Here is a 115,422-nt window from a genome sequence, read left to right on the forward strand (position 1 = left end):
CCCTTCTTTGAGAGCATGAACTCTCAGATTGCACACTTCCCTGTGTCCCCACTGTCCCACCATAGACAGTCCCATTTCGGTTTGAGGTCGAACCACCAATCATTTTCTCGCAAAAGGCAATTTCAAAAGCTGATTTCAGTCTCAGCAATGAGACGCCCAAGATCAATCCCTTTTCAAGCTTTAGGGACCCCATTTTCCTTCCTTTTGCAAAACCCCTGTCGGATTTACTATGCAAAATCCGAAGGTTCCATCATGGTCTCTTCCTTCGAGGATTCCATTCATTTTCCGCCCGATCAGGATAAGGGTACAAACCTGAGCCTCCGTCGACGAGGTATTCCATTTTCCGCCCGATCAGGATAAGGGTATAAACCTGAGCCTCAATCAAAGAGGTATTTCGTCTTCCGCCCGATCAGGATAAGGGTATAAACCTGAGCCTCCTTTGATGAGGTATTCCATTTTCCGCCCGATCAGGATAAGGGTACAAACCTGAGCCTCAATCAAAGAGGTATTTTATTTTTCGCCCGATCAGGATAAGGGTATAAACCTGAGCCTCCTTTGATGAGGTATTCCATTTTCCGCCCGATCAGGATAAGGGTACAAACCTGAGCCTCAACCAATGAGGTATTTCCATTTTTCGCCCGATCAGGATAAGGGTACAAACCTGAGCCTCAACCAATGAGGTATTTCCATTTTCCACCCGATCAGGATAAGGGTACAAACCTGAGCCTCATTCAAAGAGGTATTTCATTTTCCGCCCGATCAGGATAAGGGTATAAACCTGAGCCTCATTCAAAGAGGTATTTCATTTTCCGCCCGATCAGGATAAGGTTACAAACCTGAGCCTCATTAAAAGAGGTATTTCATTTTCCGCCCGATCAGGTTAAGGGTACAAACCTGAGTCTCATTTCGATGAGATATTCCATTCCCCAATCAGGTCAAGGGTCAAAACCTGAGCTTCGTTCCATGCGAGGTATTTCAGTCCCATCCAGGTCAAGGGCAAAAACCTGAACTTTTCTCTCACAAAGCAAATCTTTTCTCTCCATTCTTCGCTTCATATCTACCATCCTCCTCGGGCTAATTTCTTCACACCCAGTCAGATCCTTCTAACTGGGGCATTTTTTTCGTATAGCCCAAATTTGGTGTGTTTTCTTTGCCACTAAGCTCGGCCATGAGCCGGCTTAGTAGCAAAGAGGGGCATCTGTAAACACCCCAAATTTTCACTCACCTCCCCTACACCTCCACCAAGCATCAACATCCAGCCTCTGAAATCGCTGGAGGGCAAAATGGTCATTTTCTGAGCCGGACCTTGCAAAAGTCCAAATTTCATCTGCAACTCTCAAAATTTCTCTAATTTTAACTCAGATGTTCAAAATTTTATTCCTGACAGGAGACAGACATCTCCAGGTCTTGATTCAAGATTGCATTTCATAAGACATGACATTGCATATCATTGCATGAGCATTTCAAATCACTGCACTGCACAGCATGTCATTTCGAGGTCCAGAACTCTTGATTTCAAAATTTTCAATCCATATTAGAATTTCAACTCTTTTCAAAATTGATTTCAAAACCCTGGGTCTTCAAAATTATCAATTCTTCCCATTTTACCCCCAGGACTCTGAATTTCAAAATATTTTCTCAGGAAAACGATCTGGATAGTTTTCAATATGGATTTCAGTCACTTCACCTCAGATTTTGCCCCTTTTTACAATTTCAAATATCTTTCTTTTACAAAATCGCCCTACAAGGGCCAACTCTTTCCAAAATTCCTATTTTGCCCATCAGTCAAGATTTTATGAAAATTCCAAAAAGAAGTTATGGTTTTATCCTTATTTCAATAAAGAAGCAATGTGGGACCCACACTGAGGTGGTGTCACACAAGCTTTCCTTTTGAAAATTTGAATTTTGAAAAACCCAAAAATATAGGAGCCTTGTCCCCCGGATTGGTGCCACTTGTCCTTTCTCTCTCCTCCCATTTCCACGCCAAGTGTCAGTGTGGGGCTACTTTCAGAAGCCGCCACATGTCATCCCAATTATCTGCCATGTGTCACCCTATCCATCCTGCGCCATGTGTCATTCCCAAGATTACCAGAAGATGCCAAGTGTCATAGGTTGTCCTGTCTAGAAAAAGTGGAGTTTGTCTCCTCTGAGGTGGCGCCACTTGAAGTGTGTCTCCTGCAGGGGACACGTGTCAACCCCTCCTTCCTTCTAGAAAAGTAGCCTGACACATGTCCTCTTCCTACTTTTCTCAGAAAAGTAGGAGACATGTGTCACTCCTAAATTCCTACAGAAAAAGTAGGCTTGTCTCCTCTGAGGTGGCGCCATCTGGAGTGTCTCCTGCAGAGGACACATGGCAAGCTCCCATTTCCTCAGAAAAGCAAATGCCATGTGTCGTTTTCTGCTTTCTTCAGAAAAGCTAGAATTCAAATATTCAAAAATCTCCATAGGTGGCGAAAATCAAGAACTCCTACCTTTTTCATCCTGTCTGAGATGGCGCCACGTGGCCTAGCCCACCTTCTCTCCCCTCTGCCATGTGTCATTCTCTGCTTCTTTCAGAAAAAATAGAGGACACATGTCTTCTCCCTACTTCTTTCAGAAAAGTAGGAGACACATGTCACTCCTGGCTTTCTTCAGAAAAAGCAAACCATTCAAAATTCAAACAAGGCACTAGGTGGCAAAAATCCTGAGCTCTGATTTTTCCAGATGGCCTGAGATGGCGCCACATGTCCTTTCCCTCCCTCTTGCTACATGGCATTGTAGGAGCCACCCTGAGGTGGCGCCACATGTCCACCCTTCATTCCTCCAGGGCCAACCTCCATTTGAATTTCAAACTTCCCCCTGAGGTGGCGCCATTTGAGAAAGCCTCTCCAGACAGCTGACACTTGTCCGCCACATGTCCAGATCTCCTTTCACCAGAAAAAGCAAAATTCAAATTCCTCTGAGGTGGCGCCTTCTGAGCCCACTGCTCTGACCTTCTGACATGTGTCAAACACCTTTTGAGGTGGCACCATTCCAGGACTCCACTTGGCTCCATTTTTATTTTTTATTTTATTTTTAATAAAGGTAGCCCACCATGAGGTGGCGCCACCTGAAGACTCCCTACAAAAAGTGAATTTGAAATTCAAACTCCAAGAGAGCACCCTCTGAGGTGGCGCCTCCTGGGAGTTCCCTGCAGAGAGAATCAAGCAAACTTTTGAAAAATTCCAAATTCCCCCTGCTGAGGTGTCTCACCCACAAAATTTCCATTTTTTATTTTTCTCAAAAAATCAAAATAGCCTTTTGAAGTGGCGCCACCTGAGGGCTCCCTGCAAAAGACAAATTCGAATTTCAAACCCCTCAGATGGCACCCCCTGAGACGGCGCCACATGGAGGGCTCAGATCGATCCTGTTTGAATTTCAAAAAAAATTCAGAAAATTTATAAAAACAAGGGTTCACGCCCAGCCTGAGAGGGGATCATTTTTTTTAGATTTTGTGAACTTGGAAAATCCGACCTAGCCTTCCTAAAAACAGATTTTGAACTATGGAAATCGTGCTCCCTTTGGCTCATTGAAGAAGGTGGAGTAGAGCTCGTGCTGTGGCGAATTCGATTCCAACAGAGGTCGATTTTTGTGAACCATCCGAAGCTTGGAGCGAAGGACGAAAGAAGCTCGTGATAGCTGCCCCTTTCAAGAGCTCCTACGCTGCGTAATGAAGCAAGGTGCACTTCTTTTCCCCTTGATGTGATTCTATAATCCGAATCGGGAGTCGTTTGAAGAAAGAGCTCATCCGAGGGATGGATTGAGCTATTCTCATAAAACGACATATATAAAAATGTTTTGTTATGCTTCCTTGATGATTTTTAACATTCATATAGTTAGCTAGGTTTAATTTGCATTTTATTTCATTCATTTAGTACATTTCATGAATTAATTAAGATTAACTTAGCATTTATTTCAATTCTGCTTATTTTCAGTAGGTCTCTGTTTTTGTCAGTCAGTCCACACGTCATTTCATGCATTTATTTTTTATTAAAAAACCCAAAAAAATCACGGAATGCGCCCTTAGGTGTCCCTAAAATTTTTCCAAAAATTCCGAGCCATTTGAATTTTTTTACTGTGGTAAATATTCAAAATAACAAGTCGGGTTTTGTTAGCCGGGATACGTTTTGAAAATCATTTGCCGACTTGTAAAATCGAGATATCCCTCATGAGAGATCCGATTTTCGATTCGAAAGATGTTCTGAAATCGGGAGAATGTCCAGTTTTTCATATGATTTTTTTAGATTTTTCTGATTTTTTTTATGTCTGACAAAAATCCGAGAGTTTGGGACACTTGTCAGAGCCTAATTTGGGCCTCTGAGATCTTGGATCGACTTAGGTCTATGGTTTCTCTTTGTGTGTTGCTTCAAATCTGAAACTGTAAAAAGTGAAAGTGGTGTACGAGATGTCCTCTATTTGCATCTAAACGCCTGTAATTTTTAAAACAGTGTTGACCCCTGATTCGGATTTTTATTGTCAGCCTCTGTTTTGCTACATTTGTCTGTCTTATTAGTTTAGGCAGAAATAGTTATATTTTTATCTGTGTTTCCGTTGATCAAATGCCGAAGTCATAAACATAAAAGTTGTTCATCTAGGTGTCTTTCATAACTCTGATTAATTTCATAAATTTCCATGGCCGTTTTGTATTTTTTTAGCAATTTGCATCAGATTAGTGTGATTTTTACCTCTGTCAGAACTAAATCTCTGTTATTGAACTCACCAAGGCTCAAATCCCGAGGCTGTAAAAACCAAAAATGTTGCATTTAGGGTCTTTTAGCAGTCTGCAAAATATCAGAAGTTTTCATGGTGTAAATTTTGCATTATCATATTAAGCATTGCATTTGGTTCGGATCCATAGGCAAAATCCATCATTTTAGGACTTTCCTTGAATTTTAGCATTTAAATCATATCATTTCGTGATTTTTAGCATTCTAGGTTGTTTATCCGAGTGTTTAGATGCTTCATACCGAATTTGGTGCAATTTGGAATCCATTTGAGGTTCGGATCATCCATAATACCAAAACAGGGTCCCGCAGGACCCAGATCCAAGCGAAAAACAAGCGAAAATCGCTATTTTTGATAAATTGCAAAATACCAAATTCTGATTTTACAGTCTTAATGTGTCTAGAAGCATGTCATCATATCTCTTACTGCGTTTCATCATCATTTGATTCAATTTGAATTTCAAAAACTCAATTTTACCAAGTTTTCCTTCAAAAAACCCTGATTTTAAAAATGTAACTTTAATTTTAGGGGTATTTTGGTCATTTTAACTTCAATTCCGAATTTTAAATTGTTTTCACTAAATTTCTAGCATTTTCATCATTTCAAAATATCAAGGAAGCATGAGAATAGGGTTTATATCCAATTAAATCCAATAATTTCATAATATTATTGGAAAATTTTGGAAAAACCCACATATTTGAGCTAACCTTATTTCAAGTTTGGTAGGGACATTCAAAAGAAGGAGCTGAAGTCTGCAAATTTCTTTTACTTTCCTTATTTAGTGATGTAATAATGTAAATTTTGGAATAAGAGAGTTAATTTCCTGCTTAGACTAGGATGCATATCATATAGTTTGAATTTATGCAAATATCCTGCTTATGTGATGCATACATCTTATTTCAAAAGCACTATGGATGTTCACGAATGGCACGTGCACCAACTCTTAGGGAGTTGATGGACTCGGTGGGATACATATTTACGGCCCTAGTCGGAATATGGACGAGACCCAGATCCATCATCTTTCTACTAGTCACATTGAGCCTACACTCTTAGGCTATCTTAAAATGCACATCATATTTCCAAAGTTTTCAAAATCATGTGCATCAAATCAACTAAATTCTGAACATATTCATGGCCACAGTCAGGATATGTGAAGGATTTATCTTGACTTAATGCATATTTTTCCAACAAATCTCTTAGAAAACCTTTTCAAAGTGCATTCATTCACTTATGTCATTTGCATCATAAAATCATTGATTTTCTCAAGATTTTCTCAAGAAAATTTCATTCTCAAGAAATCGATTTCTCAAGAAATTCTAAGGATTTTTCAAAATCGGTTTTCCAAAGACAAGTTTCTCCACAGTTTTCCCTGGAAAAGGTCATTTTTCCAAGATTTTCAAGAGAAGTGTCTTACCTTTTTCAAAGTCAAAATCGATTTTCCAAATATTCCAAGATTAAGATTCTCAGGATTTCAATTTCCCAAGCTTCAATTTTCCTTTTCCACAAGGGATTTCCAATGAATTTCCATCATTTTCCTAAGAAAATTCTCAAAGTCCAAGTTTTCCTAAGAAGTGTTTCCCTTTTCAAATGTTCACCCTTTTCTCAAGAATCACTTCTATTTTCCCAGGACTTCCAATCATTCATGATTTTCCCTTTATAAACTTTCTCGAGATTTCAAGTCTTTTCATCAGAGTTTCCTGAGAAATTGACTTTCAGCTTTTTCCTGAGAGAATCTTTTCAACTCCAAATATTTTTCAAGCATACATCATGTTTTCCCAAGCTGCATTTTCCAAAATCTCATAGCACATGCCTGAATTCTCTGTGCATTTAGGATAGAACATAACTTTGATAATTTAACTAAGTCAAGCATAGTTTTGGTCCTTGGTTCGATTACCCCTGTTAAAGGCGGCAGGAACGGTCGAACCTCGTACCGACAGGTCGAGCCCCATCACATGGATTTTCCCGCAATTTTCAAAACGGAGGCGAGTATTTCAAAACATTTCCCAAAATCCGGTCAAGTTTGAAGCGCGAAAGCGTTTCTTCCTTTTTCTCTTCCGCAAGGAAGGGAAGACGGGGGAAAAATTTTGCGACGATAACAGTGGGCTAGGGTATTTATAGATTTCTGGGAAGATTTTGAAATTCAAATAGAATAAATTTGGACCCTCCATGTGGCGCCATCTCAGAGGATGCTACTTTGGATTTTTTTGAAATAAAATAAATGAAAATTTTGTAAATAAGACACCTTAACTGGATTTGAAAATTTTCAAAATAAAGTTTACTTGATTTTCTCTGCAAGGAGCTCTAGTGTGGCGCCACCTATGTGTGGGCCCACTTTGTTATTTTGCAAAGTGAAATAAATTAAATGATAAAATGGAAAATTCTGGAATTGCGCCACCTGAGTAGGGATTTTGAAATTTTGAACTTTTGCTTTTTCTGGAGAAAGCAGAGATGGACATGTGGCGCCACCTCAGTGCGGCTCCACACTGACATGTGTCAGAGGGAAGGAGCAGAGGAAGCACGTGGCACCACCTCAGAATCCTTTTGAATTTTGGTTTTTTTGCCTTTTCTTAAAAGCAAGCTGCAGAGCTATTTTTGAGGAGAGCCTTCTTCAGAAATGGCATCACCTCAAAGGGGGTTGATTTTGCTTTTTCTGGAGAAGGGAGAGCTGGACATGTGGCGCCACCTCATGGTGGCTTCACACTAACACATGTCAGCTGCAAACGGAAGTATTTCAGATGGCTTCACCTCATGAATCATTTGAAATTTAAACTTGGTGGGTTATGGAGAAAGGGAGGATAGCCATGTGGCGCCATCTCAGGGTGGCCCCGCATTAACAAGTGTCAAGTGAATGACGGAGAAAGAGAATGACATGTGGCATCACCTCAGTGTGACCCCACACTGACACGTGGCATGAAATAAAGAAGGAGACTCAAGACATGTGGCGTTGTCCCAGAGGAGGCCCCACATTGACATATGTCAGAAGGTAAAAAGAGGAAAATGTAGGGAGGACAAGTGGCAACTAATGGAGGTGCAATGGAGGAGGACATGTGGCGTCACCTCAGGGTGACCCCATACTGACACATGGCAGATAAATAAAAGCACCAAGAAAAGAGAGGCCATGTAGCGTCATCTCAGAGTGATTCCACACTGCCAAATGGCGCAAAACTAAAAGGGAAGGCAAATGACATGTGGCAGAAGGTGGAAGGAGAGAGAAGTGGGACATGTGGTGTCACCTCAGGGCGACCCCACATTGCCCAATGGCAAAGAATAAAAGGAGAGAGATGAAGCACCAAATGGTGCCACATCAGGGACAAGGCTTCTATATTTTTGGGTTTTTCGAAATTCAAGTTTTACAAAAGGAAGGCCTATGTGGCGCCACCTCAGGGTGGACCCCACATCGCTTCTTTATTGAAATAAAAGCAAGAAAGTAAAACCTTTTTTTTTTTGAATTTTCATAAAAACCTAGATTAACTGGTAAATAAGAAATACTTGGCCTAATTGCGGAAATTTTGAAAAGAGGTGGGCCCTATGGGACGATTTTGTAAAAGAATGATTTTTGAAAAGGGTAAAATATGGGATAAAATTGTTAAATTCAAAGCTTCGTCCCCTTTTTCAGGCAGAGCCGGTCTAGTTGAGAAAATTTGGAACTTGATATTAAAACTATCCAGATCGTTTTCTTGAGAAAATTTTTCACAATCTAAGGTCCTCGGGTTTAAATAAGAGAAATTGGCAATTTTGAAGACCCAGGGTTTTGAAATCAATTTTGAAAAGAGTTGAAATTCGAATCTGGATTGAAAATTTTAAAATCGAGAGTTTTGGACCTCGAAATGACATGTTGTGCAGTGAAATGATATGAAATGCTCATGCGATGATATGCAAAGACATGTCTTATGAAATGCAATCCTGAACCAGGAATTCGAGATTCCAGTCTCCTGTCAAGAGTAAAACTTTAAAAATCTAAGCTAAAATAGAGAAATTTTGAGAGTTGCAGATAAAATTTGGACTTTTACAAGTTCCAGGCTCAGAAAATGCCCATTTTGCCCTCCAATGATCTTAGAGGATGATTTGCAGTGTTTGGTGGAAATGTCAAGGAGGTGAGTGAAAATTTGGGGTGTTTACAGATGCCCCTCTTTGCTACTAAACGGCTTGTGGCCGAGCTTAGTGGCAAAGAAAACACACCAAATTTGGGCTATATAAAATGCCCTAGTTAGAAGGATCTGACCGGGTATGAGAAAATTGGCCCTGATGAAGATGGTAGTTATGAAATGGAAAATAAAGAAGAAAGATTCACTCTGCGAGAGTGAAGTTCAGGTTTTGCCCTTATTCTGGATGGGACGAAAATACCTTGTATGGAACAAAGCTCAAGTTTAACCCTTAACCTGATTAAGGAATGAAATACCTAATCAAAATGAGGCTCAGGTTTATACCCTTAACCTAATTGGGCAAAAAATAAAATACCTTATCAAAATAAGGCTCAAGTTTGTACCCTTAATCTGATCGGGTGGAAAAGAATGGAATCCTTGAAAGAAGAGACCATGATGGAACCTTTGGATTGTGCACAATAAATCCAATAGGGGTTTTGCAAGAGGAAGGAAAATAGGGTCTCTAAAGCTTGAAAAGGGATTGATCTTGGGCACCTCATTGTTGAGACTAAATCAGCTTTTGAAATTGCCTTTTGCTAAAAATGATTGGAGGTTTGACCTCGAATCGAAATGGAACTATCTATGGCGGGACAGTGGGGACACAAGGAAGTGTGTGAATCAAAGAGCTCACGCTCTCAAATTATAAAAAGAAGAGAAGGAATCTTGAGAACTCCTGTAATCTAGTCCTAATGAGGGATTGAAAATGGTGTCAAGATATATCAAAAACAGACATCAAGCTCTCACTCCACGTCAGGATAGCTAAAACATATTGTCAAAATGTTGAAAATTTTGTTGATTCAAAGTATTTGAAAATGATGCACATTGTTGCAAGAATATTCCTTCTTTTCTATCTGAAGTATTACCTCCAAATGAGATTGACTTCATAGAATCAAGATTTGGAATCCAAATTGCTTGTGATTGACCTTCTTCAAGTAAGCTATCAATTTCCTTGATATGAACAGGAAAGAGATAATTTAATATTATAAAAGCAATTGATGAAAGAATATTGATAATAGAATTTCACAAAATTAAAGAAGATTCTTGATGGATTTGAAAATTTGATATCCTGGGATGCTTCTCTCATGATAATCTTTCTGCACACTTTTGAGCTCTCTTGGGCTTCGGGAGAGTTTATTACATCATCCTTCATTTTGGAGATGTCTTGACTTTTCTCTCTCTCTCTCTCTCTCTCTCTCTCTCTCTCTCTCTCTCTCTCTCTCTCTCTTTTGGAAGGGTACGTCACAAACTCCTTCAACTTAGAGATGTTCCGATCCTTCTTTTCCTCATGGATTATATTGACGATATTGGCTCATGGGTTGGAGATCTTTGGATGATAGCAAAAATTAAATATCTTTTAGGAATTGTCGGGAGGTTCATCGCATCCGCCTTCAACTTGACAGTGCTTTGGACTTTCCCTGGAAGGATTCGTCACAAACTTCTTCATCTTGAAGATGATTCAAATCTTCTTTGGCTCCAGGGATCTAACTTGCATAATTCATCTTCATCTTAACGACAATTGAGAGATCCCTTTTGCAGATATTTAATTGCAGCTTAGGTGATTTGAGGAGACAGGACTTGGGTGAATTCTCTCTTTTCCTAGCGCTCAGAATATTTCCACTGCCTTATCTTTTACAAGAATGGTCTTTAAAGATGTGTCATAGCTATGACCAATATTAACCGCTCATGGCTTTGCAATAATATTGAATCTTCTTTGCTGGCCATATCGAGGATTTATCCTTCATCCTTTTGGTTAGCCAATGAAAAGAATTTGAATTTTGAATCCTTCTTCACAAAAGCTTCGCTCTTTTGGAAGTAATGCTGAAGGTAAACTGAGGTAAAGATTTGTGCAATAAAGATTTTGAAATCAGCAGGTAATTGATTGACAATTTGGCAAAATATTTTTGAAATCCTTGGTGAAAGAGAGCATTTGAAGTCTGGCTTAACGCATCAATGACGAAAATTATCCTCTCATTTCCCCAAAGGAGGAGATTTGTGCTAGACTAACAAAGGATTTAGTATTTGATACAAGATCAACTTAAACATTTAATAAGGATTCAGCCTCAAAACAATATCAGTTCAATTAAGAACGACCATCGGTTCGCTGGGAGCAATATCAGTTCAATTAAGAATCACCATCGGTTCACTGGGAACAATATCAATTCAATTAAGAATGACCATCGGTTCACTGGGAACAATATCAGTTCAATTAAGAACGACCATCGGTTTGCTGTGAATAATATCAGTTCAATTAAGAACGACCATCGGTTCGCTGGGAACAATATCAGTTCAATTAAGAATGATCATTGGTTCGCTGGGAACAATATCAGTTTAATTAAGAATGATCATCGGTTCGCTGGGAACAATATCAGTTTAATTAAGAACGACCATCGGTTTGCTGAGAACAATATCAATTCAATTAAGAACGATCATCGATTCACTGTGAATAATATCACTTCAATTAAGAATGATCATCGGTTCGCTGGGAACAATATCAGTTCAATTAAGAATGATCATCAGTTCGCTGGAAACAATATCAGTTCAATTAAGAACGACCATCGGTTCGCTGGGAACAGTATCAGTTCAATTAAGAACGATCATCGGTTCACTGAGAACAATATCAGTTCAATTAAGAACGATCATCAGTTCACTGGAAACAATATCAGTTCAATTAAGAACGATCATCGGTTTGCTGGAAACAATATCAGTTCAATTAAGAACGACCATCGGTTCGCTGGGAACAATATCAGTTCAATTAAGAACGATCATCGGTTCACTGGGAACAATATCAGTTCAATTAAGAACGATCATCAGTTTGCTGGGAACAATATCAGTTTAATTAAGAACGATCATCGGTTCGCTGGGAACAATATTAGTTCACTTAAGAATGATCATCGGTTCGCTGAGAACAATATCAGTTCAATTAAGAACGACCATCGGTTCGCTGAGAACAATATCAGTTCAATAGGGATTCAACCTAAGAACATATAAAGAATATTTGATCATTGCAGAAAAGTTAGGATTAAAAGGGAAGTCTGAGTTGGAACTCAGATCTTCGGAGCAGAAATAATTCTTGAGGAAAGACCCGAATCGGAACTCGGATCAACAAAGGAAAAATGGACCATCATAGTTAGTTGTATGTGGTCTTATTTCAGGATTATCCCCTTATCTTGAACGGGGAGTGAATAGAAATTAAAGAATTTTGGGGAAATCATGGGAAATAATTCAGGTTTATCCCTTAACCTAAAGGGGAATTTTGATGTAAATTTAATGCGAATGAATAAGAATGAGTGCAAATTTATGCAAATGAAATGCAAAATTAATGCAAGTGGGTGCATATACATGCAAAATGAGAGATTGATTTATCCTGCCTGCATACATGATGTTTTGATGTAAAGATAAATTTTCAAAAAAATGCCCCAGTATAACTAGGGAGGAAAATTTTGAATAAAGGAAGGATAATTGATGAATAAGACGACATGCTTCTTGACTGAGAGACATACTCAAGATCATTCCTCACAAGAGACACATTGTGAAAAGGAAGGAGAAACAAATAAGATGGCGCCAAGCTATTGGAAAGTTTGATGATTTTATTGATGCTTTAAAATCAAGGAAAGAAAATAGTCTTACATTATTCTTTTGAAATAATAAAAGCAAGATGAGAAATGGGAAAGTGCTGACATTGTCAGCTTTTGGAATGATTGTGGAAAAAGCTAAGTCAGGATGATTGGTCCTCCTTTTCATCTTCAACGAGGAGCTTCTTGTCAATGCAGTCTTGAACAATGTTCTTAAGAACGAAGCGGTTTTCTGTATCGTGCCCTACTGCTCGATGAAACTTGCAAAAGTGTTCTTTGAATCTGGCCATAATTGCAGGGGGATCAGTGACTTTAGGCAAACGAATAATGTCTTTCGCAAGCATATATTCCAGAATACTCTCGAGTGTCTGATCCAGCGGAGTGAATTCTTGATCAGTGCTCCAATCCTTGCACTTTGGTTTTTCCTGGTGTGATCATCGCAAAAATTTTCCTCTCGTAATATTCTCTCTTCCTTCTCTTTTCCTTTCCAACCTTTATTTCCTCCCTTTTGAAGGGAGAAAATAAAAGGGCAGAAAGAAAGAGAGAAGAGAAAAATAAAAGAAAAGAAAAGAAAAGAAGAGGAACTCTTTTGCGGGGTCTCATTTGACCTTAATTTTGAAAATATTTAGAAAATATAACTCGCCTCCGTTTTTTGAAATATTTGCGGGAAAACTGGGAGACGGGATCCGCTCGTTGGTACGAGGTTCGACCGTTCCTGACGCCTTTACCAGGGGTAATCGAACCAAGGGTCGAATTTATGCCTTTTGCTTTGCCTAAATATTATCTAAGAATTTATCCTAAGTCTAAATGCACAAAGAATCATGCTTGTGTAAATGCAAAGATGTATGCTCTTTTGAAAATGATTTTGAAATTTTCCTAAGTGTTTCTGAGATGAATCTGATAAAGTGAAGAAATGGTTTCTAACTCAAGATTTTAAATTTCTAAATTTTTGAAATAATCAGAGTTTGGGAAAATAATCTAGACTTTTGAAAGGAAGGATCTTGAAATTGAGATAAAAGGAGAAGAAAGAAAACTTCAAAGTCATAAATGGACTTTGAATGAATATTTGAAGATTGAATTGAATTCTAATTTTGAAACTTTGAAATCAGAATGAAATGTGGGAAATCTGAATAGAATTGAGAAATGGAATTGATTTAAAAGTTGGAATTTTATGGAATTTGAATCCAAAGTTAAGATTTGAGATTCGAATTTGAATTCTGGATTTTAAAATCCGGAAATAGGAATTGGATTTTGAAAATCTGAGATAAAAAATGGAATTAGATTTGATAATTGGAATCAAGATGGATTTCAGATTCAGAAATTTTGAATGGAATTGGATTCAAGATTTAGAACCCAAGATGAAATTGGGATCTGAAGTCAGAGATCCAAAGTAAAGTTGGATTCTGGATCCTAGAATGGATTTGGATCTGAAGTCTGAGATCCAATGTAGAATTGGACTCTGAATCCTAGAATAGATTTTGGATCTGAAGTCTGAGATCCAATGTAGAATTGGACTCTGGATCCTAAGGGGGAATTGGATCTGAAGTCTGAGATCTGATATGAATGTTGAATCCTGGATCCTAGAATGAGTTTTGGATCTGAATTTGAGGTCCAAAAAGTGGAGATTTGTACTTGGAAATCGGGATCCAAGTTGGATTTAGGATCTAACTTTGGATTTGGAATTTCAATATTTGAATATGAATTTCAAAGTCAATTTAGACTTCGAAGTTTGAATCTGGAATTTAGAAGATGAATCAAGAATTTCTAAGTTTGAATTGAATTTGGAAAAATGAATTTTAGAAATTGAATCTTGAATCTACAAATGAATTTCAAAGTTAAATTGGACTTTGAATTTGAGATAGAATTTGGAATTTGAAATACAAGATGATTCTGAAGTTTCAAAGTCAAATGGGACCTTGAAATTGAATTCTTGAATCTTTTTGAGAAATAGAGTTGAATTTGAATAGGTTTTGATCTGAGAAATAAAGGAAAGAACCACTTGGATTTATGAAAAAGGATTTGGAAAATATGATGCAATTCTATCCTAAATGATGAATGAAAAGAGTTTGAATTTAGATTTTGAAAAGCTATCTTATTCTTGAAATGAATTAAAATAAGATTGAAGATATAATACATCCCTGACTATGGTCAATTAATGTATTATATAATAATCTATATTTAAATTCAAGAGAAGAATGAAATACATTTTGGTGCTTTTATAGAATTTAAAATGAAATGAACCCTCAATATACCCTGACTATGGCCATTGGTATATATTTTGAGTTAATTTTAAGTTAAATTCTGATAAAAGAAGAAAATATTTAAGGAAGATATGATGAATTTTGAAAGTGGATCCAGTATGGATCCAGTGTTATTTTGTAAAAGATAAAAATGCTAAGTTTTGTACACACCCTGACTATGGCCATTGATGTGGATCATCAACTTAGTATCAATTACCTCTTACGAAATGGTGCACGTGCCATTCGTGTTTCACCATTGTGAGAATTTGAGAAATAAAGGCAAAAATGCATGAGAACAAGCAATTTATGATGTTTACAATGCTCATCCATTCTACCTAAAGCGGGAAATGGAAATTTCTCATTTATGTCTAGCTATTACAATTGAATTGAAATCATACTCCTGAACTAAGAAGGAAAAAGTAATTTCTATCTAATTCCTACAAAACAATGTTAGCATGAGATGAATGGAAGATATTATGCCGAATGTACATGAGAATGCTTATATACATGGAGGAATAGGATATATATACCTAAAGGCATGATTCAGACCTAATGAGAAATGCACATGCATTAATGTGACAAAAAGGGAAGATGCGTGTAGGATGTGGATGCAATGGGGATTGTCAATTAGAAGACAGTGGCATGTCACACCTGATTCAAAATTTGTAAAATGCAGAGGTAATGAGTATAGTGAATCAAAGGAACAAGGAGTAAAGCAAAATTTTAGTAATGAGGTAGAGGCTAGAAGTGGAATGAATGAAAGGGATGATGTAAGAAGTTTTTGAAGGAGATTATGGGTATAAGATGGTGCATGTATGTGCAAAGGGAGATATACAGGTATACTGGGTGAAGCTACAGCCAATTGGTATAGAATATTGCAACAACACATGAGAGGACTATGTTGTAAGGAGGTAAGTAATAAAAATGGGTATACAGGCGATATGATGGGATAGGTAGCATGCTGAAGAGTATGATATAGAGGCTATAGTAGATGTTGTGAGTGTGCATACAGGTAGAAAGGCGTAGATAGTGGTAAGTGTGTATGCAGGGTAGGGTACATATATATATATATATATATAATGGTGGCTGGAAGCTATGGGATATTGCAGCAGAGAGGGCTATTATGATATTATGTACAGTGGAACGGTTATACATATAATAGTGTATAGGAAAATACAGTGAGGAAAGATGTATTTGACTAGATTTGATCCTGGAACAAAATATGCAATCTAATATTATAGCAGTAGACCAACTAAAAATCATCTCCCTAATGAAGCAAACATCTTAATTCATAACTTGGTTTGATTTTCCTGTTTTCTCAAAGACAAAGGTTTTTGACAGCCACAACAATTAGCAGCATACAAAGCCCATAATCAATTGTTTTACCTGAAAACAGGATATAGCTGGAGTGAAAAAAAAAAAGCAATAGGGTCTAAGAAATTCGAATACCCTTAGTTTTGACCTGGACTATCGGCTCTGTAAACATGATGCCATAATTACTATCAGATTTTGCAGGCCCCTCCAGCACAGGCTATGGAAAGGTGGTGTTGGTAGCCGTGAGATGCACAGACTATAAATTCTCTGAAAGAGAATTCAGTGAGCTGGATATCTATTCTTGAATCGGGTATTCAGCTGTAGGCACACCATCTTTGGAACCGTCAGCCACAGACCACGATACAGCATGGAATGTTTGGCTTTGATTCTCTCAACATCCAAACAGGCGCATGTTTCTTCAAAAGCCACCAAATGACCAAATATTAATTTCTTTAAAGTACCAATGCTACTTGATGAGTGTTGATCCATAAGGGTCAATCCCTAGATCTTGCCAGAGAGAGTTTCCATGATGGTTTCATCTAATTTATCATCAGCTTCCTCTGAAATGAAAGGTTTTAATGCCAATGAACTATAGAACTTCCACAACAACATAAAACTTGTCTGGACTGAGGCTATAGTACCCTTCAAATTCCTGTGTGTGCACCGAAAATTCCTTGACACATGTTACAGAAGGTAATTCTGGCAGCCAGAACCTTCAAGGTCTTCACAAGTGGCAGAGATAGGATAGAGAGCTCAAATACATCGTGATAAATACAAAATACAATATGTGGAGATGATAAGGTGAGACAAGGACATAAATGATGTATATAACCACTAGATAAAACAGGTAAAGTATCTTCTAAATTACTAAACAGAATAAGATGAAACTTCTGTCAAACAAGATACAGAATACCTATCATCAACATGAACTAAATCATATTTAGTGACAGCATATTTACGAACATATAAGCATATGATGGAAGGAAGGCATCTGTGCTATGGTTATCTGAGTGCTACCACATGAGGCTAGTGACCTAAGAGGCAAGGTAGAGGGACTCCATAATCATTGAAAGTGCCTTCACCATGAATCAAGTTTTTCCTTCATAGAGCTTAAATCAACTGTGCCCATTCATCTTGATAGCTAGGCAGAATTGTTCTCACAACATGTTAGATTGATTATTCATGTTTGTTCTTGCAGTGAATTGTTCACCAATTCATGATAGAGTTGTTTACCAATTTACTTTTAGCATAGACAATTGAGGCAAGGCTTTGATGGGCATAGATGCTTGTGAGCAAAATACAGTATACCTTACAGAACACAAAGATGGTTAGCAAAGTGAGTAATAACAGGTGAATCATTACAGAATAAAAGCCGATCGGATATGGGATCAGATCAGATCAGATGTTTTATTTAAAACTCATTGTACCTTAAAGAAATTATTCACAGGAGAAGCACAAGGCTGAAATACATAAAGGAAAATTGGGGAAATTTTAAGGCAATCCAGATATATCGAAACCAAAGGAACTCAAAGTAAAATCAAAAGAGGAGGACATAGATACTGATTCTAAACATATGAACACATGATATTATATCAGAGGGGTAATAAGAAATGAACCTAATCTATAATACCTGCAACGATGTCGTAATAAACTATTGCTAACCATAGGTAATGCAGAGTAAAATATCATAGATAATCTCATGATTGATGTAAAGGATATTAAAATAGTGAAAGCAACGATGCTAGATTGAGAAAAGAAAATTCGCAGAGAAAAGGGGACCAAGATCAGAAGCATTTTGTGCTATATAACCGAATTTAAACAGGAAACTAAACAAGAAGGTAACACAAAACAAAACAAAACAAAAAAAAAATGCCTGCAGTCTATTGTAACCTCAAATGCTATAAGCATAGGGGCGACGTTGATATTGCAATGTGTATCATCGAGGCTACAATGAGTAGGTCGATGATACAAGGTTGCTTTTGGTGAGGAACAGAGGGAAGTGCAACACAAAAAAAAAGGGAAAAATCCAGGAAGGATTTAAGAAAATATGACAATGGATAATACAAGAGAAGAGGGTAAGTGGTTCACCTGATTGCTCGTGTTGCAGGGTGAAATCGGGATCCCTCCAATTGCCCCAGGGAAGGCACCAGAGAAGAGAAAAGGGTAGAGAAGTTGGGCTTTTCTTCCTTTACGGTAGTGGTCTCCTGGATATTGCTTTCAGATGATCGATCCCAAGGGTAATCGATGAACGCTTGCAGATGATGGACCTCAGAGAGAAAGGGATAGTGCCGATAATGGATTTCAGAGAAGAAAAATACTGGATGCGAGAGACAGGGGTGAAGACGATAGGTGTTGAAGGAGAGTTGCTACGTGAAAGTCGATGGAGAAAAAAAATGGATCCCCTCCCCTTTCTGGCTGGCCCTCCTTTATAGGGAAAAGGAGAAAACTCGAGGAACCACCCTTCCGTTGCAGATCAATGGTGGGAGAGAGAGGCCAGCGATCGGAGGATGGAGGGCTCAATGGAGGCTTCCAGAATGGGGTTCGTTGAAGATTGAGGGCGGAGGGGAGCAAGGTTTGTTCAGGATGGACGATGGTGAGAACCCCTCTGCGATGGAGGCTTCTAGAGAAAATATATGCGGGAGGAGTCTGTTAGAAATCCTCCTTTTTTCCAAAAGGGGGTTTCCTTTTCAGGAAATTTTTTAAAAAAAAATGGTTAAGAAGTGAGGTTTTTGGCAAAAATGGTTTTGAAAAGCTTAAAAATCCTTCTTTTTCTTGTAGCTTTTCCCAATTTTTTTGATTTTTGGTTTATTTTTCAATTTTTTTTTGTATTTTCAGAATAAAATCCTAAAGTTTGTGAGAAAACAAAGATTAAAACTAATTTTTTATGTTTTTGTAAAATATTTACAAAAGGGAATTTTTCTGAGCTATTTTGAGAAAATTTCTTTGAAAAATGGATTTGTGTCTGAATTTTTGAGAAATATTCGAGGTTTACAACCTCGAACTGAGAAATATAGGGTCGAGGATCCAACAGAGTGCCGGATGAGCCACCCGAGCCTTTTCAAAATCATTTTTTGGTATTTTTGTGATTTTATTTTGGAAATCGGACAACGGGGCTTAGATTTGGATTTAAAATACTGGGTTCAGACCCGGAGTTGAATTTGAATATATCAATGTGGAATTTAATCCAGAAATCTGAAGAAAGACTGAAATTTAGCTTTGAAATCACTTTAATCTTCTCAGAAAATAGAGTCAGGGGCAAAAGGGTCATTTTTACAAAACTTTAAAAATTTGGGGTGTTCACACCTGGTCTTTCTCCTTATGCTGAGGGCTAGATTGGAGAGGTTTATCATTGTTGACATCCTTTCCTTTTTGCCTTTTTAATCTCTCCAAACTGCTACCATGATTATTCTTTTTGCCTTTGCTATTATTGACTAAAAAAGTGGAGTGAGCCTTCTTCTTGGCATCTTGACTGTTTCTTGCAATTGTAATATCTTCATAGACCCCATTCTCCATTCCCATCTCGAGCCATTCGGCTTGTTCAATGAGTTCAATGAAAGACTTGGAGGGTGAGGTAGAAATGAGACTCCTTAAAGGCTGTGAAAAGTTGTTCAGGATAATTTGGAGTGCATGCTCCTCTGAAATTGGGCTCCTCATTTTATTGCAGGTCTCTCTCCATCTGCAAATGAAGTCCCTTGCTTTTTCACTATCTCCCTGCTTCAAATTACAGATGTGATTTAACGTTGGTAGCGCTTCAGTATTGAACAAGAATCGTTCAATGAACAAATTCATGACTTTGTCAAACTCTTTCAGTTCTATAGGATTGATAAGTTTCACGTACCGTTTGGTTGCGGCTCCTTCCAAGTTGCGGGGAAAGCATAAGAACAGTGCTTTATTATCTTTCTTGAACTTAGAGCATTCTGCAAAGAACATGGCGAGGTGGGCTTTGGGATCACCAGAACCGTCAAACTTGATGAACTTTTTGGGGAGGTTCTTCAGATTATCATTTCCTTCTAAGCCGTCGTAGAAATCTTCACTTGTAAAGACTTTCTTACCCTTATCGCGGGCTTACAAATCCTTGACTATGCTAGCCATTTCCTTCAATTGAGCTTGCAGTGGGTCTTCTATTACTTGGACCTTTGGTTTGCGAGTTGCTTCCTGAATTAACTCGCATTCTTCCTTGGCATCATCGGTTGATTCTCCTTCGTCTGAAGTATCTTAAACATGTTTCTCAGAAGACTTGGTTGCTTTCTTGGACACACGATCTCTGATTCTCTGGCTAAATCGATTTTTGTCTGAGCTGGTACCAGCCTGCTCACTGATTTTCTTCTTCATCATTTTTTGGAACATAACATACATTTGGGGATCTATGTCGTCATTTTCTTGTTGCTCTTGGTCTCTGACTGATCTTGGCGAGTCAATTTCTTCTTCTGAAGCTAAGGAGTAAATAATACACTGAATTGGTGCGGTCTTCTTTCCTGACCTTGTTTGAACCATCAAATGTTGCGAAGGCTCTCGGTAGGGCAAAGATCTGAACAGATTCTGAAGGAATTTATTATTTGGAAGAAATATGGTAGACAATTGAAAAAGCATCCCATTACTAGGGATTGAGTCATTGCGGGAATCACGACAATTGTGTTGTCATTCTTTACAAGAGAAATAAACAACGGAAAATGTGCTTTGTTACCTAGGTGATGTCGTCAACCACGAAGAAAACACCATTTTTTAAGGAAAGAGATATCTCTTGGTGAAACAATCCGCAAACGGATTTAGAATGAGGAGAAGGCAAAAGGGAAGGTGGATAAACAATTTTCACCACAATAATCAAGGTATGCACAAGGAAAATAAGGTGAAGAATTTTGCAAATAGATAAAAGGATTGAAAATCCAAGAAAAAAACATATGATTTTAGAAAATCGTAGGCAGGATAAAAATGAAACTGGAAATTCGAGGTCCAGTAGAACGGAACAATGGAAAATCACCTGGAATTTTGAGAGAAATTAGATAGTTTGAGAAAACCGTCCAGGGTTTGGATAAAATAAGAGAAATATTTTGTGAAAATGGAAAAATAAGGATATTTGGAAAATGGCCTAATATTTTGGAAAAATGGGAAATAAGAGGAATTGAGAGAGGTAAAGTATATACAATCACATCCTTCACATACATTTATGCACATACAGCACTCCCTAAAAAGCTGACTCTAGATGCATCATTTTGAAAAGCAGTTGTAGGACCTTAATCCTAACTCTAGGTTCAGATCATCTTTGTCCAATCCAGTTATGCCGATATACCTGATTTGAAATCCGAGGTACGTGGCATATAATTTTCATCTTCGGTTCTAGGCTTAAGTTTTCCAACATCCTTGAGCGCCTACCGATATACTTCGGACTGTGTCCCTTAGTACATGGTAGGGGGCATTAACCCAAATAAGTGGTTCAGTTGTGAGGCTCTGTCCCGAACTAGGGTTCTAGAAGAGAGCCCAGCAACGTGAAGACCAGGTAAAGATAGGTAAGGGGGGTTGAAAAAATGATCACATGCAAGAAATAGAAGGCTCTAAGTCCTAGAGAGATAGATTTTTGAAAACTTTTGAAGAAGCATACATTGTTTGCATTCAGATCCTAAATTGAGGAGAGTTGTGTTTAGACCTAAGTCTATGTGAGCATGAAAGTACCTTTTCAATATAGTCCTACCAAACCATGCCTAAGCTATATGCAATCAATGCCAGCTAGGTCAGAGTCTAGGCTCCTAGGTTCGCATGATATCAGAAAGTAAAAGAGCTGACATTTTGAGAACACAGTTTCGATAATTGAACTAAGTCAAGCACACTTTTGATCAGACAAGGATAGGTCCCATCACGGTTGCCAAACCTGTTATCGTCACGAAATTTTTCCCTTCCCTACGGGAGAAAGAGGAAACCGTCTGCGAGTCAAACTTGACCAGAGTTTAAAAATTGTTTTAAAATACTCGCCTCCGTTTTGAAATTACGGGAAATATTTCATAGAATGGGACTCGACCTGTCGATACAAGGTTCGACCGTTTCTGCCGCCTTTAACAGGGGTAATCGAACCAAGGACCAAATATGTGTTTGACTTAGCTAAATTAACAAAATTGTGTTCGATCCTAAATGCATAGAGAATTCAGGCATGTGCTATGAAACTTTGTAAAATGTAGGTTGGAAAACATGATGCATGCTTAGAAAATATTTTAGAATCGGAAAATGTTTCTAAGGCAGATAATGGAAATCGATTTCTCAAGAAAACCCTGAGGACAGGATTTAAAATCTTAAGAAAGCTTATTAAGAGTTGGGAAAATCATGAAGGAATGAGAATCTCAGGAAAATAGAAAGAATTCTTGAGAAAAGGCAAACATTTGAAGGGAAAATACTTGTCAGAAAAACTCCAACTTTGAAAATTTTCTTTGAAAAATGATTAAAGATCCAAGGAAAACTATCTTAAGAGAGAAAATTGAATCCTAGGAAATAGAAATCTGGGAAATCCTGGCCTTGAGGAATTGAAAATCGATTTTTGACTCTGGAAAATAATGGAAAGTTTTATTTGAAAATTTGGAAATGAATTCTAAGTTAAGAAATATTTTCTAGGAAAATCAGGGGAAAACTTAGCTTGGGAAAATCAATCTTTTAAAACATTTTGAGAGCATCTTGAGAAATTGATTGCCTTGAAATGAAGTTTTTACATAAATGCACATGATTTCGTGATGTGAACTATCCTGAATGAATGTCTTTTTATGAAAACATCTTTTCAGGAAAATATGCAATTTTAAAATTAAACTAAGGTAAGATTATCACATATTCCGACTATGGCCATAAATATGCTTGTAATTTACTTAGTTAATTCTAAAATATTTCATAAAAATTGAAGATATGCAGTGAATTTTGGAAGATAGCCTAAGAGTGTAGGCTCGGTGTGACTAGTAGGAAGATGCTGAATTTGGGTCTCGTCCATATTCCGACTAAGGCCGTAAATATAGACTCCACCGAGTTCATCAACTCCCTAAGAGTTGGTGTATGTGCCATTCATGTTCATCCACAGTGATCTTATAAATAAAATGCAAGAATCACATAATCAGGATATTGCATAAATTCAAACTATATGATATGCATCCTAATCTAAGCGGAAAAGTAAATCTCTTATTCCAAAGTTACATTATTACATCACTAAATAAAATAAAAGAAGGAAAATTGTAGATTCCAGCTCCTTCCCTTGAATGTCCCTGCCAAACTTGAAATAGGGTTAGCTCGAATATGTGGGTTTTTCCAAGATTTTCCAATAATATCCTGAGATTATTGGATTGAGTTGGATATAAACCTGATTTTCATACTTCCTTGATAATTGAATGATGAAAATGCATAAAAATCAAGTAATAAACAGTTTGAAATTCGGATTTGTGGTCAAAAAGACCAAAATGCCCCTAATATTGAGGTTATACTTTTAAAATTAGGGTTTTTTAAGGTGTTTTGACAAAAAATTTGGATTTTAAAATGCAAATGGAATCAAACGATGATAAAATGCATGATGGCATGCTACTAAATATGATGGGACTGTAAAAAACAGAATTGACATTTGAAATTTGGTAAAAATAATGAATTTCGTTTGTTTTTCGCCCGGATTAGGGTCCCGCGGGAACCCTAATTTGATGATATGGATAAACCGATCATCAAACAATTCTCAAATCATGCCAAATTCAGTATAGAACATCCCTCTACTCTTAGAAACAGCATAGAATGATAAAATGCATGGAATGACATGGCTTAAATGCAAAATTTTAAAGAAAACTCAAAAATAAGCAAATTTCGCGTATGGGTACGAACCAAACATAGCATTTAACTCAATAATGCAAAAATCCACCATAAAAATATCGGATATTTTGCAGGCTACTAAAGGACATGAAAATGAACATATTTGGCTTTTACAGCCTCAAGATTTGACCTACGATGAGTTCGGTAACAGAGATTTAATTTTGAAGGGACTGAAATCAATAGGGTCTGCTGTGAAAATGGATAAAAAATGATAATTTCCCACCAAAATTTCCGAAATATAAAAGGGGGACTACTGACATGCCTATGAACAACTTTTATTTGTATGGATTTGGCATTTGGCTACCCAACAGAGAAATAAAAATACGATATTATACGCATAAATCAGAAGAGCAGACATAAATGCCAAAACAAAAGACTGAAATAAAAAATACGAAAATGGTATGCAGACTGTCTTAAAAATTGCAAAATTTCAGAATCAAACAGAGGACATTTAGAACATAAAATTCTTTTTTTATAGATTTGGATTTAGAACTATATTCAGAGAGAACAAGTCGACTTAAGTCGATCCAAAGTTTCAGAGACTCAAATTAGGCTCTGACATATGTCATGAACTCTCGAATTTTTGTCAGGCATAAAAGAAAATCAGAAAAATCGGATAAAATCAGGTTAAACAATATACGCAATTTTGAGTTCCAAGCAGTTTTTGGATCGGGAATCGGATCTCACATGAGGGATATCTTGATTTTACAAGTTGATACCCAATGTTCTGAATGTTTCTCAGGTTTTAAAACCCGACTTGGCATTTTGAATTTTAAACAAAGCAAATGAACTCAAACGATTTCTATTTTTTTGAAGATTATCAAGGACAACTATGCACCTATAATGTGATTTTTTTGGCGTTTTTAGAGAAACATAAAAACATAAAATAATGTATGGACTGACTGCTAAAAACAGAGAATTACAGAAACTCGACAGAATTGAAATAAACACTAAATATAACCTAATTAACTTCTAAAATATGCCAAATTAATAAAATAAAATATGAATTAAATCTAATTAATGCATTAATGTTGGAAAATCATCAAGTAAGTATGATCATACTTAATATATGTCATTTTATGGGAATGGTTTGATCCATCATTCGGACGAACCTTTTCTTTAAAATGAAAAATCCATGGGATTCAGTATGTAAATTGAAGCAAGAACATTATTTCAATAGAATCAACTCGAATGGAAGCTCACCTTGTGTTCTTCTGGTATTTCTGGAGCTTCAGGTGCAAAGTTTCAGATGGGACCAAAGGGGTCATGGACTTAGAGAAGAAAATGGGAATTTAAAACTCAGGTTGAAATTCATATCCAAAGAGAAAAGCCTCCTTCAGACTGGGTGTGGGCTAGGGTATTTATAGATTTCTGGGAAGATTTTGAAATTCAAACAGAATGAATCTGGACCCTCCATGTGGCGCCATCTCATAGGATGCTACTTTGGATTTTTTTGGAATAAAATAAATACAAATTTTGTAAATAAGACACCTCAACTGGATTTAAAAAATTTCAAAATAAAGTTTGCCTGATTTTGTCTGCAAGGACCTCTAGTGTGGCGCCACCTATGTGTGGGCCCACTTTGTTATTTTGCAAAGTGAAATAAATTAAATGATAAAATGGAAAATTCTGGATTTGCACCTCCTCAGTAGGGAATTTGAAATTTTGAACTTTTGCTTTTTCTAGAGGAAGCAGAGATGGACAAGTGGCGCCACCTCAGGGTGGCTCTACACTGACATGTGTCAAAGGGAAGGAGCAGAGGAAGCACATGGCGCCACCTCAGGAGCCTTTTGAATTTTGATTTTTTTGCCTTTTCCTAAAAGCAAGCTGCAGAGCTATTTTTGAGGAGAGACTTCTTCTGAAATGGTGCCACCTTAAAGGGGGGCGATTTTGCTTTTTTTGGAGAAGGGAGAGCTAGGCATGTGGCACCACCTCATGGTGGCTCCACACTGACACATGTCAGCTACAGGAGGAAGTACCTCAGATGGCACCACCTCAGGAATCATTTGAAATTTAAACTTGGTGGGTTCCTTAGAAAGGGAGGATAGCCATGTGGCACCACCTCAGAGTGGCCCCACATTGACAACTGTCAAGTGAATGAGAGAGAAAGACAATGACATATGGCATCACCTCAGAGTGACCCCACATTGACACGTGGCATGAAATAAAGGAGACTGAAGACATGTGGCGTCGTCCTAGAGGAGGCCCCACATTGACACATGTCAGAAGGTAAAAAGCGGAAAATGTAGGGAGGACAAGTGGCAACTAATAAAGGTGCAATGGAGGAGGACATGTGGCATCACCTCAGGGTGACCCCACACTGACACAAGGCAGAGAAATAAAAGCACCAAGAAAAGAGAGGTGATGTGGCGTCATCTCAGAGTGACTCCACACTGCCAAATGGAGCAAAACTAAAAGGGAAGGCAAATGACATGTGGCAGAAGGTAGAAGGAGAGAGAAGTGGGACATGTGGCGTCACCTCAGGGCGACCCCACATTGCCAAATGGCAGAGAATAAAAGGAGAGAGATGAAACACCAAATGGTGTCACCTCAGGGACAAGGCTCCTATATATTTGGGTTTTTCGAAATTCAAGTTTTATAAAAGGAAGGCCTATGTGGCGCCACCTCAGGGTGGACCCCACATCGCTTCTTTATTGAAATAGAAGCAAGAAAGTAAAACCTCTTTTTTAGAATTTTCATAAAAACCTAGATTAACTGGCAAATAAGAAATATTTGTCCTAATTGCGGAAATTTTGAAAAGAGGTGGCCCTTATGGGATAATTTTATAAAAGAATGATTTTTAAAAAGGGTAAAATATTTGATAAATTTGCTAAATTCGAAGCTTCGTCCCCTTCTTCAAGCAGAGCTAGTCCAGTTAAGAAAATTTGGAAATTGATATTAAAATTATCCAGATCATTTTCCTGAGAAAACTTTTCATAATCTAAGGTCCTGGGGTTTAAATGAGAGAAATTGGCAATTTTGAAGACCTAGGGTTTTGAAATCAATTTTGAAAAGAGTTGAAATTTGAATCTGGATTGAAAATTTTTAAATCGAGAGTTTTGGACCTCGAAATGACATGTTGTGCAGTGAAATGATATGAAATGCTCATGCGATGATATGCAAAGACATGTCTTATGAAATGCAATCCTGAACCAGGAATTGGAGATTCCAGTCTTCTGTCAAGAGTAAAACTTTAAAAATCTGAGCTAAAATAGAGAAATTTTGAGAGTTGCAGATGAAATTTGGATTTTTGCAAGTTCTAGGTTCGAAAAATGACCATTTTGCCCTCCAATGATCTTAGAAGATGATTTGCGATGTTTGGTGGAAATGTCAGGGAGGTGAGTGAAAATTTGGGTTGTTTACATGCGTGTAATTCATATAATGATAATTATGTGCCTTCACAAGCAAGATACTCGAATGGGTCAAAAAACCAGAGCATGTAGAATGGGATGGCGGTTAAGAAACTCTTGTCATGCCCGTTCGACATGGTTCATCAAGAGAGAGGATGGATGATACAAAACCCCGATGGACAGACCATTAATAAAAGTCACAGGCAAAAGACCTGACTTCCCTAGTCATCGGACGTTAGGGGAAATGCTACAAAGATATCCACTTCTGCAGAAGTTTGGATGCATCCATAAGCCTTTGGGGACTTACTCTCTTGGTCATTGACCGTCTCCTTAGGAGAGGACTCAGTCAGTGATTCAGGGTAGCATAAAATACATAGCATAATGGACCCTCAAATCGATCTCGATTGTTTCAATGTTTTGTGCCTTGTGTGTACCCACAATGGCCTGCTAATAATGAGAACAAAATAACCTACGCACATGATTATGAGATATGTGTGTTGTGACGTGAATTGATTGCTTGTTGGCTCGGTAGTTCAGTATGCTACTCGTTTAGCTATGCACGTCTGTTGAGGCGTTACTCTAGTTGGTTAAACTGCTTATGTAATTCTTTGCTAAGTAATAACTAGCTTTTCATAATAGTTAAATGCTTATAATAATAGCATTATGCTAGTTGCTACATATTAGCATGTGACTTGCTTTACCCCTTGGTCGAACTACTTGGTGCTTAATGTAATGTAGCACTTGTTGGTTTGCATCTCTTATGATTGATGTGATTGCATACAGCTCGTAATATGCTAGTTGTCATATATTGGCATATGACTTGCTTGGTTGAATTGTTTGGTGCTTATTGTAATGTAACACTTGTTGGTTTGTGTCTCTTATTATTGATGTGATTGCATACAACTCATAATATGCTAGTTTCCATATATTGGCATATGACTTGCTTGGTTGAACTGCTTGGTGCTTATTGTAATGTAGCACTTGTTGGTTTGTGTCTCTTATGATTGATGTGATTGCATACAGCTCATAATCTACGAACTGGTTGCAACTAGGACTGATGTAGTTGTCTGTCTTATATGCTGCTTACATATTATGATATAATTGTTGCCATATGATTGCTTATCATGTGTAGCTTATAAATTGCTTGTGATGCAATGGCTTGTACCTTACGATTAATGTAGTTACTTCTTGATGGACTGAACCGTTTAATGGTAATTCTATGTATTGCGAGCATTGTTATGAATGCTTGTCATATTCTATTACTTGGCTTGCTATGTTGGATTGTTTGGTGGAGTTAGTTACTCCCTACTTGTAGAATTGTTGGACTGCTATAGTTGCGTAGTTTGCTTGGTTAGTACTTTGGTCCTTACTGCTCTCGTATTCAACAACTTGCTTATTCGAGTTTTGCTTGCAGTACTTGTGAGGGTTAGCTCTGCTAGTTTTGCTTATCATGTTTAGTTTAGCAATTATCTCGCTTATTACAGTCTTTGTTCTTTCTTGTCTTTGGCACCCCTACTAGTTTCTTGCGAAACTGACCCATTTCATGGGCAGGTGGTGAACGGGTTGATACAGCTTGCGAGGGCACGATGACGTAATGCGTTCAAGACGAGACCCTTTTCCTGACGTTATGCTCCTTAGGATATTTTGGTAAATATGGTATAGAGTTTCTTTGAAAGCATCTATTTTGATTAAAACTTTGAATTATTAAAACTGTATTACCAAAACTTCGTTCTTCTTTTCATTTCAATAAATATGTATTTGAGTTGCAAATCGGTTTGTGAAGAAAAGTTTGTGTTGTAATGCGCCCAAAGTCTAGAGACTTGCTATTTTAAACATGATTTTGCGTTGAACTTCTGTTTCAAACTCTGATAAATAATCAATTTCAAAGCTTTCAACCTTTTTCATAAAAGGTTTCAAGTCCACGATTTTGGGGCGTTACAGTTTGTTTCAACCCTTGTGGAAAAGCGGCTCATATTCATATGAAACTGGGTCTCTTTCCCTTGTTATAGGGCCATTCATTTCACCCCCAAAAAGTGAGAAAGTGACCTTCTTTCATATGAAAGAGGGCATCCTGCGTGCTTGTGGGCAGTGAAATAAATGGTCCATATGAAGCGAGGCATGGGGGCTACCACCTTTAATACCAGAATATGTGGTTTCACGTGAAGGTGATGTTTCTCCTGCAGAAATGGATTTTGTGTGACTATGTTTCATGGTCAATTCTGGCGACTATAATAGTCTATAGATTCATAACTGTCTCAACCAACTCAAAAGATCATTATAATTCATCATAACATTTTAGTTAATTATAATAAAGATTTACAAGATTCAAGCCGGATCACCTAGTCTGAAAAATGTACAACCTCACAAGGAGTTACAGTCCTAGACGAATGGTCTGTCTGGCCTTGGACAATGCACTTCCTCACAAGAATATACCGTCTTCATGGGTTACCCGCTCTTGGATAATGCACTTTCACACAGAGACTTACCACTCTTGTCGGATTACCTGATCTGGTCATATACACCCTCACAGAGAATCCTTTGACAATAATTTATCAACAGGTATTATATCCAGTGATAACTATTGTGATACATGCATCAATACGATTGACCACTCTCAGGGTCGATAGCCACCAACATGGACACAAGCATGTATATAATCAATATGCATCACACTATGTCACATGGGTGCAGGTGCGGGGGTGTGACACTTTCAAAAAACTTGGGTGCAGGAGTGCGGCAAAAATATAAAAAATTATATATATATATATATATATATATATATATATATATATATATAATTTTTAAGTTTTAACAGTTAACAACAATAACACTAATGAAATAAAAAACAATTCTCATAATATCATCAAATCAATTCATCATCATGCATACAATAAATCAAATTAACAATTTACAATTCTATTCTACATTATAAAAACTAACACCACAATTAAATCAACCTAAATATATTATAGAAACAATTAATTAAGTAAAGCAAAAAAAAAGTAAATTATATAGTATACTAACAAAAGAAGTAAAAATGCATAATTATATACCAAAAGTATATCCTACACAATGTATATGACGATAAGTTAATGGATCCTAATAATTTTTTGTTTCATCATCAAATGTATCATAAGAAGGAAGTTTGGAATCAGATAAATCCATGTTTATAATGTTGAAATCATGCTCTCCCAGTAAGTCACACTCTTCTAGGTTTATATCCCAAAATTTTGATGATCTTTGTCTGTATTATAAAAAAAAAAATTAAAAATATTAAATACAAGTATATTTAAATAAAAAACTAAGAAATAGTAAAATAACTAAGAGAGCAAATTAGTACTTGTATTCATCATTGGTTTGTTAAAGTAGTCAAAGATTTGAATGAACATATACTAAATCCTCTGCATGCTTGCTGATGAGTTTGTTTTTCTTCATGTTGTGGATTTGAGAATATGTGCTCAAATTTCTTTCATAACAGGATGAAGTAGCAGGCTGGGATAATGATGATGCATAAATTACCCATAATCATAATATATTTTCATGGCATAAACGCATCATTTATAGGTTTAAGACCCACACTTAAGTGCATTTAGATGTCATTGAACTACAGTTCGAATTTTGTTTGAATCGAACTTAAAACGAGAAAGATATCGCATTTTTAGTGAAACGGGTCGGACCTCGGGGCAAACCGGGACATTTTGGATCCAATTAGCCCATTTGGGCCGTGGATCTGGGCCAAAATGCCACATTCCAGCCCATTTATGTTTTTTTAGAAAACAATTGCTAACCCCCCCCCCCCTCAAAAAAGGGCGCCTAGCTATTGTTTTTAGTTTAATCCTCTTTTTGGAAATTCCAAAAAGAGGGGCTCCCATTACAAAAGCAAAGAGACGCCCAAAGGAAGGGCGTCTTTGCCTTGGGTTCTGTGCCCTAAAAATCTGACTCCCTCTCCTCCTCTCCTCTCTCTCTCAGCCACCATCACGCCCCCTTCTTCTTCATCCTTTAGGGCTTGCCAAATTTGCAGCCTCCATTGGAGCCGTCGCCACTCCTTTTCCACCATTTCTATCGTGCATACCTACCTTGCTTTTCTCTATTGCTGAAACTAATGCCTTATGCTTCTTCTTGTAGGAACCAGCAGCCATGGAAGGGCTCCAGTTGCAGCAAGGGTGTTGTCAGCCCTTTCGTAGCTGGTCGGCCCTACCCCCATCCGGCTTTCTCTCTTCATCATCGTATTCACGCCACCTTCAGAGTCCTACCTGCTGCAAGTTCCAGCATCCTGCATCAAAGCAGGGTTAGACAACAGCAACGAGGGTTCTTTAGGTGCAGATCTGAGGTAGAGTCCGCTCCCCACTATCTCCTCATTCCTTGAATTTCCAGATTAGCCTGGTAAGTCTTTTCTTTCCCTTTCTCTTAGCGTAAAACCCAAATGTGCGTGTGATTTTCTATTTTTTTTTTGTTGCCAGCGTCTTTCATGTTTTTTACAGCCATAGTGTATTTTTGTTGGTGTTTCGACCCACACTATAGATCGATTTAGAGGGGTTGTTTCAATTTGGTTGTTAGTGTTCTTTATGTAGAGAATTGGATTTCGTTTCAAGGCCTAAACCGGCTAGATCAATGCTACCCGACTGGAGCCACTATGTTTGAATTCGTTCATTCAGTGTGTATGTCTAATTAGCATAGTTTAGCTATTTCTTTTTAGATGTTAATGCACAGTTGCAAGTCTGTAAGCATATCATATTGCATTTACATTTTGTGTTGATTTGAGGTGTATATGAATACCCAAAACCGGGTTTCTACCTGATTTATGTGCTCAGTGCATTCAAGGTAGCTTTGTTATTTTATTTTGAATTTTAGTTTAGTAAAAATAACATATATTAGTGGTTGATTTCCTGTGTTAGCATTAGGTTTAGCTATTTCAATTGGTCATTAGTAGATTAGTGCAGCTTGATGTGAATTTAGGATTGTTCAATTTCATTTTGTTTGCATGATTTAGGTATGTTTTAATTAGTCTATAGTTTATTAATGTTAGTCTTGAGTTCCATTTTAGCAGCATCTATGTAGTCTTTAATCTGCTAATCAGTGAAGAGTTTATATTAGAATAGTGTTGTTTTGATGAGTTTTGTTTATGTTTTAGGTCAGTTATTGAGTGGAGGTAACTCCATGTTAGTCGATATTGGTATTACATAGTTAATTAGATTTATTAATTTTCTGTTAAAACTGTGTGGGATTCGTGATAGGTGTTTAAGAGATTATTAGTTAGTATATCTTGTGTAGGTTAGTTTAGATAAGTTGGATTGGTTAGTGTTAGAAATTGTTAGTTTGTTAGCATTTGATTTGCTTAAAAGTCAAAAATCAACTAAAGTACTCTAGATTGATTAAGGTGTTCTCTAAGTAGGTGAGTCTTTTCGATTAGTATACTGTTTACAGCAGATTTTTAGCTTTGTTTAGTTAGTAATCAATCTGATGTAAGGAATTTAGTTAGGTATTAGCATTAAGTAGGTTTAATTCTATAGTAGATTTTTATAGGATATATTAGATTAGAGTCATAGGTTGTTATTCGTTTCCTGTTTTCTAGCCTATTGTAAATGTCAATCAATTAGTATATGATATGCTAAATAATGTAGTTCAGTTAGGTTAGGGTTTGTGTATGTTTAATAGTTTTGTCACAACCACTTGTGATCGTTTGCCTCAAACTGACTAGGGTTCCACCACTAGCCGGTGTTGTGGCTTGTGAAAAGAACTTTCGCATCGAGAGTTGTGGCATTATGTGATCTTTCTGTGTAGTTAGTTTAATGATTGGTGTTTGCATGTGTTAGAGGTGTTTTCGGTAGACTAATTAGTGTTTTAGGGTTCATTTGTATATAATTTTGTTCTTCGCATTGGTTAATTTCCTAAATAGGTTTGTCGCGTAATTCTATCTAAATTTGTGACGCTTATATTCGAAACTCTTGAAATGATTTTAGAGATTCATGAGCTTCGCTGAATTCCTAACGCTGTCAGAAATACAACAGAACCAAAATCACTCCATTCAAACTCCGTCTGAGTCGTCTATGATTCATTTTCCGATCGCCTATTAGAAATTAGGGTTTCACATAGTGAGGGCAAAATAGTCATTTGTGATTTTGCGTAGTTTTTTTCATTCTAGTTTTTAGTGTTTTATTAGGTTTCTTGCGTTAGTCCAGAGTTAATTGTAGCGTTAGGACAATTAATTTAGGAAATTAGCTATGGTAATTTCACATTTTACGTAGGAATTAGGTAGTGATTAATTTTAGAATTAATTTAGAAATAGTTATCTTGATTTCCATAAATAGTTTTACTAACTTTGTTTTTGTGTTGTGCAGGTGATATTAAGTTGCAGTAAGAGCATCTTGTCTCAGTGATAGATTGTCGCATCCAGTGATCTGACGAAAATGCCTTTGTGTTCGCAGGCTTAAGTCATTGCACGCCTTGTTTCTGTTCTTGTTCAATTTTGAATTCATTGTAATATTTTCTGTAATTGAACAGGTTTAATATCAATAAAATGCAAAGTTTAGATTTAATCTGAGCGTATCTCGTTCCCTGTGGATTCGACTCGTACTTGTCACATCTGTGGAAAGTCAATTTTTATTACTTGATTGGTGATTTTCCAAAACGCTTTCGACAATAAAATAATATTTTAAAAATAATGATTACAAAAATAGCCATCAGATAATAATCTCAATGCAAGACGTTGAAGAAGAGGTGTTTCTGATCCAAATGTTGACCACCATATAATATGATCTATATTATCCTCCTCTCTCGCGAGTAATGTTTATTCATATAATCTTGAAAATGCAAATTTTTCAAACTCTTTGTCTTACTTGATTTAGAATATGTGATTCTGGATAAAGTCTTGTCATGCACATATTTCTATGCCTTGATAGTTTTAGGTCTAAATTTGAAGGGACACGACCAATACCACCTTCCTGCCACTTTTTGCATAATATTTTGGATTAAGAGAATATGTCATGCAATGCAAAGAAGTGTTTCTCTTATACCATCTTATGACTAAAACTGAATGAATATGGTTAAAAAAATCGTAATCATCCAATGCAGGATTTTTTTTTTTCATGTTTGAAAACTAGAACTTGTATTTTTTCAATCATATTATCCCACATTTTATAAACTTTGTGCTCATAAACTTTGTGTCTACTAATCAATTTCAATCATATTATCCCACATTACATGTGCTCATCCTTATCAACTTCTCTCAATATTTCCCAAATAAGTTGAGTAAATTAAAAGAAATATATGACTTTGTCCCAAAACTCATCATCAACAATAAATTTTTTAATTTCTTAAGCATTGACATCATCATTAGCATGATAGAATGTTCAATTCTCATGAGTCACCATGCTAACCAAAGCATTCTTCATTTCTTTAATCATCTTCACCATCATAATGATGGATGTAAAACATGCTTTAATGACCTTCAATAATTTTAGGTCAGAATGCCTATAAAATATAGCATTAGCATGATGATGGTTGACAATAAAATTTTTAATATTTTTGACATTTTTCTCTAATTTCTTAATTTATGAACATAGAGCATATGTTGGTAAATTTTCTTCTTCTTTTGGAGTTGCAAATGCTCTTGAGGGCAAGATTCAAGCTATGTGTTGCACAGGGAGTCCAAAAAATATGAGGATACTTATTATCTAAACTCAATGTTGCACTTTTACAAACTGGAGCATTGTCTGTAATGATGTGTACTACTTTCTGATCACCCACTTTTTTTATTACTTCTATAAACAACCTTTTCAAATACTCAGCATTTTTATATTTCTCAGATGCATCAACTGCTTTCAAGAATACTGGGTTACTAAGGGAAGAAGCAATGAAATTGATTAGTAGACACCTTTGATAATCTGATCACCCATCAGAAACAATGGAAACTTCATTTTGCTCCCATGAATATTTTTTAATTTCTAGCAATCTCTCAATATTTACCCTCTTTTCTGCAAGAAGTGTAGTTCATAGTTTTTTTGAGCTTGGAGGTACATAGCTACTCAAATAACAATTTGTTAAAGAATTACTAAATCCTTTCAATAAGGATTTCTAGCTGCATTAAATGAGAGTGAACTAGAATAAAAATACCTCCCTACTTTTCTATCAATCTTCTCTCTTACATATGTATTGAATATTGTTTGTATTGTTCATCTTTCTCTACCTCCTACATCTACTTTTTTTTAGCATCTTCTTGGTGGCTTAAAAATGACACACTAATTGCACAAGAAACACTCATTGTTTTCCTCTTCTCATATTTTTCTTGTATTTTCTTGTATTATTTCCGCATTGCCTCATCAACTCTTCTGCATCCTGAAATGCCATGTCCTGGTATCTCCAACAAATGAGCCTTAACTCTTGTGTAAGACACAGCAAAATCTCTTTCACAGAGCTTGCATTGAAATCTCTTGTTTTCACCACCTCCTCCAGTTTTTTAAAGCTTATCTACATGTGCCCTTAGTGGCCCCCCATCATCACATGTTGCAGTTAAAGAACTTGAATCAACACTCCCACCACAACTGCCAGCAACACTAGCAGTAGAACTCACATGTGTGGATGAGGATGACGTAAGTCCTTTCCGGTTACCAACATTTTTGTCCTGAAAACAAAAAAATGTTATATTAAAATCAATTCTGCACACGATCAAGATTAAAAATATTGAGTGCAAAGTCAATAACATATACAATAAGTTCTAAAAAATATAGTAGTAGTATGTATAAATAAATACCAAAAGGGTTCTTAAATAAAAACTGCATATACATGACATTAAAAGTTGTATATACAAGTGTTACCAAAACCATATGTACATAGGCACTAAAAAATGCATGTACATGGCATCATCCAAAACACATATACATGTGCATAACAAAAAGAAAATGCACATACCTCTTCATTAAAACACATACATCACAAAAATTGTATGTAAATATGCAACAACAATGATGTAGGTACATAGGCTTTTTAGAGGAAACACGTATACCTCTACACATACAGGTTCACATAACAACAAACATGCATAGCTAACAGAAAAAAAAAACAAAAAAAAAAACAAGCAAACAACCTACTAATATGCATGAAAATCCCAACACACAGTATATCTAGATTTGCAGGAGCAATGCATACGTGCGCAATACAGAGAAACAATTCAATTACACCCGTGCATAGTAAAATAACAAACAACATATAGGTAAATAGGAAATATAGAATTTTTTCATGAATCCTAAAACCCATTCCAATCCCTATCAGAGTTTGTTTTTTTTTTTTTATTTGAGCCCTAACGTGAGCATCTGTCAAACAAAATTTTTTTTTCTTAAAATCCAACGTGAACCTCTATAAAAAAATCTGATTCTCGTTGCTTTAAAACCCAACGTGAACATCTATAAATAAAACCAGATTTTTCAACACCTAAAATTACAAATTTTTCATTAATATAAAATACAAGTTTTGCATCAATTAAAATATAGATTTGGCATCATCTAATTGAGAGAGAATGAGAGACAGAGAATGCATACCGGATGGTATCGCTTGAGGTCGTCACTGGCATCGGGGTAGGGAGACTGGTTGTGGCTAGGGTCGGGTCATCTTACAATCGAGGTTAGGAGGATTAGGGCAAAAAAAAATTGCCCTAATCCTCCTCCCAGCCCTTTTTATCAGGCTTCTTCTTTTTTTTTAAGTCCAAACATTGGATATTTATGACCTTGGGTGCGTTGACCACATCTAAGGTCGGGTTGACCGCACTAGGTGTCGCACCTGCATGTGCACCCACGTCGCATCGCATTGATGCAAGTGCGACACTTGGTTGGACGAATCCCTATGACTTAGGCATCACATCATACATCACTTCATATGACACTTAAATTATAAAATTATACATTTAACCAGTAAGGTTTCATGAACTATAGTTCACTATTGAACTTAAACATTTAGCGCATGTATTCATAATTTCATATCACATGGCATTTAAATCATGTCATACAAAAGCATATTATCCTACACATCATATCATCGTCACAAGGAACATTGCATTTCATAAATTGAATGTAACACCCCAATCTGGAACCTCGAGAGTCCGAGTTCGGTTGGTATTACTTCTCAAAGGGAAAGTGTACAGAGTTCACACAGAGAAAATATGACTAAATTTTTTTTGTCATTATCTTTCAATAACTCACTTTCTTTACATAGTTCATCATTCATAACAAAAGAGGGTAACAATTATATAGATGTTCAATTACAAAGAAAATAAAAACTACCAAGTGATCTACCAAGGAAGTAGTCGATAAAGCTTTATTTGTACTAGTGTGCCTCAAACCTACAGTTATAATTAAATAGGGGGGTGAGTCTACAACCCAGTAAAAAATAATTATAAGTAAATAAACATTTAAACTTACAACTGTAGTGGGCTTTAAGCCCCTAGTTTGAGTTTAATTTTCGACACACCACACGAGTTTGTATATTTTAATTACCCCCCTTCATTCCTGTAAACACTCTGTCACACCAAACTAATCCTAGATTGGCTATAACGGTCATAGTCGTTTATGGGTATAGCAACTTGCGTAGAATACCCCAATTTTATATGTTGGCCAGACAATGAACCATACACTCTCAGTGGTCTCCAGACCATCAGGCACTGCAGTAAAACAAAAAGGGGACTCCGCCGGTAGGTAGCTGGGACGTTAGGCTAAATCTCAATCTTTGTATGGTTCATGCTATATCCTAACTATGATGGTTCTCAACCATCCATAGTCTTTCTAGAGTCCCCAAACACTGTGTCAGTGTAACCTTAAGTCATAGGCTAAGTTCAACACACAAACTCACATTCTCAAACGCGTGTTTTACTCATTCTCTCATGAGTGATATCGTGACATGATCTCGACAGATCTCATTCTCTAATCTCAGGATGACATTAGGACTCACACTTATCTTATAATAAGCATGCAAAGATGTAGGGTCTCCACGTCTTTAATCACTGATGGCCTACTCTCCATGGTGGTTGTACTCTGGCCGCGAATCAGGTAGCCCTTATCACAGGTCACCACTTTCGGGATTTAAGGGGTTATGCATGATAATTTCAATATATTCATTCATATAACATGAAGAGAATAAAACGAGACTCAAGTTTAAACACAATCTCATCACAATGCATGTCATAAGCAATTTATCACATATACATGCTATCACAAAATAATCTTTCTAACATGCATGACATACAATAACTAACATGTGTTTTTACAATTAACATGTGTATGCAATCATCTCATAATATCATTCATGGTCAATTTATGCATATCATTTTCACATTTAAATTGTCATACAAATCATGTTAATTCACAACAATAACATGCAACGTAAAAATATTTATTCACATCTATTACTTATAATATTCCTTACCTCGAGTGTGAATATTGTGCTCTAGTCACAATCAAGTCTCAGGATGCTCTGGCCGTAAAATATGGTCATTATATAAACATATTTGTATTAATGTAAAAAAAACCTCATATACTTTAATAAAATTATCAAAATATCGCTCATAAATTTACTCATAAGACCTTAATTTTTGTGTCCCTAATTTGACTAAAACCAATGGATAGGTAGGTTTTCCTCTGCAATACGAGTCCAATGCAACAAACCTCACTCAATTCTGAGTTCGGGGTGCAAAGTTATGTTTATTTTACAAAAATGGATCTCGAGTACACCTAAGGGTATTTTGGTTATTTTGGCTTTATTCTTAAAATTCAAAATTAATTCCAACCTGGTTTAGATTCAATGTTGATCTGGATACAAAGTTATATGACTAGATCCAGATCTATAATTCATCGAATCCATAACTGTCTGCCTGGATCCAGAACAGTCTGACTAGGTCTAGACCTAGTTTTGATCTGGATCTAGAACTGATCTAATCAGATCCAATTCTGATATGGAACTGGAACTAATCTAAACCAGATACAGTTCTGATTTAGATCCAAAACTGATCTGAATCACATCCAATTTTATTCTGGATCCAGAACAGTCAGTCTGCATCCAGACCCATATCTCTTTGGATTCAGTTCTATTTGGATCTATCAAGATTGACTGGATCGAACTGAATCCATATTTGGTCTGGTCGAGATACAATCAAAATGGATCTAAGACTTTGTCAGACCGGACCAATTCGGTCTGACCTGGTTTGATCCAAACCGGTTCGGTTCAGATTGGTTCGATCTGAACTGACTCAACCTGAATCACTTCGGCTAGAACCGGTTTGGTCTAAACTGGTTCGGACAGAACCGGTTCAGTTTAAACTAGTTTGACCAATATTTTTTTATAAAACCATGTGGTTCAGTCTGTAGGCCGAACCGGCCTTTTTTTTTTAGGTTGGCTCGGTCTGGGCCGTATTTGAAAAAAAATAAAGTAATGGTTTGATTTTTGACAAAAAGGTCTTGTCTTTGGTAGTTTCGTACTGGACCTGATACTAAGCGACTAATATATGCTTGTGCTTGCGCTCAGACGGGTTGTCTCGTGCTTGGTACAGTTAGAGCAGAACCATAGGTTAGTCTTGAAGTTAATTCACTTACTTTAAAATTTCATATATTTTTTGGGTGAATTTGGAGTTGTTACACCTATCTTCGTTTTCGCACCTCTGGATGTCATGCTTTCTACTTCCTAAAATGGTGGTGGATGAATTAGAATCGCTTATAAAGAATTGTTTTTTGGCTTGACTTAGATAATAAGAGGCACATCCATTTACTCAAATGAGATCAAGTGTGTAAGCTATGAGAGGGGGTTGTAAAAACATTCAACCCCTCTGAGAAGTAAACATATCTTTTTTAGCCAAACTAGGATGGATGTATTGGTAATCCAAGGAGAAAACAACTCATGGGTTACGTTGTTGTAACATAAATATCTTAAGAGGAGGGTTATTTAGTGAATCATACAAGCTTGAAAGATCTCATGGTTGGAAGAGCATATGCACAGGGCACAAGCCATCAATCAAGGAATCCGATGAGAAATAGGAGATAGGAGGCACGAGATTCTAAGTGAACCCATGGGCAGACTTGAGGTCTTTGAGTTACCATTTATCAAGCAACCCTGATCGAACAACTATCAAGAGCATCCAAAAGGTGATGGTTTTTTAGATGATGGATGAACCAAAAGTGCCCCAATGCTCAATAGTAAGAACATATATTCAGCTCCCCTTGGAAATGATGCAGGACATTCAACGACAAACTTCTAACCTAGGGATTCAAGACCAGCTTTGTCAAGCAAAATTCAATGCCTTCTCAACTAAGTTGGCACAAAACCTCATTCCAAAATAAGGGCAGGCTTTCTCCCTCAGCAAGTTAATCTGGTATAAGTATTGTTCTCCCACAACAACATCCACCCTCTATTTTGCTACTCACGAACGACTCCTCACTCAGGACTGGGCATTCCCCTCCCCAAAGAAGGCTAAGAAAACAAACACACACTTATTCTTTGTCATACAACGTAAAAGATATGAAATTCAAAGATAAAGATATTCAACATGATTGGAATGTAGCTTTCCAAATGATCATTTGGAAAGTATAGATGGTAAGGAATGAAAGGATTTTTGGAGATCACACAACTAAAGGAAGGGAGACTCTCACTAGAGTGTTTTTTGCAGTATAGAAGTATGTTTTGCTGGCACTCGAGAGTTCAAACAACCCGATAGCAGCAACCTAATGTTATATATGCAGATAGATGGTCCCCCCCCCTCTCAAATCTGGGTTAAACTGAACCTATATAGCCTAAAGGCAAGCTGGGGTTAGGCATACCCCTACCAGTTATACAACTATACCATAGGGTTTTGAAAATACAATGTCCCAACACAAGGTGACGTGCACTAGCTGCTCCTACCAGACAAGCAAAGTCGCAGTTGGTTATATAGCCTTTACTATTGCAAATAGAGAATGGGCTATAATCTCAAGAATTTGTTGGTGAATATATTAAAGTGAGATGGATTCTACAGAATGGTCGGGTATGTGACAAAGAATGAAAATGTTCATCAAGATTTCTCTAAGACATTTCCTGCCACCAGCCCATCATCAAAAGATATATTCAAGGCGATCCGTAGGTTTTTGAAAAGGGAGACAACAACAAAGACATTGATCCTGATCTCATTGTTCTGTGCTAGAAGTTTTAGTAACATACAGATTCTTTTTGTACATCGCCATATTAATCATATTGCGCATATGTTAGCCAATCTGGCTCTTGTTGACGAGAAATGCTAATGGGCAAATCTGCTCTTGGATTGGCTTTCTATTTGTCCATAACTTTTGAATGTACAACATTTTGATCACTTCTAATACACTGATAGGGGTCAGCCTAACCCCAACTTGACTTAAAAAAAATTATCAAGTAGAACACAAGAACTTCACAAAAAAAATTACAAATACCTATGTAACTTTTGACATATTTATAAATACACACTCAACTTTTGAAAATTTACAAATGGATTGACAATTTAAAAAATTATTTTTCAAACACCTGCTCAAACTACTCTTAGAGCCCTAACCATGGTCAAACACTTGTTAGATGATGTCAAAAGACACTTGCATCCTTACTTTCTCAAAACAATGTATCTACTTACCCCCTTCGCCTATCTGAACATCTCCCACATGAATATCTTTCCATTGTCGAAACCACTGAGTACTCTCTCTCTTAAAATCCATGAGAAAGTGATATAAATCGAAGAGGGCTCAATTTATGAGAAAACTACCCATGCTATGAATTATCTAGGAAAGACATAAAACTTATGAAAAATGCTAAAAAATAATAAGAAATTACAGGAACTTAACGAAATTAAAAAATAACTGAAAGTTAACAATTCCAATAATTTTATAAACTCTTAATTGTCCATTCTACATAGAATCTCATGTTTTTATAGAACAGGTCTCCCAAATCTCAATCCAAGTAAACTACATAATCTGATAAACTCCTAAAAAGATAAAACTTATTTAATTAAGATATGGATCAAGCATAAGGATCTAATATCCAACACAATGATCCAAATGATAAAAATATTCAAAAACATTAAAATGAATCCAAATGGATCCTTATGGATCTGGGTCTTCTACTCCCGTCCAACATCATTGTAAATTGAGGAGGGGCTCGATTTACAAAAAAACTACCCATACTACGAATTATTTAGGTAAGATAGAAAACTCAGGAAAAATGTTGAAAAGTAATAAGAAATTGCAAGAACTTATTGAAAATAAAAAATAGCTGAAAAAAAAACAATTTCAATAATTTCATAAACCTTGAATTGTTTATTCTACATAGGGCTCTCATCCTTTTATAGATGGGGTCTCCCAAATCCCAATCCAAGTAAACTATCTAATCTGATAAACTCCTAAAAAGATAAAACTTATCTTAATTAAGATATAGATCAAATATAAGGATCTGCTATCCAATGAAAAATGATCCAAATGATAAAAATATCCAAAAACATTATAATAGATCTAAATGGATCCTTATAAACCCAAGTCTTTTGCTCCACTTCTGCATAATTCTCCCAGGTTGAACAAAACTTTTCCTCAAGTCTAGATCTCGTTTGCACTTTTTTCAATCATGTTTCACCTTATGGGTTATAGGCCCACAATTTAAAACTGGATCCTTATACCATACCACAAACTAAGTAAAGCAAGCAAGATCTGCTTCAATATATTCCTGAAAACCTGAAGTATTCTTTCTGAACCAACCATAGTCCTCGACTGCATCTTTTAAAGATTTGGATCAAATGGATGTAATGGATCTAAGACTGGTTTGATCCAATCTAAAGTATTATATAAACAAACAATATGGATCTCCGGTTCTAACATCCCATTTTTCACATGCTACTGATGTTGCACCCTAAACAAGCTCGAGTTCTGAGGCGGGTTTAGTTTAGGTGATGTGAGTACAGATGAAGTTTGGGTCTGGATAGGAGGTGATGAATTGACTGGTTCTTTTGGGACTAGGTCAAATAGGCTCTATTTAGTTTCATGATAAGGTTTTTTAGATATGGGGCTATGAGGGTCTAAGATAAGTTTAAAAAGATATAAAAAACTAGATTTTGACCTATCACATAATTTTGGATCCAAATATTCTTTAATTGGATTTATACTTGGGATGGGCTCTAACCAGTTTTGGGTATCTTTTGGACCAAAAGCAAGGGATAGTGGACCCATGAAACATACCTTCATCATTTGCTTCAACTCAATCCATGTAGGATCATTGTCCCTTCTTCTCATATGAGCAAGTTGTATGTTCGTGAACCACCTTCTAGCTTCTTGATGCAATGCAAGCTTGATTAGGAGTGCTTTTCGATACTCTGAGATCAGGTTCTCCTCAAAGATCTGCTAATTGCTTGAATCCAATCAAAGAATGTTTTTGGATCGTAGCAACCTATGAAATCTAGAATACAAAACTTTTCCTCATATTCAACTTGAATCCAATAATCTAGCCATTGCTTTGGTTTTTTTTTTATGAATGTCTAGGTTCTGGAGCTTGTGCCACTTGTAGGTGCTTGGTTAAGGTATGAGTTTGGTCTTTTTATAGATCGTGGACTAGGCTAGGTTCTAGATATAGGTAATGAAAGATTTGGGTATTGTTTGGTGGACCAAGGTAGGTAGATTGTTCATACCAGGTATTTGGGTCACACTAGGTCTAAGTAGGTGAATTTTGAGACAATAGTGGGTCCAAATATGAGTGAGGTGGGGTTTGGAGTTGGTTCGAGTAAAAAACAAGGTTAGAATTAGTTAAAATGGGTTTTGGGTCAATTCGGGTTCGAGATGACACTTTGAACATGTGAATGAGTTGAAAATTGATTCTGTCTAATAGAATCAAGTTTCATTTCAAAGGTATAAAGAGTTGGGTGTGAATCGGGTGGTGAGAACTGGTTCTAGATTGAACCCGTTCCCACCCACCCATGAGTGGATACACGATGGGGAGACAGTGGGAGAGGCTTAGGGCTAGGAAAGCGTGTCTCTCCCATTGATCATGTCAGCTCAATGGTGGGGTTGGTTGCTGGCCATGGGAGCGTTCGACAAATCGATGCAGGTGGGGGCAAGAGAAATAATGGAAGACCAGGGTTGTGGTAGTGGTACTTGGGTCGCCATTAGGTGATGCCCTGCTAAATCCGACAACCACGTGGTATGGTTGGTTGCAGTGGCCGCCATGGGTGAATACAAAGATGAGTCATACGACCATATAACGTTGCTTATCGACGACCATGATTGTCATTGATTTGGGTAGTCATAGGACATGATCGAACGATACACTTTTCAGGTTACACTTGACGAATCTAAAAATCTGACAGGATCGTCTCTCGAATAAGATCAAGACGATGATCTCTTTCTCTTATACCAAATTGATGTAAATCTTGGAGGGCTTGATTTACGAGAAAACTATCCACACTATGAATTATCTAGGAAAGATAGGAAACTCAAGAAAAATATTAAAAATAATAAGAAATTGTAGGATCTTAATGAAAACAAGAAATAATTGAAAATACCAATTTCAATAACTTCATAAACTTTGAAGTGTTTTAGATAGGGATCTCATCATTTTATAGATGAGGTCTCTCAAATCCCAACCCAAGTGAACTACCTAATCTCATAAACTCCTAAAAAAATAAGGCTTATCTTAATTAAGATATGAATTAAAGATCTGATATCCAACATAATGATCCAAAAATAAAAAAAATGATCCAAATGATAAAAATATCCTAAAACATTAAAGTGGATCCAAACGGATTCTTATGAACCCGAGTCTTCTGCTTCACTCTTGCGTTAGGAAGACTCAAGGAAAACACTAACTCTATTATTTCAGTTTATTTTTCCACTCTTTTTCCCTTTCTTTTAAATTAGTTTTGGGACTTGAAAGCATGGATTTGTATGCATCATTTCCCCTCCATCGTCTTTTCCTTTTGAACCCTAAAATCTTAACTGAAACAGTAAATGAAATGGTGGTGCCAACATCTTGTTTTTTTGTTTGGGATGGAATGGATCGATGTTAACCACCGATCGCTTTCAGCATCTAATGAAATGGTGGCATCAACAGTCTTTTGACATTAGCTAACCAGTCTTTGACCACAGTTGAGGTCCTCGGATAAGATCAGTTGGGCGTTTGAGAATTAATTTCTAAACCTGATTGCCTGTTTGTAAATTTTCAAAAGTTGAATGGGTAATTGTAAATACCTCAAAAGTTGACCAGGTATTTTTAATTTTTCAAACGTCAAAGTTGTCCATCTTGATCTGCCTATTGTCATCATGTCATGGACGCTCGCCAAGAGGTCTTGTGAGAGCAAAAACATAAAAATATGAAAATAATATAAAAATGTAAAAGGAAGCAATTTTTATTGGGTTGATATCGTAATGTTTTTCAAAATATGTGATATTTTGAAAACATCATGACATTTTCAGATTATATTAATTAGTTTATAAATATATTATGAGAAAAAGATATTTTCAAACTTTTTATAATAAAAATATTATATTAATGTATAAAAATAACATGAGAAAAAATGTGTTCAAAATTATCAAATAAAATCACAAAGCCTTAAAATGTTGGCGGGTTGAAGCAACATTTGGCCCTCAATGTTGGGTTCTGATGCTAATCAAGTCACAAACACATACAAAACTAATATGATTAAGGTAACTGATAATTTTATATCGGTCCAAATGTTGTTTGGCTTTACTAAAAATTGCACTATCTTTACCCATGAGGGCGATGACCATCTCCAGCTTGTTTATCTACAAAGGGAAAAATAAAAAGTGCAAAAGAAAAAATAGAAATTGGTGCAGAAATACGGGTCCACAAGATTCATTCGGATCTATTTTGTGTTTGCTTTTTTTTTTCCCTTTTTTTATTCTAGTCTTTACACTGAAATGGATATTGAATCTACGTATGTGAACCATGTTCAAATAAAAGCTTAGTCTAATTTATGTTATTTCATGATATTTTTGGTTTTCCTAAATAATAGAACTTTTAGTTATTTTCATTTTTTTCTAGATTGATAATATAGTAACTAGTTTGGTTCGGATATTGAATCTATATGTCTAGGAATAAACTTTCTGCAGCCCTTCACCAGAATTTACAATTGGATAGGTGCTCACATATAATGCTTTTATATATCAAGTTTGACTATAGTTATGATTTGGGTTATCTATGGTTCATGTTTAGCTTCATAAGTTGTATGATTTTTTATGTTTGGATAATCCATGGGAACCTCCCCCAATCACCCACCGCACATTGATTGGGCTCCAGTTGATAAAATCCTTAGGTCCCTCCTGCCCATTAGGGAGTACACTCAACTTTGACCTTACGGCCGCTCATGGGTTTCAAACTTGCGACATCCTGTCAACTGGTGATATTCATAAGTTGTTCGCCAAGCTCTTGTGAGCATAAATTGGGGGTTTCAAATAAATTGTATGATGATGTGCTTTTGCCATATTCAAATAAGCTTTAAAGTATCTAAAGATGATTAAACCTGCTATTATAACAAAACAAACTAGACAAGTACATCTTAGAAGTTAAAAACCTTGCTTTTGGTGGTTAGACACGTATAAAAGGGTATTCCATTAGGGATGCACATGAGTCGAGCTTGGCATGTTCATCTTCCCCACAAAGTTTTGTATCACCTGCTTCTCTCCCAGCAAGTATATTGAGTTTTAATGTCACATAATTACTTGATTACAGTCTTACTTTTCATGCAACATCAAGCTTGAACTACTTTATGGTTATGGATGCATTCTTATAAAACATATGAAATATTCACTTAATCAAACTTGTAACAGAAACTTGAGCATATGCGTAGTATAAATATCTTACTCATTTTCACACACTATCTAGCACATGTACAAGGTCAATGCAATAAAGAACATGTATATGAACATTCACATCAATGCAACAGTCATATCATCATGATAACATGAGCATACATGTAGCCAACACATTTTCAGAATTAAAACATAAACTTGCATTCATTGGATCCTTTGATCCTTGATCTTAAATGTGTAAACTTTTTATTAACAATTCATGTCATAAGCATATAAAATTTTGCATAAGATCTGACCTGCATAATTGTTCACATATTGCATACTATTCTCAATGAAGAAATTTTCATAAAAACATGCAAACTATGCATCTTTTGAACCTCGGTCTAAAAACCGGTCTTGAATTTACCGAATTCTTAACTCTGCCTGATTGGTAAAGAGCTCACAGAAAATTTTTGGCTTGTTAAATACAACTGGAATTTTTACAATATATAGAAAATTTTGCTAGCTTTCCATAGCCGCAAACCATTCGTAAAAACTCTTCCAGATAAGGGAGTTATATACGTTTTACTATACACCTATTATCTTTTGTTCCAACTATCACAAAAGCGTGCTCAGTGCATGAACAAAGCCCAAAATTTAACATTAGATGCGAAATTTTGTTAGCTTTCCAATGCAATAATCTGTTTGTCAAAACTCTTCCGAACAAGAAAGAAATGAATATTTTACTGGTCGGAGGTCAAGTAAAAAACCTGGAGTTCCGAGATTATGCATTCGAGTGGGCCAAACCGAGTCACCCGAATCCTAAAATAAATTAGAAAAAAAATGAGCAATATACATGAAATACAATTAAAAAAAATACACAAAATTCACAAAATATTGAACAAATCATAATTTATCAGAAACTACCAAATCTTGCATGAATCAACCCACAAAATTTACTTTCTTGATAAATGTACCGATTTCTTTTCGGAGAAACCTAATTTTGCTAAAATCGCAATATCCCAAGATTTCAATCATACAAAACCCTAAATTTTTTACAACAGACCTACAATAACATATTCCACTAATACAAATTGATATTTGCAAGAAAATTATGGCATAACTTGAATATTAACTAATTTAACAAATTTCTTTTCTGAGAAGCCAGTTTTTATGAAAAGCCCGATTTTAAAAAGGGTTTTCTTTGGGGAAAAACATGTTTTTGCCATGAATCCTTAGATCTGAGTCAAACTCACGGTTAAGAGGGTCTGATCATGGTCTAAACTGATGAAAAAACATAAAAATCCATGCCAAGAACTCCGTTCTTGCAAGAAAAGCATAGATACCCTACCTCTTGTTGAGAAAAATTATTTTTTGATAAATTAATGATTTTTTTCGCACGATCAGCTCATTCTTCCAGCAAGATGAGAACTTTAAATAACCTCAACACACACTTGAGGTCTGGATCTTGCACTCAAGAAAGAAAAAGAAACCCCAAAGAAAGAGGGAAAGAGGAGGGAAGGAGAAGAGGGTTTTGGGGGGAGAGAGAAGAAGCTCTAAAAAAAAAATCCAACCATAATGGGGGGCATGAATTAGAAGAGGGCTTTATATCCCCTATTGAGTTAGGTCATGGGCTAGAATAAATCTCAACCCTTGATCAAAACAAGAGAAGTCATTGGAGCCCTTGATCTCCACTTTGACTAGTCAAGTTTTAATTAAGCTTGAATTTCTTCATTTTTTTTAATTTAAAGCTTGAAGTAGGATGCCACATAGGATGAGATGACCCACCTATGGACTCCTAGTGAACTATAAAATATGGTTAATTTATGAAAAATCTTTTATATTAAATTATAATTAAATAATTATTAAATTCCAATTAAGACCATTTTTTTCTATATAACCACAATTCATGTGAAAATGTAAAGGCATTAAGTATAAGCTAATTCCAACGTATTAAGCATGTTAATATGTATATTTTTATAATCTACTTTTGTTAATTCACTTTATTTAAATAATTTGTTTTAAAGAAAAATCAAAATTTTCTTTTTAAGTGAAACATTTTCAATTGGCCATCACTTTGGATTTTCTCTAATATCCAAAACACGTAGGGTTTATATTTACTACATTTTAACATAATTATACCCTCTAAGTCTTACAAATATTTTCAAGCATTCAGATTTTTTTTAATTACATGGAAATCAAGATTTTATGTGGGCACAAAATTCAAGATTTTTCACAGTATTGTAGAAAAAGGACTCAATTTTTTTTTGGATATTACACCGCCCCCTGCCCGTGGAATTTGAACTCGAGATGCCCCTCTACTTGGTGACGCTCATGAGTCGCCCTTACCAGATGAGTGAAGCCCCCCATGGGCTTCCATCTATGTTATCAGATCAATCTGATCAACTGTACGAAATTCCGATTCAAATAAGGTAGGATCTGGCACATACCCGATCCAATTTGTGGCCCTTAATAATATTAGGCCTGTCAACTATCAAGAGGTCAGACCTCCAGCTCACCCAGGAGGGTCCAAACCGCCTTTGAGGTACCAATACTGGATATGAACCTGGTCTGACTGGATCTAACATAAGCAGAATCCGGAAATGGATGACTTAGTAAAATATTGAATATTTTTCATATGGCAAACCGCCGGTCTTATTGCTACTTGAGTCTTCAAAAAAAAAAAAAAAGAATAAAGAAATTGCTACTTGAGTCGGATCCAAGACAATCTTAAACATTTTACAAACCAGACTCAAGTCCATATTCTAATCGGAATTATGGGTCCCAACCTTCAAACCTCGGTCCTGACCCGAACCAACCTGAAGGCTCGATTAATACATGGAGCACACTATAGTTTGTGAAATTTTATACCAGACCGGGGCCGACCTGAGTACATATTAAGACCCACAATTTTCCAATGTAAAAATGATAAAAACTATTATTTTACCCGGTATGGCCCGGGTGCGAGTATGGTTTCTCTTATGGTGGGTTCGATTAGATCCGGATCCGGACCAGGTTTGATTCATTATGAACCAAACCCGACCTGTTGACACCCCAAAATATAAGCTGCCATAAAACCCTAAATCCCTCGGCCTCTCTCCCTCTCTCGAGTCTCGAGTCTCCAGAACGAAGAAAGCAAGGTACGATTTCCTCTCCTTAATCTCTACGGAGTTTTCAGTAGATTTTTCTGTTTGAATATTGGTTTCCTCCATTGTGTAACCATAGATTGAAGTATCCGAATATCTCGTAGAACCCCTTTTCCTTTTCGGAAGTTTTGATGGTCGAGTTCTTCCTCATAAACTCCATCTTTTATCTCGTTCAAAAAACTCCATCTTTTATCTCGTTCAAAAAACTCCATCTTTTATCTCGAATTTCTTGAGCTTTTCTTGAAGATTGTCAACTAAATCGCGAGCAAATTGACATAAGTAGAAAAACCCATGTCGTTGCTGGAAACGATTGCGAGGACTTCGGCCAAAACCGGGCCGCGAGAAAATCCCAGAAAATTCCCAATCATTTTGAATCCCAACGACATATTCAGTCGATTGAAGCTTGAGAAAGAGGATTCGAGTGATGGGTGTTTGTTAAAACGGGTCACCGGTTGGGAAATTTTGGAGAAGGATTCTGAAATCGTCGAATCGGGGAGCAAGTTCGTCAAAAGCTTGAAGCGTAGGATGAAAAACCATAAGTTGTTCACGAAGGAGTTGTTTCTAGAGATGCTGAATTCATTCTTGAGAAAATGATGTCGGAAGTCAGCCTTCCGAATGCAGAAATGAAGTCAATTGATCCCAGTTACACTTGTTTGCTGATTGGTACAGTTGGGATGGTTATTAGCCAATCCGTCATGCATGAAGTTATCCCCACCATTATCCATATTTATTCAAGTTATCTGCATAATGTAAAAATCAACACTGAACACAAGGAACATAGCTTCTTGTTCAGTCAAAACAAACACTGAACGTAGAACAATTATTACAGAAACATGCATTCTGTCTGTAACAAAGTTTTGTAACAAAAACACATCGTGTGACCACTCGATTTGGCCTCCTTCAAAAATCCGATCAAATTTTTTAGGGTATCAGCTAAATCAGCCCCGATTGTATTGATTTCGAGGGTGAACGGATACATTTGAAGGGGGTTTTCTGGTTTGTTTTCTTCTAATTCTTCTCTCTCTTGGAATTCCGGTTGCATGTTATGGTGATAAATATGTTGGCATTTTCATGCATTTGATCTGCCTTTTTAACTGATTTCTCAGCATTTTAAGCATGGTTTTAGTTTATTTGAATGCTCATTTTATTGTTTCATTTACTTTTTAGTTTATATTTTTAGGATTTTTTTTTCCATTTTCGAGTTTTGATTGAGTTTATCGGGTATGCTTGTGGAAAGTAGCGGGAGATGGTTTTAGTTTATCGGGTATCTGATTGAGTTTTTGAGTTCTGATCCATTTTCAATCTTGGATGCACCCATTATCTCTAGAAATGTTGAGATGGGTGTCTGTCAGCAGCGCTGCATAAAAAATGCCCTCTTTTTAATCATACCACACACATTTGACGGCAACTTTGAGGGAAGTAAAAACTTAGTTGTGCTTTTGTTATCGCTCCTGCGGAATTGGGTGCATTTTTTAAACATTTTGAATAAAAGAAAGAAACACCCGGCCTCCTCTGTGGCGTTGGTAGGTACCCTCTTTCTCTTTTTGAAAGAAACCATCTATTGCAGGTTTTGTCATGTTTTTTGAGATTATGGTTGTGTAATTTCTGTGTCTCCCATGTATTTCAAAACAATGCCACTCTTTGAACATCTTAACATTAGCTTTTATACATAAAGAGGGCCTTTGTATGACATGTGTTGGCTGCATCCAGAATTGAGCTGATTTAAGCATAATGCAATGACCATTTTCAGGACATTTGAAGCATCTGTTTGGGCCATTCCCCATTTTGAAAATGACGAGCATACTCACAAATGAATGCTACCATTGTGGTTCCATATTCAACATACTCACAAAGACCTTTCCTTTCAAGATTACAAGATCCATTGTTAAGGCTCATAACTACATATATAGCTGGACATTTATGTTTCATTATATAAAGCAAAAAGTCTGTTTGCCTTCACAATGTCTTGATCTTTTCTCCTTTCATGACTCTGATACAGACGAAGGAAAAAAAAGGCAATCTCTTTGGATGGATCCTTCCACGGTGCTGTTTCATGAGCTCAAGGTTTGGCTTTCCTCTGCCCCACCTGCATGCCACATCTTTTGGCCTTTACATTCCCTGCTCCTTCATTAATTCTTTTTTCCGACTTATTTGTTTTCCTCTATCTCGTCTCGTAAACAACTCCCAAAATTCATGCGAACAACTCTCTCTACAGGTTGTTGGTGATTTACCTTCCGGTTTGTGTACATGGACTTTAGACAGTTTAATCAGGTCTGATGCAAAGAAGAGGAAACAATTTTTCATGCAACCAACACATTTTGCTCTTTCATTCATATTTATCTATTCAAGTTCCTTCTCTTGCACCTCAAATAAATGAGGAGCCAACTTCATCTTTTAGGCCTAGTATATTGTTCATTAGCTCATGAACCTTATTATCTACAATCTTGAGCTCTCCCTTTTCATGTAGACAGATGATACGCGATACCTGTTAACTCATCTCTTTTGCAGTATCATGTAATGTAGGTGGAATGCACCCTTCAGCATTGAGCATGTTGTTTCAACTTCTTCTTGGCTAGATTGGCATGCTCTATGAGCATAACATTGTGTTTACCCAGATTTGTTTGACCATTGAGCTGAGCTGCATTTCTTACAATAGAGTTCTAGTTTATGTGTGTTGATGGCATGATCATAGGATTCATCAAATAGTTATCTAGTTGTTTATGACTGCTAAAACATATCACGACGACACTTGATTATGCTTGCCTAATAAACCAGAAGTAACCAAGTATCCTTTTTTTTCTTTACTACTAGAATTGTCCTTGTTTTAAGATTTTGCACTGGTGGCACCACGTATTCACATCTTGTGTGTTATGGTTTAGAACATCCCCAGTCCTGCATTTAATGCTTTCAAATCTAGTTAACCTCATTCAAACAAAATTTTTCATGCCTGAGCTTTGGACAGGCAGCAGAGCCATTCTTCCTCTTAGCTGGTCCAAATGTTATAGAATCTGAGGAGCATCTCTTAATGATGGCCAGACATATAAAGAATATCACTTCGAGGTATGTGGTTTTTGGATGGATAATCTTCATATGTTTACAACGGTGGACGTATTTTGTGTTTCTGTTTCGAGGACCAACGTGAAGCTCATGTACTCTTCTAGAGTTGGCTTGAAGCTTGTTTTCAAATCAAGCTTTGACAAAGCTAATCGCACATCCTCAAAGTCGTTTCGTGGTCCAGGCCTAACAGAGGGCTTGAAGGTGGCAATTTATCCTTCCTAGTATTATAATTATTTGCAGTTCAATTTGTTGTATTTCTAGAGATCGGTTAATTTGCTGCTTGTCTTCACCTATATGCTATATTGTTTAGGTGAATAGTTTACTGCCAATTTTGTAATGCAGAGACTTTTACCTAAGCCTTGACACAATTAGATTGTTTATAAAATATAATAATCTGCTAAGATATTGGGAAATTCTATTCATGATTGTCTGTTTAAAGGCAAAATTTTTGGAGCTATGTCACATGAATACAGCTGCAGATACGGGGATGCAGCTATTTGTATGAAGTTTCCAATATGACTAGTATATAAGAGGATATGGAACGTGGTAGGCAAAACGTATCTGTGTGACATAGCTTTGGAAAGAGTGAAGCATATCCCTCAAATTGTATAGGTTAAGCATAAAAAAATTTAGATGATGCAGTGCTTATCTTGGTATAATGTACTACTCAGGTTTTGGTTATTGTTAATGTTCTGTTTTGAATCCTTGCTAAATGTTGGCTTATATGTATATATACATATATATTATAGATGTATTCATGTATACACACTCCTTAGACCTTCAACTCCTATCCTTGTGGTAAGCCACTATTTTTACTTTTAGTCTTGGTTGTGGAGTGCAAGTCAATACAAAAGAGTTGTTGGCTATAGAAAACTAGTGACATGCAATCAACATAGAAAGACGTTCCTACTAGATATTGTTTAAACAATTTAACTTGTTCTAGCAGCCTCGAGTCTAAAAGGTTACTTTCACATTGGTGAGATCATGTTCATTGAGGTTGTTTGTCATTTGATTTAACAGTTACTAGTTCTTTCTCTTCTTTTTCTTAACAGATTCTTGAAAAGGTTAAGACAACATTTGATCTTCCGATAGTGACAGATGTTCATGAGATAACCCAGGTGCTTCTTGGTGCTTTGAATGTTCTATTTGATGAAATTTTTATTGTGGAGATAAATGCATCATTTAGATCATGGATGTTAGTTTTATCATATGCAGATTGCATGCTTTTCTACTTTTGTGCTGTGTTTCTTATTGCATTACCATGAATCTTTGTTTGTAACTAACCTTATATGTAGATGATAACAAACCAAGAGGCAGGAGGAAACATTCTGGTCACATAATTTAGTGGCATAGCAGGCAGAAGAAGATCAATGTCTTCTTCTTGGATGGGTGGATGCTAGTCTTGAATTTACAACCCTCTTCCTTGAACCAACATGGAAACAGAAGCAAAGGGAATTCTCAATTTTATTGATGGATTGTTGACTTTTGGTTTGACCCATGGGTAGGCCACTACAATCTAGTAGCTCTCCTCCCCGATATTGGTGTTTCCACTTCTATTGTCAAACCTGGTTGGACTATGGTTAAAAACGGCGTGTCTGGCATGATTTAATGATATCGGCCCAAGTGTTAATAACATGACCTTGACTGTCAACTAGATTGATTGAAATTGAGTCTATTTAGGATGAAAACCATAGTGTTGATACCTAAAGCGGTGAATCAGATGCCTACAATAGGCCAAGCAGCTAGGAAGAAGTGTAAGGAATGAGAGTTGTTGAAACTAGCATATTGGAAGATCAATTTGCCAAAATAACCTCGAGTAGCTATGCTATTATAGGTTTCTTCCTCTTGATTGAATCTGTAACCTGCATTAGCATATTCATTTTCAGTAGTTTCCCTAATCAAACTAAATGTTATAAAGGAACCATGCAATCAAATTGATTACATCCATATTTATAGACTCAAATGCTTACTACTAAAACTGTCACAGAACACCAAACAGTAAGCATCACAATTGACCAAAATTACTGGAGAGAAGGGTCTTACCTAAGTAGAAAGTAAAATTATAAGACTGAAATTTGACCCCTGAAAGATGCCTTTTCTCCTCTTCTAAATTCTTGCCTACACTCTTTATGCCTCCCAGGCTTTAGGCCTGTGTTGTGTAGGTAGATGCTAGCTAAGAGAGGCATTATGAGGAAAGAAGTATTGATGAAATAACAGTAAATGCAAAAAACAATGCCATTAAGGGCTTACAAGATCACAAGCTATGACCAATGCCACTAAGGCCTTACAAGATCACAATCACAATGCCGACAAGCACAAGTCTATTATGGGACAATACAATAACCAACAAAGGGCAACAACAAAAGCACTAAGTGCATATAAAACATTAAAGGACTAAATAGAAAAACACAAAACATAAAAATATTCGTCTTTATTGAGCATAAATACTTAAGAGAAGCATTGAAAAATGAAAGGGGATAAAAACACCTATTTATACACGTACAAGAGAAGGGAAGACCTCAATAGAGTTGTTGGATTGTTCCAACAACTCTATTGACTAGTCAAAAAAGAACCTAACATCACTATTTGGTATTTGACCAAATAGTCCCTATAAAAACAGAAAAACAAAGAAAAAAATAAAATAAAGTGCTAGTTTACCCTTAATGGGCATAGCATATTACAAGAATTGAAATGACCAAAATACCCTTAATGGGTATTTACGTATTACATCATTTATAAATAAAATATATATACATATATATGAATATATATATGCATATATGTACAATATGAACCAAATATATATATATATATATATATATATATATATATATATATATATATATATACACACACACATATACAACTTAACACTCTTCCTCAAACTTACGGTGTGATATACCAAAAGTTTGAAAATACAAAAATAATCAACGGGAATGATCAAAGTCTTCAAGTTTCTTCATTAGAAGCCTTTAACTTTATGTCGCATCAGAGAATTTTGCAAACACAAGTCTCTAAATGTCTTCATTGGTGATCATCCGCAAACGCCTTCGTCAGTTATCTCCATATTCATGATATGATGCATCAAATATATTCCTTTCTCAATTCATCGCATCTTTAAGAACCTGTAGAGCGAACAAAACAAAGGTTCAAACCAGGGTTACCGGAAGCGCCTAGCTAAAAGGGGAAGCGCGAAACGTCGCGCTTCCGAAGCGTGGGGGGAAGCGTCCCCCTTTTTTGGGAAGCGCGCTTCCCTTTAATGGGGAACGCGTTTCCCTTTAATGGGGGACACACTTCCCTTTAATGGGAAGCGCGCTTCCCATCACACTCCCCCCTCGCTTCCCCCTCGCTTCTCTTGTTTTTTTCAATTTTTTTGTATTTTTTATTTTTATTTTTTTCACTTCCCCCTCGCTTCCGAGACGCTTCCTAGGTCGCTTCCGAGACGCTTCCTAGGTCGCTTCCGAGACGCTTCCCGAATCGGTCCTAAGTGGTCCCACGCTTCCTAAAATTTTGAAAGTGTCTCGCTTCCCGCTCTCGCTTCCCGTATCGCTTCCCGCTCCCGCTTCCTCAACTGGCAACCATGGTTCAAACTACATAAGGAAAATATCCTAACTTAATAGTTATAAAGTTTTAAAAAACAATATATTTTCAAAACACGAATGACACTTCAGAAGAATTTAAAAAAAGGTAATAATTTTTAGAAACATGAGATAATCATTAAGAAAGATAAGAGGGATATTCCTCAATGATCAATTTCTATGAAATTAAACCATAAACTCAAAATCAACATATTTTTTAAGAAGACATAAATGCTGACCAATAAGAAGATGCGATCACTAAATGATATATAAATCATCAAGAAGAGAAACAATTATGCATAAATGATATCCTAAGCATTTCAAATAGCAACATGCATATAAAATATTACAATTCAAAAAGAGACCTCACGAAGAGAGGATTTAATTAAATTCATGCAAACAATAATGTGAACATGCTAATTAATATGAAACACACACATATATGCAATTAAATCATATTTAATGCACATGAAACGATAATAAAAATAACTATTTTTATCAATAAAATCCACATAGAATGCATGAAGTTATTTTTATCAATAAAATCCACATAGAATGCATGAATTTAATGTAAAGAATCAAGTAGCCTTCGATTACAAACCAAAGTGCCCAATATCTAGTGGGCAACACACAAGTGTTTACTTAAAAAACACTCTCAAAACCCACAAAAGGTCTCACACAAGAAGGCTCACAATATAAAGAATAAGATTTTTATTAAACATCACAAGTATGCAAAAATGCTTGAAATTTTTATCCATAAACATCTTTCGTACAAAGAAAAACAATTAGTAAAAGTTTAGAAATTTTCAAGGAGAGATTTAAAAAACCCCACATTACAAAGAGAATGATATTTGCAAATCAATACAATTTGCAAAAAATATGAAGAGATTAAAATTCTCACAAATATCAAAAAGTGATATTTTTCTAACTTCAACAATAGTTTGACTACCACATGCAATAACCTCATTAAGCCTCCAAACCCCAAAAATCAAGTATATCAACGACTAGAACAATAGCATAATCACCATGCCACTAAATGGCTAAAAATCACATAAAAGTCTGAATAAACATCTCTTGTCTATGTATAATGACACTCAAAACAAGTGTATTGACTAGAACAAGACTATAACAGGAATGCTACTAATGGCCAAAAAACATACACAAAGGTGTGAATAAACATCTCTTGTCTACATATAATGATACTTAAAACAAGTGTATCAACGACTAGACAAGAGTTTAACCAATGGATGAACATAACTCACCACATTGAAACACATCTCTTGTCTACATATAATAACACTTAAAACAAGTATATCAGCGACTAGAACAAGAGTATAACAAAAACGTCACTAATGGGTTAAAAACACGCACAAAGGTGTAAATAAACATCTCTTATCTACGTATAATGACACTTAGATAAGAGGCATAATAAGAGGAAATACACGAGGTAAAAGAACTTGTAATGAAAACAAGCTAACGTCACTAATAAGAATATTAATCTTTAACAATCTTTCGAAACACCATGGTTTCAAAAATAGACAGTCATCACAGATACACATAATTATAAGCGTCCATAATAAAGACAATGGCAAAAAACAAATGAGTGATTAAACACTCGCACAATCAAAGGCCACATAACTGTCAGTTAGAGCCAAACTAAAAGTTGACAATCTAAGCTGATATAAAACAAGGTGCACACAACTCACCTCAAAAATATCTCTGATTCAACAATAACTAGTTCAAAAAAATGATGCATCATATGAAAGTCTTGGATAATACAAATGCCATAAAAAGACAATAAATACTCACCAAAATCGATTTTCAAATAAGTGAGTTCCTACATAAGAACCAATTTAAAAAAAAACAAAGTTTCAAATCAAATCCTAATAATGGTAGATGAAAACTTCGAATGAATATAGTGCAATCATATACACAATAAGGTGCCAATTGATGCAATCAAATGCAATGCAATCATATGCAAGATCAATATAAACAAGCTATATAGAGAGATAGCTTAATTTAGATTACAAGTCTACTATCAAACAATCAATGCTATATAACATTAAAGAGGGCCAAAACATATATAGAGATTCTCAAAGTACCGTATAGAAAAAGAAGTATATACACAAGTATAACTAATCATGGATACTCATAAAGAGTAATAGATTAAGTCACTAAGGGCACAATATAAAAATTTATATTTTATAAATAACAAGTATGCAATGAGTCATAAGTCTTTTAATCAAGAATATACATATCCACCAAAGATCTAGGTGGACAAGCACGTCCATCAATAATGGACAAATACTAAAGTGAACCATGAGGGAAACACTTATAACACCCATAAAGGGCAAATACAAAGAAGTTTCTCATGATTATCAACTTAATATTTTATTAAAAACTAAGTATGCAACATAATCCCATGCAAAACATGTAAAATAATGCCATGAGACTAAGAAAACAACACAATTACAAGTACCACAAAAATGATCAATAAGAAAAACACCTAATATCATAACTATTGTCCCACAAAAGGACCATAAAAGGCATTTATTAAAGTGAATGACTTCCCATAAGAAATTATACTCAATACCTTATGCACAAATAAACAATAATATCCATCATTTAAGGCAATCTTAAGTGCATAAGTATCAAATATTAATATAAAAATTATTTATTCATAAGTTAGATCATAATTTTTAACACTTCATATGCTATTTTTAATACATCAAGAGTAAAGAGAAAAATTAAACACAAGTTTAAGCAAAATTTCATAAGTTCATACTTGTGAAATACACACAACATCATTATTTTAAAATATCTCAAATTATTTTAAAATATGTCAGGTTTTTCAAAAGAGAAAAAAATAAAGTTCAATAATAAATACGAACATGATTTGACATTTATAATCATGACTTGTTCAAATAAAGCATCTAAATGCCAACAATACATGCTCAAGCATACAAGATTATATATATATCAAATAAAGCAAGTTTTGAAAAATTAAGATTCAAACATGATTTCAAAAACATACATGTATATAATTTCTCAAGATTAAACAAATAAGCCTTATAAAGTATTTAATAAAAACAAGTCCAATGATAATTAAAAAAAATTAAAGTTTTTTAAAAAAAAATAACAAATATATAGATTTTAAAGATATAGGATACATACCGAGTCAAGATTTCTCTTGAATCCAAACCACACAACGATCATGAATCCTTCACAAAGCACAAACTCAAACCAAGAACAAACCAATGCCACTAAGGGCTTACAAGATCACAATCACAATGTGCACAAGCACAAGTCCACTATGGGACAATACAATAACCAACAAAGGGCAACAACAAAAGCACTAAGTGCATATAAAATATTAAAGAACTAAATAGAAAAACACAAAACATAAAAATATTCATTTTTATTGAGCATAAATGCTTGAGAGAAACATTGAAAAATGAAAGGGGATAAAAGCACCTATTTATATACATACAAGAGAGAGGAAGACCTCAATAGAGCTGTTGGAGCTTTTGGACTGTTCCAACAACTCTATTGCTATGTCACAGGGATTCCCCAAGACAGGTGCCGCACCCGCGTCGACGCGACACGGGTGCACGTGCGGCACCCGGTGCGGTCAACCCGACCCTGGGTGCGGTCAACGCACCCAGAGTCATTTGGTCCATTTTTTTGATTAAAAAAAATCTGCTTTGGAAAATAAAAAAAGAGACCCTTGCTTTAAATTCATTTAAAATGCATTGAACAACATTATTTTCAAGTGAATAAATTATCATTAAACTCTCTCTCTCTCTCTCTCATTTAATAGTAATAAAACTTCCTCTCATCCACCAAAAACATAAAAGGAGTTTCTCAACAAGGCAGTTTTGTTAAGTGTTGATAATAGAAAACTGTTTCCTAAAATCTATCTTGGAAATTAAAAGCTTTCATTGAGAATAGGAAAGGTCTCCTAAAGTCCAATGTGTAAATTAAACCCATATTTTGAAGTTTTAAATGATTTTATTTAGATTCTTGGAAATTAAAAGCTTTCATTGAGAATAGGAAAGGTCTCCTAAAGTCCAACGTGTAAATTAAACCCATATTTTGAAGTTTTAAATGATTTTATTTAGAAGTTTCAATTTTGGACCCCCCTTCTATATATATATATTTTACATTTTTGCCCCTGCCGCACCCCCACACCCTAGGTTTTTGAAAGTGCCGCACCCGCACCCGCACCCGCACCCGCACCCGCACCCGCACCCGCACCCGCACCCATGTGACATAGCTCTATTGACTAGTCAACTCTACATTGACTAGTCAAAAAAGAACCTAACGGCTATATTTGGTATTTGACCAAATAGTCCCTATAAAAACAAAAAAAAAACAAAATAAATAAATAAAATAAAGTACTAGTTTATCCCTAATGGGCATAGTCTATTACAAGAACTGAAATGACCAAAATACCCTTAATAGGTATTTACCTATTACATCATTTATAAATAAAATATATATACATATATATGAATATATATATATGTACAATATGAACCAAAAATATATATGTAATATGTATGAAAATACATATATATATACAACTTAACAAGTATTTCCATAGAGAAGCTTCTTTCTGCTGTTCCTTCTACCTCACTCTTATCTCCAAACTCTTATTTCATCATCTCGAGTTTGGGGGAATCTTGAAATAAGTCCTAGTCCTAGCGATGTACCTGTCATTTGTATGTTTTGCTTGTGTGCATCTATTAAATGGTTTGTATTTGGTACTAATGAAGGTATGGAACTATCGATCCGGAAATCATAGGTTCAAGCTTTTGAGTCAATCTGACCGCATAGATGTGTTCAACATGGTTTGTTTGCTAAGGACCAAACCGTGGATCGTGTTATTTCAATCTAAAAATATGATCTTTTGAGTTGTGTAATTTTAGTGCATTGTGGGCCATTGATTTTTGAAGCCCTTAAAAAACCTGCTTGCATGTCACAATCACATGATTCAAAACTCATTTTGTACTAAACAGACTTTGTAGATCACATTCATAAGGTCCTATCTAAAAAAAACCTTCAAAATATGAAAGGAAGGTGATTTATACTCAATAGTTCCATGCTTTCAAGTCAGGTTGGCTTTTCTTTTACTAGGTTATATTTTCATTTTCAAGAACTTGATTAACAAATGAAATGATGTTATGTCTGATTACAGTTGGTCATTTACAGTGTGAGCCTGTTGGAAGAGTTGCTGATATTATTCAGATTCCAGCTTTCCTATGTCGTCAGGTTTGAGTTCCCAGTTAGCTTTGCTAATAATTTGCTTTTCTTGACCTTATTTGTCCAAGATGATGTTTGATCAAAGCTGTCTAATTTTAGTAGACGGATCTTCTTGTTGCTGCTGCAAAAACGGGGAGAATAATAAACATTAAGAAAGGACAATTCTGTGCTCCTTCTGTAAGTTCCTCTGTATTATATTTAGGGAGTATGCTTGATATTCTTCAATGATTTGGTTCAACATCATGTATTATGAGTTCATGTGAACCATGTGGTGCAGCTTCCTGTATAAAATGCATGTCTTTCTTGCATATTGTATGTGATGTGGAAGAAAACATAAGCAACCAAGCAAAAGCAAGAACAAGAACATTTAAGGAAGTCAAAAAGATCAACAGTAAGGTAGAAAAGGTAATCTAGAAGCATCATGAGGATGAGGCTGCTCAAGGTGATAAGGACTATTGGAACTACCCTCTTCCTGGACATAATTTTCTAAGAGTTCTTATGCCTTTATTATAAAGGGGAATAAACATCTAAAATTAACAAATTTGGGACTGGTCGCACTAGTATATACATGTTAATAACCCAAGTACCTAGTAAAGTTAACTTTTCTAATACTTCTCTTCAAGCCCAATTTAGATATTTGGGTTTAAAATGTGTGTGGTGGACTTAGCCATTCATTCATGGTTTTATTTTTCTATTACTTGAAGGTGCAAGTACTCCTTAGATAAGTCTTTATCAAGAGAGGTCATGGCCCTTGTGTTGTGATTTATGTCACATGGATACAGACGCAGAAATGGACACGATGCAAAAGCACTTGGTATGACAACAGTTCTAAAAAATTGGGACATGATGGCACAGTTGTACACATAAAAATGCATCTAGTGTGTGTGTGTGTGTGGGGGGGGGGGCATATTTGCTACAGTCATTTGAGGTACAAATGCCTCTTTTTTTTCCATGGTTTTCATTTTTCGGTTGTTTTTCTTGAAACTGACCTTACAGATGGGGTCTACATGTTTTTCTTAGTGGGAATCGGCTCTTAGATTGTCCCATTACGACAAGTAGGCAGGTTTTTGTAAGGCTTCAAAAATCAATGGAACTACAATCTATGTAGTCAAAAGCCCCGACTAGTGCGCCTAGTCGGTGTAGGCATAAGTCAAACACCTAGGCTTGACAATTCCTAGGTGGGTACCTTAAAAGGTACCAATTTTGCCGACTAGGCACCAACTAAGGTGCCTAGTCGGCGACTAAGCTGCCTCCGCCTAGGTGTGAGGGCAGTTTAGTCATTTATTATTCATATATATATTTTGTTATTTTTTGTATATATATAATTATATATATATGTGTGTGTGTTTGTGTGATTTGTTCTGTGAAATCATGAAAACATGATTAGTTATTATATATATATGTTACTTTGCTTTTGGTATTTTTTCTGTGAAACATTAAAAGCTATGTAACACGGACTCTTCTAATAGGGCACCTGCACCTGCACCTGCACCCGCACCCATGCAGGTGCGACACTTGGACATGGTTTCCTTTGTGTCAGGTGAAGTCAACTACACAGAGGTCCATTTCTGTCCAAAAGTAGATTCAGTTGACCCTAACAAAGTCCAGTTTTATATATATATATATATATATATATATATATATATATATATATATAAATGCACACACATACATGTAGTGTTAACTTATGTATGTGTTATTGTGCTTCTGTGAAATGTTGAAAGCATAATTTGTTGATTATACTGAATATATTATGAACAATTAAATATATATATTGTGTGTACAATTGTATATATGTATATTCTGGTTATGTATATTAATATATTTTGTGAAAGCATGTATAATAAAAACATCTTATTAGTAAAAGAAATAAACATATTTTTATGTATATTTTGTGTACCTTTTTATATTTTAATTGGGGTATTGACTAGTCCCGCCTAGTCCTCGACTAGTCTTCTTAGGGGTCTACTGACTAGGCATTGCCTAGCGCTTTTGACTACATAGACTACAATGTGATACTTTCCTGGGTCAGAAAATCATGTTTTTTGGTCGAAAAAACATGATTTAAAAGCCAATTCCCACTATTTTGGATGTGCTGCATCCATCTGAGGTAAGATTCGATCAAAACAACCTGCACATGAAGATTGAAGCCGTTTCTTCCTACAAACGTTTGTAATAATACTTTACCCTATATATATATATATATATATATAGAGAGAGAGAGAGAGAGAGAGAGAGAGAGAGAGAGAGAGAGAGAGAGAGAGAGAGAGTTTAACCTAAAGCAATAAAATATGAATATCATCTCAAGTGCAAACTCTTGAATAGTAATTCTAAATCACTATCACATATATCTACAATTTTCCCTCTTTTTCCTACAACTGTAACCTTAGAAAAGTAGGAAAAATAAGAAGAGATAAGAAGTAGGAGAAGAGAAGGAAAGAGAGACTAGCTTTTCAATTGACACTTAGACTTTAATGTTATTCTTTGGGCACATAAAAGGGACAAAAATACGCTTAGAAAGTAAGCCTCCTGCAAGTTAGGATGGGTAAAACATGATGCTATAAAAAATGGATAACGTTAGGGCTTCTCTTCATAAATGTCTCCCTCAAGTTGGGATGAGGAAAATGTCTGCCATTCCCAACTTGCTTGTGATATCTTCATGATTTACTTTGTTCAAGGCCTTTGTGAGCACATATTCTAGTTTTTCCTGAGTGTGAATATATAAAACTTTGAAGACCTTCGTTTCAACATTTTGTTAGATGAAATCGCATCAATATGCTTGGTTTTTTTGTGAAGAACTAGATCATTTGCAATGTAGATGACAGACTTAGTTACTTGTCATTGTGAGTGTTACAATGCATCCCAATTCATGCAAAATACCCACAAGTCACAATCCCTCACAAGCACCAAGTGTCATTCCCATGTATTCAGATTCTGTAGTAGATTTAGAAACTACATCTTGTTTCTTCTGCATGAGATAAGATTGCCTCCTAAAAATGCACAAAGACTAGATATAGACCTTCTTTCATCAAGAGATCCTACCTAACTGGCATCTAAGATCTGTATATAAAGTGACCATGATCTGAACATAACAAGCCTTTGCTTGGGTTCTTCTTGAGACACCTCAATACCCTTGAAACAACCTGCATATGATGATTGGTTGGAGAGTACATGTACCTGCTCAAAACTCCGATAGCATATGAAATGTCAAGTCTAGTGATAATAAGGTAGATTAGTTTTCCAACTAATTGCTGATATCTAGTAATATCCACTAATGACCACTTTTCTAATGAAGTTTATTGTTTTCATCCATGTGAGTATCAATGGACTTACAAATTTTCCTTCTATTTTCATTCAATAAGTCCAATACTTTGAGATTGGTGGATGCCCTTAGATGACTGAGCACCTGAGTCCCAAGAAGTATTTCAAACATTCTCAAGTTTTTTGTATTAAAGGTATCTTTCAATTGGCCTTTTAACTCCTTAATTTCCTTCTCATCATCATCTGTAATTACTACATCATCCATATAGATAATAATTACAATAATATGAGGTCCTCTCTTTGTGAAGAGTGTGATCGTTGCATTGTGAAAATCCAAAATGAATGATAACCTTCAAAGCCCAGGGAGATTGCTTGAGTCCATAGATGGCCTTTATCAGTTTGCATACCATACCGTCTTTCTTTTCTTGAATAGACCTTGGTGGCAATGACATATACACTTTTAAATCTTTATGAAGAAACACATTCTTCACATCCAACTGAAAAAATAGCTATCATGTATGAATTATGAACACATTCTTCACATCCAACTGAAAAAATAGCTATCATGTATGAATTATGAATGGTTAGAGAAAGAATCACTTAAATTGAATTAAGTTTAGCTATGAGAGTAAATATTTTTTGATAATCAATGTCATAGGCTTGAGTTTACCCCTTTGCAACTATACTTGCCTTGTACCTTTCAACCGGCCTATCTGATTTAAATCTAATAGTATACATCCACTTACATCCAACCACTCTTTTTCTTTGGGGCAATGTCACAACTTACCAAATTGATTATTTTTTAGGGCCTCCATTCCTTTTATCATAGCATTTTCCCCATAGTTACTGGAAGCACTACTATAAAGTGGGAATCATGATTCCCAAGAAGCGAGAACCGGAAGCAGTGTGGAATCATGCTTCCTATGCATGAGAATCGTGATTCTCCAACAAGGGAATCTCAATTCCCACGTTGAGTTTTTATTTTCATTGGAATTATAATTCCCAAGTTAAGGAATTAAATTCCTCATTTATAAGAACTCTATTTATTCACCATTTGTAGTGTGATTTTGTCTAGTGCAGACACAGGCCCCTTTTTTCTATTCATCTCAAATAAATGCACAAATTTGTATAGTATATGAAATATAAATTCACATGACTTTTAACTTTATTCTTATTGTTTTGATTGCAAAGAAACTTTTATTTTTTTGAATTACCATATCTAGTTTGATATGTTTTTCTATATACATGTTGGACTGTTGTGCTCTCTCTTAATTGCAGTTGTTCTTTGTTTCATAATATAGCTAAATTTGTTCAAAACTTCAAATTACTCAATTCTTGAACAGAGAAGAAATAGCTTATCAACCTAATTTGTATTATTTTTTGCACAACTCAGGATCTTTTATGTATCTTATATGTAGCTTTATTATATTACAATTACTATCTTCATACCTATATTAATATAAAATCGTTAGCAATATATAATTAGCTATATGTTGTTAGATATTTGTTTTGTTAAGATACACACACACACATATATATATATATAACATTGTTCACTATTGTATGCTTCTTATTGTTTAAAGGTATCGTATAATAGTTTATTATATTGTTAGGCTCAGTTGAAGTTTCTTAGAATTGTAATATGTGGTGAATTATACATCAATTGCTACACAAACTTTTTATTATCTCAATGTTTTGTATCAAAACTCTTAATTAAACTTATGAACTTGTAGTTTTTAAAGGTTTTACATTTTTATTGATTCTATGTGTTATTTAGTTATCCTATTAATAGATTGGACATCATTTTTTAATTATTCATTTTGATATACCTTTTTTCTTCAAAGAACTTCATTCTTTAAAAATTGTTTTCTTACATCCATCATTTTATCATTATTTCTCATAATTTCTTATATTGCTTCTTGAACGATTCCCCGTACTGGTTCCTATTCGTTACTCGCTTCTCGAATTCTCCAAAAATTTGGATTGACTGCTTCCCGATTCCAATTCCCATTCTGGCAACTATGATCTTTCCATTGTGGAGCTTTCAAGGCTTCTTCCAAATTCTTGAGAATAATAATAGATTCATTGTTGGTGACAAAAGCTTTACAGGACTTGGATAAACAAAAAGTAGGAGACATGGTTATACACGTCCTTTTTCCTTTTTAGGTGGCTATGGAAAGGTCAAAGTCATTTACTTTTTCTAGAACATCCAAGTCTCACTTCCTGAAGCTCGGTAGATTTTTCATGTAGATAGAGGGCATGAATATATTCCTTTCACGTCTAGAATATATGTGCACTATAGTAGGCTTATCCCCAACTTGTCATTCGTCCATTCATACCTCGTATGAGCGCTAGGCAATCATAAAGTTGACAGCTCGTTTCTATCTCGAAGGTCCTCCTCACCTTCATGCTTCGCAAAGTATGTCGTATTCTCAATGAAAACTACATCGATGGACACAAAGCTCTTCCTAGATGATCAGGTCATAACACTTATAACCTTTTTGAGAAGAGGAGCACCAAATAAAGATACATCTCCGGTTTATCTGCAGTAAAATAGTCCAAGCAAACCAAAAGAAATGGTGGCACGATTGGGGTTCAACAGCGATTTCTATCATTACCTTTCCCTGCACCATACAATAAATGCAAACCATGAAGGATGGAATTGCAACCTGATTCTATATTTCCAGACACTCCTAATGGAGCCAAGAATTTCTGTTGCCTCATTATCATGTTAAGAAGGAAATTGGAAACCTGAATCTAACAAATTCATCAATCACAAAGACCTTCACTCTATGTCATTTGATGAAACACACAATAAGGTCGCATCAGAATAATATTTGTAAAATCTAAAGCAACATCAGATCTTGTGATAAAAATCCTGAAAAAAGCTTCAATAATCTTCTAAAAACTTACTTTACTGAATGCATCAAAACCCAAAGATCGCTAACCCTTCCACTGTCCAGTCTTGACATCAACACCAAATGTGATCTTCCTGTCTTAACACTTTAGCATTTTGAAGACGCCTTCTTAGAGCCCTACTGTGGCTCTAATACCATGTTATCTAACTGGTATCTACATTTTCCCTCTTTTTTCTTCTAACTGTAAACTTAAAAAAGTAGGAAAAATAAGAATAAATAAGAAGAAGAAGAATAAGTAGGAGAAGAGAAGGAAAGAGAGAGAGTGTAAATGAGAATAGGGGCTAGCTTTTCCATCAACATCCTAGACTATTATTAATGTTATTCTTGTAATGAGAGCAATAATATAGAACAAGAGAGCGCAAATGCACAAGGGGTCACTTATGGACCAATTACAATCAATAACAAGAGGTATATCACCTCACAAGAGAGCAAGAATTAAAAAATAAAATGATATTATTGCCAAACTATGCTTCACAAAGCATAGAGAGTACAATGGGGTTTAACCCCTTTAAATAGACCTCAAACTGGCTGGTCCAACTAGTCATTAGACCAGCCCAATGGCTAGAAATATACCCGTTGGGACCAATCCAACGACTAGTTGGACTGGCCCAACAGCTGTATGTTACAGAAAATAAAAATAAAAAATAAAAACAGTAAAAATACATTTTACAAATCAGCCCCTAGTGGGCCAACACCTATTACAAATGTGAAATGACTGAAATACCCCTTATGGGTATTTCAGTTTACAAACATATAAGAAATATATATATATATATATATATATATATATATATATATATATATATATACAATCTAACATAGTGCATTAACAATTCTTAGGGAGTATAAATAGGGCATAAATACCCTTAGTAAGCAAAACTTTTGACAATATACATGAATATGAGTCAAACATGATGCTATCCATAAAAATGAACAATATTAGGCCTTCACTTCATAACCACATCAAATAAAAAGACCAAGTTGAAATTGAAACATAATCTAATTGATTACAAATTTTAAAAGAAGAATGCAGTTGAATACAAAATAAGTAATCCAGACCATAAAAGGAAATAGATAAAGTTAGTGACACAATGTTGATTGTGTCCGACAATCTATGTCCATGAAGTTTCCTAGTGTGTCGTTGTGTCGAGACATGATACACATGCTAAATGAAGTGTTTGTCTGAGACAGACTACCATTGTAGTCCTAAAGGTGCCTGTTATTTGTGAAGCTTCCAGATGACATCTTATACATAATTGTTGATCTTATAGGTGCTATCTCTATGATATTGAGAGTTCAGCATTTATAAACCATTGCTAAGGTAATTATGGATTTTTGGCAGGTCATGGTAAATTCTGCAGAGAAAATTAAATTGGCAGGGAACCAGAATGTAATGGTTTGTGAGCGAGGCACCATGTTTGGTTATAGTAAGTTGTTTTATGTTTATACATTTTAAGTAGAAAATGAAAAGACCCCATATATTGTAACAAATTGGAAAATGCCCAAAAATCTTCATCTTTGGTAATAACATGAATCATGATAATGTCTTTGATATTTTATGATATTTTATGATATTTTCTGAAAATTCATTTTTCAAATAATTTGCACTTGTTCAATTTTTGTTCTTTTGTCTTTGAAATTTCTTAGACTTCCCCAAGAGAACACTTCTTTCAAATTCTGCTAAAAAACTCTTGCTGATATTATGACAATGCATATATTCATGACTTGATGCGTACACTGGATACATACCTATATGTATATGTTTGTATGCTATGTCACATGGACTCGGCTCCAAGGTCGCCGCACCTGCGTCGACACGCACCGACACGGGTGCGGCTCGGACTCGGTCAACCCGACCCTGGGTGTGGTCAACGCACCCAGGGTCATTTTGGTCCATTTTTTGGATTTTTTTTTTTGAATTTTTTTTTTTGAAATTTTCTGGGCTACAGCTGTAAGGAAAAAAACCCATCACAACTAAAAAACCTGTACACTTTCAAGTTTTAAGTACAGAATGGGCACAACTCAAGTTTTTGTGGTTTTTTCCTGTATGAAGAAAGTGAATTATTACAGTGTATGAAGAAAGTGCCCAAAAGTGAATTATTCCTGTATGAAGAAAGTGTACAGAATGCCTTCACAACTCATCACTGGGCACAACTTTGACCGAGTCTTATATATATATATATATATTTTAAATATATATATAGCCGAGTCCCCGTGTCCAAAATTTTTGAAATTGCGCCGCACCCGTGTCACACCCGCACCCGCACCAGCACCAGCACCCATGTGACATAGCTTGTATGTATATCCATAAACAAACATGGTTTACCTATTTGATTGATAATTGGGATTATTGTCATCATAAAACAGATGATTTGATTGTTGATCCCCGCAACTTGGAGTTGATGAGAGAAGCAAACTGCCCCATTGTAAGTCAATTAGGGATTATGCAATTCTTTATTTTATTTTGCCCTAGATTTTCATAAATGATATATGATTACTAGCACTCTGATTATTCTGTGGAAGTATTTTGTAGAACTCAAAAGAGAAAAAAATGGTGCATTATAATATATTATGGAATCCAAAGCTTGGTTTTAAGATAATGCAATGATCATGTTGAGATGGCAGAAGTTTTAATATCAGTCCTATATTTTTGGTCTGATGCTGTTTGGAGTTTAAACCAGAGTTATCAGAAGCTTCTTAGATAGGTGGGAAGCCCGTTTCCCAGAAACTCGCTTCTAAAGCGCGATACCCCTCACTTCTGAAACTTGATGAGAATCTCGATTCTCCCGTGCTTCTCCTATGTGTTCCACATGCTTCATCTATTCTTTTTATGTGTTCTCTCCTATGTCACATGGGTGCGGGTGCGGGGATTCGGCACATCCAAAAAACCCTGGTGCAGGGGTGCGGCAGGGGCAAAAATGTAATACATACACACATACACTGTAGGTTCCCCCGGCGCGGGTCGGGGTCCAGTTATCGACCCAGCCTGCTGCGTTCTGCTGACTGTCATGATTCAATCATGTCTGAAATTCCCTGGTCTTCACGAAAAAAAATATTAGCAAAGGTTTGATGTGGTTTGTTGGAGAGAGTCTTTACGAGGCCTACGACTCCACTGCCACACCATTGCCTAGGGTTCTTCAAATTTCATTTTATATACAGTTGCACACATATGACAACTAAAAGAAATTTATTGGATTTGACATGTGGAAAAGAGAGGTCTACACAAGGCTACGACATCTCGTCATGAGAAAAGTGAATACTAATAGCCACCAAGGCTACCACCATCATTATCATTTATTATGGAGAGAGAAAATCCTTGACGAAGAAGGATCTGGATCGTTGAAGCCTTGAAGGATAAAGACTTCAAAAGGCTCTTGAATTTTGGTTTTAATTTTTGAGGAAGATGGATCATCATTTCCAAGTTAACAGTGTGTTTTCCAACGCTGCGAATTAATTGTTTGGAGGCAGGAATAGCATGGGAATCTGGGATGCCAACAAAGCTCGTGAGATGTTGTGGACACAAGTGCCCCTTTATAAAACAAGAGCAGCATCAAGCAGCTGTCTGCAGAATTTTTTTAAAAACTCCGCAGCCCATTTCGTAGGGCAATTTTTAAAAAAAAAAAATCCAAAAAAATGGACCGAAATGACCCTGGGTGCGGTCAATGCACCCAGGATCGGGTTGACCGCACCCGGTGCCGCACCCGCACCCGAACCCGCGTCGAGTCGCATCGACGCGGGTGCGGCACCCTGCTAGCCGAATCCCTGTGACATAGGTTCTCTCACTCTACTTTTCATTTTTTTGTATGTTTCCTCTCACGCTTCTCATTTACTTCCATGTGTTTTTTCTAAATTGGAAGTCATCAATTTTAGATTTTGTTAAAATTTTAATTTTTATACTAAAAAGTCGTGAAATTTAAGAATAGTCACTTTTATTTTAGTTTTATGTGTTCCATTTCGATTCTCATTCAATTCTTATATTGTTTTTTTATTCCTCGCTTCCTCTATATTTTAAAATGCATCGCTTCCCGCTTCCACTTCCTAGTTTGGCAACCTTGGTTTAAACCCCAAAAAGAAAAAGAAAGGAAAACAATTCTCTAAGGTAATGTGATTTTCTTGTTGAGAAGTTGAAATTTCCTCAAAAGAAAATCTTTCAATAAAGGATTTGTATACATCAACGTTTGGAAAGAGAAGCTAGTTGGTCATTCCCCACCCAGTGGTTTTCAGCATAAATAGACATTGTTAGAAAGCAATTGATAATAATAACTGGTGATTTACAAGAAAAATTAGTTAGCAAGCTTCTTCCACATGGGCAACACTCTTGATTTTAATAAGTCAGACCATTCTTTCTATATATATAACCACTTCCATTTGGTTAATTCTTCTTGGTGCTAATCATATTTCAAGTGTTTGAGCTAATATTATTAAGTTTAATACAGGTAGCAGATGTTACACATTCGCTGCAGCAGCCTGCTGGCAGAAAGGTTTGGACTCTTTGTGTCACCATGGTTAATTTATTGCATATAAAGCAGATATTCTTGCTTCTTGTCATACACACAGCAATTCCATGAATATGAAGAAAGATTCTATCCAATTATTGATGATGTATCAATCATGTTCTAGGATGAGTCCTGCTCAAGCAGAAGGAACTCGAGAAATACATATTCCTTTATATTTTCCAGAAAATGTGCCATAGGTTGATCGATCTTGAACTTCAATATTGTCTGAAATGAAATCCTCCAGTTATTATAGCATGTTATTGTGGCTTTGAAAGCACATTCTATGGTGTTAAGGATTTTTTTTCTATCCTTTTGTTTCTCTTTCCTTTCCTTTTACCATGGATACTGTGGGTTCAAACAAAATTTTCTATTCCATGGGATCAACTTTCGATTCCATAAATAGAGCGTGGCATTAACAGAAATTGTTTATGGATAAAAAGACTGTATTGCGAATAAAGAATATATGTAAAGATAAAATCTCATTTGCATATGAAACAGGGAGCTTTTCAGTCTCACCTGCTATACAATTTATGACCCAAAATATTCAAATCAGAAAAGCAAAAGCAAGAATCATGTAGAATTGAAATTTTTTCAAACAGCTTTAATCTTAGTATCTCAGTTTAAAATGTTTTTGTAACTTTAAATGTATAAATAAAGGCTTACACAAATGTAAACAAACTTAATTTTTGGCATGACAATGCAACATATTTTTCTAGATATGGCTTGGACCCTTTCAAGATGGGGATAAAGTTAACAGATGCTCTCCTTTAGTCTAGTGAAACACTTGCGCTTCTGGGAGAGAGAGATCAAGTTCTATTGCCTCCTCTTTCAACTTTATGAATAAGGTAGTGGCACACAATACTATTCTTATGACCCATTAAAGTTCATAGTGAAGCCTTTGGCAACCCACTTTCAATGTTGACTAGCAGAAAACAAAAAGGGGAAAAAGAGGAGAAAGGATGAATCAAACTGATCACTTAGGTGACCATGGCTAGACAAACCTGTTAGATTTATATTGCTGCCTTAAATGAAGAAAAGGAGCCAAAGCATTTTAATTAGGCCTGCAAAAGTTCTCGCTAGGTTAAAGCCATGAATGATGAGATTGCAACACTTGATGAATGTAACACATGGAAAGTTATGAGTAGACCTGTAGATTGTGTAGTCATTTTTTTATTTGTTATATCTTGTTTTGAACATAGTTCTTTTTTTTTTCGTTTCTTTCTTTTCTTATCTTCTTATGGGTATTCCAGTCTTTGTATGTTTCCTTGTAAGCCCAATAAAAGGGGTAGATTGTTTTGTATATCATTTTCTTCTATCAATAAGACATTTTGACTTTTGTCTTCCACTGTACTGTGTGTGCTTGTGTTTTCTTCATATTGCAGTAAATCAAGGATAGATAAAAATGTTATTAGCTGTATGGCTTTGTTGAACCAGAAATGTTTGTTGGGGCGAGGGGTGTGCACCTCGTTATATCACTCATTTGTTTATTTGACCATTATTATTATGTTGGATGCTTATAATCATGTTTATATGTGATGACTATCTATTTTTGAACCCATGGTGTTTTGATAGATTGTTAAAATTAATATCCTCATTCTTTTTAGTGACATTAGTTTGTCTTCGTTGGAAGATCTCTTACCTCGCGTGTTCTCTCCTATTATGCCTCTTATTTAAGTGTCATTTTCTGTAAACAAGAGATGTTATTTTGTGGTGAGTTATGTGCACTCATTGGTTGTTCACACTTTTTGTGTGTTTGTATTATGCTCTTGTTCTAGTAGCTGATACACTTGAATATTGAGTTTGTTTCTTATTTAAGTGTCATTTTATCTAGACAAGAGATATTATTTTGTGGTGAGTTATGTGCACCTATTGATTATTCATATTTTTTCTGTGTTTGTATTATACTCTTGTTCTAGTAGCTGATATACTTGAATATTGAGGTTTGTCTCTTATTTAAGTGTCATTTTATGTAGACAAAATATGTTGTTTTGTTATGTGCACTCTTTGGTTATTCACCCTTTTTGTGTGTTTGTTAAGCTCGTAAGTGGCACTGTGATTGTGCTCTTGTTCTAGTAGCTGAAACACTTGAATTTTGAGGTTTGGAGGTTTACTGCGGTGATTGCTTGTCGTAGTCGAACTATTGTTGAGATTTGTAAAATATCATTTCTTGATATTTGTGGGATTTTTAAAATCTTTTCATGAAAGTTCTAAACTTTTACTACTTGTTTTTTCCTTGTATGGAAAAATGTTTATTGATAAAATTTTATCCATTTCATTGATATATATATATATATATATATATATATATATATATAAGATTGTTATTTGGTTCTTTGTTACGTTGTGTGAGTGAATTCTAATGGGTTGTGATTTACGAGATTGCTCTCATTCATTATTACATGCGTTAAAAATATTGCATATATATATATATGTTTCATATTGATTATCTTGTTCACATAGTTGTATGCATAAATTTAATTAACTCCTCTTTTATTGAGTTTTTTTAACTGCTATACTTTAGATGCATGTTGTTTTTAGTATAAATTGATGATTTGTTTTATTTGAATTATTTTTCTAAAAATTTGGGATATTATTAATACATGATTGTTTATCTCTTCTTGATACTTTATATGTTCTTTAGTTTTATATGTTCTTTAGTGATTAAATTCTCTTATGATCAATATTTATGTTTTCTTGAAAAATAGGTTGATTTTGGGTTTATCATTGTCTAAAATTCATAAAAATTTATCTTTGAGGTATGCTCATCTTATCTTTTTTAATGATTGTCTAAAAATTATTGCTACTTTGTTTGAAAAAAATTTACTTGAGTTATTCTTGTTCAAAATATATATTTGTTTTGAAACTTCATAACTGGTTGGTTATAATACCTTATTTTGGGTAGTTGGGACCTTTGTTTTGTTCTATCTACAGTTTATTAAAGATGCGGATGGATTGAGAAAGGAATATCTTCAATGCATCATGAAGATGGAGATAGCCGATAAAGGTGTTTTGGGATGACCCACCAATGAAGACATTTGAAGACTTGTATTTGTAAAATTCTCTGATATGTTATAAAAATGGAGATTTTCATTGAATATACTTGAAGACTTAGATCCTTCCCATTGATTTTTTTTTTGTATTTTCAAACTTTCGGTATATCACACCGTAAGTTTGAGGGGGAGTGTTAAGTTGTATGTATATATATATATATATGTATTTATAATGATATAATAGGTAAATACCCATTAGGAGTATTTTGGCTATTTCAGTCCTTGTAATAGGCTGTGCCCATTAGGGGCATATTAGTACTTTTATTTTATTTTATTCTTTTTGTCATTTTTTGTTTTTTAGGGACTATTTGGTCAAAAACCAAATAAAGTTCTTGGTTCTTTTTGGACTAGTCAACATAATAGAGTTGTTGGAACAATCCAACAACTATATTTATGGCTGTTGGATCCAACAACTCTATTTGAGACTACCTCTTGTGTATAAATAGGGGTGAACCCCCCTCTTGTTCTTTAATGCTTTTCTTAAGCATCCATGCTCAATAAAACATATATTCTTTATGTTATGTTCTTGTATTTCTCTTTTAAATTCTTTGTTGTCTTGAATGCACTTAGTGCGTGTGTAGTGCCTTTGTGTTCTTGTATTGTCCCGTAGTTGGACTTGTCTATGTGCATGTGCACTTTGTGTTTATGATCTTGCCTTTGTTTTGTATTTCTGCATGTCATTACGGTTACATTTAATTTATTCTTTCTGTAATGGCTCTTCTACAGGCGTACACTGTTTTCCTCACTAGATCAGTAGAATGTTTTCTAGTGTTCTTGATTGATGATTGCTATCTATGTACCTTCATTGTTGCTATCTGATGGATGCTAACAAAACTTTCTTCATGTATCATCATTAGCTTGAAGGTGGTGGTGTTGCCAGTGGAGGTCTCCGCGAACTTATACCATGTATTGCAAGGACATCTGTTGCAGTTGGAGTGGATGGGATCTTTATGGAGGTAATGCTTTTAGTTTAATCACCAGGTCAAGAAAATCATGGGATGTCAGCATTGTTGTGGTATTTCTTACTATCAGGGCTTTGTTTCCTTTGATGGATCAAAAGATATCTTGAATTTTGATTCATAATTCATTGATACCTTGTAAGGTCCATAGTATGTGACAAACAAGACATGATTCTCTGAAAGCTTTTGTATTTTCATAACTTCTAAGCTAAGGTCTACCAAAACGGTTTGAAGTGATTTTTGTACACACAAGATGAATGCATTGTGTGTGTGTGTATAGAGAGAGAGGTCCAAAATCTGAAACCAATGATTATTGGATGGCTCTACTTCAATGTTTGAATATTTTAACAATTAGATCTTATATATTTGATCTCTATAGTTTATTTAGTAAGAAATATGTTTTAGATGATGATGTTTCAAAGTTTAGATATTTTTTTAAATATAAAATATCAATGGCTCACAAAGTATCTAAAATTTTACAATAAAAAGCAGTTTGAGGCATTGATTTTTAGTGTTGTGAAAAAACTTTTGAATATTAAAAAATCATGATCTAAAATTTGCTCTTTATTAAATAAACTATAGAAATTCAACATGTAGAGTCCGATCAATGAAACACTCAATAGTTGGAGGGGACTCATCCCTCATTTGTTGTAGATTTTGGACCCATGGTTGCCAGTTGAGAAAGCGGGAGCGGGAAGCGATACGGGAAACGGGAGCGGGAAGCGTGGGACCACTTAGGAGTGAATCGGGAATCGTCTCGGAAGCGACCTAGGAAGCGAACCGGAAGCGAGGGGAAGCAAAAATAAAAATAAAAAGTACAAAAAATTTGAAAAAATGGGGGAAGCGTGATGGGAAGCACGTTTCCCATTAAAGGGAAGCACACTTTCCATTTAAAAATGGCGTTTCCCCGCGCGTTTCGGAAGCGTGACGTTTCGCACTTCCGAAGCATGCTTCCCCACTTAGGCGCTTCCGGTAACTCTGTTCGGATCTTCCTTTGGTTGGATGGTCCTCTCTCTCTCTCTCCCTATATATATATATATATATATATATATATATATATATATATATATATATATATATATAGGGAAAAATACTACAATATTTGGGAGATCTAGATCCTCGTAAAATCCTAACAAGATAATTTATGTTGCTGCCTGTGCTTGTAACTATCAGGATGTGAACAGTTGCTTGCTAGACTATAAAGACTGGTTCAAGTGCTATACAGATTTATTTATCTGAGAAAAAAATTATCCTTGACTATGCTCCTGAAGGCTTCCTTGTTATTCAGGTGCATGATGATCCTCTAAATGCCCCTGTTGATGGTCCCACACAATGGGTAAGTCTCCTCTAACTGGTCATTTTAATTATGCTCCAACTTTTTTTTGGAGACTTTGTGATCCTTCAGTTCGATGTGGACCTTGCTTCTAATTTGCTTATTTGTTTAGCCTTTACGCCATTTGGAGGAGCTATTAGAAGAGCTCAAAGTAATAGCGGTAAGCTTTCTAACTCTACTCAATAAACAGTGATAGAGTTCTTTTCTGCGAATAATGACCAGCGTATTTTTTGTTTTCACTTTGGTATCTGAAGAGTGTCAGCAAAGGGAAGCAGAAGTTCAAAATTGATCTCACACCATATCATGAGTCCGAGGACTCTTGAAAGCTGTTAGAAAAGAAAGGAAGGCTAGTTTGTGCAATTCCTGCTACTTCTTCTGCATATATTTATTAATTCTGGATAATTCTTTGTTTTTTCCTGCAATCTGATTATGTAGACTTCATTGCTTAACCAATGCACTTGGATTTACTAAACTCCATTTTCACTATCTTGGATTCAGGGATCTTGTTTTCTGCTGTTATTGTCTAACTGTTAAATAGATCAGTATGTATTCATTGCGTCTTCCATAGATAGCAAAAATGGAATGTGTGAAAACATAAAAAGTATTTCATTTAAATAATTAGTAGGAAAACCAGATGCATCATATGCACAGTTAAAATAACCATAAAGATGAAAAATAGCTAGTCCTCTCCTGTTGTGGCTTGTACTATTCCGACTAATAGCGCTTCTCGAACTGCAGTTACTAATCATAGTGGAATAGATGACAAACTTGCATGATATTGTTGGGTAGTCGCTTATAACTATACCATTCCTTAGATGCACACAGTTGACACTATCACCGACCACACATTGGCAGGCCTCTAGTTGGTAAAACCCTTGGGGTCCTTTCTTCTCCACCAGAGAGTACACCCAGCTTCGACCTTGCAGCAAGTGATACACTCTGCGGGTTTCCAACTCGTGATGTCTTGTCAACTTGGTGTTGCAAGATGAGTGGAGCCCTCTGCAACTTGTTTGGATTATATTCCTGGATCATGTTCTATTCCTGTATCAAAGTTGAAAAAAGGCATCATGCATTAAAAATGATAAATTTGCCAACAATGATGTGCTTTTGTAAAAGTAGCTCAGGCGGCTAAACTTAAGTTTGTCATGCGTTAGATGCCTATTTGTATTTCAAAGCTACATTATGTTGTAATTTTGTTAAAAGGTCTGGATGACTATTGTCTTGTAGGGATTTAAGCACCTACTTGCACAGAGTCTGTTCCAACCACCAACCATATATTGTACACTAATTGGCCAAAAGGCCACTGTGCTAAATTCAGCACACAAGTAGCCATATTCTGTATTCATAGCTCGGCGAGCCTCCTGATCCAGTGTAAGTTTCCTTGTATAACAAATGAAAAAACACTTTAATTCCTTTCATTTGGTGCCCTTCTTTTCAAGCAGGTATGGCTAATAAACAAACTGAATGCCCCAAGCTTGGGCTCTTCAGGCTTGGCTCGTTAGGGGTGGTGAATCCCCAAGTTCAGGGGCAAAGCCCAACACATTAGGGTCTGAGCCTATGTCACATGGGTGCGGGTGCGACACGGGTGTGCCGCAATTTAAAAAATTTTGGACACTGGGACTCGGCTATATATATAATTTTTTTTAAAATATATATAATTATATATATAACAATAAATATGTCTGAGGCAGGGGATCCCCTGTCGGAAAATAAAATATAGCAGGGGCCTATGCCCCCTGCCGGAAAATATATCTGCGGCAAGGGATCCCCCTGTCGGAAAATAAAATATGTCAGGGGCCTCCGCCCCCTACCGGAATACAAATCCGACACAGGGGGCAGCCCCCTGCCGGAAAACACGAACGAGGCAGGGGGCGCCCCCTGCCAGACGAAGAGGAAGAAGAACAGAAGAGGGAGGGCATACCTGAGATTGAGAGGACCGATGGCTGGGGGAGAGGGTGGCTGGCATCTCCTACGACTACGGTCGCCTTTTGGGTCGCTGGCAAGACTGAAGAGGATGAGGACTGTCGGACGGCTGGGGGAGAGGGAAGGATCGGCAGGGAGGGGTTTGTCGTAAGCCCCTCCCCCTGTCGTAAGCTCCTTTTAGGGTTCGGCCCCAATGCCAATTTGAAATTCATTTTGGATCCGGGTTGGGTCCGATTCCAAAATGAATTTCAAATATGGACATTTATGGATTTGGGGAAAGTTGAGAGTCTATAAAGTGGACGGATTCGGTGCAGGTGCGTTGACCGAGTCCGCCCCGTGTCCAAAGCCGCACCTGTGTCTGCACCTGTGTTGGGGTGTGTCAACGTGGGTGCGTCGACCCTAGCCGAGTCCGTGTGACATAGGTCTGAGCTCTTCGAGCCAATCATGGGCTGACTCATTTTGTAAAAAAGTTGCTTTTAAAGTGTTTTTTAACATATGTGTAGGGTAATACATTAACACGGTGCTAAATGAATCATTTTATTGGATTTTCAGTGTTTTGTCAAAATTCTGACCCTATGGATGTGTTTAGCATGATTGATTTATTGGAATCATGCATTTTGGATGGAAAAAATGGTATTTAGAGCCTAAAAAATTTATGAAATTTGTAGGCAGTTGATTTTTGAAACCTTATAAAAACCTATCTGTGCATGGGAATCAAGTGCTCCAACAACTGATTCCTAAAAACAAGCATATAGTTCACATCTGTACAGTCAAATTCGAAAAATCCAATAGCATGTTTCATTTGGAAGCAGATCAGGTCATGCTGAACATGAGCCTTTTGCTCATGCTAAAATCTCAACCGACCATTGTAGTTTTTGGATTGATGCCATGTGGCACTTAACGTTTCCGTTAAGGGCTAAGTTTCCATCAAATTTTTGAATAAAAAAGGTTATTAAAAAAAATGTAAGAACCCCCCAAAAGAAGCCTGCCTTTCGGGGTCCAGCCGGTCTCTCTCTCTTTTCTCGTTCTCTTCTTTCTCTCTGCTGTGGAGGTGGAAACACGCAGTCTCCTTCCCGGAGAGCATCTCTCGTCTCCCTCTCTGTCTCTCGTTCTGTATCCCTCTCTCTCTAATCTCCCTCTCTGTTTCTCGTTCCGTGTTCGCTCTCCCTCCCTCTCTGACGCTGCTCCATCTCTGCAGCCAACCCACCACCCATGCCACTTCCGGAGTTCTCACCGCCTGCACGCCGGAGGAAGTCCCTGCTCACATCGTATCCACGTCCCTCTCCCACCCGCATAATAAAGGTATGCTCTTTCCTCGATCTGCCTCTCTTTTTCCCTTGACCCAGCCAACTCCTGTCCCCCCTTTTGGCTTGATTCCATGACCATGAATCTGATATGCACTTGGGTGACTTACAACATCCAACAGTTAACCGATGGGTCAATGCAAATCAATGCTCTTCTCCTCCATCAGGATGGATTCAGTTTTCAGTCTTCATGATTTCTTGTCAAACAGGTTCTGTGACATCTAATCATGAAGGTATATATGTACCTGAGCTTGGGTTGATAAACTTTCCCTGCTACTGATTGCAAAACACAGTGGGATATTTGGCGTCTGATGCTTCAGCAAGTCCCACCTCACACGAACCTGATCATGAAAATTTCTAATGTTGATCAGCTTAATACTATCAACAAGCTACTTGCTAATCTCTAGGTGGAAGGCTCACAGACTCCGGTTGTTGTTTAGTGTTTAAACTTCTTTTCACAAGTCCGATCTTCATGGATTCCCAAGTTGTGTAATTATGTAGCCTATAACTTAGCTAAGTTGGGAGTATGTCATGGTATCAAGATTTGGAAGGGTAAACCACCCAACTGGTTTCCTTCCCCTGCTGACTTGTAAATTTCTCATTTTGTTGGACTGGTGGGGCTCCGCCTAACCCCAGCTTGTCTATCGAAAAAAAAAAAATGAAAATAGCTACTATAAACCTTGTCAAATTGAGCTGATTCACCAATTTGCAACGGAACAGAGCTGGAACAATCTTTTATTCTTTTTTCCTGTTCTGGAGCTCCATCATTCCTGTTTGTATCTACTGTTCTAGTATTTTATTTTTTATCACTTAATAGCCAGTAAAACTTCTGCAAAAAGGTGAATTTCGGGAGTGCAAATTTTGAATTCAGTTTAGTAACCTATAAAACCAACAACCTTGGTTTTTCAGTCAAAATGTTCTTGTTTACGACTCCAAGGTCAGGAGGTTTGCTTTTCCTCTTTACCATGTCTTGATTTCTATTTTGTTCATTTATGACTTGCATGTTTGAGATTGTTGAAGGCTGATTGTTGCATTTTTTGCTCTTCTCCTTTGATATTCATGACTTGTCTGCTGGAGTTCCTGTTCTGATATTTGTCATATTTATGCATTTTTTGCAGTCATCTGTTGTTCTATTCCTGGATCTTCCATTCTCTTGTCATTATCTCCAGACGAGCCCCCCATCATTGACAAATTTCATTTTTTTTAAGCACACCTTTTCAAGTTCAAGACAACTTTGCACCCCTCCCTCATCCTCTTCTTTTTAAATTAATCCATTTCAAATTTCACAGAACATCGACACCATCCAAAATTCGAAATTGTGCATTGAATAACATAATGAACCTACAATTAGGACACACTTTTCTGCTAATGGAAAGGGTGTTTGATCCTCTCTCTCTCTCCTTTTTTTCTGGAAGCAAGTTGGGTTATGGTTCAAGTTCCTTTTCGGACATCCTATATTCAGCATCCCCAACTCTGCTTTTTCAATATGCTGCTCTGTTTCTTTGCTAGCTTTTGGATGTCTTAAATCTGGAAATTTTTGAAGTTCGGTTTAAAAGCTGCATCAAACCATAGAAAACGTTAGTTTATCTTGTATTGGCATCTCATCTGACTTGTTGAGAGGTGAAATAAATAACCAAAGAGGCTCTTCTCTTTGGTTATGCAAGCTTTGCTACCATTGAACTCCATTGACAAGCACCAGTCCTATCTCTGATGCCACTGTCAGACAAAGCATATCTCTGATGCCACCGTCAGACAAAGTCAACATTCTGTCTTTAACTGTATCTTATTTCCTTTTAAAATATTAATTACTTGATTTATATTAATTTCATGTTTTTTATTTGTCATAATTTACATTTCATTAACTTAGTGCTAGTATTTGATGTTTTAATCAGTATTATATATATATATATACAGCCATGTTCCCATGTCCTAATTTTTAAGAATTGCCGTGTTGTGCCAAAGTGTATCTGCATAGCGGCCCATTCTCACATCCATATCCATGTGACATAGAGTGAAACATAAAAGACACTAGCATCAGAATATCTTTGATGCAACTGTCATATTGCTTTTGTCACTATACAGTTGCATCTATTATCAAAGAAATAACTTGACCTACTTAACAACTTTCTTTTAAACAACGAAGATTGCACAAGTTGTAGAGATTCATTTGTAAAGGCATTGAAAGCAAATGCCTGCAAAACAATCATTGAGTACCTTTTTCATATGCAAAACCATGTAGAGATTCATTTCCTAAATGAATTCTTCAACTGTGGTTTGGCTTACATGAACGGCTTTCAGATCTCATTGTAACTTATGTTACTGCTTGATATGTTTTTCAATTGTTCGAAGCAGGGAAGAAAAAGAAAGATCTTGAACAATCATTGAGTACCTTTTTCATATACATGGACTCATGTACTGAATAACAAGCAAATATCACCATCTCTATTTTTTTTATTGGCAAACCGGGGTTAGGCAGACCCCTACAGTTACACAGATAATTTAAATGATAACAAATCATTGAGGGTGGGAAAACATTCTGGTGATTTGTCTTTCCACAAAAGATGGAACTGGGGTATGCTTTCAACCATTAACTTCAAAACACGTTTTCTCTCAACTCTCACTTTCTGGTGCTAAGGTATTATTCCACATGCCATGTTAATTGTAAACAGATGGTTTTACATTTTCAGGCACTGAAGTGCCATTTACATGTTCACTGATTGGTTCTGTCCTGAATTGTGGTTTAGTACTCATTTTTGGCATAATTCAGCATGCTAAATAGTTACAGTAACATTTGCAGTTGGGCTTCCTGTTTCCTATGAAGTCACAAGTAACAAAAACATAAATGACCTTTTAAGTCCGTCATATATGAATGCTGATATGTTCATCAACTAAAACCTTCACTTCTTCATTTGAAAAAAAAAAACTTACGGCACCTCTGAAGGACAACTTTATTTTTATCATCATTGCCTGCATAGCCTAATCTTCTGTAGCATTTTGTGCTATTTTCCTCTTTGTATTTCCATTGTGAGCGCTCTGTCTTATCTTTTGTTAGTTTCTTTAATATGAAATGAGCTTTTCCCTTTTGATACAAAGAAATGAAAAGGAAGTGTTTGTGAAATGGTTTAACAGTTCATTGCCCAGCTGCCCTATTTCATCTATGACATGTATTAATGCTTCTATTATTTTCTTTCAGATCAGAGATTATATTCTTGTCATTGACTTAGCAGACTTGTTTCACCTTCTGGACACGAGAGATCCTATTGACTATTACTAATTTTTGAACAGGAGATGATGGACCAACACACGACAAGATATTTATCAGTTCTGTTGAGGTCTTAGCAGACTTGTTGAAGAATCGAGGCTTTTGCATTTATTATGTGTCCCACCACATATTTCTCATAGACATGTTTGTTTCATCCTTTGTAGGAAAGATGCCCTATTTCCTATGAAAGCTAACCTTTTTCATAATAAGGGGCATGAAACAAATGCCTCCTAAATGAATATGTTGAAGCAGAATATAAAACTCTGGAATGAGAATAATGATTCCATAGACTTCGCCAACTTCGTCCAGATGTTCTCCGGTGTTGAATAATTTCAGTGGTCCTGTACACCAGGAACTCTACCATGGATGGTGCGACCATGCTGGTTGGTTTCCAATCAAGAAGAGATGGGCTCTCTGTGATTAAAAGTGCAAGTGTGCACCCCAACCAGCCATTTCGAACTGTGCTAAGGGCGGATATTGGCAGAGAGCGTGATGCCCTTCGAAACAGTGCATATATCAATGTTTTTTTGGCGTTATTCTTGCTAGGAGGGCTGTCTATACGTTTGAGTGTACAAGATCTCTCTCTCTCTCTCTCTCTCACACACACACACACACACACACACACATATATATATATATATATATATGAAAAGTGGTAGGTGCTTGAACATTAGGTACTTGACATGCATTTGAACATGCTGGCCGTCAGTTCGTGTGCTTGATGGATGGCCAGAACGGATGGCAAGCAATAAAAAAATTAACGTCAAAAACAAGTTTTTCCACCCAAACGAGCAATAACAGCGACAAAAATCACCTCTATTGATCTTTAGCGTCGATTTCTAATGAAGCTGACAAAAGTTGCTGCTATTATCATTTTTTATGCTGGTCTTCAAGGGGACGATGGATGACCACCATGTTCAAGGGCGTGTCAAATACCTAATGTTCAAGCACCTACGCACTAATATATATATATATATATATATATATATATATATATATATATATATATATTCTGGCTATTTTCTCTTTCATTTGGCCTACTGATCATGAAACCTTTCAACTGGCGTATTACAAAGAAAATAGTCTTGCGTTCAGGGTTCAACCCGCAAGGTTTATTTTAGCTATGTGAATGCTTTGCTTTGGATCTGTTCCCAACAAACGAAGCTTCTCTTTTGGGACCGTTAGCATGCCACAGAAACTTGAGAGTTTCCACTGAAATGCATGGTGTTCCATCATTCCGTCCCGGCCCACCAGGGAAATGCAAACAGTCGAACCTCCTTCTGAGCGGAAGGAGGCCCCCACAATCAACATGATCTCCCCCATTCCCATGGTGAGGGGGGTGTCCGATTTTGTTAAGTTGGAAGGACGCACCATGTAGAATGCCTTTCCTTGTTATACAAACGCAACCTTTGTTTATTATGGTAAAACTACTGTGGAGTGTGAAACTAGTCAAAGCATGAAGCAGACCAAGTGCTAATTGGATTTTGTTAGCAGCACATTGAGCTTTGTTAAGAGGTATATGTGTGCTACTGCCAAATTGAGTTCCATGAAAACGGTGGAGCTCTGCAAAACCTTTTTGGGTAGTAAAATGACTGAATCATGTGATTCAATCTCAGCATGAGTGAGGCTCTGACTGCGAGACGGTAACTGAGATGTGCACTGAAGATTTAGGTTTAAATTTGGTCAAACCACTATGGTCATGGTTGTTTGGGAAAATGACATTGATAAGGTAATTTATGGAAATGAGAAAAAGGAGATGAGATAGTCACCTCTCTGCGTTTGCACTCGGGACAGGATTTGGTAATTATCACCTCCCAGAGGTGGTAGCAGCCTGTCCCAGGAATTGATGGCTTCCAATTTCCCAAACTTAAACTCCTAACTACCAGCGGCCAAACAGAACATAATATATGTTTATGTGATCATGTCTTTTGGCTTATTTTCTTTGACTGGGTCATCTGTCCGCCACACTCGAAAATACCAGGAAATCAGCTATCAAACGGAAAGGACGAACAGTCAATGAGTGCAGAGCTATGATCATTACATTGCAATAAGCATTGGAAGGTTGGAATAATATATTTTCAAGCTTCAATCAGCTATTTACTTAAGTATTAAAATATCACTTCATAGTTTATTAATCCGCTGCTTGCGGAGTTGGGGTTTGGTGAAAAAGTGTAAAACGGATGGACATGAACCAAACACGTAAAATACCTCTCTCTCTCTCAGGGTTCTTGTAGAATCTCTATGAAGAACTGCTGATGTAATGTTTCCTGTTTAAATTGCAGAGTGTTATTCATGACATTGAAATGACAACTGTAGACACATCACCTTGCTAACAAAAAAAGGGAAGGCACAATGAAAGTCTAAAATACTTTGCGTCCTCGTCATGTTAATCATGGCACCCATGAGGGATTGTATGTGACTACATGCTCACTACAAACAGAACTTTTTTCATTTTTTATAATTTTGTTTGCAAAAGGAAAGACCTTCGTACACTGAAAAATATAATCAGACTAGTACAGAAAATAAAAAAGGAAAAGGATATAAAGATGACGTCAAATGGTCATGTACACTGTTTCATTAATTTAAACCTCGAAAATGTGCAGCAGAGGTTATTAGATGAAACATCTCATTGAAAGTGTGAGAGTGGTGCGTTGAGAACTACAGGGGGGGCTCGATCATGTAAGTGGTTCGGCTAGTATCAGCCTACGTCCACGGGAACTCCTTCCGAATTTCATTACAATATCTTGAATAATTGATACACACCCTTGACAGGTTTATATACACAACAGCCATAAGACCAAGATAGGAAAGCCAAATCGTCTACATCAGATAATAGGGAATCACCGAGAAAAGAGAAAGTTGTTGGAGCCATTTTGGGAGTCAGTTGTGATATTGGATGGCCATCCATGGGCTTATCATCAACGATATGGGAAGTTACCATTATCTTCAACAATATAAAAAGTTACTATAGTGGTAATTCCCATCCGTCCGTGGCTAATCTTCAACACTCATGACCATCATTTGTCATTAAGGTCTCTGGTTACACTCACACGCATTTAGGCGATTGAAGACCAACAGATCTAACCTTACAATGCATCGTCAGACATGTCATAACCTTGAATGCTTCAAAACCATCCCAGTGATGCACCATTTACCTAACACTGATCCCCAGTTGAACATTTCACAGGGCTAAGAACATAACACTCTTAATTACTTTAATTAACAAATATGCATGACAAAGATCAATGTTCAACCAAGAAAATATAACGACAGTGCTCTCTCTCCGATAGAAATCCAAAGCTGCTTCAGAGTTTCAATGAGTGATGGTTTTGAGGCAGCTTAGAAATTATATTGGTGATTTAAGAAACACGAACTGCCTGTGAGCAGTTGAGAATAGATTTCCAACCAAAAATGTGCTAATGTTCACACAAGTATCGGCAGAAGCTAGTCCTGTAAATTGTGAGGAGAGCTAACAATAACTGCAGTCTGTGATGCATTAGTTGCTTACATGAGAGCCATGACATTTCAAAGCCAATTGAGAGAGAACTATGCAGCTTTAGGTATCACAACACCTTCTGGCGGTAAGGTCACTGAACGTAGTAGTTCCAATGAGAAAAGGATCCCTACGAAATGAGAAAGGATAGTATTTGCAGAGGCCTGCAAAATCAATAAGAAAATATGGAAATCATCAAAAGAGACAAAGCACAACCATATGAATGGAACACAAGACTGTTGCTTGAAACAGATCAACTGAAGCCAGTATGTCAACTAGAACACAAGACTGTTGCTTGATCCATGCAGGAACTTCCACGAAGACAAAGTTCATTTTGGAGCCGGACAAGAAAATGCAGTTGTCATGTATATATTGTTTTCATGATTCATAGTTCATAAAATTTGTTCGTATTTTTTATAAGCACTCATTTAAAAGTTGTACTAGATTGAAGTGCTGGACTTTGTCATTTCTCTTCACTATTTTCTTCTTGATTTTGTACATACCTGCATTCATGTTTTTAATAAAGCTCATTGTTTTGCAAAATGGAGGCTTTGAGTGTATACGTGCATTGGATCACATCTTTCACATCTTTGGTGGGACAAAGTTGGTAGTAGTAACCCCCAGGAATCTACATGCCAACCATGTTCATCATTCGTCAGGTGTCAAGCACAACCATATGAATGGACCAACCTTCTAGACAAAAGTTTGGTAAGGTTTATTTTAGCTATATGAATGGACCACTTTCTAGACAAAATAAATTTTAAGGTAAATACAGAGAAAGAATCTGATTTCTTTCCTAAAATTAAGATGCCATCAATGGATTATCTATGCTAGTATTTCTATGTGTGGTACATTTCACAAAGCACAAAGTACCCAAGCACTAAGAAGAAAGTCAAGGCTTACATGTCATCAATGTCATTTTCTAATCTTTAGACTACCTTAACTATAATAGGTTTAGATTTTGTATGCAGTATGTTAGCCTCATTGATTTATTGTCAACCAGGATCTACTACTACCTCTTTTTATAAGATTTTTTTCTTTCAACCCAAACCAATAAAATATAATAAATAAAATATTTCAAAAAACAAATAAAATTTACTACCAGCTGTGAAAGAAACTTGAAAATAGCTTTTAATCATGCTACTAAATCAACTGCATCAAACATGCATGAAGCAATGAGGTGAACAGATTTGCGCGGAAAGGTGACCATATAGCTCAGAATAAATAATGTCAATTAATAAAAGAGATACCAAATAAATCATATCAATAATGACAATTGATGCATAAGATGATGTACATATAACTGAAATTGCTAATAAACATAAGTATTTGGGAATTTTACCTGTACCAAGAACACATCCATGTATATGAAAAAGGTACTCAATGATTGTTTTGCAGGCATTTGCGTTCAATGCCTTAGAAATGAATCTCAACAACTTGTGCAATCTTCTTTGTTTAGCATTTGATTTAGTGAAATCTGGGTGATTAGCAGTGGTCACGACATCCGCTAATGCCCTGGGCAGAAAAAAGGGAATTTTCTTTTCGCCGTTGATCCAAATGGGATCAGCAGGGGAGAAGCGTCTTTGTGCGTCCATTGTTACGAGCTGCTCTCTCTCTCTCTCTCTGACTATATATATATAGTGAGGTTCTATTTTTTGTTTAGCACCATGTTAGGTCCCAGCAAAACACATGGCTTCTGATGATTTTTGCTTGATCTAAACCGATAGATGTGTTTATCATAGTTCAATTAGGTATTTTTTATGCACGTGTTTTTTAGAGGGGTGAAAAATCAACAGCTCATATTCTAAAATTTGATTATTGAAGATTATCATTTTTATGATAAATTGATTCGATCCAAAACATGTTCCTTGGTAAATAAACAATTTTGAACACATCCATCCACCAAAAAACACCTACAACCATGTTTTCTGCTAGGACCTCACAAAAATGAGACCTGACTACAACATTTGAGAGAGTTAGCGAGAGCGAAGTGCCTGAACGAGCTAAGCTAATGACCAGCTCATCTCATTTCCCAGCCCTCCCAGCAGGCTTTGTGCATATATCGAATCCATCCATCATATGTGTGAACATTATAAGTGCCCCAAAACTCCATTGCTAGAGCCAAATAGAACGGAGATCATCTAAATTGAGAAAGTAATGACAAGGTTGAATTGATCTATAGTACTAAATCTATGTTTGAAGTCGTTTGAACAAGTATCTAGACTAAGGTTCAATTTTCCATTTTTTTTCTGTTAATGACCAGAAATAGTTTCCCATGTTCTAGTTCTACTTTAACCTTGATGTCCTTTAATTAGCTAGGGTAGCAAATGGGCTGGTCCACAGTTGCCTGCTCTAGATGCAACTACTGGTTTGAGTTTGGATCCTCTTGGTTGTATCAGAATCTGATACGACCTGATAAATCTTTTTTTTAGCCCAAAATTCATAATTAAACTATTAGGGCTTGTGTTTGGATCTGTGTCCTGGTTTTTGTTCAACTGGTATTCAGATCCAACCTGACCCAACAACCTTAACGCTTAATTGCTCCACAGAAGTCTTATCAAGTGGTTCGGGCCAGATATACATAACCACTACATATCACTGTCCTGTCGGGTCCGGCGGGGTTTTCCGGCGAGGCGGCATACCAGACGGCGTCCCTGTATCAGTGGCCCTGCATAGCAAACAGAAAACAGAAAAACAAGAAATAGACAACGTACCTGATGCTGCCATTTACGGAGGTTGGAGGTCGCCGGAGAAAGGGATTCTTCAACTCAGCCTGTCCGCAACCACCACAAGCGCAGGCCTCCTTATGCAGACGGTGAGTCAACCTCTTCCCTCCTCAAATTTCTGTATTTTCGCTCATGGAAAGGGTTGCTCATGAAACCCTTTTATAAGCCACGAAATGGGAACGGTTGAGTAACCGTTCCCTCTGTTTTCAGGTTTAACGGAAGGAACACTTCATGTGGGAAGCGTTACCCACATCGTGGGTAACCACCACCAACGTGGTGGTTTAACCCAACATTCTCCCACTTGTTCCGACGATAAACCTTTTAACCAGAAAACCTTATGGGAATTACTTGATGAATAGAATGGCCTTTATATTCTATTCTAAAGGTCCTTAGTTGAATCTCTAATCCTTATGAGATTAACAACAACCATAATGAGAATCAAAAGACTGAAAGTGATCACTTTATTTATATGCATATGTCAAAAAGAGTTTAACAATCCCATCCTCATTACATGTTCAGAATATAATCCCGGTGCTAGCCCTTTAGTAAGAGGATCAACGATCATCTCTTTGGTACCAATATTGACAATATGCACTAAATGATTCTCCGTCATTTCTTTAACAACAAAATACTTTAATTCCATATGCTTGCATGACGTAGTACTTTTGTTGTTGTTCGAAAAGGACACCACAACTTCATTATCACAGTAGACCTTCAGTGGCTTCCCAATGGAATCGACCACCATTAACTGTGATATGAAGTTCTTTAACCATATAGCCTGCGAAGTAGTCTCGTACAATGCAATGAATTCTGCCTCCATGGTGTGGGCAGCAGTGGTCGTCTGCTTTCCACTCCTCCAAGAGATCGCTCCCCCAGCAAGTAAGAAGACGTACCCAGTAGTAGACTTTCTACTATCAAGGCATCCTCCTAAATCAGCATCTGAGTAGCCAATGACCTCGAGGTGATCAACTTTATGATACGTTAACATATAGTCTTTTGTCCCTTGTAAATACCGCAAGACTTTCTTGGCAGCCTTCCAATGGGGTAAACTTGGATTAGACTGAAATCTGCCAAGTACCCCTACTGCAAAAGAAATATCTGGTCGAGAACATGTCTGCGCGTACTGCAAGCTGCCAACAACTGATGCATATGGATAAGCACTCATCTGTGCTTTGTCAATATCGTTCTGTGGACAATCCTTTAGGCTCAGCTTGTCACCTTTTGATATGGGTGTAGAAGTAGGAGAACAATTCTCCATCCCATATCGCTTTAACACCTTTTCTATATAGGATCTTTGGGAGAGGCCTAGAAACCCTTTTGCTCGGTCTCGACGAATCTCAATGCCAAGAACGTAAGCAGCCTCACCCATATCTTTCATATCAAAATGTGATGCAAGAAACTGTTTTGTCTCTGAAAGCAACTTTATATCGTTGGTTGCAAGATGTCATCCACATACAACATCAATATAATGAACTTACTCCCACTTTCCTTAAGGTATATACATTGATCAATAATGTTTTCTGTAAACCTGAAAGTCACAATGACTTGGGAAAATTTAATATACCATTGTCGGGAGGCCTGTTTAAGTCCATATATTGATTTGTTAAGCTTACAAACCAAACGATCATTTTCAGAGAAACCAAGAGGTTGTTCCATGTATACCTCTTCATTCAGATCCCCGTTGAGGAACGCTGTTTTCACATCCATCTGATGTAGCTCTAAGTCATAATGAGCTACGAGGGCCAAAATAATCCTCATTGACTCCTTAGTTGAGACAGGAGAGAATGTCTCATTATAGTCAATGCCCTCCATCTGGGTGAATCCTTTAGCAACCAATCTTGCTTTATGTCTCTCTATGTTATCTTTGGAGTCCTTCTTGGTCTTAAAGATCCATTTACACCCTACAGGCTTTACTCCTTTAGGTAACGTGACAAGATCCCACACTTGATTTTTAGCCATAGAGTCTAACTCTTCTTTCATGGCTTCAATCCAGTGCGAAGATTGTTTGCTTTCAACAGCTTTCATAAAATTCAATGGGTCATCATCCATATCCATGAAATCACCAGGCTCCTGAAGGTACACCACATAATCAGGATGTATGGCAGATCTCCTAATCCTTGTGGATCTCCAAACAGGTCGTTCCTCAGGCTCAGATGGAACCTGATCATCCTGTTTGTGCTCTTCCGCATTGTCCACAATAGGTTCACTTTGGATTTATGCATTATCAATCGAATGATCAACCACACCATCATTAGGAATAACAATGTGGTATCTTTCAATGTTTTCCTTAACAGGTGATGAAACTGGATCCTGTATTTCCTCAAAACCAATGTTTTGAAGTGCACTTAATCCTACTGAACCATCTTTTAGGAATTTAGCCTTATCCGTTTCAACAATCTGTGGTGAGTGAGATGGGCAATAAAACCTGTACCCTTTTGATCTTTCTGGATAACCAATGAAATATCCACTGGTTGTTCTTGGATCAAAGGCTTTAATGTGGGGGTTATATAGTTTAGCCTCTGCAGGACATCCCCATATGTGCATATAAGACAGTGATGGTTTCCTACCTGTCCACAACTCGTAAGGAGTTTTAGGCACAGATTTCGTAGGAACCTTATTCAAAATATGCACAACTGTCCTTAAGGCTTCACCCCACAACTTTATGGGAAGTGTTGAATAATTCAACATAGCGCAAATCATTTCTTTAAGCGTACGATTTCTCCTTTCAGCTACACCATTCTGATAGGGACTACCAGGCATGGTATATTGAGGCACAATGCCTTCCTCTTTAAGAAATCGCGCTAATGGTCCTTCCCTTTGCCCCATCTCAGTAAACCTACCATAATATTCGCCACCTCTATCAGACCTGACTATTTTAATAACCTTATCGGTTTGTTTCTCTACTTCTTTCTTAAATTCCTTAAACATCTGAAAAATATCAGATTTTTCGAAAATCAAGTAGAGATACATATACCGAGAATAGTCATCAATAAAGGTGATGAAATATTTTTCGCCTGTATAACATGGGGAAAACGGTCCACATACATCCGTATGGACTATTTCTAATATCTTGCTACTGTGTTTGGCACCCTCTTTATATGTGTTTGTATGCTTCGCCTTTATGCAATCAACACATGGGTCATATTCAGTAAAATCTAGAGATTACAAGATCCCTTCATTTACCAGTTTCTTTATTCTCTTTTCAGATATATGACCCAACCTTCGATGCCAAAGCATGTAAGATTTATCATTCATCATGCTACGTTTATTTCCAACTAATGCGTATTCAGAAGTCAAAGACTCCTGAGTTTGGATCTTCACATTCAATCTATATAAACCATCATAAACAGATGCAGAACCAATTTCAATTGAATTTCTGAATATGAACAATTTAGAATTTTCAAACTTAAAACAATATCCAAATTTATCCAACTTTGAAATTGAAATTAAGTTTCTACTATACGATGGAATATAAAAGACATCATGAAGATCTAAAACTACGCCCGTATCCAGAGTAATGCTGCAGGTTCCAACACCCTTTACATATGAACGCATCTTGTTTCCCGAATAGATGCTTTTCTCATGCATTGTTGGTTCCCTTCTGCTCAGGAACAACTGTAGACATTTGGAAATATGAACAGTAGCACCAGAATCAATCCACCAGCTATTTTCAGGAATTTGTAATAAATTACATTCATGAGAAACAAATGTCAAATTACCTCTTTTTTCCAACCACTTCTTGTACTTTATGCAATCTGCCTTTATGTGTCCCTTCTTCTTGCAAAAGAAGTACTTTATGGGAGCAGAGTTAGATTGCTTATCTTGGGATGACATATCCCCAGTTGGCTTCTTCCTAGCATTTCTCTTAAATGCATTCTTCCTTGGTCCTACTTTGGACGTATAAGAAGCCATATGTGCACTCTGCACCTTCTCACCTTTCATCCTCTCTTCTTCTTCAACACACTTGGACATGAGTTCATTAAATGTCCATTCATCATTATGTGTGTTGTACGAGATTTTGAAAGGTCCGTATTCCAAGGATAAAGACGTTAGAACTAAATGCACTAGGAAAGAATCAGAGATGGTGAGCTTTATGTCATTCAGCTGAGACGCTATGTTTCTTATTTCCAAAATGTGCTAGCGAATGTTTCCCCCTCCAGTATATTTCATAGATATCAGTTTTGACATCAGGGTACTGGCTCTGGCCTTGTTTGAACTCACAAACTGTGCCTCAATGGCATTCATGAATTCCCTCACTGTTCTGCATTGTGGGATAGCACTTCGAATGTTCTTAGCTACTTAAGATTGCAAAAGCAACAAGCTAAGTCTATTCGAGCGCTCCCACTTCTCAAAAGCAATCTTTTGATCAGCAGTACTCTGATCAGTGAGAGCAGCGGATTCATCTATCCTTAGGGCCAGATCTAGATCCATATACCCTAATGCAAATAAAACAGTTTTTTTCCAATCACTAAAATTGGATCCATCTAGAAAAGGTATAGAGCTAGAGCCATCTAAAATCACAGAACTAGAAACTGCATGACAAAAGACAAGTATCAGGAAATATTCATACGAGACTAAAACTTTAGTGGAAAAAGCAAAATGATAAAGGCCCTTGATATGCTTCTTTCCAAGCGAGTGAAGGGGGTCATCGGAGTCCTACTTTGGTAAGAGCTCCGACACGCGAAACCACTTCGCCTACCGACCATATTCGGTAAAACTAAGGTTCTTGTGAAGATAGACCATCAACATAAGGTATCTTTGGATACACATGTGTGATGTATCTTGACACATTTACCTTATTCTACCCTACTTAAATTCCAAACACGATAAAACTACCTTTGGGTCATCTATCGTTTCATGAATATAAGTACAATGTGCATATCGACTTAGGAACTGTATGATAGTATAAAATTCATTTATGACTCACGTGTATTCAGTCACTTTGGTGACATGAAAACACTGATTCATTTAACTATCCTTAATGCTAATATGCAAAATTATATCGTAAAATAGTCCGTAAACCGAATGGACTAGACATATGACCCTCGAAATGGTTCTTAAACTGAATGAACCAGTCATATGTATCACGAACCGGTCTTAAAGCACTCTGAACCGGTCTAAAACAACCCCGAACCGGTCATCCAAGGGTCCGAACCGGTTATGAACCTTATGAACCAGGTCAAATATGAACAAAACTTCATTAAAACCCTATAACCGTATGCCCAAACCCCTGTATTTTCTTATATTTAAGAAAACATGGTCTTAACATCTCGGAAACAGTGAGAAACTGGAAGGAACCAGCCAAAAATGGCTCCGAACCGGTCCCGAAAGGGGACTGAGACAGTCCCTGATCCGGTTCAGGCCAAATAGTGCCTGGACCCTTCTAGATCCGGGTCAGACCCGACTGCTAACTGGATTCGGGTCAGACCCGGGGTTATCCGGACCCGGTACAGTCCTGATCCGGGTCGGACCCGGTTACAACTGGATCCGGGTCAGACCCGGTAAAGACCTGATCCGAGTCGGACCCGGTATTACTGGATCCGGGTCGGACCCGGTACTAACCGGATCCGGGTCGGACCCGATATTACTGGATCCGGGTCAGACCCGGTACTGACCAGATCCGGGTCAGACCCGGTACTACTGGATTCGGGTCGGACCCGGTACTAACCGGATCCGGGTCGGACCCGGTTAACCGCTGGATCCGGGTCTGACCCGGGGTTTACCTTATCCGGGTCGGACCCGAGCGGGTCCCCACCCGAATCCCTGATCCGATCTGGGTCACCTTATGGATCGGTTTCGGGTGGACGGGTCCGCTTCAGAAAATGAACCCGAACCCGAAAAAAAACAAAAACAAAAACAAGGGTCGAATTAGGGTTTACAGAAACCCATTTCGCCCTTTTTCAAAAATTGCAGGGTGATTGCCGCCGCCTGCCGGCAACCAACTCCGGCACCTTCCGGCGACCAACGCCGCCATCCGCCGGCGACCAACGCCGCCATCAGATGGTGCCCCAACTCCGGCGAAAGCATCCATCCGCCGGCCAAAAACCGATGCTGCAGAAAATTTCTGAAATCCGGCGACTCAAAAAATCGCCGGCGACAGCTCCCGCAGCCTCCTAATGGCGGATGAAGTAGAAATCGCCGGCGGGATCCTCGCCGACAGGAAACCCCCATGAACAGAGGTAAGTATTTTTTTTTTATATATACTGTCGTCCAACGACGACAGTCGCCGGTGCCGGCGACAGGCGCCGGTGACCAGCAGCAGGGTCACCCCACGGTGATCTGCGTTTCTGGTCAAAACCGGAGCACACCCCGCGACGGAAGCGGGGAGTGGGCCCATAACCCAATGTCGGGTCCGATGGGGTTTTCCGGAGCGGCGGCATACCAGACGGCGTCCCTGTATCAGTGGCCCTGCATAGCAAACAGAAAACAGAAAAACAAGAAATAGACAACGTACCTGATGCTGCCATTTACAGAGGTTGGAGGTCGTCGGAGAAAGGGATTCTTCAACTCAGCCTGTCCGCAGCCACCACAAGCGCAGGCCTCCTTATGCAGACGGTGTGTCGACCTCTTCCCTCCTCAAATTTTTGTATTTTCGCTCATGGAAATGGTTGCTCATGAAACCCTTTTATAAGCCACGAAATGGGAACAGTTGAGTAACCGTTCCCTCTGTTTTCAGGTTTAACGGAAGGAACACTTCATGTGGGAAGCGTTACCCACATCGTGGGTAACCACCACCAACGTGGTGGTTTAACCCAACATGTCCTAGTTTCCTTGACTAAGAAAAATGAAATTAGAATATGTTTGGATACCGCCACAAATAACACCCTGGATTTGTCCACCAAGTGACATGTGAATGCCCCTACCAGAAGAACCCAGCCTCTGCTTTTATGCCTACTCAAAAGTAAGGTTTGATATAAAAACACATGATGTAAAAGGTTTGGGTGCAATCCGATACCAGACCCGAATCTGATTCATTAAGCATAGGGATGGCAGTGAACCGGGGAGGAACGGGGCCCCACCCTGCTTCGCCTCGTTTGGACCGGAGATAGAGGACATGAAATGGGGAATGGAGGTTAAAATAAAAACCTGTGCAGGGATGAACTTACTCTTGCCCCCGCCCCGCCCCGCCTCGCCCCACTCTATCCCGTCCCCCATATATATATATATATTCCTAACCCTAACATAAAACCCTTTCTCGGATTTATCCTCTCCTTCCTTTAGTAGGGCCGGAGTGGAGGTCCAAAGTCCCTGATGGTGTAATCCAAAAAGCAAAGAAAAATTGTGCAACTGTACATTAGCCCATTGCCAACTCATACACCATTAAACGTTTTTTTTTTTTTCATGAAGGATGGGAAAACTACACCCGGATCAGAGTCATAGTTATGCTGGCTAAGCCTGCTGTACTTAAGGTGCTTTCCCGATGGTGTAAACCTGTGACACACCCCCTTGCCCCAGCTTATACTGAGCAAGGAATAAGTAAAGAGCTTACCCCTTGACTTCTATCCCTTGGCCTCATTAATACAATGAGAATGAAACCCTAACCATCCATCTAATGACCCCAAGGCGACCATTCCATTGTACCAAACCCGTTGGGACTAACTCATACACCATTAAACGCTTGCACTCAAAAGGTGTTCTATCTTACCTTGTATCCTAAAATAAAAGGTAATATCTTACCATTCATGCCTTGCTCTTTATTTGTTTAAAACATCTGCTCAATACATTTTATTTGTAACATTTTTTAGTAAACATGCATTTTCCAAGATTTTTTTTTGAGAATTATTTTTTTAAATCTCCCGAAATATTTCACTGCCCGATAATTGTGACTATGTTGCCAAGTAAGACCAATTGTTAATGTCACCATGTCAAGATAGTCAGTACTGATTTTTTTTCCTTTTTTATGATAAGGAAACCTGGTCAAGGTGTCAGACCATTTCAAAATTTATTACAATTTAATGGGACGTTCATATTTTATAAATTTAATCTTGAAAAATTGCGATCAATTCAAATCCCATTTTCCCCCCATAGGCAAGCTGGAGTTAAGTAGGACCCCTACCAGTTATACAAGTATTATTGCAAAATTAAAAGCCTCCCATCACAAACTTTCCTCATTAGCTCATACATGAAAGAATAAGAAACAAGCAGTCACCTCTTTCCTTGTTAGTATGCAGCTTCCAAAACGAGTTTCTACTTTTATGAAGAATCAATCAAGAAAATAATGTTATGTTATATAGTACGCATGCAAGATTGCCTTCGATAATTGGAAGTCAGTATCTGTACCTGCCATTTTAAATAAGTTTCTTTTTTAAGAATCGACCTTATAAGAATTGTAGATGTAGAGAAGGTAGTCATCGTTTCATCAAAGATAGAAGATTGGAAGAATGGGGAGGAAGTTCAAGCTACCACCTTCTTGTCCGCTCCTTGTTTTCAGCTTATTCCTAACGCCCATATTTGCAGTACAAAAAGTCTCTCTCTCTCTCTCTCTATATATATATATATATAATAATTATAATAATAATAACCCGTATTGTTGAAGGGGTTGAAGGGTCGAACAAGTCTCGGACGCATGGCATTCAGTCACGTGTAAAAAAAAAATGGTGGTTATATTGGTGTTTTTCGACCTCTGCTGAAGGCCTACTTTCCGACCACGTCTTTAATGGCAGTCAAGACTATACGTGCAAAATCATCTGATTTTGCATTGGATTTTTTGCTCTTTGATGATACATATATATATATATATATATATATATATATATATATATATATATATATATATATATATATATATATATATATATATATATATATATATATACTGTGCTTGAGGAAGGGGGGTGGCCTTCTTTTAATATGGCCATATAAATGTGTTTGATTTATTAGAGATTGGGTTATCTTAATGTTTGAAAATTTAATGGCACATAAATTTTAAAATTTTAAATACTAAAACATCAAGTCTTTTTCATCAAAAAGATTTCCAGCCAAATGTCTGTTCTTAGTAATTGCACTGTGCAGGATACATTCATATGGTTGGATATTGCAGGAAAAATGCAGCTTTTACCAATGCACTTGTTTCCTTTTATATATATATATGTGTGTGCGTGTGCGCGCTCGCACGCGCTTCTCTAGTTGGTTGAAAATCTAACGAGTGTATTTCTTATGATGATGGAAGTCATATGTAGTGTACCTGGGAGCACATTCACAGGAATCCGATCAAATATTTAATCAGGAACTGATCACAGATTCACATTATGATCTGCTTGGCTCTGTTCTAGGAAGGTATAGAAAAGTGCCAAAATGAGTTAATTTCTTCTGTACGCATGTAGCATATACATAATTTGTTCTAACACCTGTTTCTATATATCCCTCCAATCCATGCACACAGCAAGGAGAAGGCCAAGGATTCAATATTTTATTCCTACACAAATCACATCAATGGGTTTGCTGCCACTCTAAGTGAAGATGAAGTTGCCCAGTTATCAAGTAATGGCTCACTTTTTTTGGAAGGCCAGGATAAGGTGCAATCACATTTCACAAATGCAATGTGCCGATCACCCTCCTGTCAGAGTTGGGTCCAACAGTAGATGGAGGGTGATGAGGTGCAGCGGCACATTGCATTTATACAAATTGATTGCACTTGATCCTAATTCTTCTTTTTGGTTATTTGTTCTATTTCCCACTGCTTTTAATGTCTATTCTGATCATAAGCTAAACTCAACATTTTTTTTTCTGATTTTTTTTCTTGGCTTGGCATGGAGAAACCACTGCTATGGTTTGGATATCCTGTTATGGGCCGATAGTTGAACTAAACATGCTTCTTGTTTCTTGTTGTTGGTACAGTGTTGTTTCCGTATTTCCTAACAGGGCGTACGTTCTTCACACGACTCGTTCATGGAAGTTCATGGGGATGGAGAGTGAGCAAGGCAAGGTCCTGGACAACTCAATTTGGGAGAAGACTAAATTTTCAACTTCCTATTCAGGTAAGGGCTAAGTCCGAGTCTCTCTTTTTTGGGAAAAAGAGAGGAGAATTTTGTCATGGATGTATCGATTCGATATCAAGCAATTACTTTTACCAAAGATTTTAAAAATATCTCGCCAATTTGCTATAAAAAACCATTGTTGATCTCAAAGATGTCATCGCACAAAGAATTTCCTCAAAATACCTTTAGTATTATTTCTAAAAGAGCAAGACTTTTGTGAAATAAAAACAAAATTCAAATTTTTTCTGTTGGTCAACCAGGAGGATGAAGAAAAAAAAATCTTCGATATAACCAACAAAGGAAAAATTCAATGATGTTGAAAAGCCATGAGTGAACTGATATTGATTATAGCTATGACACATTCTTAAAGATCATTCTTTTGGCAGTATGACAGTGGAAATATCTTGAGCAGTAAAAAGAACCTACCCAATCCGTATCTTCTCAATCTTTTGAGCTGCAAATCAAATATCTACAAAAGAGATCTCTCAATTGTCGTAAAGATGAAGACAAATATGTGAGCTAGACCCCAGGGCCAAAGAAGATTTGGATAATCTTCGAGATGAAAGAGTTTATGATGGATCCTTCCAGGGAACGTTCAGATCACCGTCAAGATGAAGACGACTGCGATGAACCTCCCGACAAACCCTAAAAGATATTTGATTTCTGCTATCATCCAGAGATTTCAACCCAAGAAACAATATCATTAGTATAATTCCTGAGACAAAGAAGGATCAGAGCATCTCCAAGATGAAGGAGTTTGTGACGTACCCTTCCCTGAAAAAGAGAGAAAAGTCAGGACATCTCCAAAATGAAAGATGATGTAATAAGCTTCTCGCCAAAACCCAAGAAAGCTACATGACTCAAAAGAGTGCAAAAAGATTATCATGGGAAAAACCCCACGATATCGAATTGCCCGAAACTCTCAGGAATCATTTTTATCTATGTGGAATTCTTTTATCAATATCTTTTCACCCAATTGCTTTTATGAAGCTAAGAATATTTTCTCTCTTTTCATATCAAGGAAATTGATGTCTTCCTTAAAGAAACTCAACAACAACAAATTTGAGTTTGATTATTGATTCTACGGAGTTAGCCCAATTGGAGTTAATACTCTAGGTAGAAAGAGGTGATATTCTCACACATATATGCACAATTCAATTATTCTGAATCAATTATAATTTTTTGGCATCCTATTGGCAATATTTTCTAGTTATCCTAACATGAAGCAATAACTTGATATCTATTTTTTGACATATCCTGGCGTCATCCCTCGTTAGGACTGAAAAGTCCTTCCCTTTTGTTTGATCTGAGTCTCTTGGATCTGCACACTTCCCTGTGTTCCCCACTGTTCCGCCATAGAGTTTTAAGTGGTTAGATTTTTTTTTTTAGGTTTTAGTTTTGATGGCCCGTTAGGATCCGTTTGGGCGACAGGGTGGTGTGTGTTCTCCCCCGAAGACGCATTGAATGCCATAATGCGTGTTCAAGGGTATGAATGAGCGCCACATATGTAAGCACATGGGGCTCGTATTCCTGTGTGTGTCGGCATCACTTAGCATTGGAGTCTGGTGCGGTTGTAAAAACTTAAGTACCCTTTCTTGCCATGAAGCGACAGTTTGAGAAAATGACAAAAATATCTTTCATTCAAAAAAAGGGAAACAACGGTTCAAAAAAAGAATAAAAATATCGTTCATCCAGAAAGTCGAGGATGATGTTGACTCTTTAAAGTCTAAACAACGAAACAAACCTGAAGCGCTCTTTCTTTCTTTTCTGTATGAACTTTTCGTCGTCATCTTCTTCTTCCTTCTCCGTGAAACACTGTAAAACCCTCTCTCTCTAGAGAAGAAATTAAGGGAGGCAAAGAGTCATCGATCCAATGGTGATCGTCATCCTCTTTCTGCTAGCAGTGGCCGGAATGTTGCCCTTGTTCAACGGGCAACCGATTGCAGTGGCCCCTCCTCCGCCTTCGATGGACACCTACAATGGAGTCTTTCAAAGTATAATCCATCTACCCCCTATGTCGGCAATACTTTCGATCAGGGCTATGACTTCCAGGCCACCCTGACGTTGCTCAACACGGACGTCATGAATGGCACGTTCCTCTCTGGCTTCCCCATCACGTACCTCAAAACTACCATTGAGACAACTAGCGACTATAGCCTGATCACGGTGAAGATTGTGCTCAAGGGGGTGGTATTCGGCATCGCGATTTATGAAAATCGCGTAGCAAAAATAAATAAATAAATGGCAAATCGCTATGCAGTTTTCATAAGTCGCTAAATCGAGTAGCGATTTACGAAAATCACGTAGCAAAAAAAAAAATAGAAAATCGCTAAATCGAATAGCGATTTACGAAAATCTCGTAGCGAAAAAAAACCAAAAAATCGCGGGAAAGGGTGTTACAAAAATCTTGATCAAGAAACAACCAAAGGAAACATATGAGCGCCACGATCAAACAAAACACTTTATTGATCTTTTTCGACAGTTACAAGAGGAAAAGAAAAAAAGAATTTATACAAGGCCAAAAAAAAAATTGTTTTTTGGGGGGGGGGGGCGTTGCCCTGCAAAACCTCCCTCCTGTAAGGGCACAAACTCTCAATCAGGATCTACAACTCATCAAATTGAACCATGCTACAGTCAGTGCGCAGGTCGGTCAGTGCTTGATGGAGCAATGTGAGATTGTCTGCTGGATGTGCACAAGGGCAGAAAAAGAAGGGAGAGAGAGAGAGAGAGTTGATGTTCATGGCCTTTTTCAGGAGGGATTCCTTTCTCGAATAATCCTACAGTGCAGGGACTAAGTTTTAAATAATCATCTTTGGGGTACTTAAGTCTTTGCAACCGCTCCTTTTCTAGAATCGTCGTTTTTATGGCACCCATGGAGGAAAGGGTACTTAAGTCTTTGCAACCGCATCAGACTCCAACACTAACTGATGCTGACAAACATGGGGATACGAGCCGCATGTGCTTACATCCGTGGCATTCATTGGAACCCCCGAACACGATATGTAGCTAACGGCCATCTTCGGTGGGGGCGGCGAGGGGGGGGGGCATATAACCTGCTTCGCGTTTGGGCCATTGGCGGGTGTATGCAGGATTTTCGATTAGTTTTTTTTAATTTATTTATTTATTTTTATTTGTTGCTTAAACCCAACCGGCTGGATCCCCACCCCTTGGGCAAGTTTAGATCTAACTGGCATATTTTTTGGGTCTTGTAATCATTGGAACCCAAGACCCACATATTTGGGGTCTTGGGCAGTGACTTAGAAACCCAAGAGGGGGAGCGATAATGTCTCTCCCCCCTCTTCTCTCCTTTGCTGTTAAAAGAGGGCTAAGCATAAGAGAGCCCTCACGTTTTGGTTGTTTTGTAATTCCTTGAGAATATATAAGACGTTGGAGTGAAGCAACGAACACCTACCGATTCTAGCTCGTGTGTGCGGTCCAGGAGCTGTTGTATAGAAAGACGGTCGAATGAGTCGACCTTGGGAAGGTCCTCTAAGGCGTGCTGTGATTGAAGATCGATGTTTGGCCAGCGTTGAACCAACACTGGAGCGTCATTTGGGATGATTTAATGATCTACTTATGGCATATTGTATGTTCATTAAATTTGATTTGCGTTACAATGAATGAAATTTGATTTGATGTTTAAAAGATTTGTTTAAGACAAATTTCGATTGCAGACTGTTTTTTGCGTTTGTATTTGGAATTTGTGTTTCTTTGATTATAAATGTTCGCATGTGTAACGACCCGATCCGAGGCCTCTCGAGCCCAGGTTCGTGGACGTTAGTTCCCAGAGGGAAATTACTCAATAATCTCAAAAATAGCTCAAAATCGTGCAAGAATATTTTTCTTTTATTCAATACTTGAAGGTCCATACATCCATTTACAATATCATAACCATCCAAAGACAAAAGCAAAATAAAAAGTAAAGGAAAACCATACTTCTGATGTGGCAGAGTCGTACTAAGTCCTTTGAGTGATGGTAGCAGTCCTTGAACTTACAGTTACAACCAAAAGAAGGGGGTGAGTCTACAACCCAGTAAGATTCCATTTACAAATAGACACGACCGTTGCAACTGTAGTGAGCTCTAAGTTCCTAGTCTTAGTTTAGTTTGCTACTTATGAACACATGTTAGTTATGAGTTTTACCCCCCTTTACCGCATCTCTATTATCATTTTCAAACACCTCTTCTACTCTAATCGGCTATTCCGGATATAGCCTCCTCGGGCGTAGCAACCCATGTAGACAACTCAGAGTCTACAATGTTGGCTAGACTTATGCACCACTCACAAACAACGTAGTCCAAACCGGCCCAAACTACGGACACAGGTGCTGCAGCAGCTCGCCAGTTGCAAACCAGGAGCGAAGGGACTCAAACGGTAGCTAGCCGAAGAGCCAGGGTGGCTATACCTGCCCCAAGGTGTCTCAAGGAGCTATACCTGCCCCCAAGGTTTTGTGGTTCATGCTACGTCCTACATGTGTCTAGTAGGCAATGTTTTAACCCCTAAGGGTCACCTAGAAACGCCTGAGATATTTCCAGGTTACTCACGAGGTACACACCTCAACATTACCCTAGACCATGCCTCCTAGTAGAGTTCCCATCATACACTGGGTGGTCATCCTAGTGACAACTTTTACTCAACATTCACATCTTGAATTGAGTGCGTTATACAATCCTTAATGTATATCCACTAATTACTTTTAACACATGTTTACATGTCTGAACTGCTAAGGATGACGACCCACCACAGATTAATTCACGACCCTTACAATGCCCCTTCCAAGGCATAAGCGTGACATTTTCCAAGGTAATACCTACCTTGAGACTCTGGAACTCTACCCTCATTTTTTCACATAACACATTAATCTCATACATGCAATCATGTCATGCCACTTTTATTTCATAACTCAGAAAATATGCATGATCAGGTTTAAACATCACACTTGAATTTTATAGATTCCTAGGCATGCAAAACATTGTCTCTTTACAATAAACAAAACTAGCATACTTGAAGCACATGGAATCATATATAAAGATGCCTAAACTAATTAGCATGTGTCTTAATCAACTAAGGAGGAATTTGCAAATGTTCACTTACCTAGAACGCTTAAATTCCAATTGCAACCCTTGATCTGAAAACAACGAATACCTCAGATCATCAAAATTACCAAAACACCCTTAAACTTAATTGTCAAACTCTGACTCCATTCTTTCAGAGTTTGTTCACGCATCCCCTACTAATAGATTCTACCCAAGCAGTAGAATCCATGGGTTCAAGAATCACATGGATCTGACTTCGGGGCACTTAGTTATGCCTTATATATTTTGTAGGCATATCAAGAGCAAAATGGTTTTTTTGCTCTTTCGATGACCTCTATATCATCTTTACTTCATATTACTTTAAGATCCACACCCGTAATAAAATTTGACCACTCAGGTCCTCAACTCAACTATGATTTGGATCATGGATTCGGTATTCTTGATCCAAACCTGCTTGAAAAGGGTTTGTTTGAATCTAAATCAGGTCGTCTAATCGAATCAAATCTGAGTTTTGAGTACAACTGAGATCCAAACTCAAATCCAATTTGAAATGGAAAAATCGAGTCTTTGCTACTTCGATTTTTCCATCGCACTCGATAAATCAATCGCACACGCATCCAATTTGTCTCGGTCCAGACTTAGTTGGTTTGACCCATATTGGGTCCACCTTCGGTCTAGGCCAAAACGGTCCACCATTTCAAACCCGACTCGGTCTGCTAACTACTTCGGACCCAACTCGGTCTGTATAGACCGATACGATCTGTCACAACGCACATATCCACACATCATCATTTTTTTCTTTTCGTTTGGCTAGGTCTAGACACGCCCAGTCTGAGCCTACTTGGTCTGGTCGACTAGCTCAGACTGGTTCACGTCTTGCCTGATGACCGACTCAGCCTACAGAAACTGCAGACCGAGCTTATCACCACGACATGCAATAGTCAACTTCTACCATCATCGAACTTGTTGCAGCTTCCTGCAAGGAGGGCAGCGTCGCCGGTGCTCGCTGATCGTCAGTGGTTGCCGACCCAATAGCGGTAGCAGGGGAAAACCCCTTTTCTTCTATATATATATATATATATTTTCTGCAATGACGAAGGCAGTGGTCGGACCTCTTGCCCTCTCGCGGCAGGCGGTCCGTCCCTCCTCATATTCAGTCACTGACAGCAGCAATAGCAGAGGAAAACCCCCCTCTGCTTTCCCCCTAATAGAGCTAGACAAAGAGGGTCCTCCCTGCTCCTGCATCTTTGAAACTCGTCGGTGACACCCCCATTGCCCATGACCACTGCTCTTGAACATCAAGAGAGAGAGAGAGAGTGAAAACTTACCTGGTGGTCGGCGACAAGCGAAGTTCTTCTCCCTTTACGCTCCCTCTCTGCTCGTTCAGAATGGGGAGATGAGAGGAGGCCCCCCCATGGCTTTTATGGTCATGGGGGTAGGTCGGTTACCCCCTCCCACCTTCTGTATTAAATGGGGGCAACCTGCTTCCTCTCCCACGATCTGGTTCGTGGGAGAGGAAGGGGCGTTGCCCCCTTCTCCTTTCGTAACCCCCCCACGATGGGGGGAGCGTTACATTTCCACCCTCCTTACAAAAAGATTCATCCCAAATCTTTCTCGAAAATAAATGGGGAAATTGTAAGCGCATATCAACCTCATTCTCCCATGTAGCTTCATCTTTACTGTGATGCTTCCATCTCACTAGGACCATTGGGACAACCATGTTTCTGAGCTTGTGTTTCTTAAATTCAATTACCTCAATTGGTTCTTCCCGAATGCTTAAATCTTCTTGGATGTCTAACACTGATTCCACTGTATCTAGTATATGTGAAGGATCTGGCACATACTTACATTATGTATTCTGGAGAGTGATGGAGGTAGTGCCAACTGATAGGCTGTATATCCTATCCTTTTCAAAATTTCAAACGGCCTGATAAATCTAGGACTTAATTTGCCTTTCTTTCCGAACCTCATTACCCCTTTAAATGGTGATATCCTCAAAAAGACATGATCACCTATCTCGAATTCCAATTCTCGTCGCCTTTTATCTGCATAACTTTTCTGACGACTTTGGGCTGCGTGGAGTCTTTCACGGATGAATCTGATTTGCTCCTCCATTTGTTGAACCAACTCAGATCCTAAGGTTTTTCTTTCACCAACTTGGTCCCAACATAGAGGCGTTCTACAACGTCTTCCATATAAGGCTTCATAAGGAGCCATCCCAATACTAGCTTGAAAGCTGTTATTATAGGCAAATTCAATTAGCGACAGAATATCGTGCCATGAGTTGCGATACTCTAGTGTATAGGCTCTCAACATATCTTCCAGCGTTTGCATGGTTCTTTCTGACTGCCTATCTGTCGAAGGGTGGAAAGTTGTACTCATTTTTAACTGAGTTCCCATTGCTTCTTGAAAGCTTTGCCAAAATTTGGAGGTAAATTTCTAATCTCTATCAGAAACAATAGAGTCTGGCACTTCGTGCAATCTCACTATCGCTTTTATAAAAAGATGAGCTAATTGTTCAAAAGAATATGTTGTCTTGCACGCGAGAAAATGTGCAGACTTGGTCAGTCTATCAACAATTACCCAAATCGCATTCATTTCCTCTCTGGTCTTAGGAAATCCTGTAACAAAATCCATCGTTATATCTGCCCACTTCCATACAGGAATAGGTAGTGGTTGCAATAGGCCACCCGGCCTCTGATGTTCAATCTTTACTTGCTGACATATTAGACACTTACTAACATACTCATTAATATCTCTCTTCATTCCATTCTACCAGAAATTATTCTTCAAATCCCTGTACATCTTTGTACTTCCAGAGTGAATGGAATACTTTGAATGATGTGCCTCTGTAAGCAATTGTTTCCTAAGTTCCTCATCCTTAGGAATACAAACCCACTCTCGAAATCTCAACATGCCTTGATCGTCTACTTTGAATTTTGGATCTTCACCATTAATTGCTATTGACCTGATTCCTTCTAACTCTTGATCTAAGAGTTGCTTTTCTCTGATTTTGTCCCAAATTTCGGACCCTAAGGTCGTCTGGACAAACATCAATCGACCCAGCAGACATTGCACTTCTGCTTTTTGTTCTACAATGCTTACCAGCAAACTTGATATAGATAGTCTCGTGACTGATTCTGCTTTTCGACTGAGTGCGTCAGCTACTACATTAGCTTTCCCTGGGTGATACTTTAGCTCGAAATCATAATCTTTTAATAATTCTAGCCATCACCGTTGCCTCATATTCAGTTCCTTTTGAGAGAACAAATATTTTAAACTTTGATGATCAGTGAATACCTCAAATTGTTCTCCATATAAGTAATGTCGCCATATTTTGAGTGCGAATACTACTGTAGCCAGTTCTAGGTCATGAGTTGGATAATTTATCTCATGCACCTTTAGTTGTCTTGAGGCATATGCGATAACCCTGCCATGTTGCATCAGAACGCAACCCAATCCTTTATGTGATGCATCACTATAAACAGTAAAACCTCTAGTGCCAGAAGGCAAAACTAACATTGGGGCAGTGGTCTATCGCTTCTTGATTTCTTGAAAGCTTTTCTCGCACTTCTCATTCCACTCGAACTTCATTTCTTTCTTTGTCAGCTTAGTCACGGGAGCTACCAATATAGAAAATCCTTCTACAAAGCGTTTGTAGTAACCAGCTAACCCAAGAAAACTTCGAATTTCTGTGGCATTCTTGGGTGTAGGCCAGTTGGTTACCACTTCAACTTTTGCTGGGTCCACCATCACTCATTCTTTACTGATAATATGTCCCAAAAATGACACCTGATCAAGCCAGAACGCACACTTAGAGAACTTAGCATATAGCTTCTGATCTCTAAGTATTTGCAAAACGATTCTCAAATGTTCTGTGTGTTGTTCCTTACTGGCCGAATATATGAGGATGTCATCATCGAACACCACTACGAACTTATCCAAGAATGGTTTAAATACTCTGTTCATTAAATCCAAGAATGCAGCTGGTGCATTCGTCAGCCCAAAAGGCATGACTAGGAATTCATAATGACCATATCTTGAACAAAACGCTGTCTTGGCAACATATTCTTCCCGAATCTTTAGTTGATGATATCCAGAACGTAGATCCAACTTAGAAAAACAGGCTGCACCTTGAAGTTGATCAAATAGATCATCTATCCTTGGCAGAGGATACTTGCTCTTTATTGTCACCGCATTTAATTTTCTGTAGTCGATACACATATGCAATGACCCATCTTTCTTTTTCACGAACAAGATCTGTGCGCCCCAAGGTGATACCGATGGTCGAATAAATCCGATATCCAACAATTTCTGCAGTTGATCCTTGAGTTCTTTGAGTTCGGCAGGTCCCATCCTATATGGAGGAATAGAAATGGGCGTTGTACCTGGAGCTAGATCTATTCGACTTCCCTATCCGGTGGAAGTCCTGAAAGTTCTTCCAGAAAAACATCCACGAATTCCCGTACAATCTCTACCTCTGTGACTGAAAGTTTATCGTCATCCTCAGTCTTCATATAAGCCAAGTATCCAATCCAGCCCTTCTGTAGATATTGGTTGGCTTGAAGACATGAGATGATTGTCGGTTTTACAAGTTTTCTAACACCTTAAAAAGTGATAGTTGAGGTTTCAGGGTGTTGAAAACTGACACTTTTTCGTCGACAATTAATCATTGCATGATGGTTAGATAACCAATCCATGCCCAAGATAACGTCCACTCCCTTAAAGTCCAGTATTAGAAGGTCTACCGACAATAGACTTGTACCATACATCCTTGGATGACTTCATCTATATACACCGACTTTCATACTGGTGTCTCTACTTGATACTTTATTTTTAGAGGTACCAGTGAAACAGGTAATAGTGCAACAAAAATAGGGGTGATGAAACTATGTGTAGCACCTGAATCAAATAGAACATGTGCACTCACACCAGAAATTTGGAGTGTACCTTCCACCACATTAGGGCTAGTCAAAGCTTCCTGCAGAGTCGCTGCATAAACTCGTCCTGAAGCAACTGGTTTCTCTCTGAGTTTTGCTCCTTCTCCCTGTACTGACTGGGGACATTTCCTTGCAATGTGTCCCATTTGACCGCAATTGTAGCATTTAATATTCTTTTCATCGCAACGACCTTCATGCTTGAAGCCGCAAGTCCTACAGTTGTTGCCCTTGGAAGGCGCTCCTCGGTATCGAGGTTTCTTAGCTTTTGGTTGTTCAGGCTTCTTCCTCTGCTGCTTATTGTTGTTTTCTGCACTGCTTCCCTCCTGTGACTTCGAAGATCTGTCGTTGCCTTGCCTCTTCTTGAAGAACCTTCGGAACGATGAACTAGTTTGTCCTTGTTGTACTTGTTTAGGTTTCTCTTGTATCTCTGATTTTGTTGTTCGAGCATCCCAAAACTCGTACCGAGATGCCATCTCCACCAACCTGTCGAACCTCCGAATTTGTAGAGGTCTCACCATCCTCAGAATTTCAGGTTTTAATCCGCACTCATATAGCTTGCATTTTTTCTTCTCAGTAGATACTAAAGCCTTCGCAAATCTAGATAATGAATTGAACTTTGTGGTGTAGGCTGCTACACTCATACTTCCCTGTTTGAGCTTTCTAAATTCTTCTTCTTTCTCCATCCTCTCGATTCTGAGAAAGAATTGTCTGTAGAACTTGTTCCTAAAGGTAATCCAAGAAACAAACTCTCCACTTCCCAGAACATCTATGATGGATCGCCACCAGTACTCAGCATCCCCAATTAAGTTTGACGCCGCGACCCATGCTTTCTGGTCCTCTGGGCATTGTATCGTATCCAGTGCTTTCTCTGCTTGCATCATCCATTTCTTTGCTGCTACTCCTCCAGGAGTTCCGTCGAATGTGGGCACTCTCATATTCTTGAACTTCTCAGCCCAAGAATTGCTTCTTGACGCTACTTGGTTTTGACTTTGATGCAATGAATTTTGTAATAGCTCATACAAAATTCTTTCTGTGGTATAGCGGGGAGGCACACCACTACCAACTGTAGCACGTTCGTGTCGAGGTGAAACTGGTGAAGCACCTCCACCATCTGCTCCCATGCTTCTTAGAGGTAGACTATCGGATGCGTGTGGAGACACAGGACCAATGGGGCTTGCAACACTTTTCCTTGCAGAGCCCTCACTCACATGCCTTGCTTGAGAAGAGCCTGCTTGTCTCTTGCTTACTTGAGAACCTTTTGACTGGTACGATGTTCCCTGACGAGTCCTCATACTGCAATATGAATAAGGTGATTACTAAAATTTACGTTTGCTTCCACACAGGTTTGCACATTTGACATAAGAACTTACTATTTATTAATAAAAACAACATTTTTACAACTTTTCACGGGTTCTTTCGTAATACAACCCGTTACTTACTACTATCACTAGGCAACCATAGGACTTTATTACATGATTTAAACAAAAACAAACACTAAGGTGTCGGGGTACGAGGGGTGTAAGTAGGTTTTTCTTCTTCCTCGGAGTCTGAAGGAACCCTAACTGGTGCTGGCACTGCCATGTTGCTAAGAGCACGTAAGTATGTGTGCCTATTCATATGTCCCCTGCCTCTCCTCACTAAGGTCATTCCTCGAAGAGGTTGCACTGATTCTCTTATTTGTTCATTCTCTATAACATTAGTGCCCCTACCTTGTTGCACCATCGACCCTTGAACACTCTCATGGCCGGATGCACCGGGTTGCTCCTGACTTCTCCCATTACTGGTAGCATTGCTCGGTCCTGCCCTATTTTGGCCGAAACGAGACCTGCCGCAGCCCGAGCAACATGCTGCAGCTCCCCTACCACCTCGATTTGCCAGTGAACCTCTCCGGACATGCCGATATGAAGGACGTCCTCGTGACCCTAGCGATTCTCCAACGGATGGTTGGGGTTGTGCTACCTCTTTCTCTTGATCATTGTACCCCCAGTTGTTGATTATGACTGAAACTGGGGATGGAGAAAGAACGGGAGGTGTCATACTCCCCATTGCCCTAGTGACGTCCATCATGGCTGTCACGAAGAGCGAAAGAACAACAACCATTTGATCCGTTTGGATCACTTCAGGATGCCTCTGCCTCCCAGAGTTCCTATCGCTTCTACGGTCGCTCTCGTTGCCACTATCGTTGTTAGTATCCATTCCTGCTAACAAGAGGCACTCATAAGTTTAGAACCTTCCTATGACTCTTTTGCCATATATTCCTTTGGATGGTTGTAATTATCGTTCTTTTAGGACCTTCAACTTAATTCAAATTCTAACAAAATTCTTCCTCTACAATCCAACTTTTCTTATTGAAACCTGGCTCTGATACCACTTGTAACGACCCGATCCGGGGCCTCTCGAGCCCAGGTTCGTGGACGTTAGTTCCTAGAGAGAAATTACTCAATAATCTAAAAAACAACTCAAAATCGTGCCAGAATTTTTTTCTTTTATTCAATACTTGAAGGTTCATACATCCATTTACAATATCATAACCATCCAAAGACAAAAGCAGAATAAAAAGTAAAGGAAAACCATACTTATGATGTGGCAGAGTCGTACTAAGTCCTGTGAGTGATGGTAGCAGTCTCTGAACCTACAGTTGCAACCAAAAGAAGGGGGTGAGTCTACAACCCAGTAAGATTCCATTTACAAATAGACACGACCGTTGCAACTGTAGTGAGCTCTAAGCTCCTAGTCTTAGTTTAGTTTGCTACTTATGCACACATGTTAGTTATGAGTTTTACCCCCCTTTACCGCATCTCTATTATCATTTTCAAACACCTCTTCTACTCTAATCGGTTATTCCGGATATAGCCTCCTCGGGCGTAGCAACCCATGTAGACAACTCAGAGTCTACAATGTTGGCCAGACTTATGAACCACTCACAAACAACGTACTCCAAACCGACCCAGACTACGGACACAGGTGCTGCATCAGCTCGCTGATTGCAAGCCGGGAGCGAAGGGACTCAAACGGTAGCTAGCCGAAGAGCCAGGGTGGCTATATCTGCCCCAAGGTGTCTCAAAGAGCTATACCTGCCCCCAAGGTTTTGTGGTTCATGCTACGTCCTATATGTGTCTAGTAGGCAATGTTTCAACCCCTAAGGGTCACCTAGAAACGTCTGAGATATTTCCAGGTTACTCACGAGGTACACACCTCAACATTACCCTAGACCATGCCTCCTAATAGAGTTCCCATCATACACTGGGTGGTCATCCTAGTGACAACTTTTACTCAACATTCACATCTTGAATTGAGTGCGTTATACAATCCTTAATGTATATCCACTAATTACTTTTAACACATGTTTACATGTCTGAACTGCTAAGGATGACGACCCACCATAGATTAATTCGCGACCCTTACAATGCCCCTCCCAAGGCATAAGCGTGACATTTTCCAAGGTAATACCTACCTTGAGACTCTGGAACTCTACCCTCATTTTTTCACATAACACATCAATCTCATACATGCAATCATGTCATGCCACTTTTATTTCATAACTCAGAAAATATGCATGATCAAGTTTAAGCATCACACTTGAACTTTATAGATTCCTAGGCATGCAAAACATTGTCTCTTTACAATAAACAAAACTAGCATACTTGAAGCACATGGAATCATATATAAAGATGCCTAAACTAATTAGCATGTGTCTTAATCAACTAAGGAGGAATTTGCAAATGTTCACTCACCTGGAACGCTTAAATTCCAATTGCAACCCTTGATCTGAAAACAACGAATACCTCAGATCATCAAAATTACCAAAATACCCTTAAACTTAATTGTCAAACTCTGACTCCATTCTTTCAGAGTTTGTTCACGCATCCCCTACTAATAGATTCTACCCAAGCAGTAGAATCCATGGGTTCAAGAATCACATGGATCTGACTTCGGGGCACTTAGTTATGCCTTATATATTTTGTAGGCACATCAAGAGCAAAATGGTCTTTTTGCTCTTTCGATGACCTCTATATCATCTTTACTTCATGTTACTTTAAGATCCACACCCATAATAAAATTTGACCACTCAGGTCCTCAACTCAACTATGATTTGGATCATGTATTTGATATTCTTGATCCAAACCTGCTTGAAAAGGGTTTGTTTGAATCTAAATCAGGTCGTCTAATCGAATCAAATCTGAGTTTTGGGTACAACTGAGATCCAAACTCAAATCCAATTTGAAATGGAAAAATCGAGTCTTTGCTACTTCGATTTTTCCACCGCACTCGATAAATCAATCGCACACGCATCCAATTTGTCTCGGTCCAGACTTAGTTGGTCTGACCCATATTGGGTCCACCTTCGGTCTAGGCCGAAACGGTCCACCATTTCAAACCCGACTCGGTCTGCTAACTACTTCAGACCCGACTCGGTCTGTATAGACCGATACGATCTGTCACAACGCACATATCCACACATCATCATTTTTTTCTTTTCGTTTGTCTAGGTCTGGACACGCCCAGTCTGAGCCTACTTGGTCTGGTTGACTAGCTCGAACTGGTTCACGTCTAGCCTGATGATCGACTCAGCCTGCAGAAACTGCAGACCAAGCTTATCATCACGACGAGCAATAGTCAACTTCTACCATCATCGGACTTGTTGCAGCTTCCTACAAGCAGAGCAGCGTCACCGATGCTCGCTGATCGTCAGTGGTTGCCGACCCAATAGCGGTAGCAGGGGAAAACCCCTTTTCTTCTATATATATATATATTTTTTCTGCAATGACGA

At 37.3% G+C, this 115,422-nt stretch overlaps 1 protein-coding gene across 4 annotated transcripts; it reads left to right on the plus strand.

Annotated features, from left to right (window-relative positions):
* Positions 1–50,006: 50,006 nt before the first annotated feature.
* Positions 50,007–84,782, plus strand: LOC149818338 (2-dehydro-3-deoxyphosphooctonate aldolase). Of its 4 annotated transcripts, none has more exons than XM_089984496.1 (15): positions 50,007–50,067; positions 52,073–52,137; positions 53,036–53,133; positions 53,235–53,331; positions 54,183–54,248; positions 61,923–61,982; positions 62,076–62,150; positions 69,495–69,579; positions 70,520–70,578; positions 72,589–72,633; positions 76,556–76,654; positions 77,946–77,993; positions 78,103–78,150; positions 78,245–78,340; positions 84,503–84,782. In XM_089984496.1, exons 2-14 carry the CDS (start codon positions 52,102–52,104, stop codon positions 78,311–78,313), a joined length of 885 nt encoding a protein of 294 aa, XP_089840622.1. In that variant the 5' UTR covers positions 50,007–50,067; positions 52,073–52,101; the 3' UTR covers positions 78,314–78,340; positions 84,503–84,782. The 4 variants fall into 4 exon arrangements, with proteins under 4 accessions (XP_089840622.1, XP_089840621.1, XP_089840620.1 ...); XM_089984495.1 differs by having other exon boundaries at positions 78,245–78,336; positions 84,411–84,782; XM_089984494.1 differs by having other exon boundaries at positions 78,245–78,336.
* The last annotated feature ends 30,640 nt before the right edge of the window (positions 84,783–115,422 follow it).

This window comes from Nuphar pumila, chromosome 13 (genome assembly GCF_984573655.1).
Source record: "Nuphar pumila chromosome 13, dmNupPumi1.hap1.1, whole genome shotgun sequence".
NCBI classification, from domain to species: domain Eukaryota; kingdom Viridiplantae; phylum Streptophyta; class Magnoliopsida; order Nymphaeales; family Nymphaeaceae; genus Nuphar; species Nuphar pumila.

Excerpts from the sequence above, each read along its gene's own strand:
- LOC149818338 (XM_089984496.1), top strand. The coding sequence starts at position 52,102 with ATGGATCCTTCCACGGTGCTGTTTCATGAGCTCAAG. Across the intron at positions 53,134-53,234 it reads ATAAAGAATATCACTTCGAG|AGTTGGCTTGAAGCTTGTTT; the intron begins GTATGTGGTTTT and ends GTACTCTTCTAG. Across the intron at positions 69,580-70,519 it reads AGGCACCATGTTTGGTTATA|ATGATTTGATTGTTGATCCC; the intron begins GTAAGTTGTTTT and ends ATCATAAAACAG.